This window comes from Podarcis liolepis (assembly GCF_965112155.1).
Source record: "Podarcis liolepis genome assembly, chromosome: 12".
Taxonomy (NCBI): Eukaryota; Metazoa; Chordata; class Lepidosauria; order Squamata; family Lacertidae; genus Podarcis; species Podarcis liolepis.
This window is the reverse complement of record NC_139563.1, coordinates 33,027,669-33,171,847: the sequence shown is the minus strand read 5'-3', so window position 1 is coordinate 33,171,847 and position 144,179 is coordinate 33,027,669. Positions and strand designations below refer to the sequence as shown.

At 42.5% G+C, this 144,179-nt stretch overlaps 1 protein-coding gene and 1 long non-coding RNA gene across 2 annotated transcripts; both read right to left on the bottom strand.

Annotated features, from left to right (window-relative positions):
- Positions 1–74,295: 74,295 nt before the first annotated feature.
- Positions 74,296–78,114, bottom strand: LOC310690031. Its single transcript, XR_014517811.1, has 2 exons — positions 76,177–78,114; positions 74,296–75,662 (listed from the first exon to the last, which is right to left on the bottom strand). It is a non-coding gene; the product is annotated as an uncharacterized lncRNA (long non-coding RNA).
- Positions 78,115–78,383: 269 nt separating this feature from the next.
- AHR (aryl hydrocarbon receptor) lies at positions 78,384–125,828 on the bottom strand. Its single transcript, XM_083467995.1, has 11 exons — positions 124,960–125,828; positions 112,962–113,149; positions 96,650–96,759; positions 94,746–94,835; positions 93,550–93,673; positions 93,065–93,195; positions 92,157–92,359; positions 91,144–91,253; positions 89,684–89,825; positions 86,937–88,188; positions 78,384–81,296 (listed from the first exon to the last, which is right to left on the bottom strand). Exons 1-11 carry the CDS (start codon positions 125,013–125,015, stop codon positions 81,144–81,146), a joined length of 2,559 nt encoding a protein of 852 aa, XP_083324121.1. The 5' UTR covers positions 125,016–125,828; the 3' UTR covers positions 78,384–81,143.
- Between the last annotated feature and the right edge of the window lie 18,351 nt (positions 125,829–144,179).

Here is a 144,179-nt window from a genome sequence, read left to right as displayed (position 1 = left end):
CTTGAAGCACTATCAGTTAAACTTACCAGTAAAACCACCATAAATGAAAGCTTTGTTGAATCAATATGTTATTTATCCTTCAACTACCATACTTGAGGTAGTTTTCACCATCTTCTTAAAATTCTAGTTCATGTTTTAAAAGAAATCCCATAATAATGACACAAAAAGGGGTTCTGGTTATAAACCAGGTTTAACCATTTAACTTCAGGTCAGAGCCATCCCTGTAGCCCATCAGATTTGGTGATCTATCAGCCCTGGCCATTAACTGGAGGACTGATGGGACCTCAAATCCAGCCACATCTGGGACCCCTGCTTTGGTTATTTTAGTATTGATATTGCTTGGAGGGGACGTTGTGGTTTTCATTCTAGTCCCATCTTCTACCAGCAAGTGTCACTATAAGGCAGTGGAAGTGATAGGAAATTAAGGACTGGAACATTCGCTTGACATTATGACCTTGCTTTGGCAATGGCTATAACCTAATGCTACGTTAAGTACAGAGGGGAAAAATGGAATATGCTGGTCAAGGGAGAAGAGGAACATATCTGGAGCATCAAAGTTCCTCCATATCTTGCATTTATTATGACTGCCTGAGAAAACTGTGTTGAAATAACAGGCAAGAATCTAGCTTCTGATTTTCCATTTGTTTAATGGACATGTACGCTAAAATAATAAACTAATAAAATTTATTAATTTATATACTGTTGAATGCCAAAACAGGTTTTTGTGCATGTGGCACAGAACAGTTTGATCACCTGCTTTTTGAATGCATGCATCCTGTCAGTGCCTAGATGTGCTTCCTTGTGCAGATAACCATGTAGCCTAAATTATAGACAGACACACACACACAAAAAGAGGCCTTGGCTAAAAATAAACTCTTGTGTAAAATGGTGTTGGGGGTGCGCCAGTGAGATATTTTGGTTTTCCAATTATGCTCGTGTTTGGTAAATAGATCTTCTGCCAAGTACTCATGCAACTTCTTTCTAGTTAAGTAGCGAGTCAGTGAAACAGTGCGTAGGGGGAAACGTTTTGAAAGGTGCTTGTGTTTTAGGCCAGCTCTCAAAGTTGCAGTGTTGCTCCTACCCATCCCATTGCGGTCCTCATGTTGAGAATAATGTCTGCAGCAGGGAATATTATCTTCGCTGGCTTTTTAAACCTTCACAATGGTATTCTTCTGACCCGACTTAGTAGGATGGGTACTGGAGGCACTATGTTACAGTGGCTGCAATCCTATCTCTGGGGTCGGTTTCAGAGAAGTGTCGGGTGATCGTTTTTCAGGTACCGTATTTTTCGCTCTATAACACGCACCAGACCATAACACGCACATAGTTTTTAGAGGAGGAAAACAAGCAAAAAAATATTCTAAATGAAACAGTGGATGTATGATTTTTGTGGTTCATGCTGTGGCCACAGACATGTGATCTGACAGTGAGTTTGGAGTAGCCCAATGCAAAAATCCTGAGGATCCATGTGGATCCATGCTTTGTAACCACGTTTTTGCACCACTGCGGCCCCAGGCAACAGTGGGTGCGTTATTTTTTTGGTGCAAGATGTAGCCATGGACATGCTATGTGATCTGATGGTGAATTTGGGGTGACCCAGTGCATAGGCGCCGACTCCATGGGGCCTGAGGGGGCCCGAGCCCCCTCAAAAATTCGTTTGGGGGGGCTCCGCCCCTCCAATAATCTCGGTCGCCCCTCCAGCAGAGCGCCACCGCCGCCCCTCCCCCAGCCCAAAATGCACAGGGTCGGGCTGCATGCCTCCTGCCCTCCCTCCCGAGCAAAAGCTCCACCCAATTTCCTTCGGAGCTGATTAATAGGCGCAGCACGCTCTCCCCTATTCGCTCACGAGGAGGCGGCACCACTTTATCTGCATATTCATGAGCTTATTTATTATTCATGAGCATTCACGGGCTCCCCCAATATTTTTTATAAGTCGGCGCCCCTGACCCAGTGCAAAAATCCTGAGGATCCATGTGGATCCGTGCTTTGTAACCACGTTTTAAGTGGGAAGGGAAGGAAAAGCACTTAAGGGACAAGGAGCACGCATGGGGTGTGTGCAGAAGGATGCTGCTAATAATGCTATTTAGCGAGCTGAGTGGGGAGGAGAGAGGGACAGAGAGCCTGCTTGCTTTAAAGGAGCCAACCGGACAGGAGCCGCTTACACTCGTGTAAGCAGTTCCCCTCCCCTCCCGCTTTCCTCCTTTAAAGCAAGCAGGCTCTCTGTCTCTCCTCCCCACTCAGCGGCTCTTCTCCCGCTTTGCTGTTTTAAAGCGAGCCACGGAGGAGGGAAGGAAGGGAAACCATGGATCCTCTGCTCACAACTGCAGCAGACCCCCCCGCCACCCGTAGGCACTCGCTCCATAACACGCACAGACATTTCCCCTTACTTTCTAGGAGGAAAAAAGTGAGTGTTATGGTGCAAAAAATACGGTAGTCGTTTTGTGGGGAGCTGCTGCACGGTACCACCTTGTCCCCAAGGCTGTTTAACATCTATATGAAACCACTGGGAGTGGTTGTTGGGAAATTTGGGGGTGAAGACAAAGGAGAAGGTCCTGAAGGATATGAAAGAACAACAGATAACATCACGGGCAGGGCTGTCTTTATGGGGGGGTGCAAGGGGTGCGGGGCACCCGGGTGCCCAATTCTTGGGGATGCCAAATGTATACCTACTGTATACTGGTCCCTATTGATTGGCGGCAGTGAAAAGCAATGGAGCAAAAGTCCCCACCCCCCTCCTCTGTCACTCTGCTACTTTGTAGCATCAAATATTCCCGACGAGTCAGGAAACAAAAGCAGTTTTTTTTCTGATGTGTTGTTGTTACAAGTGAGCACCCCCCCCCAAAAAAAAACCTTTGAGTTCGCCCTCCCCCAAAAAGATCAACAACTTTGGCTTCCTCCTCCCCCAAAAAGCTCAATAAAAGTTAATTTGGGGGCAGCTAAACTAAATTTGAGGGCGCTGGGCAGATCTTTGCCCTCCGGTGGCGCCTATGCTAAAGATGGCCCTGATCATGGGAACCCCTAAAAAGAATGAAAGTAGTAGAAACAGGATTCATGAATGGAGAAAACGAGACTGCATGCTTTCCCCATAGTTCCTAGGAAGAGCAACTGCTTGCAAATCCACTCAGGAAATTTTAGCTCCCTGGGATCCATGACTGTTAGAAGTGGTATAATACTGCTTTGAGTGTACAGTGCAGATGGAGGCCTTCCTTAAAGCTGCATTAAAATACCAAGCACTTCTTCCCCCTCCCTCCCCTTTGTTGTTTTTAACTGCCGCCCTAATGGTTTCTGCTTTCAAATCCTTCTAAGTGTTTAGCTTCCTTACGACCATCTGGCTCACTTAACAATATCCACTAACCAGAAATTAAATAAAAAGAGCACTTGCAAATCCACTTTCTCTCGATAGCTATTTATTAATGTACACAATTGGATTACGGGGCTCAAAATAGAATTGGCTTGAACAAAATGAGAACTGACCTACCCCTTGGAATGCTCCAGTAAAACGGATTTCTTTCTGTCCTTTTTAGTTTATTGTCTTGAATTGTGATGCAACCTTTTGTTCTCGGAATGCCAAGGTCTAGTTTTATAGTTTTATTCTCATAGGGGCTGTGTGGGTTAAGTCACTATCATTTCCATTTCGCAGGCTGAATGCGGCTGGCATGCCCAGCCTGGAACAATCTTGCAATTTTGAAGGCTTCATAGCATGTGTGTTTGTGTGTGTTTGTGTTTGTGTGTGGCAGAGATGGTGAGAAATGTTTTATTTAAAGGGGCAATGCACATCTTTGAAGAAATATACCTAGGAACCCTAGTCATTCTCCATTTCTGGAGTTATGAAATGCATATCTTCATTTCAAATGCTATTGTGTTCTTTGAGTGAAATGTGGTGGATGTGCTAAAAAACAAACAAACACATCTGCTGCCAGTGTGGTGTAGTGGTTAAGAGCGGTAGACTCGTAATCTGGTGAACCGGGTTCACGTCTCCGCTCCTCCGCATGCACTCCACTGCTGGGTGACCTTGGGCTAGTCACACTTCTCTGAAGTCTCTCAGCCTCACTCACCTCACAGAGTGTTTGTTGTGGGGGAGGAAGGGAAAGGAAAATGTTAGTCGCTTTGAGTAGTGATAAAGCGGGATATCAAATCCAAACTCTTCTTCTTCTTCTTCATTCATACAATGAGAGGTGGTCCTTCGTTAAGCTCCCAACCCCAACCCCCCATCATGTCTATGAGCAGTGCTGGCACCAGTTGGCATCATCATCAGAATTTTCTCGATGCCCAATGCTAACAACCACAGCAACTTGTATATCACTTTACACTAAAAAGTCTCCAAACAATTTACTCTCCTTCTCCCTCTCCCTCTCCCTCTCTCTCTCTCCCCCCCCCCAGTGGTACGTCGGGTTAAGTACTTAATTCGTTCCGGAGGTCCGTTCTTAACCTGAAACTGTTCTTAACCTGAAGCACCACTTTAGCTAATGGGGCCTCCTGCTGCCGCCGCACCGCCGGAACCCAATTTCTGTTCTTATCCTGAAGCAAAGTTCTTAACCTGAGGTAATATTTCTGGGTTAGCGGAGTCTGTAACCTGAAGTGTATGTAACCTGAAGCGTATGTAACCTGAAGCATATGTAACCCGGGGTACCACTGTGTGTGTGTGTATATATATATATATATGCTTTCGTAGATTTTCACGGGTACAGGAATGCAGGTTTTGGTGTCTTCGGGTGTCTTCCCGTGTAAGAGTTGGGGTGTCTAGGCGACGTTTCGACGAGGTCTCACTCGTCATCTTCAGGCTGGTGCTTTCGGCTTCTTGTTACTGGAACAGAGCAGGATCTCAGTGTTTGAGTTCCTATAAATACTGTTGAGGGGGTGTGGTGTATAGCCTCCAACGTTCTGGGCAGAGAGGAAGTTCCCAGGTTAGTGTGCCTTTTCTTCTTTTGTTCCTTAATTACTTAATTAATTAAGGAATTACTTAATTAATTAAGGAACAAAAGAAGAAAAGGCACACTAACCTGGGAACTTCCTCTCTGCCCAGAACGTTGGAGGCTATACACCACACCCCCTCAACAGTATTTATAGGAACTCAAACACTGAGATCCTGCTCTGTTCCAGTAACAAGAAGCCGAAAGCACCAGCCTGAAGATGACGAGTGAGACCTCGTCGAAACGTCGCCTAGACACCCCAACTCTTACACGGGAAGACACCCGAAGACACCAAAACCTGCATATATATATATATATATATATATATATATATATATATATATATGCCTCGATCTGCCTCTATTTATCTAACAATTCTGTATAGCCATATACAAATTAAAACTCCTGGGTTAAACTATGCTGTTTCCTGTCCATGCGGTTAAAAAGGTAAAGGACCCCTGGATGGTTAAGTCCAGTCAAAGGCGACTATGGGGTTGTGGCGCTCATCTCGCTTTTGAGGCCGAGGGAGCCAGCGTTTGTCCACAGACAGCTTTCTGGGTCATATGGCCAGCATGACTAAACCGCTTCTGGAGCAACGGAACACCACGATGGAAGCCAGAGCACATGGAAACGCCATTTACTTTCCCACTGCAGTGGTACCCATTTATCTTCTTGCACTGGCGTGCTTTCAAACTGCAAGGTTGGCAGGAGCTGGGACAGAGCAATGGGAGTTCACCCCATCGCGGTGAACTCACCTCCAACCTTCTGATCAGCAAGCCCAAGAGGCTCAGTGGTTTAGACTACAGTGCCACCAGTGTCCCAGCTATATTGCGGGGATCATTTCTAAACTGACCTAAAACACATTCATTGTCCCCCATATAAATTCAGTACTGTGGTAACCCTGATTATCAACACAGTTTGGGTATCCATCAAGCTAGTCGGAAAATGAGATTGTAGACCTTGAGCTAAAGTTTCTGCAGACACTGACAAAATGGTACCAGGACATTGGCAAACGAGTGTCAATATCCTCTGTAACAGGAGAGTTGAGCAATCTAAATATTAGTCAGGATTTGTGCCATTGTTGATGTTCCAGTAACTCTGGAGCTTGCTTTGGAACATTTAATTTTACAATCCCTAGAAACCAACTTGAAAAGAATAGCTTGGCAACTATAGTTTTGACAATCTTTTACTGCATGGTAATTAATATCAGAAGAACACATTCTTTTGTGATATTAAGGAAATTAGTCTTGGCATTCAAATTACTTCCACCTATTCCGTACTGAATCTCTTCAAATGATTAGTTGAACTAATTCTCTTGTAATTTAAGTAAATGACTCCATATCTCTTAATCCCATTAAAAAGAGAATGGCGATTATTTTGTTAAAGAGCTCGTTGGAAAAATGATCTAAAGCTCGCACCGAATCATTAAACAAAGCTCATAATTGAATTATGCAATACTTGGAAGGAATGCTTATTTACTAGGTCCAAGGATTTGGCAATTTGTGTTTCCAAGCTGTAGCATTAGACCACAAGCACCAGAACTGTTGCTCTGAAAGGTTTCTCATACCACCAGAAGGAAGTGTAAGGTAAAGGTGGCATTGCAGAAATAAATTCTATGGAGGAAATTAATTTGGGCTGATCACTGCATTGTGCTTTACCAAGGAATTGGGTGTGGCTTTTTCAAAAAGTCTGGTATTGGCCGGCTTCTTAAGATGATTGTTATTATTATTTATTGCATGCAGTGCAGTCCTTGCCCATTAACTCACCACAATTTCCCATATGAAACCAAGACTGCATTCCTATGTAGGCAAGTTTACCATACAACATTTAGACTGCGGCCCATACTATGTTTTCTTTATTTAAAATTCTTATGCATCGCTTTATATCATGCAGACCTCAAAACGGTTTCCATCAAAGCACACATTAATAAAAACAAAATCAATAAAACATCACAAAATACAAAGCATGCATAATACTGTAATTCATAAAAATATAATTTCGGTTAACAACATTGCGAGAAAAAGCCGATGAAAAGAAAAGCACAGGCAGTCTCCAAACCATTTTGTTTTCACCAACCTGCAAAAGCCCATTAATGTTGTGGCCATTGATTCTTCCATTGGGAAAGAATTGCATAACTGGGGCACCACCACTGAGAAGGCCCTCTTCTGGGTCACTGCACAATGAGCAACACTCATTGGCAGGCACAGCAGCAGGGCTTTCTCTGCCCATCTCATGGCTTGGGACATGGGGTTGGTATGGACACGAGGTGTTCCTGTCAAGTCATATAGGGCTTTATCTGTTACAGTTAGTACCTTGAATTGGGCTTGGTAACAGGTGGGCTTGGTGCAAAATTCTGTGGTTAGACCATTGATGGGGACAGACTATTGCCAGCACATAACTCCCATGCTCAAATGTGCATTGGCTGCCCATATGCTACCAGGCCAGTTTAACGTTCTTTTTATTAATTCACAAGAACTGTAACAATTTGAGTCCAGGGTGCCTCAAGGACTGCTCAGTCCCTCACATCCCTGCCTAATCTTGGAAGTCCTGGGCAGAGGTTAAATTGTTAGCAATCCCACAATGATTCAGATGTGCGGGTTGTATACGCCAGGAACCATGTGTTAAGTAGGCCGCTTCCCTACTTAAAGCCTTTCATTATCCCATCAGGCATTTTAATTGACATTCAATTTTATAGTTTCAACTGCTATGTAGGCCCAGTCCAGTGGCTCCTCCTCTCCTACAATCTGTTTCTATCCCAGCTGGTCATTAGAAGAACTTGTAACTAAGAACTAGTACCCAAGTTTGCTTATTTCCTCCTCCCTCCCGACTCTTTTTCCTTTTGTGTTGTGCCTTCTAGTTCTGCACTGGAAAGATCCTTGGTTATTTTGGCATAATCTCAAACATCGTACTTGGGTAGTTTCTTTCCTCCTTTCCCAAACAGCCTGCGATCCTTGTACTGTTGACAAAAAATTATCTGCTTTTCTTCCGCGCATAATATTTGCCATTTTCACAGATTTCAGTTATTTCCTCATATTTCTTTCGTTCACCGTGATTCCATAATGATGATCTCATGCTAATAGCATAGCATGATAGCTGAATATAAGAAGGCAGTGAATTCTTAAACGGACATTCTTTTTGGTAGAGTGAAGTCCTTTAACATCAAATAAGCCTATCAGTCAATACTTCCCAACAATGCTTCCAGTGTTTAACTGTACTTTCCCCCTCATAGGTCACTCCACATTAGTTAAGTGTGAAGTTATTTTAAAACAAACAGCCATTGAGTGATTTCCCCACCCTGGCAATCTTTTGCATCTGGATTGACAAGCAAAATGGTGACATCTTTCATCTTCCTTTGGGGCTGCTCTGCCCTAAAACTGGAGAGGTGGAATGGTTGCTGCTGATTTATTCCAACGAGAGATGAGAGGACAAATGGGACCATTATGATGCCAAATCCCACTGTTTCCCAGTAATAAGCCTGCAAGTTCAACACAGCAGTGTCAGGTTCGATACATCTACTGGGTTGCCACGAGCTCACTCAACCAGCAAACTCCCAGAGCTACTGCACTGTATACTTAGTTTCTGGAGTTTGTTTTCTTTTGGAATTTGGATTGCTTTTCAATCCAATTTGACATAAGCTATTTAGTTTTGATGAACGCTTTGATCACCCGGGGAAGAAGGGGAATAAAGCCTTCAGTGATCAAATTAGAGATTTGCGGGATGACTTGGCAATAAAATGTGTGTGTGTGTGTGTGTGTGTGTGTGTGTGTGTATGCGCTCACATGCCAATGAGTGAGAGCGGTAATTCCCATTGCTACGCCTCCAAGAGGAATTGCCACTCACTGTGTTACTTACAAATATAAATTAGGCTCAGGGTGGTTTTTTATTTTATTTTAAAGAAACACTAGTTGCAACGTCACGTTCAGCCGGGCTCTTCTCAGAGCAAAAACAGAAAAGCAGAAGCCCTGAGGGATGTATCTGTTGCTGAGCTTCGCCATTTCAGGTCGCCTGTGGTACTGAATGTCTTTTTTTTAATAAATAATTTTTATTAACCGACCAATCAAATCAAATCACATCACATAAATTCCGAATTACAAAGCCGAATTTTAATTTTGTTGAGGGGACCCATATTTCAAGATCCGTAGGGGGATTCTGATCATCTTCTTGCTACTGCGTTAATGTCCGAATCAGTCCAAACAAAGTTCATAATTCTATCTAGTCTTATCTTGCTGTTTCCGTATCTCATCTTGTTTGTATATTTTCTCTTTTTTCTTTATGATCTCTTCTGATAATCTCCTTAAACCGATAAACACCAATAATAATCCTGTGTGAATTTTCCGTTCATCCAATCCTCAAATCGAGATGGTTTCCATATATCATCGCATTCATAGATAACATCGCTCTTTCCATCATTAATCACAGAACTGTTGTTCTTAAGTCCCTCTGAGAAGTTTCACCCACAATATAAAAACAGTTCTATTTCTCTATTTCTCCTCCCAGACTTAAGTCCTCCGACAGAACTTCCCAATATGGCGATGGTATTTTTAACTGCGTCATTCCAAAGCCCTTATACATTCCACGCTCTTCTTAAAACATGCTTTGGTTAGAAAGTTTATCTCTACACAGACATAAATCCACAGCTTAAGTCCTTCAAACGACATTTCTGACTTGTTGGGGGGGGGGAATTCTTGTTTAATCACATAGAGGAAAGAAAGGAAAGTTTTCCCCCCTCCCCCATCCAGTCCTTTTGCCACACCGAGTCTTAGTGTGTCTTCATCTGGTTAATTCTTGTTCTTTCGACTCGTCTCGTTTATCAGAGATCTCTTCTGTTAGCAGTCTTTACTCCCCCTCCTTCCTTGAAATATGTGCATTCGCTTCATCCTAATCGTTTCTTTTGAAGTTCTTGCAGCTAGAGGCGTGGATCAGAGGCAGCGTCCAGGAGCACCGATATCCACAGAAGGGCATTCTGCCTAGTGCCCCCATCCCCTCAAATTCGGGGGTGGTATAGGGCACAGCAGGCAAGGGCAGCCCCCCCCCCCACAATCCTGGGGGGGGGTAGGGAGGCTATTACTCCCATCACAGCCTCCAAATTACCTCGTGTGGGTCGGAGAGATGTTATTGTCAGCCCATCTTCTGATGCGGCCCTAGTGGCCCCTCCGTGGTACTGAATGTCTTAATGTTGAAAGCGTTTTGCTTGCTCTCCAGCAGGGCAGTCCAACATGTGGCCTGAGCGCCACATGTGGCCCTTGAAACCTTTTTTGGTGGCCCTCAGCAACATTTGATGCCTTTGCACTGCCTTCTTAATGCTGGGTAAACAAGGCTTTGGTGTTGGGGCTCTGACAGGGTCCTAAAATCCTTCTTCCTCCTTCCCAAAACCTAGTTAGCACTTTTCCAGCTTTGAGAAAGAGGTGGGAGGGCTTTAGGGGCTTGACAGAGCCTCATGCCTCCTTCCCAAAGTCTGGCACCTTGCTTAGTCAGCATTGGGAAGGCAACATGAGGGCTGGGGAGAGGCACATCAAATTTTGGCCTCCCCACACAACATGGCAGTGTGTGGCCCACAGGTTCCATTTTGAAGTACTCTTGTGGCTCAGTTGGTATGAAAAGTTGGTCCACTCTGCCCTAAAGCAAATGTGGAGGACCCTCATGCCTATGTTCAACCTCCACTGTTGGAAGTATTATGCCACAATGACTATGCTATGACTTTTGCCGCTATGTGAAGCTGTTGTTGTCCAGGCAGTGCTGTGATGCTGGTACCCCCCCTTTTATTTACTGACATTGCGGTTAATTGGTTGCCGCTTGCTGCTTTGGTTTCTACAAGAGGAAAGTAGAATCATTTTTAAACAGAATAAATGACCATCGGCTGGGTGAGGACTGCAGGGCCTGCTCCCTTCCAGGGCCTTTTCCAACTGGCCCAGGGGGCGGGGCCCAGGCCCTTTCTCCCAGCTATAAAGGGACTCCTGCTGCAGGGAAGCCTCGGACCATCGGCTGGGTGAGGACTGCAGGGCCTGCTCCCTTCCAGGGCCTTTTCCAACTGGCCCAGGGGGCGTGGCCCAGGCCCTTTCTCCCAGCTATAAAGGGACTCCTGCTGCAGGGAAGCCTCGGACCATCGGCTGGGTGAGGACTGCAGGGCCTGCTCCCTTCCAGGGCCTTTTCCAACTGGCCCAGGGGGCGTGGCCCAGGCCCTTTCTCCCAGCTATAAAGGGACTCCTGCTGCAGGGACGCCTCGGACCATCGACTGGGTGAGGACTGCAGGGCCTGCTCCCTTCCAGGGCCTTCTCCAACTGGCCCAGGGGGCGTGGCCCAGGCCCTTTCTCCCGGCTATAAAGGGACTCCTGCTGCAGGGACGCCTCGGACCATCGGCTGGGTGAGGACTGCAGGGCCTGCTCCCTTCCAGGGCCTTTTCCAACTGGCCCAGGGGGCGGGGCCCAGGCCCTTTCTCCCAGCTATAAAGGGACTCCTGCTGCAGGGAGGCCTCGGACCATCGGCTGGGTGAGGACTGCAGGGCCTGCTCCCTTCCAGGGCCTTCTCCAACTGGCCCAGGGGGCGTGGCCCAGGCCCTTTCTCCCGGCTATAAAGGGACTCCTGCTGCAGGGACGCCTCGGACCATCGGCTGGGTGAGGACTGCAGGGCCTGCTCCCTTCCAGGGCCTTTTCCAACTGGCCCAGGGGGTGGGGCCCAGGCCCTTTCTCCCAGCTATAAAGGGACTCCTGCTGCAGGGAGGCCTCGGACCATCGGCTGGGTGAGGACTGCAGGGCCTGCTCCCTTCCAGGGCCTTTTCCAACTGGCCCAGGGGGCGTGGCCCAGGCCCTTTCTCCCAGCTATAAAGGGACTCCTGCTGCAGGGAAGCCTCGGACCATCGGCTGGGTGAGGACTGCAGGGCCTGCTCCCTTCCAGGGCCTTTTCCAACTGGCCCAGGGGGCGTGGCCCAGGCCCTTTCTCCCGGCTATAAAGGGACTCCTGCTGCAGGGAAGCCTCGGACCATCGGCTGGGTGAGGACTGCAGGGCCTGCTCCCTTCCAGGGCCTTTTCCAACTGGCCCAGGGGGCGTGGCCCAGGCCCTTTCTCCCAGCTATAAAGGGACTCCTGCTGCAGGGACGCCTCGGACCATCGGCTGGGTGAGGACTGCAGGGCCTGCTCCCTTCCAGGGCCTTTTCCAACTGGCCCAGGGGGCATGGCCCAGGCCCTTTCTCCCAGCTATAAAGGGACTCCTGCTGCAGGGAAGCCTCGGACCATCGGCTGGGTGAGGACTGCAGGGCCTGCTCCCTTCCAGGGCCTTTTCCAACTGGCCCAGGGGGCGTGGCCCAGGCCCTTTCTCCCGGCTATAAAGGGACTCCTGCTGCAGGGAAGCCTCGGACCATCGGCTGGGTGAGGACTGCAGGGCCTGCTCCCTTCCAGGGCCTTTCCAACTGGCCCAGGGGGCGTGGCCCAGGCCCTTATTTGGAACAAACTTTTGGGGAAGCCGGGAAGTGTTCTGCAATTGCTTCCCTGTTCCAATGTGTTTTAAAATGTCCTCAAGCAGTCGGTGGCAATTTAAATTTGTATTTCTTTTTTTCCTTTTTTCTCTTGCTGGGGGTGGGTGGGTGTAATGGATATTTGGTTGGGGATTAATTTTAGTGTAATTGTTCTGTTTTTGTTTTCTGTTGTTTTATTGGTTCTGTATAGTTTGTGTTTTGTTTTTAAGGGGTGGGATCAGGGCTGCCTGGGAGTGAGGCCCCAGCCAACACGATGGCTGGGACAAGTTCCACAGGGGGGGAAGCACTGGGACATCCGATCTCGGTGATCATGGGCAGGAGGCGGAGTTACGCTAAGACCAGACCATGTCATTACCGAGGAGGCAGGTTTAGTCGTTGTTTGAAGACTATCCCTGCCTCCGGGTCTGGCCTTGACCAGATGGATACTGGAATCAACAGGGGAAACCCACATAACCTGAAGGTGTTGCTGTGTAATGCCAGGTCAATGGTGAATAAAACCACTGCCATCCACGACCTGATTGTGGATGGAGGATTTGACCTGGCTTGTGTGACAGAGACCTGGTTGAATGAGACAGATGGGCCCGTCCTTGCTGCCGCTTGCCCACCAGGTTTCTCTTACGCACAGCAACCCAGGTCATGTGGGCGGGGAGGGGGGGTTGCAGTGATTTTTAGGAAGTCATTAGTCTGCACCAGGCGTCCTACTGGGAAGACCCAGTTTTCTGAGTGCATGTTCTGGAAGTTGGGCAATAGAGGCAGTACAGGATTCCTTTTGGTGTACCAACCTCCCCGCTGCACCAAGGATTCCCTGTCCGAGCTGCTTCAGGTCGTGGCGGATGTTCTCCTGGAGACACCTAGTTTGGTTGTCCTAGGGGATTTTAACATCCACGCCGACACGACCTTACAAGGGGCCGCTCGGGACTTCGTGGAAAGCATGGCCTCCATGGGGCTGTCCCTGAATAAGTTGGGCCCAACTCATAGTCATGGACATGCCTTAGACCTGGTATTCACCTCTAGCGACGTGGGTGATCTGACACTAAGTAAAAATGAAACCAAAGAAGTGCCATGGTCAGATCACTTCCTGGTGCAACTGGACTTCTCCGCGACCCTTCCCCTCTGCAGGGAGGTGGGACCAATTCGGATGGTCCGCCCCCGCCACTTAATGGATCCAAATGGTTTCCAGAGAGTGGTAGGGGATGCTTTATCCCATGTTGATGGCCTTTCAGCTGATTCCCTGGTGGCCCTCTGGAATGCGGAGTTAACCAGGGCTATCGACTGTCTGGCTCCGAAGCGCCCTCTCCGATTGCATGGAGCCCGGACAGCCCCGTGGTTTTCTTCGGAGCTGAGGGCGATGAAACAATCGCTGAGACGGCTAGAGCGTCGGTGGCAGAAAACTCACTCCGAATCTGACCGGACACAGGTTAGAGCTCAACGTCGAGCCTACCAAGTGGCGATAGCAACGGCGAAGAAGACTTTCTTCACCGCCTCTATTGCATCTGCAGAAAATAGTAGCAGGAGACTCTTTCAGGTGGTCCGCAATTTAACGGAACCACCTTTACCATCGGGGCCTTGTAAAGACCCCAAGATCTCCTGCAACGATTTTGCAAAGTTTTTTGCAGATAAAATCACTCATATTCGGAAGGAGCTAGACACCACCGTGGGAGCAGGGCTGGGGCGGGAGAGTGCTAGAGCCCTGTCTGGTCAAGTTGCATGGAATCAATTTCAATCCGTTACCCCCGAGGATGTGGACAGGCTGCTTGGACGAGTGAAACCAACCACCTGTCTCTTTGATCCTTGCCCATCCTGGCTTATAAAAGCTAGCCGGGAAGGGCTGGGCGATGGGCTCTGCGGGGTGGTGAATGCTTCCCTCTGTGAGGGAACATTCCCAGATCCGCTGAAAGAGGCGGTCATTAAACCGCTTCTTAAAAAACCATCTTTAGACCCGGCCAGTATGGCCAACTATCGCCCAGTCTCAAACCTTCCATTCTTGGGCAAGGTGATTGAGCGTGTGGTTGCTGAACAACTCCAGGCACGCCTGGAGGATGCGGACCATTTGGATCCCTTCCAATCAGGGTTCAGGCCTCATCATGGGACTGAAACTGCCTTGGTCGCACTGGTTGATGATCTCCGGCGAGCTAGGGATAAAGGTGAGAGTTGTTTCCTAGTTCTGCTGGATCTCTCAGCGGCCTTTGATACAATCGACCATAACATCCTTCTGGACCGTCTAGAGGGGTTGGGAGCTGGGGGCACTGTTATACAGTGGTTTCGCTCCTTTCTCCGGGGCCGTGTTCAGAAAGTGGTGGTGGGGGATGAGTGTTCAGACCCTTGGGCCCTCACTTGTGGGGTGCCTCAGGGTTCCGTCCTCTCCCCCATGCTTTTTAACATCTATATGAAGCCGCTGGGAGAGATCATCAGGGGGTTTGGACTGGGTGTCCATCAATATGCAGATGATACCCAGCTCTACCTTTCTTTCAAATCAGAACCAGTGAAGGCGGTGAAGGTCCTGTGTGAGTGCCTGGAGGCGGTTGGAGGATGGATGGCGGCTAATGGATTGAAGTTGAATCCTGACAAGACAGAAGTACTGTTTTTGGGGGATAGGGGGCGGGCTGGTGTGGAGGACTCCCTGGTCCTGAATGGGGTAACTGTGCCCCTGAAGGACCAGGTGCGTAGCCTGGGAGTCATTTTGGACTCACAGCTGTCCATGGAGGCACAGGTCAATTCTGTATCCAGGGCAGCTGTCTACCAACTCCACCTGGTATGCAGGCTGAGACCCTACCTGCCCGCTGACTGTCTGGCCAGAGTGGTGCATGCTCTAGTTATCTCCCGCTTGGACTACTGCAATGCGCTCTACGTGGGGCTACCTTTGAAGGTGACTCGGAAACTACAACTAATCCAGAATGCGGCAGCTAGACTGGTGACTGGGGGCGGCCGCCGAGACCACATAACACCGGTCTTGAAAGACCTACATTGGCTCCCAGTACGTTTCCGAGCACAATTCAAAGTGTTGGTGTTGACCTTTAAAGCCCTAAACGGCTTCGGCCCAGTATACCTGAAGGAGCGTCTCCACCCCCATCGTTCTGCCCGGACACTGAGGTCCAGCGCCGAGGGCCTTCTGGCGGTTCCCTCATTGCGAGAAGCGAAGCTACAGGGAACCAGGCAGAGGGCCTTTTCGGTGGTGGCGCCCGCCCTGTGGAATGCCCTCCCATCGGATGTCAAGGTGATGGACAACTACCTGACATTCAGAAAACATCTTAAGGCGGCCCTATTCAGGGAAGCTTTTAATGTATGATATTTTAGTGTTTTTTGGTTTCTGTGGAAGCCGCCCAGAGTGGCTGGGGAAACCCAGCCAGATGGGCGGGGTACAAATAAATTATTATTATTATTATTATTATTATTATTATTATTATTATTATTATTAAATGTTCTCCAGAAACGTAAACAAGTCCTTAGGATGTTGAGGAGGAAGTGCTCAGCTAGCCTTTCCTGGGAAATTCTAATTTTATACGTTTAGAAAATTATTTGAGGAAGCAGCCAAATATCTGATACTCTCTTCAAGGCTTTTGCTTGCCAGTTTTGGCTCAAACATGCTGGAAAGAAAAAAGCTTAGGGGTATGTGAAGCCCAGTCCTAGCCACCACTAGTCTCCAAGGTCTAGCATGGTAATGGTAGCCAATTTGCAAATGTTTGATGTGAAAGAAAGTGGCATGCATTAAGGATTATGTAATTTCAAGGGTCTAGGAGAAAGAGTAACAAAGCAAAAGATTCAGAGATAAGGAGGAACCCCTGTTGTCAACCAGACCCAAAGATTTCCGAGTCCCAAGTTTTTAAGACCAGCCAATAAGCACAGCTCTGTGTGTGAAGGATGGCGTTTCAGTGTTAATTCTAAATTTCCTTTCCATGTGTATTATAGAAACCTAATCAGACGTTGAACATTATTTTCATAACATTTCAAGCTACCCAAGTATGTGCTCTACAATATGGAGCGATACAGATCTGGGATTGGTGACTCAGACACTCTCCTTGCTTTCTTATATCTTATATTACACTTGTCAACAGGATGTGGGATAGCTCTGTGCTGCCAAGATGCATTTAAATATAATAAATTCAAGAATTCCTCTTGCATTCCCCATCGTCTGAGAAATGGTCCTTTATCTGAACGTTGAATGGCAGTAAACAGAGAGCATTGTGACAAAGTTTGCTCTTTTCCCACCCTGCGGCCTGTCTACACATTTTGAACATGTTTGCTTTGGAGATCAGTATTAATTCACAGCCAATGAACACCAGCAAATTTATTCCTTGGATCCCACTGTGTAGCCAAGTGCTGTAAAGATGTGAAGATCCGCTCTTTGCACAGAGTTTATGGCTATGCTTTAAGCTTGACAAGTTTAAACTTGGTGCTGAATCTTGATAACTTGGTATTATCAAAAGCAAGGCCAAAACTAATATCACCAGGATGTCTAACTCAGTGTATTTCTAAATTAAGCTTTTGGGCAAACATCACATGGGGATTGTCATTGCTTGTTCACACTTAAGTTGACCTTAACTCCCATTGATTTCAATAGGAACGAAGTTACAGTGTCACGAATGTAACCCAATGACTTCAATGGCACCTAAGGATAACTGCATTAGTAAAGAAACAGCGATTTGAATGAGCTATAAAGATGCAACATCAGATGGTGCCAGAGAGCAGGAAATTTAAAAACACAATTTTCCATAGAGATTTTTTTCCTTTTCCTGTAATGATCTAATTTCTGAGTTATTTATAGCATTTCCCCCCTGTGTTTAGATCCACCCTAAGTCTAGATCTAAACCAGATTTTGATTCCTTCATGGAAAGACAGCTGTAGGCCAACCAGTCTCTGAATTCTAAATCTATCGGGTAAGAAAGTGTTTGAAAACTTTAAAAACAAACATATCAGCCAACAAATCTATCAGCTAATAAGCAAAATTCAAGCACAGCCACAAAATTATCTGGTGTTTTTTCCTGTTTATCTCCCTTCCATAAAGATCCAGGCAATCAGAAAAATAATGTGCCTATGTGAAAGTTTAAGCAATTCAGCTCTTTAAATAAGAGTTTAGAAGTGCTTGAAGATTTCAGAGAAAATGATTCAAAGCTGAAGAAAATGCCAGGCCAGTCCTATGCATAGTTACACACTTTATGCTCACTGAAATCAACAGGCTTAGATTCAACTAATTGTTCACACAGTAAACCCAGGCTTTACAGAGGATGCTGTGATTGAATCTTTGGGAGCGGAGAGACTCTCCTAAACCAAATAAATTAATGAATGTCAGAATCTAGCTAATATTTGGGGACAAGAAGGCAAAATGCAAGCCACTGTACTGTGCCAGACAAGGAATCCCTGGGCTAGCTTATGCAAACCATCCTGTGCAAGCTGGTTGAATGCAGGGATGGCAATATTGGGGGAAGGGTCCAGGTAAGCCCTGTCCCATATAATTAACCACAATACATGGTGCACACACAGCATTTGAATGGCAGTGCCCATCAACTGGGGGTGGGGGTGGCCTCCTCAAATATTTTATGGGGGGGGCAAAGGGACCTTGCCCTCTATGGGTTAATGGAGGAGTGACATAAGGCAAGGATCTCAATTAGCACCTGAGATCCCAAGGCAAAACTGCCTTGGATGAGCTAGGTGGGAATAATATACAGTGGTACCTTGGGTTACATACACTTCAGGTTACCTACGTTTCAGGTTACAGACTCCGCTAACCCAGAAATAGTACCTCGAGTTAAGAACTTTGCTTCAGGATGAGAACAGAAATCGTGCTCCGACGGCGCGGTGGCAGCAGGAGGCTCCATTAGCTAAAGTGGTGCTTCAGGTTAAGAACAGTTTCAGGTTAAGAACTTACCTCCGGAACGAATTAACTACTTAACCCGAGGTACCACTGTATAACTATGCTTTACAATAATAATTATTGAATGGTAACTGGCTGGAAAAGGTTATTAAAACAGCAAGAATTAAAAGCACTCATTTCCAGGACAGGACTTTTAGGACAATGAGCATCTAAGCACACACACCTGAACCTCACCTGATGCCAACAAAACGTGCCATTTACTGTGGTGTGTGGATGAGCCCTAAAACTGACTGATGTGATTGAAATAGTCTCTATAGGGCCCTGTAGGCATTTCACTGCTACAGAGGGCAACATTTACCAAATCAAGCAACTCTTTCATATGTTCATTGTCCTGGAAAAAAATTATACGCACACTGCCGGTAACTTTACCATACTCCCAACTTCCATTTCAGAACATTTCTGTGTCAGCTTGTCAATGAGCATTAAGGTTTGTAGGCTGGTGTCATTTTATTCTCTGGCTAAGGTACACACCACTTTCTCTGTTCTGAAGTATGTTAAATGCACCCAGCCATTGGGGGGGGGGGGAATCTCTATCTGTCATGTTGAAGAAAAACGGAAAAGTGTACAGACATCCAGAAATCATTTTGTGGGTGAGAGTTGTCTGTTGTGGGCTTCTCACCCCAGGGGTTCTTTTGGAATGTGCTTGAATTTGGTTTGTGGCTTTTTCCAGAACAAAAGATCTGGCTTATTTTTAAGTGTAACATCTTCTTGTGAGGAAGACAGAGGGGAACACTGAGGCTGAGCCAAAACATCTCTCCAGATGACATTTTAAGAGCAAATTTAAAAAGAGCACTAGAAAAGTTCCTCAAAAGTAAAAGCCAGGACACCCCAGAAGTTGTTGAGCTTTTGGGGGAAGGCCCCTGAAATGTGAGCTTTTTTTAAGGAAACCAATGAATCTGTTCAGCCTTTTTTAGGAACCCCACCAAAACACACCATATCAGGCCACACAACTTTCACTCCTCTGGTGCTTTTGCCTGACTGGACTTTGTCCTTGAACCACGATAAGACCTCATTGCTTGTCTGGATGGAGAGATGTGGGCGAGTGTATTACATATAAACCTCTGGTTTTTATATGGCTGGAAAGTATCAATTTTCTTGTCTCTTTTGCCTCTGGCCCTTCCCACCATTGTCATGCAGCCCCAAGAAGATTTCTGCACTTAAGGCAAAAAGCAGGCTTTCAAGGGATACAAAAGCCACCCCACAAAAATACTACTATTGTGCCTTTCACATTCCCCCTCCCCCCCAAATATTCTGCCTCTCTGCTACTGGTTTGGCACCATGATAAGGCCTCTTTCTTCTTCCCTGGAGGAATCCTACCCAATCAGGTATCACACAGAAAGTGTGACAATACTATCAAACACAGCCAGGAGATGATATCACTGAGGGCAAATGAAGACAACCCCTTACCCTCAGTTGGGGCAGGAGAGAGAAGGAATGTCACCATTGCTGGATTAAATCTGCTACCTTGGTAGTATGATGAGCCAGTGTGGTGTAGTGGTTAAGAGCAGTAGACTCATAATCTGGTGAACCGGGTTCGATTCCCCACTCCTCCACATGCAGCTGCTGGGTGACCTTGGGCTAGTCACACTTCTCTGAAGTCTCTCAGCCCCACTCACCTCACAGAGTGTTTGTTGTAAGGGAGGAAGGGAATGGAGAATGTTAGCTGCTTTGAGACTCCTTCAGGTAGTGATAAAGCGGGATATCAAATCCAAACTCTCCTTCTTCTTCTCTTCTTGGTGCACTAGTTTACTGTTGCTTTTTCTTTGGCAACAGGGATCCATTCTCCCCTCCCAAACACACTTTGTGGGTATTTTGCACTTTTTCACACACGGCAGGCCCTTGGGGAGAAGTGTGGAAACAGTTGGTTTGGTTTCAGCTCTCATTCCTACAGGAAACACAGTGTGGTGTAATCTCTGCATCAAACACCATGATAGGCAGGCAGGCATGGATGTTTTGACAGAAGGCAATGGACACAGCCCATCCATCTCTCTTGCATCATCTCTTATACCTACTTGGCTCCCGACGTAACTAATAGTGCCAGCTTCAGGACTCGCATTTTGGCATTTGTTGCCAAAGCAGAAACAGAAGCACGGCCATTTTCATGAGGAACTGCTTTTCTTCCCATCAATAGCTCTTTCTCAAGCTCAGCATAAGCTTTCTGGGAGCCTAGGATTGCTCAATTACATTTCTGAACATACGAGTGCTGACTTTTTTTGGCCCGGCTCAACTGCCAATACATTTCGAGTTCTTCCAGCAAGAATAAAAACACACCCAAAGATAAAAATGGAAATGGAAAGTATCCATGCTCATATTTAGTTCCACCCGTCCCATGTTAAGACTCTAGCCCTTTTGATATTTCTAAGCAAGGGCCCCATGGTGATTGCGCACCACGTCTTGTGATCGATTATGTGGGGCAGGGCTTACCTTCCACCCTCCCCCCAATATTTTATTCAAGTTAGCATCCCTGCTACAACCCCATGGAGCCAGCTGTATCTTCAACAGCCCAACATATGGAAAGGAGGATGAAGTTTTGAGCCTTCCTGCCATGCTTCTCATAAGAAGTTAAGAAGAGTCTGCTGAACTGGGCCAATGGCACATATAGTCCATTTCAGCATATTACACCGATCCTGGTCTGACTGCACTAGCTACCAATTAGTTTCTGAGCCCAATTCAAACTGCTGGTTTTGACCTATAAAGCCTTAAACGGCTCAGGACTGCAATACCCCAAGGACTACCTCTTTCCATATGAACCTTTCTTGACCCTGAGATCATCTTCTAAAGACCTGAGTCTTCCAACTTCCAGCTTCATTGAATGTCCACAAATTCTAGTGTCTAGTCTTCTGATCCCACCACCCATCTTGTTTTGTCCCAGAACTGTTAGGGTAGAAGATGGGTGATGGGACCAAAGGTGAAATGGGGCAGGCCAAACCATGGCCAAAGTCTTTCATGGCTGCAGGACTAACTAAATAAATAAGAGTGTTTTTAGGTTGTGACCTAATGGCATCTCTAATTATAATCTCATGGCAACCTTTGCAGCTGGCCTACTTAACATGTTCCAAATCAGGGATGAAGAACCAAGTGGGATTTCAGATGCTTTTGGACTCCAAGCTTCCATCCACCCTAGGTATCATGGTCGACAGTCAGGTATAATGGGAACTGTAGTCCAAAAATATCTGGAGGGCCACAGGTTCACAATTCACATTCTACTGGGAGGTAGGCAGGCCTTAATGTGAACCACAAATCCTATCAACTAATCCCCTGCCTTATTCTTGCTTTCCAAAAACAGTAATTTTAAGGGGTTGGATGCCACTAAATATAAGGGGGCTGGCCATTATGTAATGTGAGCGCTGATCTCATGCTACCATCCAGTTGCCAATGTGTCCAGAACCACAGACCTACAAAACTAAAACCATGAACAATTCTTTCATGAGTCGAAGGACAACATCTGTAACTTCCAAGCTCTTTTCTTCACATGTTTGCCAGGCACTGAGTACCTGCAGCCAGAATGTTATAGATCTTTATATACTGAATCGCACATTCAAGAGTTGAACTCTCCGTAGAGGATAAACATATGTGTATTTTTAAACCAAGGATTGCAAATCAATTGCAGCTTTACTGAAGTGAGGCAAAGACCTTCCTGCTTCCCTCTCCCCAATTAATATATTTGTCTTATATCTAGAGATGCAGAATCCCTCGTGCCGGCAGGTATTTCAGTTCTCATTTGCCCATTCTCACCTCTTTCCCTGGAACACAGATAGCCAACGTGGCTTTTTCCATATGTGGCTGAACTACAGCCACCACCGTCTTTGACAATTGGCCAGGCTGGCTGAGGTCAATGGGAGTTGGAATCCAACAGTGTTAGGAGAACACCAGATCGAGGAAAGTCAAGGTATTAATTAGTGTCTTCTTCAATGAGAAGATTTTTCAGGGAGGAAGAATAATCTATACAGTGGTCCATAATACCATAACTGGCCAGGACTGTGAGCCAGTGTGGTGTAGCTGAGCTAGGTTTAAAAATCCCACATGACCATTAATCTCTTTAGGTTGCCAAATAGGGATGCGGGGGGTGCTGTGGACTAAACCACTGAGCCTCTTGGGCTTGCCAATCAGAAGGTCGGCGGTTCAAGTCCCTGCAACGGGGATTCAGTTGCACCAGAATTGCACCCAAATTGCTACCCTGCCTAACAATTAGCTTTATCTGTAAAAGCTTCCATGGGTGCCAATGGGAGCTTTTTGCCCCTAAGGCTAATTGCTACCAGAGGAGTGATTCCTGTTAGGATCATCACTAGGAAGGGTTAAACTTTCCCTCCCTATGTGCCGTGGTCCTACTAGACACTGCCTTACTCTGCCTAGTATTACATTAAAAATAAATTTTAAAATCTCCCGATGTGGTTGTTAACTGTGCAATTAAAGTAACATTTAGTTTGACCCTCCACACGGTTCATCTTCACAAATTCCTAACGAGTTGGATCACTCTCTGCCTGTCCATTGTTTCCAGAAAGAGAATAGAGATAGATGGTGTCTGTCAAAACAAAACTTAACAGATCACAGTTATGGTTGAAGTACGCAGATGCAGGAATTAAAAAAAAAACACTCCATCACCTAATTACATAATCTCTCAAAGAATGTGGAAGAGTTTAATTACAAAAGAAATGTACCACCGAGGAGAAGGTTTTCATTCTCGAATCCCAAGGCACTGTCATTATAAAATGATTCTTCTTCTTCTGTGACTCTCCTGAGTTCTGTAAGCCGTCTGGCAGCAAACTCTACAAACGCTGCCAAGTTATGCTTATCTAATATTTGGCTTTTTCCTTTGAAAGTCAGCCCAAGCCCCGGGCAAGGGGACAGGCATTTCACTTAGAAAGGCGGTTTTGTTTCTTTCCGTTGTCCCTGGAAGATATACTGCTGAACGCAAAAAATGGAGTGCTTCTTCTGCGCTTTAACAAAGATTTAATTGCTTCCTTACATTTGGGTCCTGTGTGTCTGTGATCTGTGGTTAAAGCATTTAAAATATGTATTGGCAATCGAGGAGGCGTTTTCAGCTGACGTGTTCTTTAATTTTAGATAGGTTCAATGGCAGTAGCCGAAAAAGACGATGGTTGTAATAAACACAGAGGTGGTGATTTTTTATGAACTCAGACCAATACAAACTCTGCTCTGGTAATATTTTCCTTATTTTTCAAGAAGCAGGTCCTCACTCATTGGGTAGCCTGGCTGACACCTCAACCAACTATCTAGTTAAGTCAATTCATTCAGGTTTGTTCTTTCTGAACTCAATGAAAGTTGCTTGGCTAGGATCCCCCAAACTATGAAAATAGTTCTGTGAGCCCATGGCTAATGGTCAGCGGAGATGGGAAGGGACCACATTGGCTACCCCTGTTCTGTACTGATCGACAGCTGCTCTCCTGGGTTTCAGCCCTTTTGGGAGATATTGGAAATGGAACACCTGAAATCTTCTGCATGAAAAGCAGATGCTCTACCACTGAGTTATAGCCGTTCCCTAAAGGGAGAGGGAAATCAACTATCCAAATAACAAAAGGAAATAAATTCCATTTGGCTAATGTAAAACCTTTCTGTGATCCCAAGCAGCCCTTTGGATCTCAGCCTCTGATTCTGTTCCAAATAGTTTGATTTAACTACATTCTGGACTGAGCTGTAAGACTGCTTAAAACCATGATCCTCACTTGGAAGCACCTTAGATCTGTGAAATGTCTATCCCAGTCAATGTATTTATGATGGGAGTGCCAAGTGGTGATGGAATTATTTAGGAGTAACAGTTGCAATCCAGAGAGAAATAAATGTGGTTCAATCCCATTGAAATAAACTGAATTTATTTATTTTTTCTAATGGCATTTTAGAAATAAGTATTTATTTTTTCTAATGGCATTTTAAAATTGGCACATGACAAGATTTTTTTCCTCCTTTTGTGAAAGACGTCCTCTCTGGAGATAAAATGGTTCATCCTATTTGCTTATAGGCATCAGTATCAAAATAGACACGTCCCTATTTTAATCAGAGAATCACATCAAACCGGAATGGAAAGTCAGTTATACTCTGAAATGAAGCTGAACCTGAATCACTACACCACAGTTCAAAGCAGAGGTAGCTGACCTGGTGGCTGTGAAATGTTGTTAGTCTCTAGCTTCCGTCAGGCCCAGCCAGCAAGGCCAGTGATCAGGAATGATGGGAATTATGGCCCAGTAAAACCTGGAGGGGACCACATGGGCTACGCTGGTCCAAAACAAAGGATGAGAACTTCAACAGGAACAGAACAACAACAAAACCATAGTCACATAAATGGTTCAGTAACCAGAAGCATTGATCAAAGGCGGATGTAGGGGGCATGGCTGGTCCTGTTGCACTGGGCATTCAGCCTTGGGGGCACCCCAACATTAGCCATGACTAAGACGTCCAATGGAATGCAAGAGGTGAGAGGGGCACCAGATTTAGGTGTTGCCCAGGGCGCCACAGAAATCTGAGGTACTACGGTGTGCCACTGCATAGATTCCGTTATTTTTTTAAATTTTAATAAGGCAGACTGATGGAGTTTAATATGACTATGAAAATGAATAATCTGGAGGAAGGGAGAGGGGATCAAGTTCTGTGCACTGCAAAACCTCTCTCTGTAGCTTTCCCATTATTTTTGTTTTCCGATGGTTTGAATTGTATTGATTCCTTTTTTTCATTCATTATTACTTCATTCATTTTTAAAATTTCTGTTTCACTTATATATTTGGTGTTTTCAATTCCAGTGGCGTGGAATTTGCAGGCCTACTGCTGTGCCACACTGCTGCACCACGCTATTAGTCCTGCCAAGTTTTGGAGAGATTGGACAATGAGGCTCGGTTTTAGAAGCAATTTAGAAGCCTCCCATTACTTTAAATGGGAAACCCAGTTGCCCTTCTTCTGTTTATAAAATCTGTTTGTTTGCTTCTTCTTTTTTTACATCCAATTAGCATTAAATTTACAAGCTTTATAGTACCCTTCTAAAACATCAGATCTGACAAATTTCAGATAGATTGGACAAAGTGTCCCCATTTTATGTACAGTTTAGAAAGGCATACAGATGTAACCTACTATTTGAACTAAAAATAGAGTTTCTAGTTTGTCCATTTTCCCACTCCCTCACCTCCACCCCTCACTATCACCTTGCTGTGAACTGTACATTGTGTTCCAAAGTATGTATACAATGAAAAACAGTGTCTTCAGCAATAGGAAGCAATGAAGCAAATGGGATTTTGTTTTGCTTTTTCTTCGTTTTTGTGTGAAAATGAAAACACAAAAACAAATGGGGCTTGTTTGTATTGCTTTTCATTTCCTTGCAAAAGAAATTTGCATACATTTCACATTGTATAGGTGTAAAAGGCTATTGTGCAGAAACCTTTTCGTTATAACTATTGACCCAATGAATAATTTATAGTCATTGTATACGTCACAGCGAGCTTCACTGCAGACAGGCTGTACTTAGCTAGTTAGGACTGCAGCATCCCACAATAAGAGCAAATTGGAGAAGTGTTTGGGGCTTTGGAAGTGATGGGGACCATGGATTAAACCTATTAGACTATTAACAAAAACCATCGCAAAGGCCTTTTTGCATCCCTCTGTCTTATATGATACAGGACATTCTGAGCTTGCAATGCTAACTGAAAGCTTTTTAGACAAAAGCCTTTCTTGCCATCTTCCTCCCAAGTTCTTTAAAGAATGTTTGCAATTAAGTTAATTTAGATAAACCCGAGACCTCCCATCTAGCAAAACATGGCTCCAAGTCAACTTTGAATCGAAGGTGGCAGCGACAGCAGTGGTGGTTGGAGGAAAGATACACTGAGATTCTTATCTTCATTTTTGTAAACAAAACATATTGGAAGAGCGACAGTGAAGTTTGCCCTGCCTCCAGGTCTGCGGCGTTTTTTGTCAGACTGTAATGTACATTCACTCATATTCTTAATGGGGTACCCTTGGCACTTGGATATCAGTCTTTGGAATTAATCAGATTCTGTCTGACATTAACCCAGAAGTAACTGCAAGGGTGGCTGAGATTTTATCAATAGTATTTAGCGGGAAGAAACTCCAAGGAAAATCCTCATTATTACATATTTTACATGGCTGTTTATTTGCATATATTTTAACATTTTCTATATGGATGTTTTATGGTGACGCTGTGGTCTAAACCACTGAGCCTAGGGCTTGGCGATCAAGAAGGTTGGCAGTTCGAATCCCCGTGACGGGGTGAGCTCCTGTTGTTCTGTCCCAGCTCCTGCCAACCTAGCAATTCAAAAGCACGTCAAAGTGCAAGTAGGTAAATAGGTACCGCTCCAGCGGGAAGGTAAACGCCGTTTCCGTGCGCTGCTCTGGTTCGCCAGAAGTGGCTTAGTCATGCTGGCCACATGACCCGGAAAAACTGTCTGCGGACAAATGTTGGCTCCCTCGGCCTATAGAGCGAGATGAGAGCCGCAACTCCAGAGTTGTCCGCGACAGGACTTAACTGTCAGGGGTCCTTTACCTTTTATATTTGCAATGCCTAATAAAGGTTTGGCGAAGTAAATACCATATTTTTTGCTCTATAAGACTCACTTTTTCCCTTCTAAAAAGTAAGGGGAAATGTGTGTGCGTCTTATGGAGCGAATGCAGGCTGTGCAGCTATCCCAGAAGCCAGAACACCAAGAGGGATTGCTGCTTTCACTGCACAGCGATCCCTCTTGCTGTTCTGGCTTCTGAGATTTAGATTTTTTTTTTTCTTGTTTTCCTCCTCCAAAGCTAGGTGCATCTTGTGGTCTGGTGCGTCTTATAGAGCGAAAAATACGGTAAAAAGTAGGATTTAATCAGTTGATAGTGCAATCCTATACTTGCCTATAGAGAAGTCAGTCCTAATAAGTTCAATGGGGCTTAGTCCCATATAAGTGGATACAGGAACACAACCAAAAGCCACTTCCACACTAAACTTTTAAAGCACCATGGCAGTCATGTTCTGGGATCCAATCAGAAGCCGGGATGGCTTCTATAATTCTGGGATGTCCCAGTCAAATTGGGACAGTTGACGGGCATACAAATAGAGAAGACACTATTTATAAAACTGAACGTGACCCATTATCTAATTACCCAGAGGCCCAGAGAGACCCTCACCAGAAAAACAATGTGAAACTTGGTGATAATTCCACAAAAATTAGTTATCGCAAATTAGTCCAATTCTCACCTGGACAGAATGCATAACATATTCTAAATTATATTCTAGCAGGAGCAAGGAGGCCAGATGATCTTATCTCCATAGAATGTTTGTACCATGATGGCTATAGGGCAAGGGTAGTGGTTACATTGAAGGATCAAGAAATATTAAGGCGGGCAGGCAGATGTGCACTCTGTTATGTGTTTCACAGCAGGCCTGAACATTTGCCATTCTGATACTGCAACCACAGGAAATGGAAAGAGGAACAGTTATTGGAGTCCATGGAACAAATACAAATATTTGCATGAAGCATTTGTTTAGTCTTCTTTATATATATAGCTCATGGCCACAATCTATAATGAGCAAAACAACCCATAGACTGTCAAAAGCAAAAGCAGATTGCCAACACTTCCATTACAGTGAAGATTACGATGAGTCTCTCTTACTATAGTAGAGCAGATTCAGAAGTGTTCCTAGCACTTTTCGTTTTCTTTTTTGGGTTGTAAACAGGTTTGCCAAATGTCTCCATTTGTCAGCCTTGCTTCTCTCTCTCAAATTGTAAGCCACACAATAAGAAAAGAAAGATGGCCACTGGGGTGATTTCATTGCTTTGCAATCCCCTTTCCTCAGTTAAGTGGGGTGTTGGGGAAAAACCTAGGAGACTCCATTTCCTCTGAGGGAATATGATGTTCTTACAAGATGAGCAAGTATTGCAGGGCAGAGGTGGTGGGGTCAAATCAGAAGCTGGAATGGCTTTGGTGATTCTGGGAATGTCCCGGGAAAATTGGGACATTTGAAGGGTGTGCAGGAGTGATGCAGCTGCATTGTGCAGAAATTCTTTGCATTGGTCCAACATGCACCAGCATCCCAGGAATCTTTGTGAGAAGCCACCATTATTTAAAGCGGAATCATAGTGCTATAAATGTGTGGAGTGAATGTGGCCTTAATTGCTCACAACTGGTACTGGTATGAGGTCATTCCTCAGCCCAGAATGGAGAAAAGAGGGCATGAGACAGGGATGAGGTTGGACTGTTTTGCCTACGTGGCAGTCTCACCAGCCTTGAGCCAGCTGTGTTGGCCCAATTTTATGTGCCTAAACGTTTGGCTGTAACTTCTAATAATGTATTGTGAACAAGTTGACAGTAAGCACATGGGACATGGATTTCCCCACTTGGCAGGAATTCACAACACATGATCAGCACAAGCTGCTTTGTGTGAGGAGCAGCTATGTTCTTGCTCACATAAAAAGTTGGGGTGCTCAGCAATGCACATCCATAAAATCCCTACAACATGGGATCGACAAGCAAAACACCAGCCATATGCCACATGCCATAATTGAAATGGCATATGGAGAAAAGCCCATCTTTTAACCATATGTCATTTTAATTATGGCAAAAAAAGAGAAATCTATAACTGCAGATGCGTACAATTCAGGTACAGTGGTACCTTGGGTTACATACACTTCAGGTTACATACGTTTCAGGTTACAGACTCCGCTAACCCAGAAATAGTGCTTCAGGTTAAAAACTTTCCTTCAGGATGAGAACAGAAATTGTGATCCGGCGGCGCGGCAGCAACTGGAGGCCCCATTAGCTAAAGTGGTGCTTCAGGTTAAGAACAGTTTCAGGTTAAGAATGGACCTCCGGAACGAATTAAGTACTTAACCCAAGATACCACTGTATAGGAATCCAGGCTTGTGAACATAACAAAGCTAAGGACACATATAGAAGCATTTTTTTATTTTATTTTTTGAGAAATCAGAAGAAGCAGACTGAAGCCTATGTATGCCTGCTTCCTGCCCTGAAGTCCTGACCTCAGTGGGCTGGCCGACCTATTTTGGAAGGCATAATGGGAGGGTGTTTCCAAATGAGAATCAGTGGACAAGGTTAAGGCCAAAAGTGGCCTCTTAGTTGTTGCACCAAGATTGAGAATGCTCTCCCTAGGAAGGTTTGTCTAGTTCCAAATATCAGGTCTTTTTTTCCCTTTTCTACAACCAGGGTTTTCTTACTTGCCAGGACCTTTTAGATTCTGAATTTTAATCTATGTTATAGTCTAGATTACTAATTTTTCCACTGCTGCTATTTTCTGCTGGCTTTTAATTTGTTGCTTGAATGCATCAACCATGTTAGGTGATGATCTGAAGCACAGCAAATCAATTCCTTAAACAAACAAACATTAAGCTGGCAATTAAACAAATACAAAAATTGGACTGCTTTTAAGATGTAGTACATATGCAGAAAGTGAGCAGAAATAACCTCACCATTCAAAGCCCCAATACTCTCATTAGTTTGTTTTTGTTTTTTTGTTTTAAATTAAAATGCCAAAGGTATTTCTGGTGGTCCAGAAATTTACACAGTTGAACAGTTTTGACAGAGAAAATAATAAGAGTTTAGGTTGGCCTTTGGCAGCCTTACAGAATGTCAGCTACTTAGCGTAATCCAGTAACTGAATTTCCTTCTCTCAAGCTAATTGCTTTACCATAAGGATTAATTTTTTCCCACAAAAACGGCAATGAGAATGATCTTTTTAGTTCTATAATAGATCCATGTTGTTTATAGAATTACGGAATATTATTTTGGTTTGATAATTTCTTTGGATAGAAATATCATCCAAACTATTGTGAAATGGCTTCCATTTTGGTTTGCTCTTGTGGCCTGTGGAAATGTCCTAACAGGGTTGGAAGCTAACTCACTAAGATCCAACCCACTGCTGCCTGCCTCCTTGACCAAACAGAAAGAAAATACTTTCGACCCTTCGTTTCACAGATTCTTATTTCTCTCCTCTAGTCCTCCTACCAACCAAAACAAAACAAACCCAGGAGTGGATATGTGACAGTCTTTGCTTTCACCATCATTGTTGCCTCACAATTCTGGTTCTGTTCTATGGTAGCACTAATATTAGTTACCCAACAAATCTCCAAGTCTCACTTGGTCTTTAAACATTATCTGTGATTGGGACAGCTGGAGTAAATTTTCTATGACCTAACCATGGAGCCTGGCTATGGAAATGGTTCTCATCAAAAAGGGGAGCAGTTGGTTCCTCAGGAAAGACACAGGTGGTTGAGTCATTGAGCCCTCTCTTTTAAGGCATTTTCTATTCAAAGGACTGTCAAGTCCAAATTAAAGACAAAGAACACAGTGTGGTGAGATTCATCACAATGTTAGATAAATTATAGCCATTATTTCTAAATTATTTTCAAATTTTAGACAAATGTCTTCTGTCCCCTTTTTTGGTGCTGTGTAACTAGCCATCCCAGTTACTTAGCTAGAATAACATTTATTCCGCCTGCCAGCCCAACTGTATGATGGAATATGTTTTTCAAGAACCAGGGAGGTGCAACATATTCTGATGAATCCTGAATCCCAGTGACGGAAGCGGGTTGCCTCAGAAAGATCTTTGGCTCATCAGATGAAAAGCGGGAACTGTATGAAGTGGCCCAAGTTGAAGCAGGGGGCCTTGATGTGCTTTATGGTGCCTTGGCAATCCAGACATTAAAAAATGCTGCAGGCAAGGATCCGCTAAAAGCAATGTCTCTAACCCAGAAGTGGCAAATTCCCTCATGGGCAGCCTTCCAGGAGTCTCATGCCAAGAGTGGGCAAAGTAGGACCCTTTTAAATTAAAATTATATCAAAAGCAGAAGGTAAATATGCATAATTACTTTTTTTTTGCATTCTGTAAACAAGATACAGACACGCACACCATTGTTTATTCACCGTCTGTTGACGTATGTCAAATTGTGGGGAGCACTGGCCCACTGCAAAATTCCACCCTTTCTTAGAGCTATAGCATTTTGAGAGGGTGCCAAATGCATCAGAGAAAGGCTGCTCTTAACTACTCCCAATAGCTATGTCAATGAAGGGTCTTCACATGACCACCCCATGTATTTAGTGAACACATGAGGATGGAAGAGCACCATGCCCACTGGTCACATCCCTTGGCTACTTCCCACGCCTCCCAAATGACTGCACATTGAGCCCTAGCGAGAAATGCTGTACATGAGTGGTTCCTTTACTATCTGAGAGACCTGATTGGGCAGGAAGCTGTACTTGCAGAGGGCCCACTTTGCACTAACACTGCATTCATGGCTGCCACGGACGCTGGTGGCGCTGTGATCTAAACCACTGAGCCTCTTGGGCTTGCCAATCGGAAGGTCAGCGGTTTGAATCCCCGCAATGGGGTGAGCTCCCGTTACACTGTCCCAGCTCCTGCCAACCTAGCAGTTGGAAAGCACACCAGTGCAAGTAGATAAATAGGTACCGCTGTGGCAGGAAGGTAAACGGCATTTCTGTGTGCTCTGGCTGCCATCACTGTATTCCATTGCACCAGAAGCAGTTTAGTCCTGCTGTCCACATGACCCAGAAAGCTGTCTGTGGACAAATGCAGTCTCCCTCAGCCTGAAAGCAAGATGAGTGCCGGAACCCCATAGTCACCTTTGACTGAACTTAACTGTCCAGGGATCCTTACTATTCATGGCTGCTGGCAATGTGGCCATAGATGTGATCCTACCCTGCTCCCCTAGATACATTCATGGAATCCATGAGTAGAGGTTGTGTGATGAGCCCTACTCATGTTTCCTTACTTGTTTGCTGACTGCACCCCACCCAATCCCATCTATGCCCCAAACTCAGTGAAGCTTCAGGAGTGATCTGTATAACTGTACAAAGAGGTGTATGTAAAAAGAAAAGAAAAAGAAAAAAGTGGGGAAGCCTCGGAACATGTACAAACACATTTGTGCACATCTAAGAGACTCTTTGAATCATAACCCAGAGTCATTTTTAGATGGATGAATGAAATTCACTGAACGGAGCAATTACATCACTGAGAAGCTGGACTGTGGATTCATGCTTTAAAAAAAACTGCCGTTCTAAATACATCTGATGGTCACGTGACGAGCTATACAAATGAACTGGAATGTAAGCACATAAAATAAACTTCACCTTGACCTGATTTCCACACTTCACTAAATTTGTTGTAGCAAACTGGTGACACATAGTGGATAAAGAGGAACACATGTCTGTGTTTGGAAACAGAGAACAGATGGTAAACTGACTGATAGAGGCACTGTTATACAAGAGCGCTGTGGATAATTCTGAACTACAAGATCATTCGAAAGCTTATCATGGTGGATAAGAGAAAAGGAATTTTGCAGTAATGTGGAATGAACTCCAAAAATCTATTTTCTCTCTCCTTGGGGTTACAGAGCTGCACGATTCACAAAAACAATTATTTTTCACTCTTGCCACTTTTGGGAATCTGGTGAATCAAGGATGCCGGAATCATTTCCTACTGATAGTGGACTTTCCACATGATTGGCCAAAATCTGTCCCTCTTGCCTTCCTGATTCCTGGTGTGAGTCGATTTAAAGCTATAGTTGACCATACCAGTCGTGCCATTCAGAATTACTGATAACAGGTGGGAGAATAGCATGTTTCTTGTTAGACCTAACAGCTTTGCTGAGAAAAACTAAACTTAGAATTTAGTTTCAGTTATATCTGACAGCCTGAATTCTACGGTGCTTCATGATATATACATTGATGGTGCCAACACACAGAAATGTCAGTTCTTGGGAACTTGCTGTAAGATCCATCCATCCAAGCTAAGTACTTTTAGTTCCATTGATTTCAATGGCAAAAGAAAACACATCTCCCCAGTTGATATCAATGGACCTTCAAAACTTTGCTCAGCTTTGGCTGCATCATGCCTTTTGGTGTTGACGTTTCTCCCACTGATATTTTGGACAAGTTATTGCAACACTACATAAAAGCCTAAAACTCATGTCTGCAGGAAATTAGCTATGCATTCCAAAAGACTTTTAAAGTGGAAATCTGGAATCTGCTCTTTTCTGGTCTGCCCAATAATAAAAAATAAAAAATATCGTCCAATGAAACAGGAAATAGAAGCTTACTGATCCTTCTTCAGTATACTCAAAACCCCAGACTTTTGATAAGACATTTACGTTTAATCTTCATCGCTGGTAGATACATTATTGGTGACTGTGGCAAAGCTTTAGTGGGTAATCTGGCTAAGGTTTTTGTTTTGACAAGAGTGTGTAAGTGAAAATGCATGAATGGCTGTAGCAGAATTTGTAATACTCATATACTCTGAGGGAATCGCAATAGCCAGGAATGTGTGGCCTTCTGCCCCTTCTGCCCACCAAACATGCAGGTAGGTGAGGTCCTAACTGCCTATTGCTGGTAGTAGCCTACAAAACACCCCCAAATGCAGACCCTTCAAGAGTCCCTATTTTCCAGGGACAGTCCCAGATTTACAGAAGCCATCCCAGTTTCTGATTTTATCCTGGAACGTCCCGCTTTTCCTGTTTTCAGTGGAGAACTGTTATAGGGTATACAGTTGTGTGGTCCCCAAGCTAAGGAGATAAGTAACTATACAACATTTAGAAGACATCTGAAAGCAGCCCGGTATAGGGAAGCTGTTTAACGTTTTATTATGTTTTTATATATGTTGGAAGCCACCCGGAGTGGCTGGGGGCAACCCAGTCTGATGGGTGGGGTATAAATAATATATACTGGAAGCCCTGCCAGCAGGAGGCAGGGAAGGTTTGGCTTGCAGCCTGTGTTACCAAAACTCACCTCAAAACCCCCACAAAATTTCAGACAGCTCTCAGGATCTGGTGCTAGTCATCCCTGCTTACTTTCCTTCATGGCCAACTCTGGCAACAAAACAAAACTTTATGGACCTGGGAAAAGCAAAACTCCTTGTAGCGTAAGAACAGAAGGAGAGTCTGTTGGATCAGGTCAACCCACAAGAGGCGGTGATGGCCACCAACAGAGATGGCCACAAAAGAGGATTACAGGAGAGGGCTATTGATGGCTACTAGCCACATTGGCTATGCTCTGCTTCTACAGCAATGCTTCTGAATGCCAGTGGCATGGAAACCACGGGAGGATTTGCGCTCAAATCCTGCTTGCTGGTTTCCCACAGGCCTTTGGATGGCCGCTGTGAAAACAGGATTCTGGACTAGATGGCCCATTGGCCTGAGCAAGCAGGCAGTTCTTATGTTGTGTGGCCCATCTAATCCGGCATCCTGTTCTCACAGTGGCCAAACAGAGGCCTGAGGGGGACGACAACCCAGAAGCAGGATCCAAGCACAAGAACACTCTCCCCTCCTACGATTCTTACCAATGGCCACTTGCCCCCTTTTCTGGTTGGGCGTTCCTGAACCAGCTGAGCCAAAGTTCCACCTACACCTGTAGTCAATAAAGCTGTGGTCATTTTGAATCCAGATCATTGTCTGCTTGAGTTCATCTTGTTGTTTAGTCATTTAGTCGTGTCCGACTCTTCGTGAGCCCATGGACGCCAGGCACTCCTGTCTTCCACTGCCTCACACAGTTTGGTCAAACTCATGCTGGTAGCTTCGAGAACACTGTCCAACCATCTTGTCCTCTGTCGTCCCCTTCTCCTTGTTCCCTCCATCTTTCCCAGCATCAGGGTCTTCTCTTCTCATGAGGTGGCCAAAGTATTGGAGCCTCAGCTTCACGATCTGTCCTTCCAGTGAGAACCCAGGGCTGATTTCCTTAAGAATGGATAGGTTTGAGCTTCTTGCAGTCCATGGGACTCTCATGGAGTTAATCTTATCGCCCCTTAATTTAACCACTGCTGGGGGGGAGGGTGGCCCAGCGACTGGGACCGCAGCTAATATTCAGAGGCCTACTGCCTCTGACTGTGGAGGAGCACTAATGTGCCTGCGGTCAGGTCTCAGTACCACTAAAAGTGCTCGCCGTTCTGTGCTGTTGGGGGTCCTCACCATCTGAGCCTATCAGCTGCTGTGTCAGCATCTCAGAACAAGCCTACGATGGGCCTGTTCCACAGCGTCTCAGACAGCATATTTGAGACGCCGATTAGTGTCAGCTGACATTTCTGTGTTGGAACACAAGCACAATAATTGTGGCCAAATGTTTCAAGGCTGTTTTGAAATCCTTCCTCAGCTCAGTGCCTTGAGTTGCAAAACACCCATGCTAGGCTCTTCGTTTCATGTAAAGTGGCGTTCATATGGGAAGGGAACACTTTAAAAGAGACCGCAGTGTTTGTTGGAGCAGTTTTCGCAGCTTGAATCAGCCGAGTTCCCCATTCACGTTTCTCACCTCATCCGACGCAGTGCAAGAACTGGGCTCTGGCTGTGTATTGGGCCACTTTGGAGCTGAAGCTGCAGAACATCTGGTTTCCAGGACTGTTAAAATGTGATTCTCCCCCCCCTTCCAAATTCTTTGCAAAAACTGGCAATAACCTATTGGGTGGGGGGGGGGGACTGGCAGAAATAAGTAATAACAACTGGAAAGAGCTTGGTTAACCACAAGAGCAGCTGATCTGAAAATTGAGAACTGTTCTCAGAAGACATCTTTTGTTCTGAGAACACAATGGCAAAGTAGGGGGTTTCAATTTGTGTGTTATTACTTTCCATTTACCCTTATTAGATTAAAATAAGTTTCCTATGGTGTCGGTGGTTCAGAGGCAGGAACCAGGGAAGCAATGGCATAATTTGCCCCCTTAGGGCAAATCTAGATGCACTAAGATCTGGTGAAGAAGACCACTAGACCAAGTTAGTTCTTTTTTTTATATATGGAGGTGGGATGGATGTTTGGGTGGGCTTGGGAATTTGTTAGATTTTGATGAATTTGTAATTTTTGCAGTTTTATTTGTATTGTTTTATTGCTTTCTGGGTTGTTTTTGTTTTATTGTTTTAAGGTTTTATTGTTTTAGGCTGCGAAAGAATAACATTAATTGCCATCAATGGAGGCCACTATGAGGCCTGGGATTGCTACCGTGGAGGGGCGAGGGAGGTATGGCGGTGGGGGCAGATGGTACAGGCGAAGGGGATCGAGATATGGATACGCTCGTACCCTTTCCAATCTGCGCCCCATCCCGAGGGACGAGGGTAGGGTGAGCAAGGATTACTCACCTCCGTCACTGGTGCTGTGCAATGCCAGGTCTATAGGCAATAAAACCGCCACCCTGCGAAATTTCTTTATCTCGCAGGGGGTCGACCTGGCTTGTGTGACGGAGACCTGGGTGCGCGAAGGGGCAACAGTTACCTTACGAGAGATGGCGCCCCCGGGTTTCTCCGTCCTCCACCAGTCACGGACTGTGGGCCGGGGGGGAGGGGTGGCACTATTAATCCGGGAAGATTGTCCTTTCAGGGCTCTACCATCGCCATCGATCCCCGGCATTGAATGTGTTGGCCTAGTGTGGGGCTCCGAGGAGAGCTTGGCTGTCTGGCTGGTGTACCGGCCACCTAGCGCACCAGCAGCCACCCTGTCAGGCCTATTGGAGGCGGTGGCCGGCTGGGCCTTGGAGTTCCCCAACCTATTGGTACTGGGGGACTTCAACATCCATGCTGATGCCACTCCCTCCTCACAGGCTCTGGACCTGGTGTCTTCCATGGCGACACTAGGGCTCTCCCAGTTTGTTTCGGGCCCCACGCATCAAGCAGGCCACACGCTGGATTTGATCTTTGGCGTAGGTATAGATGTGATCATGTCTCCTTCGATGAAGGTGCCATGGTCTGATCACTACGCTCTGAAAGCCAGGATTGACTTTCCGCCCCCACCCTGCTTAGGTGGCAAGCCAATTTGGGCTCGCCCGCGGAGGCTGATGGACCCTGATAGATTCCGTCAGGCCTTGCGGGACCTTGCTCCCCCTGGCGACTCATTGACTGAGCTTGTTGAGGGCTGGAATATCCAGCTCCTGGCAGCCATCGATGAGATCGCACCTAAGCGCCCTCTGCGACCCCGCAGAAACCGGGCTCCCTGGTTTACCGAGGAGCTCCGGAAAATGAAGCGGGACCTCAGACGGCTAGAGCGAGTATGGCGGGGTGCCCGTGACGGAGCCTCAAGAACATCTTATAGGGCTTTTATGAAAACCTACGAGATGGCGGTGAAGGCTGCTAAGAAGTCATACTTCTCGGCCTCCATTGCATCCGCTAGCTCTCGCCCAGCGCAATTATTTAGTATAATCAGGTCTTTAACGTCCCTTGTGGGACAGCCAAATTTAAATAACAATTTGACACTTAGCTGTGAGGCATTTGCGAGCTTCTTCGCGGAGAAGGTCTTGTTGCTCCGCCATGACCTCCCTGCCAATTTGGATACAATAAAGGAACTGGAGGCCCCTCGACTGTCCTCGGGTCCAGTATTGGACCACTTCGACCGGATATCCCCAGCCGATGTGGACAGACTCCTCCGAGCTGGAAAGCCCACCACCTGTCCTCTTGACCCGTGCCCGTCTTGGCTGATTAGAGCGTGTCCAGACGAGGTGCGGGCCCTCCTGGGGGATATCATCAATTTGTCCCTTGGCACGGGGACATTCCCAGGGGAACTGAAGGAGGCAGTGGTGCGCCCGCTCTTAAAGAAAACATCATTAGATCCTTTAGATCTATCCAATTACCGCCCGGTTTCGAATCTTCCGTTCCTGGGTAAGGTGATTGAGAGAGCGGTTGCCGAACAGCTTGGTGGGTTTCTGGATGAAACATCGGCTTTGGATCCATTCCAGTCCGGCTTCCGCACTGGTCATGGGACCGAGACGGCTCTGGTCGCCCTAACAGATGATCTTCGTAGACAGCTGGATCGAGGCGGGTCGGGGCTGCTGATTCTTCTAGATCTATCAGCAGCTTTCGACATGGTCGATCACGAACTTCTGGACCACCGCCTTGCCGACGTGGGGATCCAGGGCACAGTCCTTCAATGGCTGCGCTCGTTTCTCTCTGGTCGGGGACAGAGGGTGGCGCTTGGGGGGGAATTGTCATCGCGCCACTCCTTGGTGTGTGGAGTACCTCAGGGTGCGTTACTCTCCCCGATGCTTTTCAACATCTTTATGCGCCCCCTCGCCCAGCTTGTCCGGAGTTTTGGGCTGGGTTGCCATCAGTATGCCGATGACACCCAACTCTATCTGTTGATGGATGGCCATCCTGACTCGGCCCCAGACACACTGACCAGATGTTTGGAAGCTGTGGCTGGATGGTTACGTGGGAGCCGGTTGAAGCTAAATCCTTCGAAGACAGAGGTCCTGTGGCTAGGGCGGGGCGATATGGGATTGGGGGGGCAACTCCCATCTCTTGCGGGGGCGCAATTAGTGCCAGCACCGTCTGTTAAGAGTTTGGGTGTAATCTTCGACGCCTCCCTTTCCATGGAGGCGCAGATTGCAGCTATAACAAAGGCGGCATTTTTCCATCTCCGCCAAGCTAAGCAGTTGGCTCCTTACCTCTCTCGCCCTGACCTGGCCACTGTGATCCACGCGACGGTCACCTCCAGATTGGATTATTGTAACTCGCTCTACGTGGGGCTGCCCTTGAGACTGACCCAGAAACTCCAGCGGGTGCAGAATGCCGCGGCGAGACTCCTTATGGGGTCTTCGCTGCGAGATCACATTCATCCGGTGCTACACCAGCTGCACTGGCTCCCGGTGGAGTACAGGATCAGATTTAAGGTGCTGGTTTTAACCTTTAAAGCCCTATACGGCCTAGGACCCTCGTACCTACGGGACCGCCTCTCCTGGTATGCCCCACAGAGAAACTTACGGTCTTCAAATAAAAACATCTTGAAGGTCCCAGGCCACAGAGAAGTTAGGCTGGCCTCAACTAGAGCCAGGGCTTTTTCGGCTGTGGCTCCGATCTGGTGGAACACTCTGTCACAAGAGACCAGGGCCCTGCGGGACTTGACATCTTTCCGCAGGGCCTGCAAGACAGAGTTGTTCCGCCAGGCCTTTGGCCAGGGCACAGCCTGACTCCCTCCCTCGGCAATCTTCGCGGAGCTCTGGCCCAATGGTTGCCAGTGGCCTGAATTAATTAATTTTACAATGAATGATTTTAGAGTGTTGTTTATGTTATACTTTTATACTGTTTTATTGTTGTTAGCCGCCCTGAGCCCGGCTTCGGCTGGGGAGGGCGGGATATAAATAAAATTTATTATTATTATTATTATTATTAGTTCTGATGAGGCAGTGGACATGTGAGGCAGTGGATCTGTGTTGAGGCTGGGCCAGTTTGAACCTCATGGTCCATTATTCTTATTATTTTCTTATTCTTATTCTTATTCTTATTCAGTTTTATATACCATCATTCATTATAAGATCTCTGGGTGCTTCGCAGAATAAAAGCACCTGTGATTATTAATTGCTGGTCTTCCATACAGGAACCTGAAGGTCTTGCTGCTTCCTTCTCTTCAGCTTTCTTCAGGCATTACTAAATAGCTACAGTAAATATGTGAGGAGAGTTATATGCAGCTGAGCATCCAAGGTCCACTGCCTCAGTTGCCATTTCTGTCAACACGAGAACGGGCCTTCTCTGCAGTGGCTCCCCGTCTGTGGAATGCTCTCCCCTGGGAAGTTCACCTGGCGCCTTCATTACACACCTTTAGGCACCAGGCAAAAACGTTCCTTTTTAACCAGGCCTTTGGTTGATCCGATTTACATCCTATGCCCTTTTCAAATGTGTAGTTTTTGGGGGGAGGGGCTATCAGGTTGTTGTTTTTATTTTTATTAGGTATTTTGTGGTTTTATATCTTGATTTTATTCTGTGAACCACCCTGAGACCCCTGGGTATAGGGTGGTATATAAATTCAATAAATAATTACTAATAATAATAATATTCCAATGATGGATGGCATGGAAGGCAAGAGTTGGAAGCAGGCCACCACCTTGCTGAAACTAAACACGTCTGGGCCTAGCCAGTGCCTGGGAACCATCTGTACACTGCCTTGGGTTACATGATGGAAGAAAGGTGGGGCTGAGGTGAAAAGAAATGAACAAATAAACTGGTCTGTCTCCAACTAAGTTCTACCCAGAGTAGAAATTAATGGACTTCAGTTAGCCATACCCATTAATTTTAACAGATCTGCTCTGAGTATTGAATGCATTTTTTGAATGTATGGGGGCATTTTGGAACCTGAATTGTGCAGGAGTCTAACATGCCCTCCCATGGCTAAAAAAGTCTCCCTGCTACATATTGTTACCTTTGATGTGGAAGGTAACAGAAACAGCAATGGAGGAGGCAGGGTTAGCATGGTCATCCCTGCCTCACTCCACTGCCCAACCATGTGTTTACTATCACCATTCAGTTATGTCTGGAGAGGAATTACATTTTTCCAAGGATATGTGTTGAAAATGAAGGCAGCTTCACACTTTACTGCAGAAGTATGAGCTAGTGTGGTGTAGTGGTTAAGAGCAGGGGACTCGTAATCTGGTGAACCGGGTTCGCGTCTCCGCTCCTCCACATGCAGCTGCTGGGTGACCTTGGGCTAGTCACACTTCTCTCTGAAGTCTCTCAGCCTCACTCACCTCACAGAGTGTTGTGGGGGAGGAAGGGAAAGGAGAACGTTGGCCGCTTTGAGACTCCTTCGGGTAGTGATAAAGCGGGATATCAAATCCAAACTCTTCTTCTTCTACTACTAATTAGAACACTTGGCGTCTCTTTGCTGATGGAAGTCTCTTTGATCCCTCAGAGCCATCTGCCAGTGGACAGGGACCAAGGCAATCATTAGGGGGTCTCCCTGCCCTCCACAGCACCCCACAACCCCACTAGAATCTTCTGCAGAAGGTTGGGAGACCCTTCAGAAAAGCATGAAAGGTGGCTTGTGGGTGGGATGCTACAGGGGCAATTGTCAAGATGGCCCCGATCCCAGTTCTACTGATGGAAGGATTGGAGGGGGGGGCATCATTTGGCAAAAGCATGGTGCCAAACATAGCGTTCGACCCAGAGACGTTTCCTCTGATCCATAGTGTTATAGCCAGTGAAGTCCTACCCAGAGTAGACCCATTGAAACTACTGGACCTAACTCAGGGCAGAGACATTTCCTCTGATCCATAGTGTTATAGCCAGTGAAGTCCTACCCAGAGTAGACCCATTGAAACTACTGGACCTAACTCAGGGCTCATCCACACTTCTACTTTTCTTGTGCCTAGAAAGCACAGATCTGAGCAGTTTTGCAGTTTCCATGCAGCTTCCCCCTGGAAAGCATGCTCAGTTTAGTACCACTGAATCGGAAGAAATGGAAATCTGCAGAAAACCTGATTTCTGTTTGGTCCGATTCAGCGGTAAACTCAGAGTTTTCAAGGGGGAAAGTGGCAGGGCAAACGGAGGTATTGATGAGCCCACTGTCGTGTTCATTCATTTCAGTGGGTCTCCTCTGAGTGAGATTAACATTGCATACAACCCATAAATTCTGAATACTGATTTGGAGGTAGAAAGAATCTTTGGTACTCTTCAATTTGATAAAAAACAAAAATAACTAATAATATAGATTCTGTGTTGCTGGAACTGATGTGGAAATGGCACTGTGTAATAATATTCAACGTGAAAACCAGATAGAATCTAATAAAAGTAGCCTGCAAGTTGACATTTAAATAAAATGTTGACAAATGGATGGCTAGATCCACTGTGGCTGAGAAACAAATTCTGCCATCTATATTTATGAGTTCGGGGATCAGTAATCAGCTTTGATGACAATATACAAGAAGCATTTCAAACAAATATCCTGCAGCATTAGTTGCCCTTGGTGTACAGTGTGAGTGATGTTTTGATTCAGAGAGCTAATAGAACAGATTGTGATTTGCAAATCAATGCCAATTTCTCCCTTTGGGCATAAAATTGTGTGGCCTGCGACTGGGGCAAAGGTCTAACAAACAGGAGAATTGAGTTTTCCTCTTGACTAGGAATCAGTATCCTTTGACAAATTATCCGCTTTTCAATGGATTTTGCTACTTACTAAAAACTCCATATTCTCCCAGCCTGCAGTTATTTACAAGCTTCAAAGTCACCAAATATTATTCTGTGTGTCACATGGAGGCTGCTTTAAGAAGAGTCACTTGACCTCATGACTTTCCAGTCAGCAGAGATTATAGAAATCAATCGCACACGATGTCAATAGAAACAGTCTAAGCTATCCAACTTGGGTCTCTTTACTTAGGTGAATATTAACTCAGAGTTTCTAAAGCTCCTGATAAAAAATAAACTTTAACGTTCTCACGCACAATAAAGTCAAACATGTTACCTATTTTTAGTAGAGTCTATTCCCTTTGCCAGTTCTAAGCATATTGGTCATGATTCAAAAATCAGATTGATTGTCATTAGAATGAAGATCTTTTAACTCCTTCTGGTAGCTATTCCTTGTTTTAATCAATTGCCTTTTAGTTTCCTGTCACTTGGCTCTGTTTCAGGTTAATTCTGCTTTCAAAATTCCAGGTTGTCACCAATTGCCATTCATGTAAAATCCAGAAGATCCATTTGGCCAGCAGCCTGGCAAAGTAATCAAGACTGATTAATTATCTGTGTTCCTGACTTCTTATCCTGTCCTTTTAGATGGGGAAGCCATTTTGTATTGTGCTGCATTTCCACAGAAGCTATTTTGTGTTATGCCACGCAACCATGTAGGTTTCTTGTGACCGGTGCCCACAGCACTTTATTTTGGCCCACTGGCCAAAAAGCTTGGCGACCCCTGTCCTACTGCACTCTTTCTGATTCCTAATGGGATGACACAAAGTATTAAATCAAGGATGGGCAACCTGTGGCCTTCCAAATGCTACTGGACTAGAATGCCCATCACTCCTGACAATGGGCCTTGCTGGCTGGGGATGAAGGGAACTAGAGTGCTTCACAGTCTGAAAGGATAGGTACCCCTCTGTTAAAACCACTATGGCTCATGAAACTTAAAATCAGGTTGAAAAAATCAGGTTGAAATAAATTTTTAACGTCACTCTTCATTAGTTAAGAAGCCTGCAACTGCGCTTATTTAATCATTTGCATTTATATCTTGCTTTCCCCCCATTGTGAAACTCAAAGCAACAAGCCATCGCTGATCAGACCCAGACCTGCTTAGCTTCAGCAAGGTGATGACCTCATGTGCCTTCAAACCATGAGCTCACTTTCCTAGTTACTATGTAGAGTATCTCGGAAAGGATATCCTTTCTCCTAGCTAGCAATTAGGTATGACAATTAGAAGGAAGATAGCAGGGATCACAGCCTATCAACATATAGTTGTGTAATTGGTTTAAGATGTTTCCTCACAGTCAGGGCCGGATTTAGATGAAGAGAGGCCCTAGGCCCCTCCCCAACCCTCACACTCACAACTAGAAGAAAATGGAAGAGTGTTATAAACAAAATTAAGTGAAGCCAAGGATGATGACGGGTATTTAAAATTCTGCAATTTCTCCTTTAAAGAACATAAGATATTATTGTTAAATACCATGGTGATTTCAAAAAATGCATAAAATTAACGCTGAAAAACTTTTGCGATAACTGAACTTTGTAAGCCTGGGCAGGCCGGGTCTTCCTGTTATATACCTGCTGGGATTGACAAGGCATCTGACCCTCCCCTGAATCTCATAGCTCTCCTGACGAGTGCTTTGGTCTACCCACCAGATACCAGGCACTCTACTATTCAAATTAGGCCCCAGTGTTTTTGTTACAACCCCCTTTTCAATGAAGTAATCAATTTTAATCTAGATTTTAAATTCTCAAAACTTTCTTATTTGTTAATTCAAGCAAGTAAACTTCTGCTCTTACTTCATTACATTTCTACCTGCAACACACTTCAGCAAACCTGCTCCTCTTCCTTTCACAGATATTTTGTTGCCATTTGCAACTGTAGCTGCCTCTGATTAGTCATCATTTATCTCTTGGGGGAAATAATTAGCATCACACGTCATGTGCATGGAATTTGCCGAACCAATTAACCAACTAGAAGGATTACTGTTAATAGCACCAGTTTTCCTATAACTTGATATTGCTGGATAGTTTTGATGAACTGCAAAAGCATTTTTAGTTTGTTTTCTGTTGTCACACTGGAACTTTTCTGAGAGCCAGTGTGGTGTAGTGGTTAAGAGCGATAGACTCGTAATCTGGTAAACCGGGTTCGCGTCTCCGCTCCTCCACATGCAGCTGCTGGGTGACCTTGGGATAGTCACACTTCTCTGAAGTCTCTCAGCCTCACTCACCTCACAGAGTGTTTGTTGTGGGGGAAGAAGGGAATGGAGAATGTTAGCTGCTTTGAGACTCCTTCAGGTAGTGATAAAGCGGGATATCAAATCCAAACTCTTCTTCTTCTTCTCCTCTTCTATTAGTGCCACTTTGTTTTGTACGATTCCTTGCACTGGGGAGCGGGCAGGCTGGCTGGGCCCCCTAGATTTAGAGGCCCAAGTTGTCCTGCCCTCGCATGAAGTATTGGGTTTACAATTTTGGGAGAGGGGAGACAGCAGCACTGGGGAGAGGGCAGGCTGGCGAAGCCCCCTATTTTTAGAGGCCCTAGGCTTCAGCCTACTTAGCCTATACATAAATCCTGCACTGCTCACAGTACAAATTGGATACAAATCTCCATAACTGGGGATTTCAGCTATTGCAGCTATCCACTACTCCTCTCTCCAACCTCCCAGAATGCTGTCTGGGGACTCAGCAATTTATATGCGTTGTATGTGTGATATAACATTGTGCCACCAGAAGGCGACGTGGAGCTCCTTTTTTCTTTACCTGATTTCCCTGTTTAAATTTACAATACTTTAAACTGAAATGCTTTTTTTGATGTGTCTAGATCCAGCTTGGGAGCATGAACTTGTTGTCATTCCATTCTTCTGGCTTTCTGCCAAGACAGATTTGCTCAAATGCAAAGGCAGTCTATTAAACTGCCACTTCTTCCAGCAGCTCCTTGGAAATCGCCATGGAAACCAGAGGAGCGTAAGAGAGTATCAAGAACCAGGTGACTACAGTATATGGTTGTGGATGGGAACCAGCAAACATATTGAATACATGTGTGCCGACTATTACAAAGGGTTCTCCTGTGCATGCCTGTCCAGATGCTCTCCTCTCTATTCATTTGCTGTCTGTGCTGTGGCAGGTAGGCATAATGGTGGCAGGTCTTCTCTGCCGTGGTGTCCAAACTGTGCAACAATCTCCACTGGCTTTTGGCAGACAATGAAGGCTATTTTATCCAGTGTGCTTTTATGCTGCCCATAGTGCACATTCAGACACACAGATACTTTCTGTGTGTGACAAGGAGTTTTCACTTAAGTGTCCACAATGCGTGTATCTCCATTGTACAGGAGAAAATGGCTCCTACGCTGAAGTGAATGTGGAAATCCTTCATTGCATCTTGAAAGCTTGGACCCAGCTGATCCTGTGTGACAGGTGAATGGTGAACCTGTGGCCTCGAGATGTTGCTGGACTCCTATCACCGTTGACCACTGACCGTTCTAGCTGATGAGAACTGCAGCCCCACACCACGGTTACTGCACCTCATCCCTCCTGGAAGGCATGACTCCCTTCAGCTTTTGCCCCAGCCATGCCTGAATTCCAGAGAAAGCCTGTCTATATGGAAGCCTTGTTTACAGCAAGCATATTCCTTCAGCCTCATGAAGCTATTCTGGAATTTCTTCCCAATTCCTGTGTTTCCGTAGCACCCAAGAAGAAGTGGTGTTCTGTTTTGTTGTTGATAACACAATCCTGAACAGGATTTCTGTCTTTGCTTGGAATTCGTTTGTTGGTTTCGTGACGTAACCCAGAAGTCACTCTTCAAGCTTTGCATTGTCCCTTCATGTATTCACTATCCGCCAGGGAGTAATGACCCCTACACAGGAGTCAGGGCCAGTCCTTGCCACAGCCTACTCTTCCAAAATTGCCCCATTGAGCCTGCTGTTGACCACGAAAGTGTTTCTCATTCCAAATCCATTAGCAACTTGAACTCTGGCTCTGTAGAAAGCCTTTTCTTGTTGACCACACAACTCAGCTTGCATGAATGGCTTTTTGTCTCATTAATTAGGCCAATAAAGACAGTTCTGTGGCACTTCTCCTGCCTTTCCAGGAGCTGCCTGCCGTAGATATCGTTCAGAAACCTATTTCACTGTCAAAAGAGGTAGTTTTCATATATACTTGATATACGCTCAGCATATTGCTAGTCTACACTTATGGTTGTTTTATGATAAACATTTAAGTAATTACATAAAATGAGATGAAGGTAAGTGGCGATTGCAGGCTGGCGTGGTAAGCTGGGCCAAAAAAGGAGCCGTAATTCTAGGCAGTTATAGGTTGATGACTAGAGATTGTATATCCCTACTGTTATGGAACTGTTATGAACAGGGCCAAGGACCACTTTAAAACTGCTACTCTTATTGCTGCTTAAAAAAGACAGGCACTCTGGGGGAAAGGGTGGGGAGAAACTCACTTATATGGCTTCCCCCGTTCCATCTAAAAGAGCACCTTCTCACAGAGCTTAGAGTGAAGTGAAGCTGAAATGTTAGCATATAAATATAATACCTTCTTTTCCACTTAGTGTAAAGAATGCCTGATTCTAGTTAGTAAGGATTAGTTACAACATGGAGGACCACTCAGTCTCCTCATTAAGGCCTTCAGGTATTAATGTACACAGTCCCAAAGCCAAGTGAGCTTCCTTTTTGGAAGCGGTGGTCTAGCTAAATCCTCAGCTGCACCCTGTTTTATGCCCAGACATCAGGAGGAGTGACTACTCAGTGTCGCTCTACATCTGAGTTGCGTAGACCAGTGTTTCCCAACCGGTGTTCCGCGGCACACTACTGTGCCGTGAGACATTGGCTGGTGTGCCGTGGGAAGGAGGCGGGCGAGTCAGGCGGTGAGAGGCGGCGGCGGCGAGGATCCGCGTCGAGCCGGGGGCGGCTCCGCGGTGGTGGTGCCGAGCGGCGGGGCAGCGCGTGCAAAAGGGAGGAGCGCGAGACAGCGGAGGAGGAGGAGGCCGGCATGTCCGGGCAGCAGCAGCAACAACAGCAGCAGCAACTCCCGGCGACGGCTCCTCAAGCCCCGCCGCCGCCCCCTCCTCCGCCCGCTATCGCCGCCACCACCACAACAGCTGCCGCCGCCTCAGTTGCCGCCGTCCCTCAGTCCCTCGCTCTGCTGCCTCCTCCCACCCCCAAAGCTTGGAGGTTCCCCGGCAAGGGGGAGGGAAAAAACTTTCACTTTCGTGCGTCCCTCCCGGCGTGACGCTGCGCGCTGACGTCACGGGGCGGGGCTTTAATGGTGGTGTGCCGCGAGATTTTTTTTCAGTAAACAGGTGTGCCGTTGCCCAAAAAAGTTTGGGAAACACTGGCGTAGACTGCTGAAGACTTTAGTACCTCAGGTTACAGACACTTCAGGTTACAGGCTCCACTAACCCAGAAATAGTACCTCGGGTTAAGAACTTTGCTTCAGGATGAGAACAGAAATTGTGCGGCGGCAGTGGGAGGCCCCATTAGCTAAAGTGGTACCTCAGGTTAAGAACAGTTTCAGGTTAAGAACGGACCTCCAGAACGAATTAAGAATTAAGTTCTTAACCCGAGGTACCACTGTAAAAGCGCAATCTTATACATGTACATGCAGAAGTTAAGTCCCATGGAGTTCCATCTGTATTGTGTGGCATAATAAGTGGATCCAGGATCGCAGCCTTCATAGCTGATCCTGGCAACAATCCCATGTATGCATGCAGCCTGATCCTATTCACACTTATTAGCTTCCGTGTAACAACGGCCAACAAATCTTGGTAGTTCCTTGGCGAAGCACCGTTGTCAACAGAAATGAGGAGTTGTTTAGCTAATAAGTGAATGTAGCTAATTACTACTGGTGCTAAATAATCTGGAATCTAGCCTAGTTTGGGGCAGTAAATTCTTTAGTATGATAAGGACAGGAAATCTGATTTTGCAACAATAGGAAGTGTAAAGGCTCTCTTACTGCTTACTACGCCATAAATCAGAGTTAAATTGTTGTTGTTTCCATTTGGACAGGTATAAAATAAACTGATGAATGATGGAAATAGCAGGATTGCATTAGTCATACGAGCTCCCTTAAGCTGCTTAAAAAACGAATGCATTGGAAGATGTCTGGGCTATGAGGAATGGCTCTATCCTGTGCTAAGAATCTTTTTGTTGGTTTGTTACTAAAGACCGTGATTGAAAAGAATGGTCCCATTTAGTCATTTACAATTGACCATTTTGTTATTAGGACTCTAATGGAGCATCCTCTTAATTAGGCCTCATTGGGGTGGATTATCTGGGACCAGGCATTTTCCAGGAAATGAGAATGGGGGGTGGTCTACAGATGCCTGCATCTTGGTTGCACTGTGAGCACAGCATATAATTTGGGGATCAGAATTTGCAAAATAAAGGACTCACTGATCTAATCGTTGAATGGAGAAATTATCCAGTATTAAGGCTGTGATCCTGTCTGTTAAAAAATAAGAGAGCATCTCCCTTTCTTATGGGTATCTTACGAGACACCCCTTCAGGCTAAACTATAGAACAATTTATGCTGAACCATTCCAGTGCCAGAAGGAGCAAACAGAGCGTCTGACTAGGACCTGGGAGAACCCGGTTCAAATGCTTACATGACACTCACTGGACGACTTTGGGACAGTCACTGCCTCTTAATCTACCTCACAGGGTTGTTGTGGAGATAAATGGGTAGTAGAACTACGTGCAGCATTTTGAGCTCCTTAGAGGAAAGGAAAGATATAAATGCAATAAAGAAACAAAAAAAATTAGAAAAAAAGTTACCTGCGCAACTTCCACAAAGCCAGTGAGATGCCAGCAGTGGAAATGAAATCAATATTCAGTTCATCTGCCCTCAGTCGTGTCTTTTTATTCTTAGAGAGCCATTGCAGGAAATTATAAAGCTGAACAATTATGTATGAGTGACTTCACTTTTCAAATATTTTGCTAGATTTGTCATCAATTTTAACCCAAGTTTGGCACTTGATTATTTTTAATTGGTGCAAAATACCATTATAGATTTTCAAAAAATGCATATGGGTGTCTTCTGGTTTACTTTCTTACCATTCTGGTAAAACTCTAAATTCCTTTCCTTCCATTGTGTATAATATTTTGCCAGTTTTTCTCCCTTGAAGTGTTTCTCGCTGCAGAAGCATGTGCTTTGACAGCACCTTTTAATAATATTGCAAACCTTGCCATAGCAACACAAATATTACCCCAGGAAAGGTCACAGAACCCGCTAAGCGAAAAAGATCAAGATTGCCAGAGGGGGAAATTCCAGATGAAAACCAACTTTTCAAACTTGATAAAAGATACACTCTTCCAACATTCTCTCTTGTTCTATTTAAGATTACGGTGGAATTTGAATGACTGAACTCCTTGTGATTTAGTTTGCTTATCGTAAGAGGAGAAACAGGGAATTCTTGTTTACACTACGAATTAGGAGAAGGAAAACATATTTATAGGAACTTTCTCAAGAAGCTGCTCATTCAAAATGCCTGCATTCTCCCCTTAGCAAAACAAGTACTTTCTGTGCTAGGAAACTATTATAGATGCTGGTCTCACATAAATGATTAAGTAAGTTCAGAGTGATTTAGGATTTTGCGTGTAACCTACCCGGCCCATCAAGAGTTTGATAAATATTCTGTTGCTGCTGCCAGAGTGCTGCAAAAAAAATAAAATAAAATAAAAAGGCTGTCAAGCGCAGCTTGCCACAATATATGGATTGCCTTCAGCATAATGGGATCGTAAGTTATGTAGCGGCTACAATAATGAAGAGGTTTTCACACAATTAAAGGGCTAGTCTGTCTATGATGGTCTGTCTATGATATGTGTTGACATCCAGCATGGGACACTTAGGCACATATAACATTGTATCTGGTATACAAGTGTATTTCATCAGTATCTGGGGGTGAATGCGTTATGATAGCTCAGTTGGTAGAGCACGAGACTCAACGTGGTTCAAGCCCCAAGTTGGGCAAAAGATTCCTGCATTGCAGGGGGTTGGACTAGATGACCATCGGGAACCTTTCTAACGCTACAATTCTATGATTCTGAGAGCTCCACCTAACAATGGGCAAGCTGTAAAAACGAAGTTGTGGAAAGCCTCTCCTCCTTCAGGAGGGGAGGGATTGTGAGCGGGAGACGATTCCCGCATCTCGCAGGGGGCGTTCCGCCCCCTGCCCCTCATTATCGCTGGCGTGCCACGCCTCCCTCTTGGCCACCCAAGCATGTGGCACCGGGGGGGGGGCGTGGTTTAGCCGCTCAAATGCGGCCGCACCAGTTCTCCCTACCATTGCACTCCTGATCGTCCTGTGTGGCAGGGAGCCATGGCACGACCCTCGGTGACATCAGGGGAGAGCTTATAGTTGTATCTGCATTAACAGGCTCTCCCCATTGGTGGTTAACCCCTCAAGAGACTCACCCCTCTCCGAGTGGGTGGAGTCAAATTTCCTGTGGTCCAATGCCTAAGCAATACCTTCTCACATGCTGTAATCAATAAAATTGTGGCCTTTTTCTTGCCCATTAACCTAATATACTGTGTCCACGTGTTTTCATTCCCCGAGCGGGGATCGGGTCCTCGAATCACAAATTGCAGCAGCCACAAAGATCATGACAATATTACCTTAAGGTCATCTGGATTCTCAGCAGTGACAAGAGTAACCATCCATAGGAAGGGATACAGTTCAGTGATGGAGCAGCTGCTTTGAATGTAGAAGGTGTCAGGTTCAAACTCCAGAATCTCTAGATATGACTGAGAGAGACCCCTGTCGTAAACTGTAGAAAGCTGCTGTTAATCCATGTAGATAATAGTGAGCAAGATGGACCAGTAATCTGACTTGGCAGAAGACTGCTTCCTATATGTCTAAGTTTTTGGAGCAAAAATGGTTATCTGAACCTCTGGGTTTTGCATACAATGGAATCCCCTCTGGTTTGTTGCTTTAATTAATTAAATTAGTTTTGGAACTTCACGAGAAATGTGTCTCTGTCCAGTTGAATGGAGCCACTCAGGCAGTGTGTTTAAATATATTTGAAATGTGCATTTAAACTGGGTGAATATTCTTCAAAACCCCAGAGCTGCTTCCATAGTTTATTCACACACAGAGAGAAACCACATAAATATTTGTTCAGCAAACAGAAGATGCTACAGGTTCCATATATCTACACGTAACCAAAGGGTCATTTTCATATTTTATTTTTACTGATTGCTACTGATATTTTTTTTAAGCCTTTGATCTAGCTCTGCTGTGTGCATTATTTTCTTAGATGGCATTCAACTGCCAGGGCTGAAAAGTGACAGTATGACCCCTTAAACCTCAGTGAGGTTGTTGAACCAGAAGAACTAGCATAGCTTGTCAGAGGCAAACCTACAGGATGGCCATGGGGAAAACCAGCTCTGTTTCCCTTGGTCATGTTCATCCTTTTTTTTGTCTGTCTCTTCATTGAAAGCTCTGGAAACAGTCTCAGAATTAAACAGGCTCCAGACAATAGAAAGGCTGAAATCCTAGAAGCTCTAGTTTGGAAAAGAGTTTAATGGAAGCAATTTAGTCTTAAAATGAAAAACAAAAAAATCTTTAGAAACTAGAATGGGCGAAACTGTCCATTTTGATTTCTCATTCTTCCAAATTTAAGTTTTTCCCCACATCATTCTGCAGCTTTTATTTTTTAAAAAATTGTATGAATATTCATATGCGTCCTTGTGCGTTATTTCCATTAAAACACCATTTTGTATGCATTTCACCCAATATATATGGCTGGAATGCTTACTGATCATAGGACCGGGATATTTTTCCCAGTGTAAATCCTTAATTTCACTCAGCCCTCCTATACACTGTCGGTAAGTCTTGTCTCTGACTAGGGTAATAGAAGCCCTGTATCTATTTTCATGCCTACTGGATAATTATTGAACTGTACAGTTAGGGCTGATCCATACTTGCCATTGCTCCACATTTTGGGCACAGGTCTGTTCTTTCCCGGTTGGTGTCTGACGGGTTTTTGTTTTTGCCCTTTTGCTTTCTTTACTGTGGAGTCAGAGTAAAATCCATGGAAAACCCAAGCTGCCATATGATTATCCTCCAAGTTCCTGGGAAAAATGGGACAACCCTTTTTTGTGTGAGATCTTGGTGATAATTTTGGGTGCTGTGATCTCATGCCCCCCCAAGCACTTTTTCGGGGCTGCGATCTCGTGTGGTGCCCCCAAATGTGTTTAGACACCTCACAAGATTGCACCCTGATTGGTCCTCCTATTGTGGAATTTGAAATATACCACAGTTATGCTTGGCCTTGGCCTATAGGTGTCCAACTAGATCTTGGCAACACTGCCTCATTTTTATGCCCTAGGTTTTGTGGTTGCGCTCAGCTTCTTTAAAGGGAATAGGTTTTACAGCCATAAACACTGAGAAAGGTTGCTTTTTTGTCACCCTCAGCAATTTCATCAGCAAGGAAATAGTGTCTCTGTTTTTCCTGCCATAGTTCTATTCCTGGATTAAATTAATCTGACATCTGATTTTTCCTAACACCACTGTTACTATAAGGCAAGGTTATTCACTTCCTATGCCCAATGGATAGGAAAAATGAAAGTATCCACAAGAACAAGCTAAAGGGTTCAGTTTTTGCTCCAACCCACAATAATTGGAGACAGTGTTTAACCAGTTATTACAAAAGGAATACACTTATTTTCCTACTGATGAATCTTTTTCTTTATCCTGAAATGGGTAACTCATACTGCATGAAAACCTATTGCCTGGAGCCAATTGCATCCCAGATACATCTGAAAGTGTCATCAAATGCTTTGCTGACCCATCTGTTAGAGGAAGTCTAACAGCTTTATATTTTTGCTATAATCATAAAACAGACAGGAAAAGGCAGCAAAGCCCTCTACGTGTTTCCCATAAAGCATTTTTGAGAAGTGCAGATAATTATAGCCTATGGCTGCAGGTGCATTTGGAGGCAGCTGAAACTTTTTCCTTTAGGAAAAAAAGGATGTGCAAAGCTCTCAGTCAGCACCGTCGAGGGAGCACTTTTAAGACATACAGTTCTAACTGAGGTGTAAATTGTAGTTCAGACAAGGCCAGGATCTGAACCGCACAGCACAGCAATGTCATGTGCTCATCCATCCTCAAATTGCATCAAGGGTTGGTTTAAAAAACAAACAAAACAGGTTTGCATTCCTATTCATAAGGAAAATAATTTCATTGTCAAAATTTGTGACAGGTAGATGGAACACACACTTTAATGTTCCCTGTTCTTTAGGGGCTTTGCGTTAAGTGCTCCACCCATAAACTCATACATTACATCAGCTTTCCCAACTTACTTCCTTCCAGCCTTGGCTGCGGTTGATGGGAATTGTTGTCCCAAACATCTGGAGGGCACCAAATTGGGGGAGGCTGTGTCACGTAACGGAGAGAATGTTACTATTGATCCTGAAAACCAGTAAGGAGATTGGATTCTTGCCAAACACAACACATTTCCAGCTATTGAAGAATACAGAAGATGCCTGAGAATAAGTTAGAACATACACAGAGGAGAGATTTGCATAACATTTGCAAACACAAATTTATATCTATGAGCGCACATATAGGAAGTTGTTAATGTGTAATGTTTTATTAAGTTTTTGTGTATGCTTGAAGCTGCCCAGAGTGGCTGGAGCAACCCAGTCAAAGTACAAATAATAAAGTTGTTGTTGTTGTTAAATGATGGCTATTACTTAAAGAAAAATACAATTCAACTGACCACAGTAGGGAAGAGTGTGACCAGGTGACATGGGTGCCAGCATAATTTGCTCCTCAAGGCCCTTCTTAACACTCTGTATCTTTAAACCAGACTCAAGCCAGTTAGCCCTTCAAAAATAGAAGGCCTGCCTCTGCAATGTAGGACACATGAAGCACTGTCAGGGGAAAAAGTAGGGTATAAATAAATTGATTGATTGATGATGATGATGGCTATCCTACTAGGGATGCTACTATAAATAATCAGAAATTTCTGGTGTTTCTAGAAGTAATATAAAAAGAGGGCAGCTGGACTGGAGCGCTGTGTAACATGAATACTGAGAGATGGGCTGTGACATCTAGGTCCATACACATGGTGATGATAGAGTCCTAGTTCAAATACAATCCAGAGTCTGGATCCAATTTCTTTGGACGTTTACACGACATCTGGATAATTAATTTAGCTACTCCAAAGCAATTTCATAATTTATTTTTTCTGGGTCCACCCTCATTACTGGACTGTGCACTGAGTTATTAAAAAGATTTGGGTTGTTATTTTAATCCTCCCTGCCTGAGGACTTCAAAAGTCACCAGATTCAGCTACACAGACAGAAAAACTAGGCACAACACACAGAAAAACTAGGTGCCAATATATGCAGCAAGCACTAAATGCCGTAGTTTTTTTCTTGGGTACCACTAGAAAAAGGAAAAGTGAATTAATGTTTACCCCAAAAGACAACTGGGCGAAAATCATGTTTCAGCTACAGGGGAAAAAATCTTCTTAAAATGATTTATTGTCTCCCAGCCGCAATGTATTTTCTCTGATCAGTATAAACCGCTCAGCCGTAACACTTGAACTGCAATGAACTTGTTCTATTATCATTTGAACCTGCCAGAGCTTGTTCTGTGACTCAGAGCTTTCTTCCAGGCAAGAGTGCCTGAGGTTTGCTCTGACTGGAAAGAGGCTCGGTGGGTGTGCACATTTTTTAATTTTTTTAAAAAATAACCTTACTTGATTTCTCTCCTCTTTCAGGTAACCTTTGCGCTGATTAGAACAATTACTGTACGGAACGTTGGCGCTCACACTTGCTGTGCAGAGATTCATTTTTACATTGTGAAGAAGTCCAGTGCGAACTGTCGGCCTCTCGCAATGTCAAATAACTAGAGATTCTGCCCCCTCCTTCCCTTGGATTTCTAAGCTATCTACAAGAATATGCAATTACTGCAGACACATCACATTACCTAATGAACACAGTGCATGCATTGTGTAATCAGCGAGTGCTTACATGATATTCAGAGCTCTGTAACTTAATTACCTACAAACCCTGCAGTCTGCTTTTGTTTGGTTTTCCGAACACTCTCCTGTGGAATGCCCTGCTGGCATTAAAAACACACACACACACACAGGAAAAAGATATTCAGATATCTGTGGCCACCTATGTTCTTATTTAGCTTGGGTTGAAGAATGTCAAAATGCACTCACGGCAGCAGTAGTTCATAAGGATGTTTGTTTCCAGTGCTGTGCTGAAAAGTTATCTTACTTTTTAAACCGCTCCCCAGTGGAAATTATGGAGCAGTCCTATGGGTTTTAGTGGTGCTCACCTTACTTTCAAAGGGGCCAATGGGTATTTGTTAGTGTGCTTTTGTTCTACAAGTAACCTCTCTGGGGTCCTGTAGTCTGGAACGAACACCCACACCCACACCCACACCCACACACCCACACCAAGTGTCAGCAGTTGCCGCCATGGGCACATGATGTCCACAGCTAGTGTAGAGAGGACTGAAGCAACATACACGGGAGACTGGTATTGGGTTGAATTAGGCCACAACCTCATTGATGGAAGCTCCTAAGGTGCATGAGTTTGATGTGGTTATGAAAGCCCTATCTGTGTATAAGTCAGAGAAAGAAGATTCCACTTTTTGTCATCTACAGTAGGTTTCTGTTTAAATAATGTTTAGAGGGTCTGGAAGTCAAGTCTTATGAGGAACACTTGAGGGAGTTGGGCATGTTTAGCCTGGAGAAGAGAAGACTGAGAGGTGATATGGCAGTCACCTTCAAATATAAAAAAGACTGTCACATGGAAGATGGAGCAAGCTTGTTTTCTCCTGCTCCAGAAGGTAGGACCCAGACCAATGGATTCAAGCTACAGGAGATTCCAACTGAACATCAGAAAGAACTTTCTGATGGTAAGAGCTGCTTGACAGTGGAACAGACTCCCTCAGAAGGTGGCAGACTCTACTTCATTGAAGGTTTTTAAGCAGAGGTTGGGTGGCCATCTGTCATGGATGCTTTAGCTGAGATTCCTGCATTGCAGGGGTTTGGACTACATGACTCTTGGGGCCCTTTCCAACTCTACAATTCTATGATTCTATCTTCCCCATCTCTATAATGGGCAAATGTCTAAATTATTACTTTCTTGGTCATATAATGAATATAATGTGGGATCTATTGCCTGCAAATTTGCTAATTTTCTTACGTTGCCTGCTCCACCTGCAGTCTATTTTGTGGTTTCTTCCTGTTGGCAAAGTTGTGGTCTGAAGCACACTAAAGATTAGATTGAATAAAAAAATTCCTTCCAGTAGCACCTTAAAGACCAACTAAGTTAGTTCTTGGTATAAGCTTTCGTGTGCATGCACACTTCTTCAGATACACTGAAACAGAAGTTGCCAGATCCTTCTATATAGTGAGAAGGTGGGGAGGGGTATTACTCAGAAGGGTGGTGGGAATGGGAGATTGGCAGATAGCTGAGATGAGCCTGTTGACAACTCTTAACGACTGTAATAGGTCTTACAGGAAAAGGCAAGGGGTGAGAAGGTGAGAAATGGCTTAGTCATGTATAATGAGATAAGAATCCAATGTCTTTGTTCAGACCAGGTCTCTCCATGGTTTTAAGTTTGGTAATGAGTTGCTATTCAGCAGCTTCTCTTTCCAGTCTATTTCTGAAATTCCTTTGTAGTAAAACAGCTACTTTGAGATCTTGTATAGAATGTCCTGGGTTAGACATTCAAGATTAGATTGATCAGTGATAACCTGCTAGCAGTGTGTGGATGGCATTGCTTGAAGGTGGAAGACTTGTAAGCTATATGCAATCTTAGATAACCAGAGCTTTGCACCTCCTAAGCACATTAAGCTCCGCCCTTAACCCACCAGGTTCTGTCTCTTGACTTGTCAGATTCTGGTGGTGGGAGTGGCTTGACAGGGTGGGTGGAGTCACAGCACTTTTGGGAGAAGCAGTCATGAGGATGATGCAGGAAAAAGAGAAAGACCAATATATGTCTATCTACCCAATAGAACACGATGACCTGGGTTATGTAAACAGACTCAGATCGTATTTACTACGAAGGGAAAGATCCAGCATTAATAAGGATTAGCTTTCCTGCTAGTGTAGATATTCTGTGAGACAGCAATGTCTCTTGTTGATACAATCCAGATAAATAAGCTATGATTTCCCATTTCGGCATCAGTTTTTGATTAATAGCCTAGCAAATAAATTCTCATGAATGGCCGGACCAGTAACAATGAAGTGACATGGATGTTGCTGTGATCCCACGTGGGTGATGCTACAATAGAAGTCGGCAAAATTAGTTAAGAAAGCATATTATTAATGGAAGCAAACCATTCTTATGTTATCCTATAAGCTAGTCAAGCCAAAAAAGAAAGATAACATGGGTGTTTCAGGCTGAAATCCACATTTATTTGGAAGTGTGAGCCTCCTAGAACTCAATGGGAATTACTTTTCAGTTGTTGTGTGCTATTAAGCTACAGAAGGACCACCTCAGAATCCTATATATGTTGCTGTTAATCTGGTGATAAAAGAATGGGATATACATGTAAAACTAGACAGACATAGGGCGACATCTTAGTTTCATGTGTGAAACATATATTCTTTTTTAAAAATATTTTTTATTGATTTTTTATGTACACTTCTTCTAACAATATATCTTTAACAATTTTTCATATTTCTACCTTCCTCCCCTGGACTTCCCTCATACTCCCATTTTTTTATTTCCATATTGTTCACCCTGCGTATTGTTTCCCCAAAATTTCCCCAATACGTATAGTCTTATTTTTTGTTGTATACAGTTGATTGTTTACTCAAACCCTGCCAATGAGTTCATTTCTTTATGTTGCTTCTTCGTATATGTTGTAAATAGTTCCCATTCTCTTTTAAAGTCTTTGTTGTCCTTTTCATGTAGTCTTTCTGTTAGTTTTGCCAGTTCTGCATATTCCATAAGTTTCCCTTGCTATTGTTCTTTCGTTGGTATTTCTTCTGTCTTCCAAGTGAAACATGCATTCTTAATTATTTTAAAACGTAATTTGGCTTAATTCAATCAAATAGCAGCTCTAAAATAATGACAGTAAAGAAAGTAGAACTGAATGGGATCTGATAGTGAAAGCCTGTTCTTATCTATTTAAGAGTAAGTCTCAATAATTCCCATGGGGTTACTCCTAGATAAGTAAGCATAAGAATCAACAGTATGTTTGGATGAGGCCTGGCTCCATCACTGGACCGCAAAACAGAATGAAGAGGCAATGTCTTCTCAGCTTCCTCCCCCCCCCCCCGACAGCAATGGTCTGTTTCCACAGTAAGCTCAGAAAACTTGGGTTATATCCAGGGCAGATTACAGATAACGCTCTAAGAAGCAAAAGCTTCATGAAACCTCCTAAAGACAACTTTTAAAAGCGCATTCATTTTAGAGGCTATTTTTAATTTTGCTTCAGCCCAAACAAATATTTATTTTAATCCTCTTTTCAGAGGAGACCGTGCTGCTTTGTACAAGACTCTTTCACATTATGGCCTTAGCTTCGACTTTGTGTCACAGAGAGGAGAAGAGGAAGGGGAGGCCAAACAAAACAGAACTGGCTCACAGCACCTGCTTAGTTAAGGGTGGGCTAATGCTCCAGCATCATGGTCTACTGAGGCACACACCAGCTTACAAAAGGGGTGTGTGTGTGTGTGTGTGTGATGATTTTAAATAATAAAAAAGTGCATCTAGGCCACCTAGTTTGTTGCAGCTTCACATAATTCATCCCTCTTATTAATGATGAATTCACAGTTGCCTGAGGACACACCTTTTTATTCTGGCCTTTAGCTAGCTTACGGTTTGTGTTGTTTTTGTGACACCACCCCTGTTGCCCATCTGCATTTTTTGGTGTGTTTTAAATTGTTCTTTGGGGGTTTTAATAGTGTATGATTATATGGCTGTAGCCTGCTCTGGGACCTTGTGGTGAAGGGTGGTTAAGTCATCTCTTTAAAAAATAAATAAATCTTAAAATGCAAGATGGAATCTCTTTTATCCATGTGGCCTTGGGGACAATTAAAACGTTTGCTAATCTAAACCCCAGGGGGGAACAGAGGCTAAAATTGACAGGAGGTTAATTTGTGCAGAGGAAACCTAGGAAATTGGTAGAACAAGCCCATATTCCAGTTATACCAACTTTGGGTAGAGAGGTGGGCAAGATATATAACATATAATGTTATAAATTAACATAATATTAATAATGCACATGCTTGCATTGCAACTGCCTCCCACTCCTCATGCTGGCTCAGTTCACTGAGGGTTTTCTGTCCGGGCTATTTCTCATTTTCCTGAACTACATGGGCACCACAATCGGGGCATTTTTTTTCAGCCGAAACTCTCTGGAACTCAATTCCGGCCCCTCTCAGGTGGGTGCCATTGCCATTTTTTAGAAAAAGAGGTGCCACTGAGGTTGAGCGCCGAGGGCCTTCTGGTGGTTCCCTCACTGCGAGAAGCCAAGTTACAGGGAACCAGGCAGAGGGCCTTCTTGGTAGTGGCACCCGCCCTGTGGAACACCCTCCCATCAGATGTCAAAGAGAAAAACAACTACCAGACTTTTAGAAGACATCTGAAGGCAGCCCTGTGTAGGGAAGCTTTTAATGTTTAATAGGTTATTATATTTTAGTGTTCTGTTGGAAGCCGCCCAGAGTGGCTGGGGAAGCCCAACCAGATGGGCGGGGTATAAATAATAAATTATTATTATTATTATTATTATTATTATTATTATTATTATTAACCTGAAACTGTTCTTAACCTAAGGTACCACTTTAGCTAATGGGGTCTCTCGTTGCTGCTGCGCCACCGCACGATTTCTGTTCTCATCCTGAAGCAAAGTTCTTAACCCGAGGTACTATTTCTGGGTGTGTGTGTGTGTGTGAGGGGGCAACATTGCATGTGTGACATTGTAACATCTTGACGTTGCAAGTGGAAGCATCCTGCCTCCCTCCCTAAACTGGGCAGAGGCTTCCTGGGCTTTGGGAAGGAGGTGCCAGGTTAACATTTTAACGTACTGGGAACATTTAGGAAACTCGCCTAGTCCCCCAAGTCCACTCACTTGGATGTTCCCCCACCATAATAGCTCTCAGTGTTCAGTTAACGTTGACCTTCCATCAGACGACACAATATGAGATTGTAATTTGAGATTAAAGGTAAAGGGACCCCTGACCATTAGGTCCAGTCGTGACCGACTCTGGGGTTGCGGCACTCATCTCGCTTTATTGGCTGAGGGAGCCGGCGTACAGCTTCTGGGTCATGTGGCCAGCATGATTAAGCTGCTTCTGGCGAACCAGAGCAGCGCACGGAAACGCCGTTTACCTTCCCGCCAGAGCAGTACCTATTTATCTACTTGCACTTTGATGTGCTTTCGAACTGTTAGGTTGGCAGGAGCAGGGACTGAGCAACAGGAGCTCACCCCGTTGTGGGGATTTGAACCGCCGACCTTATGATCGGCAACATATACAAATTCCAAAGCTTCATCTAAAACCATACTAAAGAAGAGTACAGACTTCACTACAGAACAAGGCCATTCCTTTACACGACCACATTCTAGGAATCAGTCTGCATCAAAATGTCAGCATTGATCTGACTTCATTGTGCCTTTTTGAAAAAAGTCTCAGAGGTGGAAGTTTTTGCTCTATATATATATAAAAAAGAGTCCAGAGGAATAAAATGAATTAAGGCAAGGATTGTCATCCACTGCTGTTCATTTACCAGGCAGTCTAGCTCTCTGGCTCCATCTCTTTTTGTTATTATTTGAGAGTTAGATTTTGTCCTGCCCTTTAAGTCTTTCCAGAATATAATAGCTGCCTCTTGTATCACAACCCTCTGCTGTTCCATACTCTCCCCTTAACATTGATTAGGCAACTCTATCTCACTTAGACTACTTAAAAGGGAAAACAGACTTTTTGGTAGGTTGTGTACCTCCTGGGAATCCAAATTGCTTTCAGAAGATGAAAAATCAATAACTCTCCTTTTGCAGGGAGGAAAAAAAGATATCTGACTGCATAAGTGACTTGTGCAAGTTATTTCAGCAAGAGAAAGGCCAAAGGAAAGATAAGCCTTCGATGCTTACCTTTCCGAAACCCTAGTTAGAACTAATAGCATGTTTACAATATAGGAAACATTAGTTTGGGGGTGGGGAGAGGAAAGAAGAAAATGCTTTCTGGCTCAGCATGACATCCTTCTTTGTAGATTTTCAGTCTCTCTCAAAACCGCAGGCAAGATCCATTTCAGTCTTCTGATTAAATATTTCTTCTCTCCGTTTACATCCTTCCACTAGAGTCGACGGATATTTCCACAACCTTATTAATGTCCCTCTTGCTAAAGAGAGAGGGAGAAATAATAAACAAGCATTGACTGTGACCTCCCCCTGACTTTTGCTTCCCTTTCAGAGAGGGGAAACATTGTGCAGGCCCCCTTTTGGGAAATCTGTTTCTCTGGGGTTGTCACCTCAAGCCCGAGGGGTTAGCTAAAGAATTCGAGTGCACTGTCTATATCCATTTGTGCATCCTGCATTGTTGCTGGAATAGCTCTGCTCTCTGCTCGGTTCTCCCCATATCTCTCAATGCAAGGCTGCCCACCAGCAGCTTGGCTAGATGACATCATGTCCCTTTCAAAATAAAAAATAAAAATGGCCACCTTTCAGACTTCATCAAAGGGCACACTGCATGCATTGCTATTGCTAGTTCAGGAAACAATAGCCAGTGTTAATTGATTTGCTGCCTCCTAATAAATTATTCCCAATAAATCGAAACTTCAGCTCGTCTGCTCAGGAAGGTGATATTCATTCAACCAGTTATGGAACAAACCACCATTCATTCATTCAGTCAGTCAGTTTATTTGCATGCTGCTTTGCCTCCCCCCCCCCAAAAAAAAATGCTCAAAGCGGTGTACAACAAGGAAACAAGGAAGTGTGTGTTTGAGTATCACTCTTTGCCTTTTGGGAGGTAAATTTAAAAGCTCAACAACTCTGAGGTTCAGCCCCCCCCCAAAAAAACCCTCAACAACTATTTGGGTGATTTCTTGATATCATCAGACCTGTCGTGAAATTCTGTTTTATGGCAACGAGGACAAGACAGGCTGCGGTGATAGTGACGGCCGGCGAATGAGTACTGATTTTATTCTCTGGAATACAGACGTTAACTGAAGGAGTGCTATTTTTAATGTAAATAAGTTTATGGAGAGTTTGTAATTACGTCCGCTTCTTGATGCAGATGTGGCATACGTCGCTGTTGCTAACTCTGCTGTCTGGTCTTTCATCGTAATAAAGATTGATTGATTTCCGAAAAAAGAGCTAAAGAACTTTGGTGTCTGGATTTTTATGGCGCCAACCCTCAAAACTTTCTTTTAGAAAGTGCTACTCATACAAATGCTATTCTGGCAGCAATCACGCACCTTTTCCTAGAAATAAACCATGCTGAACTCCATGGGACTCGTATAGGATTGTGCTGTAAGGGAATTGGGTCTTTGCCAAGAAGGTGGTGCAAACAACTGGGCAGAATGTGATGAAAATGCTGTGGATCCCTAATGATCTGATAAGCATGACCCCCTTTAGACTGTATTATCCTTTGAAGAATAAAACAAGATAATGCATCACACACCTTTTTATTTAAGAATTATATCATACTGAGTATACAAAATTTTTAAAAAAAGTAATTCAGCTTCATAAAAAAACGACTATAAGAAAATCTTACAAAATAATGGCTTCACTTACATTATAAAACATTACTTTAGCATATTCTAAACTCAGTATGTTCTCTCACTGCAGGATAAAAAAGGGGGTGGTTTTATCTGTCTATCTATCTATCTCCAGGACACTGTATACATTTCTGAATAAAAAGTTTGCATGTTTATTCATTTTGCATATGTTCCATACTTTTGGGAACCCAAGGAAAAATTACAATTGGCCACAATGTTTTGGCAAGATAACTGTGCACATTGTTTAATGCTTTACTATCTTGGAAAATATAAGCTGCGAGGGTATTTGGGTTTTCCAAACTGGCTACAGTCTGTGTATAGTAACTCCATAAGAATGCTTTTACATAATTCAGTAAGGATAGGTTGTATATATCTTATATATGTAAGGTAGGTAAAAGTAAAGGACCCCTGGACGGTTAAGTCCAGTCAAAGGCGACTATGGGGTACGGTGTTCATCTCGCATTCAGGCCGAGGGAGATGGCGTTTGTCCACAGATAGCTTTCCAGATCATGTGGCCAGCATGACTAAACCGCTTCTGGCGCAACAGAACACTGTTACATATACATGTAGTGATGTGCAGAAAGAGTCCCAATATTGCAAGAGTTTTCCCCATAGTTTCCAGCAATTGGTATTCAGAAGCATTAGTGCTTCCAACTGGTTATGTGATTTGTTATGATTCTGTCAATGGAGTCAGATGTGTTCTGTGATTTGATGGTAGCTGGGGTGAGAACCCATGGGGAGGGATGCAATTTCAAATATGTTTTACTGAATCTAAAAGGGTAAGTTCTGTGTATGCATCTTATCTCCCTCTGGACCTGTGGCACCACCTCTTCCCTTTCCCCACCCCGGCACCTCCATTCCCCTCTGCTTGGTCTCCCAGCTTGCTGTTCTTTCCCTTCTACTCTCTCAGTTGCTCCACATTCTATGCAACTGCTCAGGAGTTGGTCTGAGCTAAGAATACCACATGGAATGGAAACAGGAAGTGGGAAAGTGTGTCACTCTAACACAGTTCAACTCTATGTACTTTTCAAGGGTAACAAAACGGTCCCTGCCCACCTCATAACAGAAGAAACAGTGAGGAGGGAAAGGGGGTGCTCAGAGGTTTGTGGATGCCAGTAGTAGTTCTCAAGGATAACCTTGAGTTTATGTGCTTGCTGGCCATTTACTCATTGATCACTTGCTCACATCTTGGCACTCAGCTCACCACCACCACCACTACTACTACTACTACTATTACAATTATTATTATTAAAAATGGTAATTCATGGTGTAATGTCAAGGCTGGTTTTCCAATAATACAATCTGGTTTTTAAACAATGTTGATCACCTCTTTTATGAAATGTACGGCCTTTGAATTCCTCAGTAGCACAGCTCACACACCACCACCCCCATAGTGACAACAGCAGAATATTGTCTTCAACTCTTTCCTCAGCAAAAGGTCTTGAATCCATGCCAGGAAAGTTTGGGGGGTGGGGGGAAGGCTTGACAGATCAGAGTCCATAGTGTTTATTCACTCCCTTTCCAAACCAATCCCTGAAGGAATCCTACTTCCCCCCGCCTCCGCTTTATATAACGAAGTGAAACTCAAGCAGCAGGAGGTTGCCACAAGAGTTATAAAAGCATTTCTACTGGCACGACATTTACTAGTACAGACAGATGCCACTCATTCAGTCTGTTTGGTAGGAGTGGGAATTGAGTTAGGCAGAGGATTAAACTGACTGTCAGTCACAGCCATCCTTGACTAGTACACGGAGAAACCGCTGATGACAGGGAACACTCAAGACTCAGCGAACCTAACAGAAAACAATAGGTTGATTCATGACAAGCAAGGGAGTCTCCCTGCAGTGCAGCGGTTTAATATGCACCAGTTACAAGTGACATGATGATCAAACGGCTTTCTGTCCCACTGACACTACTTCTGGCATGGCTCCGGGTAAGCAAGCAAGTTGTAACAGCAGCCCGATTGGAAAGGAAGAGCTTTCGACTCAAATTTCTTGAGGACGATTGGAGGATTTGTTGGCTGGGTAATGGGATATGCCTCTTTTCATCTGCACAGCTTTGGCTTGACTCTGCCAAGGATAGTGGTTACCAGAAGTTTGTAAAAGAGTAAAAAATTTAAAAATCCATTGGATTAAAAAAGAAAGAAAATCCTTTTAATGTCAGCTAAGTGAAAACAGCATGCCCAGTTCATGGCATGCAGTAAATTCTGATTGCCATCAGCAGTTCCTCTATTGCCACCCTTAGCAAAGTCATCAATGTGGATAGGCCTTGACTGTCATTGGGCAGGGCACCTGCCCTATCATTAGGCAGAGTGAGGTGGCGAATGCTGACATGTGGAGGTGGAGCCAGGCTGCATGAGCCACATGGCCTGCCTAAGTGCCCATAGCTGCTCTCGAGTGCAGTGGTTATGGATTCAGTCTCACTGCTAGTGTTAAAGAAAAATCTGCTGCCAAACTGGCCACTGTTGGCGGCTCCGGCAATGGCGGATTTCATCTGACTGGGAGGAATCTGCTTCGTGGAAATTAGGGTCTGGACCGCCACGGCGAGGCGGAGACCCACTAAAAACCACAGGCGGGAGAAGCCTGTGGACGTGGGATTCGGCTGGCACCTTTTGCACCTCCCCTACTCAAGGGGAAACCCGGTTTCGGGGATCCGGAGCGACGTGGGGTGAGCGGCGCGGTGCTTCGAATCGACTGCTCTTTTCACGAAGTGAAGCCGCAGTGCTGTTGCCAGAGAGCGCTGACTTTTTCCTGTGGGCAATTGGACTTTAAACAACTAGCCGTGAGTAGAACGGAAAATTGGACTATGAAACATCTTAATTTGGCACCGAAGCGGGAAGGTCTAAACAGGAAGTCCGCCTTCCGCTTTTGTAAATAGATTGAAGCAAAGACATTGTAAGCTAAAGTCTGGAAAGTCGTTTGTAAAGGACTAAATTTTCATCAGCTAAAACTACCAACCCCCCCTTGGAAGCAGGAGAAGAGGGGGGAAATCTTAGATTGTTTAAACCTGCAGGAGAGAGAGTAAAGAAAGATAAATTTCCACCGTCTTGAACCTGGGAACGGGGTGTCAGAGACAGACGCTTTGGGGAAGTTCATTTACTGTGAATAAAACGTTTTTTTACAGATAGTTAAAAAAGAGAAACATATTGATTCCAATGTTTCCTTTTGCATTTAAAAGGAACAAAATATCTGAAAAACGAAAGTAATTTTGTTGCGGGATCTGCTTTCAAAAAGATGGATACAAACAGAAATTGTTTCCTCTAGAGGGAGCTTGTGAAACTGTTGCTGGAGTCAATCTGGGGAATTCTACAGCTGTAGAGATTAAAGATCGTGGGAACCAGACATTGACCTTGAACAAGAATGTGCCCAGAAGAAGCCTTAGTGCTTGCTTTTTGCAAGACAAGCGCTTTACTGGAACAGCTACATGAGAAGATGGATTTGATGACTGTTGCAGTTAGCAATTTTGGACAAACAGTGAATACCTATATAGAAACCACTCAGGAACCAACCCAGGAACTTGCTTTGACAGGGCAAGTTGTGCAGAAGACAAAGGAGGAGGTTGTTGCTGAACCTCAAATAATAGAAATGGAGAGAGCCGCGGCCTTGCAGGAACATAAGTTGTTGTTTCTGACGACTGAACCTGGAGAAAGTCAGATTTGGAGAGATGGAGTACTGTTTGGTTTGGAGATGGGAAGTTGGATAGATCCCCCTATGCAGGGATGTTTTGATTTTTGGGATCTGGTTTTGGGCCAGGGGGAGTTTGGAGTTGTGGGGGCCCTTAACCTTGGAGGGACTTCGAAATATGCCTTCAAATATTTTTTGGACTTCAGTGCTGACTATGGAGAATGGGCTGACCTGTCAAGAAGGGATAAAGATATTGTCAAGTTGGAGTCTCCCCGAGATCTACCCCTCAGTGAGAAAGGAAGGAAATTAAGAATAAGATCATCAGAAGACAAAGTAAAGTGCAGGTATAAACATGAAGAAGACCTGCAGAAGGGACATGGAAAAGACTTAAGAGCCTCGGATAGAAGGTCACCAGGTTGATGGACTAGATGGAAGGGATAGAAAGGACTGACAAAACCCGAGACCAGGAAGAAGAGACGATGGATGAAGATTGGAAGAAAGTTTAAAAATTCATTTAGAGAATTATTGTAAAATTAATGAGTGTTAGAAAAAATGCTGGAATGAAACTATTTGGCTTTAGTAGAAATGCTATAAGGAATTATGTATAAATAAGTTTTAAGTTTTAAGCTTTAGGGCTTTTTATGGTAAGATAAGGTTAAAATAAATTAAGGTAATTTAATGACAGAATATAGTGAAAGATGGAAAGGATTTGCTGAGATAATTAATAACTAGAATACAAAAAAGGGAGGTGTGAGGAGGTCGATGAAACAAGTTAATGAAAGATAAAGATTTGGGAATATTGGATTTGTTTTTAAATTTTTTGTTTGCTTTTGTTTTTGGTTTTGATGTATTGTGTGTTTTGTTTTTTCTTTTTTTTCTTTTTATTGACTTGTATTGTTTAATTCCTTTTTTTGTCTATTTTTTTTCCTTTTCCTTTTTTTTCCTCTCGGTAATTTTAAATTCTCAATAGATATCATTTAAAAAAACAACAACTGGCCACTGTTTATACACAGAACGGGAAAGGCAGCATGGTGTCCCTTCGCCACAGGCAGCAAAATATCTTGAGCAGATCTTGTTCCATTACTTTTAAGTTTATTCAAGAGTCTTTGGGGATAAACGTTATCCTAAGTATTTCCAAAATTCCAAGCACTGGATCACATGCTTACTAACGCTCTCAAAGAATTCTTGAAATTTAGTGAGACCAGACTTACCTTTGCAGAAACCACGCTGATTCTTCAACCAGACTTGTTCTTCTTGCTGGGCCTGTTAAGAATCTGATACCTAATCCAAACTATTTGCGTTGATCTCTTAGTCTGCTGTAATATAATGCTTTGTTGAGTTGTACCAGAATAATAAATTCAATAAATAATAACAACAACGATTAAAAATGGCTCTCCTTAGTAATTCTTTGAGAGAGACGATGGTCAATAAGACGTTTGACTTTCTTCAGGGAGACTTGTGCTCAAATCCATACAGAGCTATCAAAAATCAATAGGTGACTTCAGCTTTCTGAACTTTCTTCTTGAGTTTGCTGTGGAGATGAGCAAGACAAGAATGGACAACATTTTGCCATTGCTTTAGCTTCTGTAAATTAAGACCTTTGTGGCTAAAAGGCAGGCCTAGATCCAATGGGCACAAAGTTACAGGAGAACAGATTTCAGGTGAACATAGAATCATAGAATTGCAGAGTTGGAAGGGACCACAAGGGTCCTCTAATCCTACTCCCTGCAATAGAGGAATCTTTTGCCCAATGTGAGGCTCAAGCCCACAACTTAAGAGTCTCCTGATCTACTGAGCTATCATGAGGAGAAATGTATTAATGGGAAGAGCAGTTCGGCAATGGAAGCAATTACCCAGAGGGATGGTGGATGCTCTCTCTGGCTATCCATCTTTTAGGACTGCTCAAGCTCTGGAATTCCTCAACTGAATGGGGGCTTGGGCTGGATTGCCTACACATCCCCCTCCCTCCAACTCTATGATTGATTTACAATCTAATGCTTTTTGATGCCAAAATGTTATATTAAAAATGCCTACTCTGAATGAAATTCCAAGTCTGCAATATATGCCCAGTCTCAGTGTATGCTCTTTTGCTGTCTGTGACTAATGGATGTTCTTCATTTGCAAAAAGCGTAAATGGAAAGAAGAGCAAGCTATCGAGTGAAGCAGGGAAAACCAAGATGGCACAGTAATGAAGAGGCTTATTTGCATCTCTCTGGGCACAAATTCTATCAGGAGCTTCGTGGGCTCTGTTTTGGCTGCAGCGTTTTGGGAGAATTCATTGGATTTCTTATGTTTGCATTGTCTCTGTGTGTAATGGTAGTCTAAGGTTACATGTTTATTAAAAGAAAAGCTATAGGGCTTAGCCAAAATATGATCATCTCAGATAAAAGCTGATTCATTTTGGCCCAAGGGCAGAATCACTGAAATAAATCCCACTAAGCGCTCAAAATCAGGGAGAATCAAAGCTACAAATCTGGCAGGCAAGAGTATTAATCTAGCAGTGCTATATATGTTGCATTATAGTGAGGATTTTAATGTGTTCATTCCTTGTGAGGAAAACCCTCCCACACACATCTGCTTTACATTAGGCCTGCAGAGAAGAGTTAAGTTGATTTCAACCACACTGTAGGCACAGAAAACCAATAAATGGTTTCTGGGCCTCTCTCAAAATAACTTCTGATAAGAGCACATCAGCAATTATTCTTGAGCTGCTAGTTTGAGAGCCTAAATATAACATAGGGAGCAAGCAGAAAAGCAGAGTTTTCAAAATCACAACAGAGCCAAAGCTCAAACTCCTTGGAAACTGGTGAATTCCACAATGCGTTGGGAAGCCTCCAGTAACACAGCAGCGCCACCATGGCACTAAATGCCTCTGGGCATGCACAGATTGCATTGCTGAAGACTTGGAGGCTCATGGAGGCGCTGGATTCCTACATGTTTGCCACCAGAATAGGAGCTTCCAGAATCTAAAACAGATCTTCAGGGGGTTAGGGGAAACGAGTTGAACCTACTGGACTGGGCCCATTCATCTCTGTTAAAAGCACAGTACAATCAAAGCAGAAACCCTACATTTCCACTCAGGTATTTCATGGGCAGATGGGCATTTCTTATCATGTAAGTATACTTTTGTGTTAGTGGAGAAAATAGTATGATGTGTTAAGCTTGTAAGTAAGGATGAATGGATCCACATAGTTGTTTCTCTCTGTTTCTCATTTTTAAGCTTGGTCCTCCCCATTTCTGCATTTGTTTCTTGAAAATCTGTTTTAAAGTCTGTATGAAAATTGATATGTGTTCTTAGGCACATGTATTGCATATTTTAAACGCAATTTTGCATAGCATGTATGCCTTTTTTCCAAACAATTTCCCCTTGGACAGAATGCATTTATGTATGTTATTGCCACTAATGCATGCATTTGTGTGAACACTTTCCCTTAATATATACATTTTTGTGGCCATTCTTTGGTTGAAGCAGTGCACTGCAAAATTCGGGAAAGTGCAAATGTCGTGATGTTGAGGTTCCCCATTGGTTCAAGAAATGCCATTTTTGTAGTTTCGCAAATTACCATTTCATGAAACAATGTACAAACCAAAACACAACTCTCCTTTAAAATTCACACTTCTCCAAAGTATTTTTTGGAGAAGTATTTTTTGGGGGAGGGTTAAACTGATTTATTTGGGGCAAATCAAAAATTCAGCCTAGAATTCCTAGCCTCACTTCTCTCTTTCTCAAGTGCTCTCACAACAAGGTCTTTAAAAGAAATAAGAAACAGCCTGTGTTGCATGGATAAACATAACTTACTGGAATTTTAATGGAGAGAGACAGTTGAAAATAATGATCCTTTGATTCTATACATTATGAATAACTATAGCAAACAATCTTATAACTAGTGAACCACATACCCATTAGGGTCACTTTATTACAGTTTGAATATGATGACAGTTTCTATCGCTCGGTTTCGAAAATGGTTCCAATTAGAGCTCTCTTTATTCACATATAGTTCACTGAAACAACTTCCTTTGGACATGGAAGCACATTTGCTTAGTACTTAAACACTTCTGAACAATCCCCTCCCCCAAGTAAAAATAAATAAGTTAAGGCCATATGTAAATCTTATCATTAAATGTGATCTGTTTTGCTTCAGCATAACCTGTCATACAAAGGAAGGATGAGAATGAATGTGGTGTAGTGGTTAGAGGCGTTGGGTTAGGACTAGGAAGATTTAAGTTTGAATTCTCACTCAGCCATATGATCACCAAGGCTGTAATCCTATCTTTGGGAGTAGGCCCCATTGAATTTACCACAGAAAACGCCCGTTCTTGTGTTGCCACTCTCCAGACCTCTCATGGAGGAGGCGCATGAAGAAGGGCCCCAGATGATGATTGCAGGTTCCAGGCTGGTTCATATGGAGAGAGGAAGTCCTTGAAATTCAGTCTCTCCCCCCCCCCCCCGCCTTACAGCAAGTCTCAAATTGGCTTAACATAAAAAAATCCAGTTGTCAGGCTTCGGGGAATAAGATCCCTCCCCTGGTGGCAGCAAAGAAGCAGATAAAAAAGAAAGAAAGAATGTTGTTGTTGTTTAGTCGTGTCTGACTATTTGTGACCCCATGGACCAGAGCACGCCAGGCACTCCTGTCTTCCACTGCCTCCCGCAGTTTCGTCAAACTCATGCTGGTAGCTTCGAGAACACTGTCCAACCATCTCGTCCTCTGTCTTCCCCTTCTCCTTGTGCCCTCAATCTTTCCCAACATCAGGGTCTTTTCCAGGACGGCTTCTCTTCTCATGAGGTGGCCAAAGTATTGGAGCCTCAGCTTCATGATCTGTCCTTCCAGTGAGCACTCAGGGCTGATTTCCTTAAGAATGGATAGGTTTCATCTTCTTGCAGTCCATGGGACTCTCAAGAGTCTCCTCCAGCATCATAATTCAAAAGCATCAATTCTTTGGCGATCAGCCTTCTTTATGGTCCAGAATAGTTCTTACCAATTTTGTTGTTGTTTAATCGTGTCTGACTCTTCGTGACCCCGTGGACCAGAGCACGCCAGGCACTCCTGTCTTCTCTTACCAGAGACAAAGAAATGCAATCCCACTCTAGAAATAGTGTTGCTCCAAGTAAAATCCCACCCCAACCTTTGTCACCCCTATTCTATATCAGTCCTGCATCTGCTAATCTTAGCCTTCTGCTGCTGAGCTCTCTGTTCTGCTACCCTCAGTGCTGGTCCTGGGAGAAGGGGTGTATGTCCAGGAATGCTTTCCAAGGACAGAGTCTTTCAGCTGTCTGCCTGGTGTTTCTACTTCTTCCTGCTGTTCTTCTTCCAATATTTCCTAGCTTCTGCCCTCTGCAGCCTCTGAACTATGCCCTTCTGCAAACCACTGATCTAAATCTATACTGTCCTCCTGTTCTCAGGAAGGTTTGGGAGAAGGGAGGGCAGCCCCCACTATTCCTCCTCAGTCCAGCCCCTGACACCAGTACATTTCAATGGCAATTAATTAAATACAGCGATACCTCTGGATGTGAATGGGATCTGTTCCGGAGGCCTGTTCACAACCTGAAGCACCGTACCTGCGCAGGTGCGTGGTGCGATTTGGTGCTTGTGTGCATGTATGAAGTGGGATTTAGCACTTGTGCGCATGTGCGAGCGGTGAAACCCAGAAGTAACCCTTTCCAGTAGTTCCGGGTCGCCGCAGGACACAACCTGAAAAGACGTAACCTGAAGCGTCTGTAACATGAGGTATAACTGTATACGGAATAATAAAAAAAAAACCACTGCAATGTCTGCTAAACCGCTAGAAAAAGAATTGTCACAATAATGAGAACCACCAGCATAAGCATTAAAATGGATCAGACTAAAAAATACCCATCGGGAACAGCAACAAAAGGTGCTAAAACCATTTGCAGTCCTGAAATAAAAGGAAGGTCTTCAGCTGGCCTGAAAACTGATGTTTATGCAGACATCTGGTGAGCTTCTTAAGGGAGAGCATTTCATAAGGCGCAGAGGGAGGGGGTGATATTTTTGGATGGAAATGCCCACCATCCTTTACAGTTGGGGCTGTTGGCGTTAGAATACATGACAAATACTGTGTTGGCTACCCCTGGAGTAAGAATTTCTCTAGGGGAAATATGGTACTGAATAGATCTTTGGCCATTACTGTAGCTATGCATGCATTCTGGAATAGTCATAAATGGCACAATGGTCCCTGATGGTATAAGCTTCATGTATGTTAAAGCTTAAATTTGTATGGGAAATTATTTAAGTGGGATGTTGCCAAAACATTTGTTTGATGCTGTATTAAGGATACACCTTTAAAGACTTTGGGGTGGGGTTGGGGGACAGGATTCAAGACAGCTGCTTCATATTATCTCACAGTACATGTTCCAAGAACAACTGAGGGCTTTTGTTTTTACAGTGTACCCTATATATGTAGGGTTTGCAGCTTCAATGTAAAGTGGAGCCTCATGGAATTGTTTGTTTTGGGGAAAGTTCACATTGTACACTGCCGTTGATTTAGTTCTGAAGCCCGGTTTCCAGTAAACCAACCCAAGAAGTTTGACGAGAGCTGTTCCTGTGAAATAAAATTTCTGAGAATGGGAGGCACAGGCCAATCTAACTGTAACTACAGATAGCAAGAAGCCACATTTTTGGAGCATAACAGATGAGGAAAAAAGTGCACTAGCATGAAGGTATCTTTTTATCTTTTCACTTTTCTCACCTGCTGAAAGTAGATGCATCATAGCCATGTAAAACCTAACATATGCTCACTTTGTCTCCAATGGAGGCATTTGTAGCAGGAAGGGACCTCTTTTAGAAGAAAAAAAAACTCTGATAGAAGTAGGGTGATTCTACTGTGCTCAAACAGTACAGAACGTGTACATCTCTCAAGCTCCCATAATTTAAATGACTTGCTGTTGAATGTGCCAACAGATGGCACTGACAATGATTGCATTTGAAATGACATCCTGCAACATGGAAATCTTGTGATGTTAGATTGGAGAGGGCTCATTCAAACATAAAATCCACAAACCAGCTGCAACAGCGATCAAGGGACACAGGTGTGAACTGGTCCTCTTTTTAAATTCTTATTACATCCAAAGACTGCAGGAGCACTAAAATAAACAGGAGCAAGTCCTTTTGCCACGGCCTGCATCCGTTTAAAGTAGCTACTATTTTTCACGTCATTATTTGAGATTTGCAATCTATCCCTACAGAAGGGATGAGAAAGGTATAAAACTACAACTCCCATTATCTGTGACCATTGGCTGTGCCGGCACCAACTGATGGGAACTGGAGTGTAACAATACCTGGAGAACCACTGCTTCCCTCTTTCTGCCTTAAGGGATCAGGTCCCAGGAATAAAAGAAAAATGGATTCTGCTTTCTCGATGCAATCTTATGCATGCCTGCTTAGAACTATTTCCAGTGCAGCTTACCCACAGGTAAGTGGAAATAGGTATGGGACTGCAGTCTGCATTAAAGGGCCCTCAGGCAGGTGAGGCAATGAAATATATCTAAAAGAGGCAGATAAGAGCAAATGTTGTGTACAAGTGTGCTCGGGTTTGTTTGTCCATTGTGAAGTGTTCAGCAAACAAAGGAAATGAATTCAATTAATGTTAAATTCACCTTGATCTATGTGGCAGTTTACAGCAATTTTATCACTTGCTTTCCAGTTCTCTCTCTTTTTACGTCTCACTTCTGATTTGGTGTTGTGTGATAACAAGGAACGATGATGGAACACCGGGCCACAAAATGTGCAGAGGAGCTTTCCATCTTTCTAGTGCTGGGTGGGGCCGCTTCCAAGTTTTCTTCGATGCCCTGTGGGTTTCGTTCTCGTATTCTTTCCATTCTTTTATTAGTCAGCAATCACAAAGGGTATTTATAGAACTTTATTATGAGAACTTTCCGGAAGAGCCAAACAGAGTTCTCTCCGCCACAACCTGCTTTCTTTGCCACAGTGTTGAATATACAGGCTTATTTTACATAATCAGAAATAGATGTAAGGAAACACCCTGTGGTTCTCCATTGCTGGGGCAGAAAGTGGGGGTGCTTTAAAGGTACAGACAAAATGAAAGAGCTTAAAGACCTAGACAAGATGTAGGTTTTTTAAAAAATGGACCAAATAAGTTACTCTTTTGCTTAATAGCATCTTAGGAGGATGTCAATTGCCTTCAGCTGCAAAGCATCTTAAGTACTTCACCATGGACATGAGTCAGTAGGAAAGAAGGGTGAAATAGAGTGCTATAGACAGATTATTTTTTTCCTGAGGTACCAGAAAAAGGGCTTGGCCTAGTACTAAAACAAGAGGTGGGGGTAGGGGAGAGAAGCTGCCCACAGTGAAGGGGAAAGTATGTTTTCTATAAAGAATGTCTCTAGGTAGGCCATTTCTAAACTCACCTGCCACCTTTTGACAGCCAGGTTTTGTTTTGCTTGCTCTTTTATTTCTTAAAAAAACTGAAGATTGAGCTAAATGCATTGTGATTGGGCCTCTAGGGCAAGGAACCAAAGTAATGAAAAGTACAACTAGATGAAAGGACAGAAAGCCAGAGGGAAAATAAACTATATCCACACACACACCACTTTAGAAAGAATTCCAGAGCTTTTCCTAAAAAATGCCCACAAGGGAAAAGGCAGAGACAAGGAACTTATATTTTTGTAGCTAACATTCTGTACTGTTCATGCTCTGCTGCCTGACACTTTTAAATTGCATTTGAGATAAGGGGATTTCACCCAGTCGCTGCGTTCAATTGGTACTTGCCCCAAATGCTTTTGAGCATTCAAGGGGTGTGGTTCTTAATCATAGCACTGGACTCGCCCCTTGAGGTAGCACAAAAAGCACGGTCAGTAAACGGGAGCGCAAGTACAAATAAATGAAACGGTGAGTGCCATCACTTCAGACTGAAAATACTGTTCACCTGCAACACTCTAAAATGAGGTGACTGGAGGAACTTTGATTCCACAGTGCTCAGCCTACACAGCACACAGTTGTAAGGAATATGTCTAGCTTTGAGTGTGAGCAAGCACTGGGCCATTAAAGCACAAAGAAAACAAAGCACACAATTTCAGAAGAGAAGAGAATTTATTCTGAAATACATACAGGGAAGGGGAACCTTTGGCCTTCCAGATGTTTGTTGGGTTACAATTTATGTAGTAACCTTACTGTTAAGCCATGCTGACTGCGGCTGAAGAGACTTGGGAGCACATCTAGAGGGCTACAGCTTCTCCATTCTTAAAGGGACCCCTGACCATTAGGTCCAGTCGTGACCGACTCTGGGGTTGCAGTGCTCATCTCGCTCTACTGGCCAAGGGAGCCGGCGTACAGCTTCCGGGTCATGTGGCCAGCATGACTAAGTCGCTTCTGGTGAACCAGAGCAGCGCGCAGAAATGCCGTTTACCTTCCCGGCGGAGCGGTACCTATTTATCTACTTGCACTTCGACGTACTTCAGAGGCGTAGCGTGGGTTGTCAGCACCCGGGGCAAGGCAAGTAATTTGCGCCCCCTAACCCGTGGATTTGCGCCCCCTAACCCTAACCCCCAGATGTTGCGCCCGGTGCGGGCGCCCCCCCTGCACCCCCCACGCTACGCCACTGATGTGCTTTCAAACTGCTAGGTTGGCAGGAGCAGGGACCGAGCAATGGGAGTTCACCCCGTTGTGGGGATTTGAACCACCGACCTTTTGATCGGCAAGTCCTAGGCTCTGTGGTTTAACCCACAGCACCACCCACATCCCTTTGTATCCATTCTTGCTATAATACAAAAAGCTAGGAGCAATAATTGCTATGTGGTTACAATGAACACACATTCTAGAAACGCACACGTGAATGAGCTGCACAAAAATGCACACATCGCCACATTCCAAAGATTTTGCAGCCGAGTGACAGTTCACACCCTTTTTTTTACACCTCTTCTCATACAGCTAATCGGAAACTCTGGGGCTATTTTCCCATGGAACACCAAACCTTTCTGGTATGCACACTCCTTGGACTGATTTCTTTTAACACCTGAAAGCAACTGCCTTTCATAAATACTGCATGGCTGCCTTGCGCATGCAGATGACTGCCTGCAAAAACAGCTCATGGAACTGGGACACTCCACTGAATGCACCATGTATTCACATATCCCTTGAAACAACAAACAGCAACAGATCAATGTGTATTTGCACACAAATCATGTTTTCGGGTTGCTAATTCCAATGAGGCTGTGTACTGGAATGGGTCTGCAAGGATATTTTATGCAAGACTGAAGAACAAAAACCAAATTTAGTTTTCCACCATACTCCATAGCAACAGAGGGGGGAAACCTGCAGCCTTCCAGATGTTGCTGAAGATAGTAAGTGGTCCTTAAATGGAAATGACTCCCACCATCCCTGACCACTGGCCATGCTGGCTGGGATGGGTGTTCTGCCACATCTGGACCACTGCAGGTCTTCCACTTGTACCAGTAGAATGTTAAATGCTGTATTTCGTCCTGGCAGCTAAAGGTAACTGATTTTTAAGTCTAAAGGGTAGAGTTAAATTCTGTGGTCGAGAGCTATAAGTGACCTTTTCATTTTTCCTGTCTTATATACAAAAGGGAAGTCGAAGCTCAATTCAGTATGCTTTTGTTCTAGAGCAGCCTTTCTCAACCTGTGGGTCCCCAGATGTTGTTGAACTACAACTCCCATCACCCCTAGCTAGCAAGGCCAGAGCTCAGGGATGATGGGAGTTGTAGTCCAACATCATCTGGGGACCCACAGGTTGAGAACTGCTGTATCTAGAGGCTTCAATGTGAAGAGTACCAAAACAGCTGGAACAACAGCATCCCAATCTGTGTCACACATTCACAAAGCACTCAACAGAAGTGAACCATTCTACATTAAAGTACATAAGGGTAGAGTTTCAGAAGAAAGCAGTATGTTGGACTTTGATGTCAGCTCTAAACCCAGCTAAAAGTTATCCTTTATGGAGTTGTCAGTGTTTCGAAGACAATTTCTCTGAAATCCCACAACCAAAAGAACGAAATATTATGGTTGCAATCAAAAGGTTCCCATGCGGAGTTGTGTAGCATCAACCTTGTGCCAGTCCACTCTTCTGTGTGCTCCTAATAATGTGAGCAGAATTACATAGTGTTGAAATGGAGATCTAGCTGCTGAGATGTAGCCAAAGGAAGAGAGTACCAGCCTTGAACAAAAACATGCTTCTGTGCATGGGACCCATCTTGTTTGAATAAAAATATTGTCTAATATTATCCAAGGTCAGGTCTAGCATTTGGAAATTCTAACTGGGGGATCAGTGTCAGAACAAATCTACATTCAAAAAAAAATGCCCCCCTTTACTTCCTCCCTCGTCACACGGAGGCCTTAGATCTGGACCTTAATTATGCTTAGAGGAGACCCAATACAACAATGGAACTTAAAATATATTTAAACTGAAGTCCCACTAGCTTTAATGGGTTTCTCCTAAGCATAACAAAGTCTAGATCAGAGCTTTCCAAACTTTTCATGTTGGTGACACACTTTTTAGACAGGCATCATTTTGTGACACAGTAATTCAGTTTTACTAGCAAACTGGAGGTTAAACTGACGCCTTTCCAGCCCTGGGAGGAGCGCCGATTGCGCTCACGCAACACACCTACACACTGCAGCTGACACACTAACATGCCGCGACACACAGTTTGGAAAGCTCTGGTCTAGATCCACCTCAATTGTTTTAAAGGCACCAAAAGCATTTTGAAATTCTTTCTGTTACTGGGGAGTAACACGAACTCAGCTAGTACCTTTGCCAGAGACAGACACCTGAGGGAGTATGCAACAGATGGTTAGAGAGAGGGAGGTCTAGCAATGTTGGATCTTGTGTATGAAAGAGGGTTGTCCATCCCAAGCAGTCCTGGAAACCAAGTTATACAATATACTTTCAAGTGTCTGTATTATCTTCTAGAACTAAGAATAAAGTATGGTGTGCTGTGGAAAAAATTACGTATTAGCTCTAGTCAGGTGATATTTTATTGTCGTATATTATGCTTTACAAGTTTGACTGAAGCTCATTAAAAGCACTATAAAATTATACCCCAACACGTAAGAAATTAACTGCATGACATAAAGCATAGATAACAAAGGGTGATGGGAGACAGACGGAAAGGGGGAAAGCCAAGACAGAATCTACAAAAATGGGTAGTCTAATACTGATTAAAACTAGGAAATAATTTGCTTGGAGGTGGGAGGGTAAGTGTGGGGTTGGTGGGGCAATAATTCAGCAATTCATCACTTTTGAGAACAGTTTGGTGTAGATCAACAGTGCACCACCAATACACAGGTTTGTTACATATAGATGCAGCTAATGCAGAAAAACAAGTTGATATTACACGCAACAGAATTAAACTAGGCTACAATAAAGCAGTACACCAGTTTGTACTGCAGCCTTGGCACTTAGTGGCGGGATCATATTTGGTTTAGCAGAAGTGATATGATACGCAGGTCTCAATTTGTTGTGGAGTTTAATTTTTTTTGTTTTTCTTTTGGTCTTTTTCTTTAAAAAAAACAACCCTACATTATCCCTTTGAACCTTTCACATTTTACAGTACAGCTACTGATTGTCAACATTACTCTTGTAATAATAATAATAATAATAAGAAGAAGAAGATACTGTTACAAAAAATATTACAGCAATTGTTTGGAAAGAAGATAATAAGAAGCAATCAATGGCTACTAATCTAACGCATTTAGTGATGACCAAAGCAAAGTTCAATTGCTTAAAGGGCATTATAGCCCAAGCTTCATAGCTATTATTGAAACATAGTATCAAGCAGTATTGCCCTTTTAAAAGCAGCGCTAGATCCTAAATTTGAAGGTCTACAAACTGCCTAGCCATCTTTTCAAGAAGGACAAATTTACATGATTTGTGTAAGCAAAATTTTACCATGACTCAGATTTAAGATGAAAACAACAACACCGCTTTCAAGTGATTAAAATGGGTAGCCACCTCCCACTATCCATACAACCTTACCCTTAAAAACATTCCTTCTTGTTATATAAACGTATATATATATAAAACTTAACTGAAACTCTTTTCTCATCAAAAATTTAAACACCACCCTGGAGGGAGTTGGTTTATTATTTTTTTTCTTTTTTGAAGAGTCTACACTGTCATTTACATTATACATATGTATGCAATAGACATTTTAATAATATGGAATAACACTTTAAAATTAACTGTTTGTAAAATATTTTACAAAGACATCATTAAATGGTGCTTATTACATATTAACAGCATGTAAGGATATTCACTTGTTTGAACATGTACACATCCCTCCCTCCCTCCCCCATTTAAACTACTATGAAACACCAAACATTGGTGTATGCGATTCTAAAAATCCTCAGATAAAAATCCAATACAATGTTTTCCATTTTTAAAAACAAAGCTTAAAATATCCTTTTTTTTGTTACAAGGATCATCTCTCTCTAATTTTGAACTAAAATAAATTTTCAGTTTTTTCATCTCTTGAACTAAGACATTTAAAGTGAATTCACATACACATAGAAAGATAGCTTTTTCTTTTTAGAGTGCAATCATCAGGGATATTTAACATGAACAGACCCTCTCCCCACTGGAACAGTTGAAAAACAGCAGCCAATCAAAATTTGACCCTCAGTGTAGAAATTTTATTTTACAAAAGTAAACTTTAGTACTATTTGCTACTGAGACATTGCTTTCCACTGGTTTTTAAAATTAACCTATCTCAATAACCACTTTAAATGGAAGTATTTGCATAGAGCAGCCTTGTACTTTTTTTAAAAAGAGACCATTTGACAAGTGTTGTAACACAAGATAAGGCACATGTTTTCAGTATTTGAAATTCAGAGCTAATTCCGAGGAGACAATTTTCTCCTAAAAGGTTTCTGTTTTTACCCTGTTCTACCTGAAGAATGCAGAAAAGCAACAAAACACAAAGTCAAAAATCCCAGTCTTTTAACAAAGTAAAAACTCTGCACATATAGAATAATATCAAATTCTAAGGAAAAACAATATACATTTAATAGAGAAGGAATACACTGCTTATAGGTCTCTAGCTTTTTAAAAACAAACCAAAGTAATCACTAAATAGTCACAAAGTAAATATGATTTGTTCTTACAGTGAATCTCCTTTTTCCTAACAAGCTCCTTTCTGAAATAAGGTAGCAAAGTTGTGAGGCACTTAAGGCTAACTGTAAAGGAGGAATGCAACGGATTTGGTTGTACAAAACCGAAAACTGTGTATCAAACCCTTGTATTAAACTGTCTACTAAAGTGCTAGAACCTGACATGTAAAGTAAAAGGATAAGCTGAAAAACTACTAAATAAAGTTAACTGAAGAAAAGACATAAAAAATTGAGTGCTTCACTTGCTCCTCTATTTAGAACATGGCTTTTTAAAAGGCCTAAAATAACCTAAGATTAACTATCTTATACCATTCCAAATAAGATTGTCGAAAGTGCCCATTTTATCTGCTAAACATAAAACCATTTGCCTTATCTTATGTTCTACAATGTGATGCAGTAATATTGCAATAGTGCATATTTTCACACTCACTGAAAATTACATGTGCACACTTTTAGGCCACGATTACAGCTCCAACTTCCACCTATAAATATTAGGTTTGGGATGACAAATCCTATATGCATGCGTTTTAAGTGCAACCACACATGATTTTCAATCTCTGTTCAATAATCCAGTCCTGATCTCTTTCTCTATATGACTTTGTTCTTGAACTACATAAAACCACTGGATGCCAAATCAGAGAAAGATCTGGATTCCGCTGGATGATGAAGAGGCTGAAGATGTGTTCCAGGCTGGGTGTTGACAACATCTAATTGCGGTGGATATGCATCATTCATATTTCCTCCATTAAAACTATTCTGGAACTAGAAAAAAAAGGTAAGGTCTTATTAAAGAGAAATTGCTTTCTTCTTAACAGCGCTAATTTATATCCAGGTATAGAATAAGTGATCCTGCATGCAGTATCCTAATTTCACTGCTTAAGCAGAAACTATTTGATCCCAGCTAAGCTAGTTGCACTCAGGTCCTTTGGGAGCCAATGTGAAAAGTTATTTCAATGAAAACTAAATGCAACTTATCCCAACACCTGTAAAATATGTAACACAGAATCTTAACGGGACACATTTAACAGGTAGTGGAAAGGACAACTGTTTTCTTTCCCAGCTTCCTGAAATGGTTCTTGCCTAGCAGGAAAGACTGGTTTCTGCTGAATGAAGAGAAAAGATTTCATTTCCCCCATTTCTTCTTCTAAGTCTCTCCATATAATACAGGGAGGTGTGTGTGTGTGTGTGTGTGTGAGAAAAACAACTTATGGCTTTCATCTTCCTAGCATAGTATCTACCTAATATCTGCTCAAGCAGGCCTGTTTCATCCACCTCACCTCAAGAGGATACCCTCAACAGTCCATAGGTGCTGGATGCTGACAGCATGGGCAAGCTCACTGAAGGTTTTATAATTTGCTTTTTAAAAGTACAAACTAATATAATTCTGCATACTTTGGCAGTCTACCAAGTATGTGCAACATACCACATAATTTTAGGGTGTTCTATTCCAATGCCAAATTATTAAAAGTTATTATGGTGATGAATTTGCTCTTAAAATTTTCAGAAAATTTATGAATTCTGAATCTTTTTAAGCTATGTTTAGCTAAACAGCCTCAGAGTATTTTGCATTTGGCAGCAGCAGATATTCACTGCTATTTAGTGCACTCTGGATTTTGCTCTAATTTCACTCGCCCACCTACCCATGAAAACATTATTTCACAGGCAGCAAAGATCACATTTCAGTCTTTGAATCAAATATCTAAATTTCACATTTTGTTTCAAATGCTTTAGTTTCAAGCTCTAACACAGGCAACATCAACAAAAGCAGAAGTAAAACATCTAGCCTGGTTTCCAAATATGCAACATCTTCCGATTGAAGAAGTGCTCGATCAAATAGATTATACACAAGTATCAAATACAAATAACTACATTTCTAACACTATAACTTAGATATGCAGTGTACAATCCTATACATGTCTATTCAGAAATAATCCCCAATGAGTTCAATGGGACTTATTCCCACATAAATGTGTACACGACTGCAGCCTAAAATATATACCACTATGAACTGCTGCAACCTCCTGAAAGCTATTTAGACTTTTGGATACTGAGCCATTTGACAGCTCTGAAATCTTTTTGTCAGTTGTAGAGAAAAATTATAACAAAATCCAGGACTTGGAAGATAAAGCATATTTTGCATCACTTGATCTGACCATCTCAGCACCTTAACACGTCAAAAATTTAATTTATATTTCTGTCAGAATATTTTGGAGCCTTTTTTCCAGCTACCCCTAACTTTAGATCTTTCTAGTTTATATAACGGAAGTTCCACTAGCTCTTGTCTGAATCACTGCTTTTACTGAACTCTTCCTCTTAAGAGTGTTTTCAAGTTCATTTCAGGCCAAAAGGAGATGCTCCAAAAAGCCTGAAGAGATTTCTTCTTAAAATGAGTATAAAGTGCATCAAAAAATTACACATCAGCACCCTCAGAAATGGCTATAAATCATAAAGACAATCCAGTTCTATTAAATGCAACGTTCTACAATGCAATTTTTGTTGAGACATGAATAATCACATGATCCAAATAATTACACCGAGAGGATGTATAATAATAAATACAGGCATTAACAAAAAGTCTCTTTGTGGGATGCATGGTGGATGCATATGCAAAGGCTAGTGATGTTCTCTTAAAAAGTGGACTTGGATGGCCCCAGAGGAGGTTTTCTAAAAGATCAATAGCTCCAACTAAGGCCAACGAAAGTGCAGCCAAGGGCTGTGCAAGCATACACTCCAAACTGCCAGAGCATGTCCTACCCCAAGTCATTGACCTTTATAGCAAGAGATCTAAATCCTACAAGCACAAAGCTTTAATGAAGAGTTTCGTAGAATGCACAACTTATCATGTCATGGTTTGGCATTATATGCACGGGGAGAGGAGAACCAAGCTTTAGCCTTATGTGCTTCTTTCCTCCTCTTGCGTGCTGGGGTTGTTTTCTTTTTCAGAAATGCAGCGTTTCATAAAATTAACTGGTAACATATTGGATTGATACAAGTCAAATCTAAAAGCAATGTTATCAACAATTTTTTCCAGGTGACTGCTCTTAGAAAAGCACATATTCTGATGCACACAAGCATTCTAAAACTAATGTTTCAGTGCCTTTCCCCCCTTTAATATCAAAATTTTATTTGAAATCCACGTTGAAGGTCTTGACTTTGAGCAGCAAACACCTGACAAAGATGTTATTTAATCCTCACAGTTCTAAGCCCCCCCCCCCCATTTTTTCATCAACATGATGGGTGATTGTTCATTGGTGTCTGTGCATGAGCGGAATGGACATTTGCTTGTGCAGCAAGACTTCTTCTGCCTCTCCTCCCATTTGCAGCCCCCTCCCAAATCTGCTCCAGACGGTTAAGAGACATTCAGAGGCAGATGAGGGAGGTTCAGGGAACTCCGGGAGTGGGGAGGAGAGTAAAGTGAAAGTCCGGTCAGGAAAGAGAAAGTCCACTTACACTATACTGAATTTCATCAGGTATAAGGAAGTCAGCCTCTTTGATTTCAATGGATCAAAAGAGAGATGATATTAGGGACGCGGGTGGAGCTGTGGGTTAAACCACAGAGCCTAGGACTTGCCAATCAGAAGGTCGGCGGTTCGAATCCCCCAACGGGGTGAGCTCCCGTTGCTCGGTCCCTGCTCCTGCCAACCTAGCAGTTCGAAAGCATGTCAAAATGCAAGTAGATAAATAGGTACCGCTCCGGCGGGAAGGTAAACAGCATTTACGTGCACTGCTCTGGTTCGCCAGAAGCGGCTTAGTCATGCTGGCCACATGACCCGGAAGCTGTACGCCGGCTGCCTTGGCCAATAAAGTGAGATGAGCGCCGCAACCCCAGAGTTGGCTATGACTAGACCTAATGGTCAGGGGTCCCTTTATCTTTTTACATAAATAAAGAAGCTTAAATTTGATAAGATTTCACATGTCATTATCTATTGAGCATCTATTGAGAACTGTAAAAAAAAAAAAGTTTGTTCAATTCATGTTTACTGAAATGAATAAGAGCAGCATGATTGCTGTTATATTTATTAAGGCAATGTGCAAATTTGGCATAATCTAGTTTAATGGCCAGGGATGGTCCCTGTAGCCTTATGCCATTTCCCTATCCTGCAGTTTTCCCAACTATCCAACGCTTCCTCTTGCCTTGGTACAAATTAGTTGTGGCCCATGTAGTGAGGGATAGGGAAGGAAACTTCTGGTTGTTGCTGTTGTTGTTATAGCTTATGGGAATTTCACATCCATGGCCATTACACTTGCAGTCCATAATGTTTATTACATGCCAAGTTTGTGTAAACAAGAATAATTCACTGTAGCTTCCGAACAGCACATGTTTTCAATGTGATTTTTAAAGATGAATATTTTTGCCGCAAGACATGGAGAGTATGGTCAGTGAAGTGGTCTTGGGGGAACTGTCACAAGGGACTTTATACACCAAAAGATGCTACATTTTAGAAATCGATCTAGATCGATTTCAGCCTAGATCTAGGCTGCAGTTGAAGAAGACATAAACTGTTTTTTAAAAATCCTAACAGGATGAATGTGAGTCTCTCTAGAAAACCTCTAGTTTGGAATTTGGATATATGCTCCAAGCTAAGCAAAGAGAATGGCAAACCGAACAAAGGGCTTATGTGAAAGTTTCTTTACATTTGTTGCCTGACACATACTATATGGCACATAAAAGTCTATTTTGGTTTTGAACATTATAGTTCTATAACACTTGTTGGGGATAATTGCCAACTAATGAAAACTACTGTGGATGAAGATTTAGCTGTGGGCTTTGTTATAGGGTCTCAGACTCAGAATTCAAACTTACTGGAGTAAAAAAAGAAAAGTTTCAATGCATACTAAAGTAAACCTTCAAGCTGGGTGAGTCAGAGAGCTACTGAATGAGTCAAATATAATAGCTTGAAGGCAGACCCAGCTGCATTTCAAACAATGATGGAAAAATGTCAACTATTACAGCTATGGAAGGATTACAGTTCTAGCCACGCAACACTGTACTAAAAGTTGAAAACATAGCTTTAAGCAGTGGCCAGCTTCTAATATCTTGTAGTGTTTTGATTTTTTTCCCATGCATCTACAGCAGTACTTCGCCAGCGGAGGGTCTGGGGCCATCAGTGGGCCCATGTCTACTACTAGATGGGCATCAAGTGCTTGGGCATACTGTAGCCCATTGGACTGACCAATGCAAGAGCAGCAGCATCTTGCCCCTGGTTTAGTAAATGGGGATGCTGAGTCACGACACATCCAGAGCCAATGCCAATATTTAGGTTGAGAAAAGCTGAAGGATGGACATCCTTGCCACAAGGAAATTTCTGTGGCAAAGAATTTAGCAATTTTCAAAGAGAAAGTAGATGTCAATAGAAAATGCCAGTAACTGCCAGCTAGCTATGCCAAGCTCTACCTCAGTCTACTATCATTTTGTGATTGATTCTGCCTTTGGCTCTGTCATTTTCTGGCTCTTGTGAATTTTCAGCCCTCTCAAGTGAAAGTTCGAGAAATCCTGGTCTGCAGCAGCAAGTAATTGTTAAGATATACCAACGGGGTTTCGTTTCCTGTGTGTTGTATACAAATTTAACAGAACTGAGGCTAAAATGGGTTAAAGATCAGAAAGTCCAATTTTAGTCCCAAGGCAAGGTCGTCTTATAGATCAGCCCATATGAGAGTTTGCCAAGAGAAGCTGCCAGCTGGGGTTGGAAGAGTCATCACTAGACCTGACCTACACCAAATAACCATCATCAGCCACATCAATTTTCTTCTCCTAATGCTGTCCTAAGGAGATATTATAAATGTGTTCTATCCCACAAACTTCTGAATGCCACCCAAAATTTATTCACAAATAAATTATTAAAGATAATATTGTCCTTCTACACTTATTTCGGTTCTTAAATAATTGTTCCTTATGACTCCAAAAATAATCTGAGAGCATTTGATGCTGACCATGTGAACACACTCAAATTATGTAGATATTGTTTATTTCTTTCCCGTGCAAAAGTGCATTAATCACTACTTTAAATATTTTAAATTACCTACAGTAATGTAGCAAAATTAAGTTTCCTGACCCTAATGAAGCAAATAATTCACCATTTGATATGACTAATCCTTTTTTCTTCATAGTTACAGTTAAAATAATTGCTAAGCAATAATGAGGCAGCAGAAGAAAAGGATTCTACTGGAGGGATACCAGAAAATTTATGCTGCGCAGCTAAGTCCTTAGGTCTCTTTAGGATGGCCCACTGAATAAAACTCCATGCACAAATTAAGATGCAAACCAATCAGATGGCAACAGTTCATTTGTACAATGAATTTGTATATTTAAAATTGTTAGCTAGAGAGCAACTCTCAGAACACTGACATAGCACATTTCCAAGTTAAAAAAAAGCCAAACAAATAATTTCAGAAATGCCATACCTTGCTTAGCAATGCTTGCTGTCCAGATACCACAGGATTATACTGCATTTGTTCTGTGCTGTTTGGTTGAGTTTCAGATACACACTGATACATTGACACAGCACCTGCATAGCACGTCTGTGGAGTTACTATAACTTGCTGAGAGTTTACTCCACAAGGCTGGCTTTCCGGAACCTGCTGCAAACAACTGAGAAAATCCTCCAGACCAGAAGACCCTGAATAGGATGATCTGTCAAAGCTTCCTACTGGGAAGTCTATCTGTGTAAAATCTGAAAGCTGTGACACCATGCTGGTTGGCTGCTTGTAGGGAATGAACTCCTGCCTACAAGCGTATGTTGCTGTGTTGACTTCAGATTTGTAAGGGAACTCCTGAGTTACCTCCTGCATGCCAGAAAAGACATACGGCTGTGTCTGTTGCTGTGAAGGGTTAAGGGGCATGCTGCTGACAGAGTTCCAGTTTGCGAGCATCCCATTGACCTGCATGTGCTTCATCTTCTGACACAGCTGCTGCTGCTGCTCCACCCCTGGTTGCTTCTGCTGCTGCTCCAGTTGCTGCTGCATTAAACAAGTAGAGTTCTGAACCATGGGCTGCTGTTGCTGCTGGCAACCCGAATACAAGAGGTCAGACTTGTTTAAAGACTCCTGAACATAGGTCAAGATTTCATCAGTTATATCTATGTCTCTAATATCATCTGCCCCAGAAAGTTCGTTTTTAAAAAACTCTTCATCCTGCTGAAAACATTTTATATCTTCAAAGTCAACACCCAGAGTTTTCATGATGTTGTACAGTTCACTGTTTTTGTTATCCTGAAAAAGTCCCACGCTGTCTTCAGGAAGCATCAAGTTGCTTTCCTGGGGGCACTCAGTCTGCTCCTGTTTCAGAATGCTGTTATTCCTCACTGGTAAAACATTATCCTGCCAATCACAGGCCATCATGCTACCCAGTTCATCCCAGGTGTCCGCAAAAAGGTTCCTCTCAAAGGAAATTTTATTTGGAGCAGGTGGGCAGAGATACACAGATTCATCTTGCTGCAACATTGCACCCAGAAGGGAATTGGGATCAACAGATTCTTTGCGCAGTGCAGCCTTAGAAGAAGCTCCTTTCCCAATGCTGCTTTTAACCTTTGCCTGAGAAGAATCCATTAAGCCAGGTGGCTGAAACATCACTTCATAGAGCACAGCCTCACCTGTCGCGAACACGAAGGGCAGCTTCATGTTCCGCTTCCGTAAATGCTCTGCCCCTTCTTCATCTCTGAATTGCAAAATAACAAGGAGAGCAAGTTAAGAAAGAAAGGAAAGCTATACAGTCATACCTCGGGTTACAGACGCTTCAGGTTACATTTTTCCGGGTTACGGACCGCTGAAACCCGGAAGTACCAGAACAGGTTACTTCCAGGTTTCGGCAGTCGCACATGCGCAAAAGCGCTAAATTGCACTTTGCACATGCTCAGAAGTGCCGAATTGGAACCCGCGCATGCGCAGATGCAGGTTGCAAACGCTGTGGGTTGCGAAAGTGCATCCCGCATGGATCACGTTCGCAACCTGAGCATCCACTGTATTTTACTTTAGTGCTGCAACCGACTCTCCCAGTACCTGAACAGATACAGAAAGCAATTATAAGTGGGGGAAAGGCACAGCACTAAAACTGTGCACCTATATAAGAAGCAGACACTAATGGTAGGCTGGGAGACAAAAAACATAATTTACATATTGACCTAGATCCGAAGGACCACATGACAGCTTCCTTATGCCTACAGGAAGTTTGAACATGTTTTTGAAAGACACCCCTAGCTTCTGCCAATTCCACATGGCAAAATGTTTTTGAAAGCACAGGGAAGGGTGGGGAGAGATGACGGGCCACTCTGCATCCTAGTCATTAAGTTCAATTTTTATATCGAAACTATTTGCTAATGGAGATTAGAAATTCTATCAATCCTGTATCTACAAACAACATTCAATAATGAATATTCTGCATAGCATTAATAATCAAGAACAACAACTAAAAGGTCACACAAGTATTTTAAATGATTTTGTCATTCACAAAAACATGTTACAGAATATTTACTTTACTTAGGCGAAGATCCAAAAAAGTGAAGATAGTTCTATGCACCTCAGGGGGCATCAAACCTTTTGATTAATAACAGTTCCCCTTGCTGTATGGGAATTAGCTTTTTCAAACTGAGTAGAGTTAAAAGCAGCTTGTGATACTGTAGTTATTCTTCAGAGACAATAAAAGCAAATAATTTCACACTGGGCTAATGCAAGCCTCTAGCATGTACTTGTTTTGGGTTTCAGTCTATAAGATTATTAACCCACCTTATCCCATTTTGAAGGTTACTAGTAACTCATACAGCAACACCACAACAATTAAAAAAGTTTAATATAATTGTTTCAAATACATATTGCCCTGTAAAAAGGGCCAAACTACCCACAGAGAAAAGAAGAACAAAACAACATTAAGCAAGTCCCTAAACCAAGCAAGGCATTGTTTCAGATCCCATGTAAAGGAAGCACTGATAAACTGTGGTTAAGGGGTAAGCAGGCATTGTCAAGATTCTCATAACTAACCACAGAACCAGCATTTTGCCTGCACTTGCTCCATAGGGAGATAATGCTTTTAGTGGGAGGATAGGAAGTACAGGGCTAGAATTCTCCCCACAGGACAAACTTTTATATATAAAAGTTTTGAATAAGATATCCTTAGATCATCCCAACTGCAGTGTCTCTATAAGTCAGTGGCTACTTACGTAAGAGGTCTCTGTGTAGCAATAATATAATCTGGTCTCCCATTTTTGTAAACCAGGCGTGCATTTGCTTGAACCCAGGCCCATCGATTTTCTTTGGTAAGAAGTCGAAACACAGTCATACCACTCTCTCCAGTCTTCATCACTAAAAAAATGGAGCAAGAAAAAAGAGAGAAGCATCTTTAATGATGCCCAATAAAAATTTGGCATTCCTATTTACATAGAACTTACAAACTAATCAAATCAAAACTACTTAAAAGGTTAAGTCCAGCTAATTTTCAGGATCAAATGCATATCCATTTAAATAGGCCTTTAGTTATGACTGACTCATGTCCCATTGATTTCAGTGGTTTACTCTAGATATGACGGAGTTTGGATCCAACCTACTGTTCTGTATTCTATTCTCAACAACACAATGACCGTATTTGCATGCCAGGCTAAAACATGGTTTGCTGAGAATGCACAAGCATAATTAAGTCTCAGGACTTCTCTTGTATAGCTGGAATAGCTTTTGAAACTTTTTGTTCTGCTTCTAGCAAATCACATTTCCCTACAGTACAGTCCTGAAATTGTGGTAAATGCTAACTGCGATTAGTTTAAACAATTTGGCTTCAGAAAACCATGTTTTGAATTTGGCTTGATTTAAACTGACCATAGTCGGTGTTTAATTCTGGTTAACTAAATCTGTCAATAAAAGCTTCCAAAATTATCTTCCAAGCTGTATAGGAGAAGCAAAAGAAAGTATTCAAGCCCAAGTTCATTGCAAATTGTACATAACATGCTAAACCATGGGTCGGTATTATGTACAAATATGGCCAACATTTCATAGGTAAACAGAAATAACAGGTATAGAACCCAAGAGGTTTCAACTGCAACTTATTTAAAACTTTTCAGTATTTTGGGGGGAAGGGGTGTCTCTAAATAGGATAAAAATATGGAATATTTTAACTGGTTTTAGAAAACAAAGTTATTTCCCATATTAATGGAAACTGTAGTTTTAAAAAAGCTTTCAGCAAGGAGAATGGAAGGCATCTCAAATAAAATGCTAAATAGGACATAGAAAGAGTACACCCCTTCAGCAGAAGCTATAGAGATGGTCAAAATTTGTGACAAAGGGATTCAAATACATCAAGGTCAGAAAACGTTCTAAATTTAGACTTTGACTACTTTGAAGAGATTTTTTCCATCTGCCTGAGAAAACTGCTGAACTGGCAGCAAGAGAGGCAGAGAAGAGGAAGTGCAAAGAGCAGGATGTGACAGGAACATGGAGAATGAAGCTAAAGGAATCCACATGGGAAAATTAAACACTGCTTCTTCCAACGTAAGCTCCCGTGTTTGGTCGAAGGACACGTCTAGAAAAAAGCCCTTATTAGAAAAACAATATGGTTAATTTTGGACACATTTCTGAATTTATTTTGGCACACTTTGTTCTGCTTCATGGCTCAGCAGAAGAGGGCACTTACTTCGGACATGATTCTCAGCACAATAAAGCATATCAGCTGCATGGATAAACTGGTATCCTGTTCCTCTCATGCATAGTTCTGCTTCAGTGTAACCCAGCACAATTCGGCCTCTGCAAAAGATATTTAAAACATTTTAAACATATTATGCAATCAAGAGCTTGAAGAAAAATAAATAAAACAAAACCCAAAATAAACAAAATAAAATCAGAATTTCCCACTGAAAAGCTGAACAAGCAGAAAACAACAACTACTAGGCAATTCGCAACAGCTAAATATTGCCCAAAATAATTAATAATAATAATAATAATAATAATAATAATAATTTAAAAAACCAACAACTTACCACCTTTCCAGAAATATTAAAGCAACGAAACCAAAACACTACAATACAAAATTTAATCTATAAGCAGTTAGGAGAGGAAGTACAGTAGGCCAGTATCACTGATCACTGGATCCTTTTTTAAAATTGTTTTTACTTTTTATCTATGTCATTTTAAATTGTTATTGATTTTAATGTTGTACTTTTTTGTTTTAGATTTTATGATTTATGTGGAAATTGTTTTCCATTTGGTTGTGTACCTTCTGATATGCTCTGTTTATTGTTTATGACTTTTGTTATGTTGGTAATTATGTAACTCTTGTTATGCTGTAAGCCACCTTGAGCACTGTTTTGACTATGGAAAGGCGGCATACAAATAAAAAATGATGATCATGATGATGATAGAAGAAAAGTGTCCCATATCTTGCTTCCTGAAAATGTGGCTTAAATTCATTATTGACCAGTAATTCTCTGGAATATGTACATTTTGGTCATTAAAGATGAAGAAGATCATGAATGAAGCTGTACTTATTTAGAGGGGATAATTAGCTGAACTTCAATGGAAAGGGTGTAAGGACTAAGGATGCAGAACAATTGCCACCGGGGCTACATAGATTTATATATTACAACTTTAACCTGTACTTCTGAATTTCAGCTATAGCGTATAATTATTCTCAGATAACCTTGCACTTACTTTGCATCACATCCTGTAGGTGTGAAGTCTAGCTTATGCTTAGTTCTGAAGATGAAGTTTTTGGTACGTATTTCAAGAATGGATGGAGGTTGAAGTGGAGTAGCCACTGCAAACAAAGCCAATTGGGGGGATATTGAAGTGCCATCCTTTCCTTTCTTGTTCTGTCCGTGGAGAAACTTTAGTCTCCCTTGAAAATTCATGGCCTTTAAAAGAAGAAAACCAGTTATAACCTCATGCCGCATTTTTAGATACAATTTCATTTTTGTTAAATATAGCTGTGACAAGCTATGCCACTGGATATTTTAAACATCATCCAAAAGAGCAAGTTTACCCAATTTTACTATGGGACGACCAATCATGTGAAAGGATAGTGAATCTTAAATTAAGAGATTTGATGAACAGCCATTGCATCATGCACTATTGAGAGTGAATCCCTTTACTGTTATTTCACAAGTAGTTACTTTTATGCAAATATGCAGATTACTTTTTTATATTGTTTAAACAATTCTTTTGAAAGTACAGTCATACCTCGGGATAGGAATGAGGTGGCTTGCGCGTTTTCGGGTTGTGGACCGCGCCGAACCCGGAAGTACCAAAACGGGTTACTTCCGGGTTTCGGCACTCACGCATGCTCAGGAACACAAACCGACGTCACTGGTACTGTTAGCTAGGGATGATGGGAGTTGTAGTCCCAAAACAGGTGGAGGGCCAAGTTTGTCTATGCCTGGCTTAAGGCTATGCACTTGCTAGCTCCAATTCAAGGTCAATATAGTCCTACTCACGCATACAGGATTCAGAAGTGGAATAGCTATGATAGCTTTTTGTTTCTTTTAAAAATCGAGTGAAAAATCTGAAATCATAGTATCCTGTTAGGTGTGAACCAGACATTAATGCAACTCTGTACTCACCAAGAACCCAGATGAATTATCCAAGAGACAGCGTAATCTACAGATGAAGTTTCGTTCCATAAAAGAGGAATTCTCTGGAGGTAGCTGCTCTGGGTTATAATATGTTGCTGACTGTGAAAAGCCATTATCACCTATATGAAAAGATCATTTAAGACTTCCTTTTAGACAAACATTTGTTCATATGATAATGGCAACTCCCTTTGTAACCAAGGTTTCAGATACTATTCTAAACAAGAATGACAGTGGGAAGTATCGCTAAGGCATAACACACTTTATAAATATCTGCCATTTGGAAAACCTCTAGATGTGTAATGCATGGCCCATTAGTATCAGTCCCCGTTACAGATAAGCACCTTTGCAGGTAGTAGGAGAGAATGCAGTGTGAAGTTTTCTCCCCAATACCTATAAACATAAACATTTCTTCATAGATATGTCTCGTAAAGACAGAAACAAATTATTTGCTAGTGCTACTAACAAATACTAACCTTGCATTATCTGTCCAGAATCTGTAGAATGTACGGGGTTCAGAGCCCAGTGAAGCTGGCGCTGGAATTCTGGTCTGTCTTCTGTGTGAATTAGTTCAAATACACTCTGGTGTATAATATCAGACTATATTCAAGAGATAATGATAGCAAAGAAAATGCTAAGTAATATTGCTGTGCTTGATTGCTACAAAGAAGATTACAATTCATCACATTTTAAGTAAGACAGTCCACTATAGTTAATGGACTCCTATAGAATTATGAAAGAAGGAAAGTTAATCCAGCAAAAAACAGTTTTTAAAATCCTTCATATTTGTTTATTAAAACTATTTATACAATTGGGAGCAAAACAAAGACCACAATATCCTTGCAATACATCCAAAAGGTGCTAAGCATATAAGCGTATCTTGAACAGGGTTGAAACTGGTCTGCTTATTTCAAATCTAACTAGAGTATGCATTTAACTGACGCAGTGCCAGCCAAAGTTCCAACAACTGGATATAAGTTAGGTAGTGCATTTCTATTGCTTAATTCGGAATCAAGATAATAAAATATAGTACCTTTTTTTTAAGGGGCTAGTCTACTAATCAAAGTCACATTTATGATGTGGACTTAAAATCAACTTTAAATCTCATAGTAAGAACATTATTTTTTGAGGGTGCTGATGATTGTCTGGAGTTCTTAATCCTTTCACAGGAGCTACAAAAACCATTTACTTGTTTTCATATTTTGTGCAATACTTGGTGACCCCTCTCCTTCTGACCTTCCTGTGTTTCACACATGTGCTTGGAATTGTTCTTCAGGCCTTTGCACTGAAAGTGAGAAGGTGGAGGGCTGGTGCAAAACAGCCTTGTGCCACCTACATACATTCACATGGAAACTTCAAGAGAGCTACTGATAGCAACTAGTGACAGAGCCCAACTCTCCATATAATCTCTCCCAGTGTCTTCATGGAGCAGTTAAATTATATGAGACAGAAGTCTGGAAGTTTGAAACAGAGGTAGTTTTTTAAATAGGCCATAGTTTCTTTATAAGAGGTTTCTCTACAGCTTCCTTAAGAGCTACCATTGTTACCCAGGGAGGTTACCATTTCTGGGATTCCTCTAGTGGCTCCATGACAAATAAATTTGCCTTTTGATACATGAAGCAGACCTGAAACTTTGAAAGTACTCTTTTATGAAAGAGGAAAAAGTGCTTACCTGCTGAAAACCCAAGTAATCCTGGATTGTAGAAGAAACATAAAATATGAGTGCATCTGACGTGACCACCAGCACAAAGCCGTTTAATGCCTGAAGATAGAACAGCAACAAGTTTAATTTGAAAAATACATTGATACTGCATGTTGAAAAAGAGGATTTAAAAATGTAATTTAATATATATTACAAGAAGCACAGGAAAAATGTTAATATAGCCACACTTATTATTCTGGCCAATACCAAACAGCAAATCAGCAGCAGAAAACCATGTTAAAGACTAAGTTTTCGATTTTCAAAGCATTTACATAAAATCTACAACAACCCCCAAGAGTGAGATTGCTAGTGCATTAGGCATGCAATACTAACATCCAAGGGTTTTATGATGTGAAAATTAAATCCAAAGTCAGATCAAAGACACTTGTGTAATAATGTTAATGTTCGATGACCATTTCATAGGAATGTTACCTTAGAAATTGCATCTAGGAAAATGTGGTCCATCATCTAATCTAACATCTACTATATCTCTTGGGAAGAGGCTTAGACCCATCTGGCTGGCTGTTTTGCCTGGGTTTTGGCAACCAATTTGTCACGACTGTTCCCATGAAAATGGAGTCGGTTTTTGACACCCAATTTGTCATGACTGTTCCCATGAAAATGGAGTCGGTTTTTTGTCTATGTTTGGGTGTCATGTGCCAGCTGCCAGCAACACTGAAGGAATCATGCACCAAGGCTGTAGCCCTGCTAGCTACTGGGTCTGCTTCATTAGTTTATTTCTTGCACGGAATGCATTCTCAAAGCAACACCCAGCAGGAGACAACTCTCCTGATCTCTGCAGTGCATTCAGGAGAAGGCGGAGTCCCTCCTTCCCCTGGCCTGCTAATTAAACATTAGCCCCACCCGAAAATGGATTCAGGACCAAATCTGGTCAGATGTCCCCCAGGTCAGATCAGGGCTCTGTGTCAGGGGGTGGGGGCTGAGCACAGCCCTCAAAACTAACAACTTACACTATTCATTTAAAAATCTCAATCTGTTTTAGTTTCTTAGATTCCCAGGCAACACTGGGCACTTTCAGGTAGTGTTACTATAAAGCATCAAAGGATTTTGCACACATTTACAGATTAAGATACACCTATGATGTTATATGCTTAATGCTTTAATTATGGGATTTTGAAAATACATATGCGGTCCAGAGCTGAGGACCTAAAAACCTGTAATTCAGATCCCAACTTACTAGTTTAAGCCCAAAATACTAACATTCGCTCTGGACAGTGTTTTAAAGAAGCTAGGAAATTAAATTATGTAAATAAGTAAAATGAGCAACATAGTGTGTATTTAACAACTTGCTTGGTTGTCATAGGTGACAAGGAAATCCGTACAGGCCAGTGAGTGGGCTGGCAGAAGATGGACAAATTTCTCCTAGCCTGTCAGTTTAGTATTTGTGCTAAAGGTTGAAGAAGGAAAGTCTTTTCCTCTGTGACGAGGACATAAATGCACTAGACTGGTGGAAGAGGGGTGGGCCATTCCAGTTAAAGCTCCTTTGCCAGTTAAAGCCAATAATTTTATTAGCCTGTATTTCCATGAAGAAGGTTCTCCCTGTTCTGTAGCAAAAACTGAAATACAGGCCATTAGCTGACTAGTGTATTTTTATTTTATTTTTTACTAGACTAGTAACTTTTGTAGGCTTACTTACAAGGCTTAGCTAGTAAACAATGATTTTCTGGCTCAACCCATTATACATAGTAAGGCATTATGTTCTAGATCTTAGAAAAAGATTAAAGAAAAGCCTGAAGTGGTAACTGGAATAGATGCAAAGTTTTTGCTTATGCTTCTATTGATGAATGTAGTAAATTAAACCCATGTTCCAAGATTATTTCCCACAGAAATTCTTTCAACATAACCACAAGTACCTGTAGTAAAAGTTCTCCTTCAAGCATGGTCTCTCTAGGTTTAATAGTTCTGCCGCTTTCTTGAATGCCATTTCTGTCAGACTTTGCAGAACTGGATGATTTTAGTGCAACTGCAGAAAAATAAAAATGTAACATTTCTGTGAACAAATTATCACTTGAGTTGATTAACACGAAATACCAAAAAAGTACTATTTCTAAAACTACATATTCTGGAAATGCTTATTTAAGATAGAAAACTCCAAAAATAACAGAGTAAGTATAATTCTAAGAGCTATTATCCAATGCTGCAACACTGATAGGATTAAGCTTTCTCACAAAGGAATTAATTCTTGTATTTGCTCCAGTTCTTACTGCTACAAATTCTCATGTCTTATATATAATTTTTAAAAAAATAAAAAACTTTGCAATCATTTGAAGAATAAAACATTTTGCATTATTAATTTCATATTTAACAGGGAAAATGAAGTGAACTGTTTTTCATTTTAAGGTTTTATAATTCTGAAGATATACGAAACTGCTTTGGCAATAATTAAGCTATAAATGAAAGGAAGAGTAAAGAACACTGATTGGAGAATATTGATCACAAGCTCAAGAAGCTGTGACCACATAGCAGAATTTCACTGAATGGTTGGGACTGGGGGTGGGGAGACAAGGAAGCATGCATGCTACAGATATGTTCACTGCATTTTGAGGGCAAACTGCCATGAAACACATGAATTTGCTGATAGAAACACTCGCACAGTCTTTCTGGCTGCCTGGAACTAGTATTGTGGTTTTCTGCTCTGTGACCTGATTTTCCCTGCCTAGGAAGCTACAATTTTCAAGAATTATGTATATTTGATTTTTATTTGACTCCTATTTGCATTTTTGGCAATACATAAATTAAGACCATCTTAAAAAGAAAATACGTAGGCAGCTCCAGCCTTCGTTTAAGCACATGCTTTTTTATATATAGAAGGGTCAGTTCTCTAGTTTTTGTCACTAGGTCATGTTGTTTTGGTGCAGTGTGTTCTCTTGTTCTCCACCCAGAATGAAGCATCAAATGCAGGTTTGCAGAACAATAAATCCATTCTCTTCAAGCCAAGCTCCGTAGAAGGAAGGTGACATGGAGGTGTGGGGTGGGGGGGAAGATCAGAAAGAAAATAAAATAAGACCTAGCAGCTTCCTTGAGGAAGGCCCCAAACAATACGCTATGCAAAGTTTCAAAGTCATGGGACTCCACTTAGTGTGTAGTCTGAGTCTCAGGCTCTGGCTTCCTAGAGACCTAAATGCCAGGTCTGGGAATGCAGCTTCCCTAGCTTTGCTTCCTACTATGCAGTCCTAAAATAAAGCCAGAGATCGTGAATGAAGTGGATGCTCCTCTATGAGCAGGCCATTGCCCTTCTCTCACCACCATTAGATGAAACGTATTTGAAAGTGAGAAGAAGCATGTCACCGGTGAGAAGGTGGGGAGGGGTATTACTCAGAAGGGTGGTGGGAATGGGAGAGACCTGGAGAGACCTGGTCTGAACAAAGACATTGGATTCTTATCTCATTATACATGACTAAGCCATTTTTCACCTTCTCACCCCTTGCCTTTTCCTGTAAGACCTATTGCAGTCGTTAAGAGTCGTCAACAGGCTCATCTCAGCTATCTGCCAATCACCCATTCCCACCACCCTTCTGAGTAATACCCCTCCCCACCTTCTCACTATATAGAAGGATCTGGCAACTTCTGTTTCAGTGTATCTGAAGAAGTGTGCATGCACACAAAAGCTCATACCAAGAACTAACTTAGTTGGTCTTTAAGGTGCTACTGGAAGGAATTTTTTTATTTTGACTATGGCAGACCAACACGGCTACCTATCTGTAACTGGAACCATTCAAAGGTTTTTCTGGGTCTCACCCTTGGCTTTACAGATAAATATTTGGCTTTGAACCCAATTATAACTCAAATACATAAAAAATCATTAAGCCCATTTCACACTCCCACTAGTGGATTGAAAAAGGCCAAGAATTTTCTGCACATAGCCTGGTTTTCTCAAAAATTAAAACTCAAGCGCATTAAATCCAATCTGCCAGTTCAAGCACAAATATTTTAGATAGCTTACAGGCTTACTAAATTCTACTACACACTAATAGAATACCACCACTGTTAGTAAGAAACAATAGCAGTCTACTGCAAACAAAGGCATATTATAATCTACTGAACAGAGTTACACTGAATTTTTCAACTGCAATTTTCTTAAAGCATTCTATCACAGGAAAAAGATGTGCCCTTAACAGTCATAAATTGTTTAGACATTCTGTGAATGGCATTTTGTGCCACTTTAAATTCAAATCTGTTTCTCTGCATACAAATATCCATGGTCGAGAGGGGCAGATACAGGAGGCAGGATATCTAAGTAGGTTGAGAAATGGTACCTGAAAAAAGTTTAAGAACACCAGTGATCTTCACTGACCCCAAGCAAAATAACTTTTTCACATTTAAAGTATCTGTTTGATTACCACTGAGGCTAAGGCTACCAGCACAAGCTTCTCTATTTCCCAATCATACTGTAGTCTCAAACCATCCATCATTCCCTAGTCATTCATTAACTTGGTATGGTAATGGAGGATGGACTTAACGTAAACACAAAGCAAATGAAAACAAATAATTATTCCTCTTCACTGTAGTCTGTGTCAGTGGTCAGTGTGCATGTGTTTCTCTATTTTGCCACCTTCGTAAGGTCTCATGTGCACACATACTTGAAGATTTCAGGAGATTTTGTCACTTGTTTCTTATCAAACCTCTTGGGCATGCAGGTGATGGTTTTTATCATCTGTGGGATACCTTTTCAAACTTTGATTTTTAAACTCAGGGAAATTTGAAAAGCAATGTGACATGCTTTCAGTGTTAAGGGCACCTGAGTGCATACGTAAGTCCTTTTGTAGCTTCTAGCTTTGAAGACAAAGAAAATGATTTAATCTTGGTCTGTATTAAAGAAAACTAAAGTACTTGTATTATACTGTGATATTGTACTGTGACTGAATGATGCAACTCCAGAAAACTTATGAAGTAAAAAAAAAAAGTTAAAGTTCATATTGAAAATTACAAAAACTGTACGTAGTATGCAGCTTTAGTGAATTCTAATATAGGGTGCTTATTTAGCATTTATAATGCAATGGTGTGGTTTTTTATTATTTTATATTCCTTGACAAAGAAAGTACTTGGGCTAAGGGGGTGGGGTGGAATGTGGTCCTAGAAAATGAAAGCGAAGTTCTGGGAAACACTGGCATAGAATATTTCACGTTGGTGGCTGAAACTAAACCTTGCTTATATTATTTGCCATTCTGAAGCTGACTTCTTTTGATGGAGATAAGCTTAAGAACAGTAACAAGATTAAGTACAAAGAAGCACTGGCTGAAAGAACAGAGAACAGATGAAGATTAGATACATCAAAAGCTGTAGAAATATTGTTCACAATACTAAGACCAGTGGCCATCCCAGTCAAACATACTGTACTTCAGAGGTGCCACTTACAAGCACGTTGCTTTAGGATAGAACAAAAAAACCAAGGATGAGAAATGTTGCCTAGTGCCTGACATTAAGGAAGACAGGAACTGTCATACACAGAGCTTCAGTCTTCTCTACACTGTCTGGTAGCAGGTCTCCTGTGCTTCCCTACTTGGAAATACTGGGGATTGAACCTGGGTCCTTCTACATGTAAAGCAGACGTTCTACCACTGAACTATGGTCCATTGTATGATCACTTATTCTGCCGTTGCTGAGAATCCAGATGAAGACCTTAGGGTAAAACCTGTCATTGATATTTGTGGCTGCTACAGTTTCCACAACTTCATTTTTGCAACGTGCCCATTGTCAGATGGCATTCACCATACGTTCATCTCCAAAAACTGATGATACAAAACTGTATATGGTACACAATTGGTTATGTGTGTGTACATATCCCCCACCAGACCTCCACACCTAATATGTGAACATCAGAAACTGACTGGTCCTTTAACTGTGTGGAACCCTGCTCACTATAACAACTAGTACAGCACAACTTATGATTCCACAATGCTGAAGGCAGTGCATCAACCATATATTGGGGCAAACTGTGCTTTACACCACTCTGCTTATTGTAGTGCTCAGGCAGCAACAACAGAATGTTTATCAAACTCTTGAAGGACCACCATTCGTGACTCGTTGAGTGGGTTTGGCTGGTTGGGTTATACATAGAGGCCAAAACAACACTGATCTTACCTAATGTCCTACCACTGAACTACAGCTCTTGATTGTGCTACAGTTTTCTTAGAAGCTGCTGCCAGGATGGGAGCAGCCGCTGTGACCATATAACACCAATCCAAAAAGATTTACATTGGCTTCCAGTACGTTTCCAAGCACAATTCGAAGTGTTGGTGTTGACCTTTAAAGCCCTAAACAGCATTGGCCCTGTATACCTAAAGGAGTGTCTCGACACCCATCGTTCAGCCCAGACACTGAAGCTTGCAGTTCTCTCAATGCGAGAAGTGAAGCTGCAGGAAACCAGGCAGAGGGCCATGCCTGCCCTGTGGAACACCCTCTTGTCAGAGGCCAAGGAAATAAACAACTACCTGATGTTTAGAAGATATCTGAAGGCAGCCCTTTATAGAGAAGTTTTTAATGTTTTATGTTTTACTTTGGCTTTATAATTTGTTGGAAGCAGCCTAGAGTGCCTGGGGCAACCAAGTGCCATATAAATAATAAATTATTATTATTAGAAGTGAATCCCACAATGTTCAGTGAAGCTTATTCTCAATTGTAGTAATAAATGTCTTATTTTATATTTTTAAAAATAAATCACAATAACAACATGGCTGTTCCAAATAATGCCAATGAAGATAATCAATTTGCAATGAACTTCCAAAAGTTAAGTAAAAAGGAGGGGTAGAAAACATTTTAGAATACCGAATATTAAGTTGTTGATGGTTGTTTACCAGCTTATGTTTATTTCAGGAGACTGACTTCTCTTTCAGATTTGGTAGCTGACAAAACAACACTGAAATGTCAGAACCACTACATGCCATGATACAGAAGCACTTTAAAATTATACTTTCAGTGAAAACACATATAAGATATAAGCACAGAATTGTAGTGTTGGAAAGAGTCCCAAGAGTCATCTAGTCCAGCCCCCTGCAATGCAGGAATCACAATTAGATCATACATGACAGGTGGCCATCTAACCTCTGCTGAAAAACCTCCATGGAAGAAGAGTCCATCATCTTTTCTGGGAGTCAAACAGCTCTTATTGTGAGAAAGTTATTCTTGTTTATTCAGAATCTTCTTTCTTATAACTGATTCAGGTTCTAGTCTCTGGAGCAGGAGAAAACACAAACTTGTTCTATCCTCCATGTGACAGCTCTTTAGATATTTAAAGATGGCTACCATATCGCCTCTCAATCTCCTCTATCACAGGCTAAAGGTAAAGGTACCCCTGCCCGTACGGGCCAGTCGTGTCCGACTCTAGGGTTGCGTGCTCATCTCGCTTAAGAGGCCGGGAGCCAGCGCAGTCCGAAGACACTTCCGGGTCACGTGGCCAGCGTGACGAAGCTGCAGCTGGCGAGCCAGCACCAGCGCAGCACACAGAAACGCCGTTTACCTTCCTGCTAGAAAGCGGTACCTATTTATCTACTTGCTCTTAGGGGTGCTTTCGAACTGCTAGGTGGGCAGGAGCTGGGACCGAACGACGGGAGCTCACCCCGCCGTGGGGATTCGAACCGCCGACCTTACGATCAGCAAGTCCTAGGCACTGAGGTTTTACCCACAGCGCCACCCGCGTCCCTCACTTTCACAGGCTAAACATACCCAATTCTCTCAACTATTTCTCATAAGGCCTGGCTTCCAGACTAATCTGAAAATCTGCTCTTCTCCTTAGCTAATTAAACAACAATAATTTTTGTTTTATGGAAGAGAACTCTATCTGAAGTGGGGGGGGCACACAACAGGCTGAAGAAACAATAGGAAGAATGGAAAAGGTCAAAGTTTTCTACTTGCTGCTCTTCAAGGAATAGTTTTTGAATGCAGTTAAGGGTGAACACACTGTATATATTCCACATCAAGGCGGCATTTAACAAGACGTGACAAGCAGGCAATGCCTGCACACTTCATCCAGACATAGTATTTTTGTGGCTCTTTAAATCTAATCATTTCAACTTCAAAAAATGGTTAGAATTTCAAAAGATTAAAAAAAGTTAAAATACAAATTCTGTCTTGAAATACTTCAATTTTCTAAACAAAATAATTAAACCAGCTTCAAATTAAGAACCCGCCCCCCACTACAGAAGATATAAGATTGTTCAAATATATGCTCAGTTTAAAATAGGCGGAGGATATACTGGCTGAGAAAGCACCCTGGGAACAGAGTTTAAGACTCACCATCTAAATATTTAATAAACCGCCAACAATATGAATGAGACTGTACAAGACTCATCAAGAAAGCTCATAACCTTAGCAACTGGCAACCTGAAGGGCAGGCTGAAGGGCAGCCACACCATACAAAAGATGCTTTGGGAAAACAGCTAGAGTTAATTCTGGACCCCTCCCCCATTTAATACCACCACAAGAAAAACATCTTGACTATAGCAGGCTTTGGGGAAACAAGGCACTTAGAAAAGGCTTCACACAATGCAAAACAATGATTCATTTGCAAATTATAGCAACTTCCAAATTTCAAGTCTCCTAAATAAAGCAAATCCTCATAAAGATCTTTATAAGACATATGCTCACAATAGTATCCAAAATATTATCTGTTTTTAGAGGCATTTCCAATGAGTGATTAAATGCCATTTAACAGATGACTGAAAACATTCAGCACTTAATATACAAGAAAAGGCTCTAGTCCATCATTTCATTTCAAAAAAGGAAAAAGGAGATCTTTAATTTTTGATTGCACCTACGGTGCAGTGCATCAGATATTCCGTACAAATGTTTTAATCTGTAATAGCTTCTGTTTGGAAAGGAAAAACTAGTTTCCAGGGCATTGGTTAAACAGACACTTTTGAGCATTTTTGTGTGGATGCAGATGCCTTTTGAAAAGCTATAATTATATAGCATAGTCCAAGTTAGCAGGTGTTCCCTTAGTACAAGACAATAAATTATTAATCCATAGTTGCATGTGAGGGGGAAAGGCTTTGTCACTGTTAAGAAGGTCGTTGTTTCTCAAGCCTCACCCCCAGCATGACAGGAAAGTTATAATATCTTACAGCACAACTGCAGTGTCCCTGAAAGCTTGAAGAAGTAAAAGCTGTTTAAATCATGAACTGGCATACAAAGAAAATCAATCTCACTACTTACTTAATGGATAGGTGCAGGGAAAAGATGCAGGAAGCTGACATTTTTTAAAAAACCAGGAAGTCACATTTCTCACTGAACCTGCTCACCACATGCCCCCAAACTATGCAATTCTCTTCCAAATGGGATGGGGCGGGGGAGAGATCATCCTCACATCTTACTGTGGCCACAGGTAGCCGGCAAGACTTTGAATGAGGCAGTTGCTGCACCATGAATTCTCCATGTCTCTCCGTCACACTGGCACCCTCCACACACATGCAAGGAAAAAGGACAGCCATTGCCCAAAGGGCCCAAATACCAGTGGCATCTCAGGTTTGGTTGTTCACATGTGGTGAGGGGACCTGAAGGAGGACTAATGCCTACTACTCTCTTCCTAATGAGGAGGACATAGTATCTGAGCAGATATTGTGATGGCTGGCTTTTGTCACAGTCTAGCAACAGATAAAGAAGAACAGTCCAGGATCTGAAGACAGGAAGAGACTTGATGTTCAGTCCCTGCCATTAAGGTGTTCAAGAGAAAACAGACTACAAATAAGGAACACTGTTGGAGAACCTGGCTTGCTTTTCCACACTTCAGTCACCAGGATCTGGACATTTTACTAATTAGAATTGAAAAATAATGCCTCAGTGTAAATATGAGTATGCTGAGTTGTTTCCAAAGATGAAATAAGTCATTGCGGACTCTTAAGCTATGCACTGGAGTCTTTGCAGAACTTCATATTGGTGACTAAAGGCTTTAATTCCTAGATCTATCCGCTTTGGAAATTCTGTTCTAGAAATGTAACCACACACTAAGTGGTACCATTTCCATACATGCAAGCAGATCAAAGGTTTTAAAATTGCCTTCAGAATCTACCACAAAATTATAACTGTTCAGGAAATGGGCTCTGGCTACTAGAAATATTCACTATTTAACACCATCTGTAAATGTAAATAGTTTCTCCACGATTATGTCCATATCTAAATAGGATCTTCAGAAAAACATGTTGCATTTTGATGTGTGAGTTTTTCTTCTGATGGCAACTTTTACAGTACTTTAACTCAAACAAAAAATAACCTTTCTCTACAGCATAATTAGAAAAGCATACAAATGGGGGAGGGGTTAACATAGTTTTCACATACATTAGGCAGAAGTCAGCACTGCTTGGCCCTTATCCTTAAGACAGTAAGAACTCAGCAATTATACTTAGATTTATTTGACTTGCATTGCAAATAAAACTCTACCCATCTCGTTAAAAAGCTCAAAAATAAAAACCTTTCCATTCTGTCTTTTTTCTACATATTTTTGGCAAGTCATATAGGAAGCTGTCTCTTTTCTAGTATAACATATGTGCATTTTTGTAATGTACTACCGTCCAAGCATGCTCAATTTTTGTTGTGCCAAAATGACATTATGAATTTTGAGAATTAGGGCAAATTCATACAACATGCTAAAATGAACAAGAAAAACAGTCGTGAAGTTCAATACAATAGACAACATCCATGTGAATTTCTAGCTCAGAAAAAAATAGTTACTTGGCAAAAAGCCTTAAAGCTTTAGGTACTTTAGATAACCAACACTTACCTCATTAGATTACGAAGTATGTATATACTATGAGTCTTTCAGATTGATTAAAATTTTCATCAAAATGCAACGTGTGCACCTTTTATTAATTTTTGGAAAGGAAATCAATTTGAACCTACAAGCCTGCAGTGTCATGCATCTCACCCCTTTAAGATGAGGTTAAACAAAAGTTGCACACAGTAGGATCCTTACAATTTGCCAGAAGAAATAACATTCACAGTGGCAAAGACTGATCTGTTTCATAATTATGCATTTTATTCATTCCAGATGCTTACAGAACTTGAGATTTGCATAAAAGTGGGAAATATACACCACAGTGCTCTCACTAGAGATCGAAGTGTTTATGCAAATCTTAAATTAGCATGTAAAATTCAGTAAGTAAGTGTACATCATTATGAATGTTGTTGATTCTCCTATTGTCCCTTTCTGATTTAGAACATAATTGTTTAAGGCATTTCTATCAGATGCTAGGGGCTCAGGAAACATTACTGTTCTTTTGTTCAAGAGAATTTCCACCAGCTAGTAACCTCTAATCCTCAGGCAGCCACAAGGTCATTATGAAATCCTAAGTGATTGATGTCAATGAGTTTTATTCTTCACTAACTGTAGATTAAGATGATCTAGGCTACTACTCTCTTCAGCAAGTGTGCACTGGGTTAGAATAATTTTGGCCCAGACATTCAGGACTTGGTGTGAACCATGGACAAGTCCTGCCACTGGAATTCTTTTTATTTTATGTTATAATTTTTATTAAATTTTCTGTTTTACAATTTCTAATAGACATTGTATATACAGTACTTTAAAATATAAAAACTGGCAGAAAGTAAAAGATGCAAAGTTCCTTATATTTCAGCAGACTGTAGCGCCACATGCAAAAAATAAATGAATTTGAAACATTTAAACGTAAATTTGTAATTGTCTGAATAACAATACCTTAATATATAATATATCTTGTATAATTTTATGAAAAATCCAGGTTATACACAATACATTCAGCTATTTTTGTCTGGCCATTTGTTTTGAGCTTTCTAGGATTCTAATTTTATCTATGAACACATAAAGTTCTGCATACTTAGGGAGTCCAAGCATGAGGAATGCACTGTCTTATTTTTGGGTAACCCTGTTTCATATCCAAACAAATCACCTTTGGTAGCTGAATGACTTATTTGAATGAATGACTGCCAGTATATGCCTACTTTAACATCTAAGATTATTTACCAAGCAACTATTCTTCAGCTTGTGCTTCATGAGAGAATTCACAAAGCAGTGTTTGTTTTTGCAAAAATGGAGCATTTGTTTATATAGGGGAAACATATTATGTTATAAATGGCTTTAACTGTAAACATCTACAAAGCTCCGGCATGTAAGAAAGCCTTACTTCCTTACCGGAATTCTGATGAAATCAAAACAAGAAAACAGGAATTTCTGTGAGAAACAAGGTGTAGTTGCTGAGTCATGCAGAAGAATCTGATCTTAAAAATATGCTTTGCATTGAATTCTCACTTAAGCTACACAAAGGATGTTCTAACAGTAGCATTAAACTCAAATTCTTTACAAGTCTTTCATGTTTATCAAGGCATTCATTAACTCTTTGGTACCTGATGAATGTGTGGTGTCTTAAACTAAGGCAGAATATTTGGAATATCAGTAAAATAATGTTTCTTGCAGCAATTACTAAAACCGCGTTTTCATTTGTACAGTGGTGCCCCGCAAGACGAATGCCTCGCAAGACGGAAAACTCGCTAGACAAAAGAGTTTTGGAGGTGCTTCGCAAAACGAATCTCCTATGGGCTTGCTTCGCAAGACGAAAATGTCTTGCGAGTTCCTGTGGTTCCCCCCCTTTTTCTAAGCCGCTAAGCTGCTTATCAGCTGATCCGATAAGCCGATAAGCCACTAAAAGCCACTAATAGCGCTAATCCGCTAATCCGTCAATGGGCTTGCTTCGCAAGACGAAAAAACCGCTAGACAAAGAGAATCACAGAACGGATTCTTTTCGTCTTGAAAGGCACCACTGTATTAGAATTTGGCAGAGACATATTGGCTACTGACTAGCCCTTTAAACTCATGTCCCATGTACTTTTGAGCAATACAAACACACTTCTTAAAAACAGATTAATCTCATTAAATGTTACACCAGCCTTGGATTTAAGCACTCACATGGAAGCCATAGGTGACAAAAAATTTCATGCAGGTGAGTGAGCTTGTATAAATGCCATTCTTGTTAGCATACCACATATCTAGGCTGTGTTAAGTTTGAAAAAAGACATTTTTGATGCTGTGTTTTTGCAATTTGAAGCCCAACTATCTCCCTTCTTTAAGCAAGTCTTGATGCGAGGCCAGATGACTTATAACATACTGGCATCAAGTCTTGGTTTCAAAACATGGCTTATTCTGAAACTACAGCTGTCTGAATTTGGGCATAACTGAGAACTATCGATAATTTAAAAGGAGTGAATGCCTCCATTCTCCTCCTCCTCACCATAAAAGGGGATGGATGGGAATAAAGTAAGCCCAAGACTCATGCACCAGTGGAAAAGTGTGAACAGATCCCTCAAATATATAAAGGCACTTTATATAGCCACATAACAATGACCACATATGAAGTCTACAGCCGCTGACCTGCTATCTTCTTTGAGAGAAGAATTCAACCTGCTAACTACAAAGGAAATGGACAACAGGCATTCATTAACTCTTTGCTAGTGAAAATCCCAAGCTTGCAATTATTGTACTGGACACTTGAGTAAACAGGGAACTGAAAAACTGCAGCCTCAGTGAGCACATGACATCCACTCCCTGTTATTTCTAGGAACTGCTTTCTCAGTGTATTGGAAAGAACACAAAGGTGTCACCTCAGCCCTGTGTTACCAGAAAGTGTGCAAATATATTATTTCAGTCTTTAGGAGAATTCTTTTCTAGTTGGGAACAGACTGAGAGACTGAATTGCTCAAGGCCATCTAAAAGCACACACTGTTTGAAACCAAAAACCCCTGGAAAGACACTGCAATACTAGAATTCCATGCTATATAAAAATATAGCACACATTTGAAGCAGTGATCATAAAGGGAAAATACATTGCCCAAAGTATAGATTGAAAGCACAGTTACCAAATATGTACAGCCTTGAGACATTAAGAAATTATTTCAATACGGGTAGCCTTGTTACCTCCTGAGTTTGCAGCAAAAACAATCAGAGTGCTGTGACATCTTAAAGATTCACCACATTTTCAGAATAGCAGCATTTTAGGAAAAGGAAAACTAAAATTTTCTTTATTGGTCTCTAGATTTTAAAATGAAGGCTGCTCAGTCTCTACTGGTATACTTAAGACTACAATCCTATACCAAATCTGAGAGGGAGCACCACTGAACTCAAGGGCACTCACTTCAAAGTACACAAGCATAAGATTACAGAGATAATATTATTCAGATTTTTAGTATGAATACGTACTGTGGCTTTCTGAATTGCGTTACAAGCTATGTTGATGTCATGTAGACAAAAAAGCAAATAAACAGTTCTCTCTTGGGAGAACAAGCCATTTGAAGTTTTAAAAGCTTACAATAAATTGTATTGTAATTTTCAGTTTAAGTTTTGTATTAAAACACAATATGTGATTTCTAGCTCTCATTTAATGGTTTACAAAATCTTTAAACCTAGAATTCAGGCTTTTGGCTGCTCATCATTTAAAGAAGAACTAATTGCTAATAAAAATCTAAAAGCTGACAGAGAAATGCTATTCATTTTGGAGTAGTCAATACGAAGACTACTGAAGAATGATGTTTTTCCCCATCTTTAGCACTGATTTTACATATCAACTGAACTAACACGACAGGACAGGTTTAACATCTATTTTTAACAAGTTTTATGTGCCTAGCCCTAGCTTTAGGAAATCTGAGATAATTAAACATGAAGTTAAAAGCTAAGCACAGGTAAAAAGAACTCCCACAAAATGTCAGCACATACCCACAGAAAGTACATATCCGATTACCTAGTATCCTTAAATACAGCCTATTTTCCAAAAGCGCAGCACAACCCTTTTAAATAAAGAATGATTTAACTCAATAATTCACTTACTGAAACGCATGATAATCCCTCCTAAAATTTTGTTTGCATTCATCACATTCAAATGCTGTGCCTCTAGCCCTGGAGTAAATTTTGAAACATTGACTAGAATGTAGCCCTTGGATCTAACCAAAAGAAATGCAAGACAAATGTCTTATTTTAAATGTCATATTGAAATGGAATTTTTCAGCATTCTTAACATTTGTAAAGGCAATTGTGTTGAATCCAGAGAATGCTTTTAGCTCCACCCCTGACGATGTATCACCTTCCAACAACTCTGTGTTGTGTTCAGCCAATGCATGAGCAACCAATTGCTCATTGGGGTTCTTTACAATGAAAGGGGCAAAGCTAAAAGCATGCCCCTGCTCCAGATTAAACCCAGCAATCCCCTACATGCGAGAAATATATAAGTAGGACTTTATTCATAACTAAATGCCATAGTTCAGATAACATATTAAGCTAAGGTAAAGCCACAAGCTCCAGTTTGCAATCACACTCTTGCAACACAAGAATGTTAAATCTTTATACAGTATACTGGAGGTTTTAAAAAAACTAAATTTTAGGAAAAAATAACATGTATATACTAAAAAGAAGTTATGCACCACAAAATATAAATAACCTGCAATGTAGACATTTATGCAAATCTGCTTAATTTAACTGTTCCTCAGTAGTGACTCAATGATTTTGAGTGTTTCAGTCCTGAAAAACAGCTGCTTAAACTATACATCTTACATGAACAGTAAGTAGGTGACATATTCCAAGCCACATGTGAACTGTATATAAAATAGATACCTTCAGAGTTTACACATTTTTAATAAGATCATTAGAATAATTCTTTGGTTATGTCTAACTAATCGACTTCCAAAATGGATTATTTAAACACAGAAAAATGCAAGTGTTTCTTTTGGAGAGGGAGACTATTGTTATAGCAAATTCTTGGGTTTCCTTTCAAATGCGATTATATGATTGCACGTTTATATTTTACTTTCCTCAGGAATTCACACACCCCTCATTTGTATCCTGTTATTCACTTAGCATTTCCCTTCACATCAGTTAACTGTTAACATGAGCCTAGGAGATGCAACTCCCCATCACAATATGCATTTCTACATTTAGCAGATATGTTAAGAAACAAGTGCTTTTACTTGGTGCTGTATCTAGAAGAACCTGATCCTTTTGACAAACTTCTCTTCCTTTCACTTGTTCTTCTATGTTTACTCTCTTAGGCAACATCATGATTAGCAAGAGCAGGGGAGGAGAACAAACAAAGGAAGCAAGTACATGGCTGCCAGTGCACACTTTCTTAACCTCACGGGTTGCCTCTGAAAAAAGCTGCCACTACACTGTAGTCTAAAGAAGCAGGACATATTGGAAACAGTTGTCATTACAACTGCATGGGGTGGGGATGGGCGCAGAAGAAAGACGAGAAGCCAGAAGTACACAACACAGACATGGCTTTGTTCTGATATCCAAAGTGTGGGAAGTCAAATGATAAGCATTTCTAAAGCAGTTTGCTTGTTTAGGCACAGCAGGCTTTATACTGCAGGCATGCAAACTACATGTAGAGACTTCTGCGCATGGTGTGTGAGAAATTAAGGGAAGTAATAATTTAATAGATCAATGTCTCCAGAGATAGAGGATGTCCGCCACCCCAGGGGGAAACAATCAGGTTCTGGTTTACAGTGAAAAGTTTAGGATTTTTCTACTAGTTGCTTAGTGTCTATTGATAGATTAGAGTTACATCCCCAAACTGCTATATCGTTTGGGAACTATGGGTGGATCTGTACATTCCTGGTGTTTTCAAAGCCCAGCCACTGCTTCCTTGTCTGGCAATTTGTAATTTGTGGTGCAACTGGATTTCTGTTCTCTTTCCTCCTGCAACTCTCACCCACCAATTGTTTTTCTCCCAGCTCAGGTTCCAGACCCTTGCTTGTGATGAAAACTGCTAGCTGCGGGGAAAGTAACTGATTTAAAAGTTTATCTGCTAAATGACATTTCTAACTTTCTGTAATTTTGCCCTGATATGATTATGGTATACTATCAGTTATTAGTTAATTAACTACCTAAGACTGGAGAACTTGCACAAAGGCAAATATCCAGCTGTGTCTGTTAGTTAACAGAACAGGCACCAGGACTTCCCCTTCCCTTCCTCTCCTTTCCCTTATAGCCCCACCCACACTTGGGCGACATCATGGTTAGAAAGAGCAGGGAAGGAGATCCTTTAGGGTTGGAGATCCTCTGGAGAAGATTTGTAGGACTGCAGGGGAAATGCTCCAATATAAAAAATCCCTCACCCTATATTTTAAAGCCAAGGCATCCCAAACACTGTTTCGCATGTTTCCACAAAGTGTTTCACAAAGCAGCAATCCCTATACTGTTCAATTCTTTAATTACCATGCAATGTGGTGAACACAAGATCCATTATGCTATCATATGACTAACTTAAGTATACTTAACGGAGCACAGTAAAGCACAGAGAAATTGTAAGGGAGAAAAATATCCACTTTCATACCAGATACCCTTGCATTGGCCCATCAGCATAACTATAACAGAGTTTGGCCGCTGAAACACTTTTACATTCTAGAGGTTAACATGAGTCCTCTAATGGGTACTAATCAGTTTAGGTTTTGAGTGTTATAACTTGCATATTTCCTTGAGTCTAGAAGGAACAGCCAGTCCAACTCCCTTGGAATTTGATCTCATGGATCCCCATTTGTTAAAATTATAGTGGCTGCATTCTGCATTATATGTGGTTTTCCAGTTCCCTTCAGGGCCAGCCCCATATACAACAAATTACAGCAATCCAATCATAAGGTGACCAGTCCATGAAGCACATAGCCAGACTATTCCTAACCAGCAATGGTTATAGCTGCTAAACTAGACAAAGCTAACAGAAAGCACTACCAACCATATGGTGGTTGGATTAATAGCAGCCAGCCCATTTCTTCATCCTGGGGGCAGAGAGATAGCTCACTTCTTTGTTAATATGAACATGTATAATGAACAGCCAAATATGCAGTATTTGACAATGCTCCACAGGTCACATTCAGTAACAGTGAAATTATGATCAACACACTTCCATGTTCAGGCAATAGTTCCTTGTAGTCAGATTAGGGCTGGTTTTTTTCCATATCATGCCTCAGAAAATATTTGCATGAGGAAAAAATGTGGGGTGGGGAAAATTCTGCAGGCTGATTAAGACTATTTTAAAATTTTAGTTAAAAATAGGTCTTTCAAAAGGAGTGCAACTCTTTTTTATTATTCTTACCGGCACACTTGGTCCTTCAGTACTTTAGTTTAGTGTTTTTTTGGAGAGAGAAAAGCAGCAACAGCATAAGACTAAAGTTACAGTACACACATTTCATAGTCAGTTGTGAAAATAAACTCAAATTTCTTACCATCAAAGAAACTTTTGGCTCGTAGGTAACTAACGCTGAGCCTAAGCACAGACAGTTTATCCAGCTTGGCAATAACATCCTGAGGGAATGGCAGGAGACTAGCCAGGCGATCCAACTCTGCATTCAATCGATCTCTATGCCTCTTCGATGGATTAGACTTGGCTCCTTCAGGAGGTGAAGGTTTCACTCTGCCATAGTAACAGAACATAGTATAAAGTCACATTTTAAAATAACTATACATTTAAATACATTCTCATTAATAAAGCTTTTATTGGGGCTCACACAATATTTTAATTCACACATTTCCTGAATAGTTCTGTCACTTCCATTAAGGTGATGAATCCCCAGCACATTCTTCCTTTTAAAGAAATTCTCTCCATTCAAATGGAAGCTGTGAAAAAGGACCGGGGAGCTAGAAAATGTTATTCTGACCCACTCCCCCAAGGTTTGGGGATTTAACAACTTCCAAGTATTTTATATATACTGCTCTGTGGTCATTTGAAATTGCAAGGTTGAAATCTGCAGAATTACACTGAAAGTCACTTACACAAACAGCTTATGAAATAGGGTAGTCTGTACATAGTTGCATTTTAAAGAGCCACCCACACAGCAAGGTTCATGTGTGAATTGGGTCACAGGACCAGTGGTTTGAATTGTTCCCAGTTAGTTAAGAACTTGCTTTGTTGAATGTCGAGCACATTATGTAACCATACATAGATTTTATGTATTCAATGCAGAAAGTCCAGTTATCCTACCTAATGACACTATTTTAGGACTGCCCTCTGAAGTAACCATGTTTTAACATATCTAACTCAATAAAGTCTGAGCCAAGCAAACCTCAATGATCAGGGTCTTCCGTCAAGTGGGTAATACCATAGAGAAGGATTAGGTATGTGAGTCCTAAATTATTTAAAGATCAATCCACATCCTGTCCTACAATCTTTCAGGATTTCCTTTTTATTCCAAAAAAGGAACAATACTTTTATGATTTAAATGAAAAGAAGGATCGCACTGTTTCCTTCTTAGTGATTGTTCCACCCTGCTTGTTCAGCAACCCTTTTTCTTTAAAAATGCTAAATTTGCTAATTGTAAACATACAATTTTTCAGCTTTAAATTTTTATTAGCTTTTTCTTAGATGTTAGATCTATTTACTTCACATGCCAGCTCCCTTGCTGCCCAACAGCACCATTCTGTTTCTTATTTGGGTCTCTATGCTATCATCTATGCTCAAAAATCTCCATTTTGTCTGTAAAGGTGAGCTGACAAGGTCAATAAGTAGCACAAAATGAATTTGCTGTTCCTGCTGTCATACATTGCTGAAATGGAAAAGGAAGGAAGCCAACATGTATGCACTCGCCTGGGAACTCTCAGATTTGCTAAAGGCTAATTTTTCTATGCTCCCCTTTTCTGTGCTCCTCCAAGATAACACTGTATCACCATTCAACTGGCTACTGGGAACAGAGCTCTTTGGTTACGTTAGTAAACACTCCTTTTGTAAATGGGGATAGTCATTCATCCTTCTTTTGTTCACCAGAAAATCTTACTTCCAGTGACTGCCTTAACCTTTTGTTTTTCCTAAGCCTATAACTGGTTATAGACTTCTGCACTCAGGGAGACCTGACAAGATCTCAGAAGCAGTATGATTTCAGGAGAGCTGTCTTGTTAAAATAAATTCATCCCAATTGTCTCCTAGAGCTCTTGGTTTTGTGTATCTGTCTCTGCACTCTTCATCCAATGGCCATTGACTGTTAAAGCCTTATCACAGCTAAAGAAAGGCTTTTTCTTTTTTGGATTTACCCTGATGCTAAGGACATCTGCTAATTTTGACATGTTTTCTTGCATATCACAAAGAAGGAAAAGCATAACTGTCTCTCCTGCCCCGCCCTGCCCCCAGCTTCCCAATCTCTGCTCGCTTCAAGCCTCGCTCCATCCTGCTCCCTCAAGCACTGAAGCAGCACTTAGTCCCACTTGCACCTCTCTTTCTCTATGGCAGTCTCCAAAGTTATCTTGCCTTACTTTCTCAATAGAAACCCAATTTTGGTTAGGGGGAACCTCTGATCTCATCTCTGTTGCTAAGTATCTTATGAGAGAAATTCTCTACCTGGACTGTTGCAAAACTTCTGTGGTTGAAATGCTAATTCCTGAGTCAGCTTTACTGGACCAACAGAAACCTGCCCTCCAGCAGAAAAGAGCCAGGTCCATAGACAGAAAAGTTTTCAATGGAACTAGAGTTAAATTCCCCCTGCTGATTCAAGTTCCAGAAGGGCTGAATATTAGTAAGTAGGTTTCTGATGTGTAGAAAGATGAATGTCCAGAACAAGTGTGGCAACACCTCCTCACAAAACAAAACAAAACAAAACAAACAACAGCAGCAAGTTTGAAGATACATACAAGCATCACTATGCAGCAAATGAGTATTTGAAAACAGCCTGCCAAGAAATCCCACAAGATTAGAAAGCAAATATGTCACCAGAAATGCACCAGGATTAGTTTCAAGACAGGTGACAAAGCTAAAATTAAAGCTTGATAACTATGTCACTCTAGGTACCCTTCCTGAAATAATGGCATAACATCATTTCAATACTGTCTCTTTTACAGAACATAGCAAAAGGTTCCATCCAGTTGCCATTACCATTAATTCAATTCTACACAACATTTTAGACAAAGAAATAATAATAATAATAATAGTTATATTTCTTTATACTCTCCCATTTTCCTAATGGGACTCTAGGTAGCTTAGACAAGGAAATGCAGCAAAAATGCAAATATAGACCAGATCTTATGTGCAATTGTTTATTATCAAGAAACAATGCAAAAAATAAATCCACAGTTGTTCCCAGACATGGGTTAATTATTGTTATCCAAAAAATAGCTAATCCAAAAAAGGGTTAGCTATTTTGTATATACGGTAGTTTGATACCTGAATTATTAGTTCTCAACATATCTGCTAACACCTGTATCTAAAAGGCAGACACATAATGTAACGTAAGTAAAAGGTAAAGGGACCCCTGACCATTAGGTCCAGTTGTGACCGACGGGTTGCGGTGCTCATCTCACTTTATTGGCCAAGGGAGCCGGCATACAGCTTCCAGGTCATGTGGCCAGCATGACTATGCCGCTTCTTTCTTTCTTTTTCCAAATTTTTTTTATTGGTTTTCCAAATTTATAACTAAGCCGCTTCTGGTGAACCAGAGCAGCACATGGAAATGCCGTTTACCTTCCCGCTGGAGTGGTACCTATTTATCTACTTGCACTTTGATGTGCTTTCGAACTGCTAGGTTAGCAGGAGCAGGGACTGAGCAACGGGAGCTCACCCCGTCGCGGGGATTCGAACCGCCAATCTTCTGATTGGCAAGTCCTAGGCTCTGTGGTTTAACCACCCGCATCCCCGTAACTTAAGTACTCTGATTTAAAGTAGTAGAGTTGCAGCAGTTTCAATGTAAGTAGTTTGGTTTAAAAACTGGTTACGACAATTTGTCTACATTATCGAATAATGCATTTGGTTTATTCATTATTACCCTTAAAACCATATTTTGGCCTTGTTCCAGATTGAAAAACACGTGGATTTTCATATAATAGTTGGAGTTGCTTTTAACAAAGAAATGTTACAAGAATAATGATCCATGTGTCTAGTGCTAGTTAAGAAAAACTATTTTATAAATTAGTCTGTGTGTAAATTTAACATCTCCTTGCTGTCTTGAAATGCTTTAGATTTACTGAAATGCTTTGGCTTCCACCACACCAATAGCATGGTCCCTTACCTTCCTTGTTTTACTGGTGTGGCTGCCTGCCTTTCCTCTCAGTCCCACCCCCTTTACTTTAAACACACAGTGTTTTCAGTGAACTTTCAGTGAAAGTTGACAAAGTTACTCTTTTTCCAGTTTTGCATCAGACCAAATTACATGACTAAAACATTGTGCAACTCAAAACTGTCAGTAGCCTAATACAAAGCAAGCTGCTCAAAGTTGGATTATGAAAACCTAAAACAGGGTCTCTTAGTGTCTACACAATAGGGAGAAGACAAAAACTATAGGGAGAAAACTGATCAAGCAGAAATCATAGTAGGAACTGGCCAGAGGAAATTCATCCTAATTTCAGAAGTCTTATCCTTAACAATGAATGAAAATATTTTGCTTCTTGTTCAATTCAATAGGTTTGTCACTCTGGTTAAGTGCTTGAATTTTAAATTTACACATCCCTTGTTAATGAATTAAAATAGGTTCTTTCCACTCTCTTGATATCTGCTAACAAATAGCAGGATACTCTACTGCAAAGATAACACTGTTATTTCCCCTCTCCTTTTGAGATCCAGAATTTGCATTCCAACAGAATACCATGGTACAAAACAGTGTAGAGTAAGGAGTGTCACCTTTATATTTTTGGGGGGCTTTCAAGATTTAAAACCAGCTTTCTTCAACAGGAAAATAAAGATTCAAGAGTTGGCCAATGATGGTGAATGGCTGTTAACGGTCAGAAGGTTTGCAGTGGGCTTATCTGTAATTTTAGGTTGACCGCAATACCTCAAGGGACGCCCCTCTCCATATACACCTACCCAGACCCTGAGAGCATCCTCCGAGTCCCTTCTTTGTGTGCCTCCTCCATGAGAGGTCCGGAAGGTAGCAACACAAGAATAGGCCTATTCTGCAGTGGCTCCCCATTTGGGGAATGCTCTCCTCAGGGAGGTTTGGTGGACACCTTCACTATACACTTTTAGATGTCAGGCGAAAACATTCCTCTTTAACCAAGCCTTTGGCTGATTGACATCCAATGTCCTATTAAAATGTGTTGTAGAATAATAATAATAATAATAAATTTTTATTTATATCCCGCCCTCCCCAGCCGAAGCCGGGCTCAGGGCGGCTAACAGCAATAAAACAGTACAAAAGTGCAACATAAACAACATTCTAAAATCATTCATTATAAAAATTAATTAATTCAAGCCACTTCCTGGGCAGCCACTAGCAACCATTGGGCCAGAGCTCTGCGAAGATTGCCGAGGGAGGGAGTCAGGCTGTGCCCTGGCCAAAGGCCTGGTGGAACAGCTCTGTCTTGCAGGCCCTGCGGAAGGATGTCAAGTCCCGCAGGGCCCTGGTCTCTTGTGACAGAGTGTTCCACCAGATCGGAGCCACAGCCGAAAAAGCCCTGGCTCTAGTTGAGGCCAGCCTAACTTCTCTGTGGCCTGGGACCTTCAAGATGTTTTTATTTGAAGACCGTAGGTTTCTCTGTGGGGCGTACCAGGAGAGGCGGTCCCGTAGGTACGAGGGTCCTAGGCCGTATAGGGCTTTAAAGGTTAAAACCAGCACCTTAAACCTGATCCTGTACTCCACCGGGAGCCAGTGCAGCTGGTATAGCACCGGGTGAATGTGATCTCGCAGCGAAGACCTCGTAAGGAGTCTCGCTGCAGCATTCTGCACCCGCTGGAGTTTCTGGGTCAGTCTCAAGGGCAGCCCCACGTAGAGCGAGTTACAATAATCCAGTCTGGAGGTGACCGTCGCATGGATCACAGTGGCTAGGTCAGGGCGAGAGAGGTAAGGAGCCAACTGCTTAGCTTGGCGGAGATGGAAAAATGCCGCCTTTGTTATAGCTGCAATCTGCGCCTCCATGGAAAGGGAGGTGTCGAAGATTACACCCAAACTCTTAACGGACGGTGCTGGCACTAATTGCGCCCCCGCAAGAGATGGGAGTTGCCCCCCCAATCCCATATCGCCCCGTCCCAGCCACAGGACCTCTGTCTTCGAAGGATTTAGCTTCAACCGGCTCCCACGCAACCATCCAGCCACAGCTTCCAAACATCTGGTCAGTGTGTCTGGGGCCGATTATTGGGTTGTCATTGTTTATATTTGCATTATGTCTTTTATATTCTAATTTTATGTTGTGAACCACCCTGACATCTACAGATATATGGGGCTATACAAATTTAATAAATAAATAAAATTTAAATATCCATAAAAAGAACCAAGGCCATGTTTAATCAATGGAATACATCTCTTCTCTGGAGTAAGCAATTATGTTAAACCTATTTCACTATAACACGATATTAAAATAAATGTTTTAAGAATATATACTCTCTTTTTTAGCCAAAACAATACTTAAAATGTATCATTCCACTGTGACATTTAATAAAAGAACACTTCTCAGATTACACAGAATTCCAGGAATATTCCCAGTTGCACACTGTTTAAAGCTCCCCAAATCTGAACTGTTTTAAGTTCTATAGGCAGTTTATAGTGGAAGTGTTTTGCTTAACTTAAGTAAATCACTCTTAGATAGGCACCAGACAATTTTCAGAAGAGCAGGGAAAAAATAAGCCAATTAAATATATTTCTCAGTTGTAAAAGGTTTACAGCTTTCCTTTAGCTAGTAGACAGGTAGTCCAATGCTATGTAGAAGTTAACCCTACTGAATGTAGTGAGACTTACTCTAAGGCAAGTGCATATAATTCTCACAGCTTAAACAAGTATTGTTATAGACTTCCTGGTATTTATGTAATACAGTATTTTATTCCATTCTGTAATATTGTATTTCAACACTTGAGGGGGTGGAAGAGGTTATACATATTCAGTTCAGATATGCAGAAGATGCTGTGCACATGTAAAACACAGCAGTTGATATATTAAAGTAAGGAACCTGCATGGACAGAATCCTATTCTATTCTTACTGACTCAAGTGATTTCCAAAAACGTTAAAAAAATTATCCTTAAACATTCTATCACTATTGTTCAAGGCCTCAATCACCTGCTTTCAAATGCTCCAACAGATAAAAGGCAAAAAGAAAATGGCTTAATAATTTTAATGTTATGTGCCCATAAAAGCAAGCCCAGAAGGAGCCTGGGTTTCACTTTCTCCTCCTCTATTATTGGAGATCTGCTGTGGTCAATACAGTATTAAGTAGAATTACACATCAGGTCATGCACCCAGAATAATTAGGGGGTTCTTCATACCTTTTAACCTGTGTTACGGTTTTAGACTTCTTAGAAGTTCTTGTAAGTTTATGTTAAATCTGCTGCAACTCGATTTTTTATGGGCAGTGCCAATCCTGAATGTATTGGATTTGTGACCATTATGCTCATTTGCCTTCCATAGCAGTAACTCTCTGCTGGATGGAATATTAATTGCCTCTGGTCTATTTTTTTGGGAATCCTGCAACATGTTTTTACTCTGCATTGGAGTTCTGCTCTGGCTCAATATTGAGTAGAATTCCATGACAGTGTTATGGTGATCAGCAAGTGAAAGGTGTCCACTTATTTACTCATAAAATGCTTATACCAATTTATGCTGAGAATCTCTTAAGTAGTTCACAATAAAGGAGGGGTCAGCAAGGATTACCCGCCATGGGCTGGATCTCTTCCATGGAGATCGTCCGTGGGCCGGACTGGCGCAGCACGACGCCGGAAATTGCATCTGCGCATGTCTGTGGCACCGGAAATTGAGTTTGCGCATGCCCAGATGCCAAAAATCATGCCTGCCATGTTTTTAAGGTAGAGGAATAATATTTTATGTGCATTTGACAGTGTTGGTGGATATGTTTCACAATTTTATACTTTCCCCTGTGCACCTATGGATGAATATAGGCAGCATATGACGATGAAACTATTCCACTATTTCCCACATCAACATATGACATGGTTCTTAAACAAAAACAACTTACCACTGAAAAGTCAAATTAAATGCAAATCTTTTGAAACATTTTAGTCCAAGTCCATAAAAGTAACAATGGTTGAATCTGTCTCTTTAATTAATGTTTCATTAAAAAAACCTTTAAGTATATATATTATGTTACCATAGAATGACATCTAAAATTAATTCTGATCCTAAATACATTCATAAACACTAGTACTGAAATGAAAAGGAGCCACATAACACTTTCAGTTCTTAGCCAAGGAAAGGTGCCAAGAACGACAGCCTGGGAAAAAACAAAAACATGTTAGGACAGGAATTCCCAGAACCATGCTGCAGGGAGGTTCATCAAGCCACAGAAGGGAAGGCGAAACAACAGGGGGGAATTATCTGACTGCCCCCTGCCAGATTCCAATAAATAACCCAATCGTATGACCCACTGAATATACACACAATAACTTGTCAGCTTTTATGCCAGAATCTTGTAACCAGCAAATCTACAAATGGCAGTTTCAAGCGAGCTATAGCCCCACTGTCCCAGTATGAGAGCAAGACTTGGGGATGGGGGGCTGCCAATTCATTTTGTCCCCTGAATGATATCAGCTCCATCAGAATGTGAGGACATTCTTCATTGTATGCTAGGCCTAGGAGACTGGGAAGTCTATTTGCCCTTCTTAGATACAGAATGTTGTAACAGTTGCAGGGATAAAAGTCAGCACTTACATCCTGAACATTCTGCACTTCCAATAAAAAGTTGCACCCAATATCATAATGGGCTTCAAAAGGCCCAAAGAAAATGTACAGAAGGAAAGCCATATGTGAACCTATATTCTTTCTATTTCATATTCCTAATGGGACAACAACAACAAAAAGGCGGGTGGAGGCATGAACCACATCAAACCAGGGCTTTCTTCAATTGGCTCCTTGTATAATGAATCAGTATTCATGAAGGAGCAAAGCACCACATACATGTCATGTTATACTACAGTGGAGGGTAGGCCACACATCAATAGAGCACTTAAATATACTGATAAAGCCTGCCATACTGATAAATCCTGCCATTAAGCAAGCTCAAAGAAAGCCAGAATATAAATGCAATAAAATAAATAAATATTAAGAGCTCCACATACCTCTGAAAGGGGAGCAGTGAACTCTTAAGCACAGAAACAAGTTCCTCTGAATTCAGTGAGATTTATTCACAGGTGTAAGAATTAAAAAATGTTTTTCTAAGGAAGTGTTTTGTCTACTCTTCAACAACACTGGTTTGAAATGTTTTTAACTTCCACAAGTAGCCCTAAAGAATATTTCTACATTGCAACCGACTACAGCACTTTTCCTTTGGAGTATCTTTTGTATATACAGTATTAGTGTATGTGTATCATAATGTAGACACAGGAAGGAAGGAATTCTCTTAACTTTAATCCTATACAAAGATTAAGTGTAAGTGTTGCCCTCCTACATGAATTGGCTTCGTAAATCAAGAGGAGTGCTCTATTAAGTAGAATGCCTACTAAATTAACTTTGTCGTGAGCCTGATTTGTTTCATAAGTCAACAATCACATAGCTAACAAACCCTGTTTGACATGAAACTGTGGAGAACAAGGAAGCTCAAATACAAGCTTCCAAAGATTTCACATTCCTCACATGATATGCTGGTAGTTGTATCTCACAATAGTACATCAGTGAGTCGGAGTGTTTTTCCTAGAAGCAAGGGGATCTCTTCAGCAACAACCACTTTAAGACTATTCCGTACATGCTAGACCTTTTTTTCTATAGGATACAGTATTAAAAACTTACTGCATTTGCACATCAGGTGCCTGCTTCTGTTTACAAGACAAACTACAATGTTACTTAACATTAAGTGTTGCATAACCGTCACCACTAAAGTAAACTTTGGAGACATAATGGCTATCCTTTTTATGAGAGTGCTGCTTTTCTAGAATCCAGAAACTACTACATAATGTACCTAAGGCTACTTAATAAGCACAGATAACTTTCAAGTACAGTACTGTAGTGTGAAGTCAGATACATAAAGTACACTGGCAACCCCCCCCCCAATTATTTATACTGCATGGCAGTAACACCTGCCAACCCCCTGCCCCAGCACTTTCATGCTGGATTAGAAAAATAAACTAGGATTATTATTATTTTTTTTTAAAAAAATCCTGCATCTCAAGGTTAACACTAGCACCTTGAGGACAATACTAGCTTTGCTAGAATTCAATTTGTATACATTATTCCAATGGATTTCCTCCTGCATTTGTTCCTATTAACAATTTTAAAAGGCTAACCAGTTAGACTCCACAATCTACATTAAACATTGGTATGCACTTTAGTAAACTTTGAAATTGCTAACACAGCACAGACCGCTCCCATACCATTCCATTTAATCTTTCTTGAAGTCCTTTGGGAAATCCCACCAAGCTCAGTACAGTTACTTTGTGTTGGGGAATAAATATTTCATCAGCAGTGCTACTTAACCAATAAACACAGATTAGTGAAAAGTGGTACTCATAAACACTACAGAAAAATGATTTTTTTTTTTACTAAATATTAATTTTAAATCAAACACCAAAGGGTAAACCTTCATACCTATGATTAACTTTTTTAAAAAATTAACTATTGATTCCATATATTCCTAGGATCAGAATTTACACACCCATTAAAAATATAAATCATTTTTTTCCTACGATTGCTTATTGTTCTCTTAAAGATGAAACCAATCTATCTGAAAGTACATAGCTTTGACAGCTTGGTAAACATGTACATTGTACAGTTTTACATTTGTAAAGCCTCGTTTGAAGAATTACAACCATTACAATAAATACGAAAAAGTGCACGGATTACTGACACACTTAAATTATTCCATCTGTATCACAATACTCCTGGCCTCCACAACAACAAGATGCTGCTCCGGAGACTGACACTGTACAACATTGTGGCCTACGGTGGTGAGGTAGAGAGCGGCAAATCACAATACTGTACAATATAATTATCATAAAACCAAGCTGAGCAAATGAGTAAATAATCATCTTCGAATCACAGACAAGCCCACTGCAGTGGCAGAAGCACAGTCAGCACAACGTGGCTTTCTGCACACACACCATACATTAACCAGCAATCCCTGTTAAGACAGCACAAGTCACAGCCCACAGCCAAAATAAGCCAAAAGCTACATCCATTGCCGCAAGCTTTCGATAATTATCTTAAACTTACATTGAACAGACTGCCAGACTATCACCTTAAATGCCTGCTGACATCCTTGGTCAGGGAGTCCAGCCACACTGACCGACAGTGCAACCCAATGCAGGTTTACCCAGAACCGAGTCACATTATGTTCAGTGGGGCTTACTCACAGGTAAATGTGCACAGGGATGCAGCCTTACACTCAAATCATTCCTTCATCCCCTCCCACCTCCCAGTCCTTGTTCTGATTTTAATCAGCTGTTTGAATTTAACTGGGTCATCAGAGCCTGACAAAAATAGGGCCCCGAATCAAGGCTTAATTTTACTGCAACTCAGCCCAGGAATCCCTTTCCAACAGCACAACTAACTGCTGAAATATATGTAGCTCCTAAGCTGCCCCTGTGCATGTGCAGAGTGCCTTTCCCTCCCTAAATCACAGCCTGTCACCACAAATTTAGAACAAGCTCAAGAACGGTCCCCATGGCAGGCCATTCCGAATCCCAGCCCAGATTTTCCAAGATGAACAAAATAAAACAATGAGCACTGCCTTAAACTTAAGACTTAAACCTTTCAACGGAAGGCTCCTTTAGACCTTTACAAATTATTTACAAACATCTAGGGGAGTCACCAAATGCGTTTCTACCAGAGCAACGTAAGGAGGGATGACACAGATTGCGCAAACGGTTAACTCGGGCCACCAAATCCCTTTGCACATGTTTAAGAGTTATCCCAGGGTACCTTATTTGGAACCAATAATAATAATACTAATAATACTAATAATAATAATAATAATAATAGGATAGATAGATACAATTGGGGGAGGGGGCGTGATCCACAACTGAAGGCTAATCGACAAGCTGAAGAAACTGCCGGAACACAATAGCAAAGCATAACCTTACAAGGGGGGGGGGGGAGAGAGAGAGAGAAACAAAAATACAAAAAGTTGCAATGCGGGCACTACGAGGGTTTGGAGGCGATGCGCTCGCAGCAAAGCAACGCACAAGGTTACAGGGAAAAGGGCATCAGGGTTAATTAGAGGAGGAGAGCCGTGCAGTGTGTGTGTGTGGAGAAAAGAGGCGACAGCTTTGCAAAGGGGAGCGGGGAGGGGAAATCCAGAGCTCAGCATGGAGAAAAAAGGCACCCTTTTTTGCTCTTCAGGAACATCCACCCCACCCACCCACCCGACCCACTTACATTTTCTGCACGGGTTTCCGCCGCTTGCGGCTGGCGTAGGTGACACTGGGGTTCATCCTGCCCCCGCTGGCCGAGGCTCCAGCTCCTCTCCTCTCCTCTGGCTCCTGCGGCAGAGAGCGGCAGCCCCTCGTTACTTCTGCACCGCCGCCCGAAACAACAACCGCCACCCCTCGGCTTGAGAAGCAGAAAGCTCTCCGCAACTATGTCAGCGGCGGCTTAAGAAGGGACCTTGTGTGTGCCTGTGTGTGTGTGAGAGAGAGAGAATATTCCTCTTGGGGCGAAACGGCTCCGCCCGCAGCTTCCCGGCCTGCCTTGACACCGTTGTTGTTCGTCCTGCTGCTGCTGCTCGCCCTGATGCCACTCCTGCCGCCGCGGCGCGGACTCCCCTGAGAGGCGGCCGACGGAGGGAGCGAGGAAGGCGGGCGGGAGAGGAGGAGGCGGCGGCAGGAGGAGGAGGAGCGGCTGCTGCGGCGGCGGGGGACGGGGCCAGGTGCTCGGCGCCGGCTACACCCACTACGGCCGCCCTCCTCCTCCTCCTTCCCTCCCTCGTTCTCTCTCCGTCTGGCCGGCGGGAGTGCGAGACAGGTGCGGAGGCGGCGGCTGCGGCTTCCCGGGCAGCTGCCCTCAGTCGCCGTCTCTCCTCCTACTCCACCTCCTCAGGCGCGAGGCGGGAAGCGAAGCCTCGCTTCACCTCAGCGAGCGCCGCTGTCGTCGTTGTCCTCCCTCAGTGTCGGCCAGAAGGCCTCGCTACTGTTTTCCCCTCCCTCCACGCACCCTCTCTCTCTCTCGGCTATAGCAACGGCTCTTTCCGTCTCAAAAGCCACCCCGCCAGCCAGCCAGCCAAGCCTGCGCTCTCTCCCCCGGGGCCCGCCCCGCCGCCGCCCACAGAGGAGGCCCTTGTGGGCGGTGTCGGCGTCAAGGGGGCGGCGCGGCGCCATGTTGGGAAGGTCAAGCGAGGGAAGCGAGCAGGCACGGCGGGTGGATGGGGGAGAAGCCGAAGCAGGCGGCAGGGCCGCCTCCTCCGACGGTTTTCCCGATGCCACGGGGTTCTGGGCCGCAGGAGGAGGGGGGGGGGCTCACATCAGGACAACTTTGCCGCGCTTGCGGGGAGGACAATAGACCCCACCATAACAAACAAGCGACGCGATCAGATTGAGGGTGGAGAAAGAGAGAGAGATTCTTCTTTTTCTCTCTTCACGCAGTTTGCCGAACGCGCACGTGCGAATCAGGCTGGGAAATGGTTGGCCTGAAGTGCTGTGGGAGCGCTGAAGTTGCTGCAGGAAAGTGGCTCCCCGCCCACTTGGCTCACCTGCACTGGCAGGCAGTCAGGGGCGCCGACTTGTAAAAAATATTGGGGGGGCCCAGTGGCATAGCGTGGGTTGTCAGCACCCAGGGCAAGGCAAGTAATTTGCGCCCCCTAACCCGTGGATTTTAGCACTTGAGTGCGAGCGCCCCCCCCAGATGTTGCGCCTGGTGCGGCCGGCCCCCCTGCACCCCCCACGCTATGCCACTGGGCACAGCTAAGGGAGCTGGGCATGTTTAGCCTGGAGAAGAGGAGGTTAAGGGGTGATATGATAGCCATGTTCAAATATATAAAAGGATGTCACATAGAGGAGGGAGAAAGGTTGTTTTCTGCTGCTCCAGAGAAGCGGACATGGAGCAATGGATCCAAACTACAAGAAAGAAGATTCCACCTAAACATTAGGAAGAACTTCCTGACAGTAAGAGCTGTTCGACAGTGGAATTTGCTGCCAAGGAATGTGGTGGAGTCTCCTCCTTTGGAGGTCTTTAAGCAGAGGCTTGACAACCATATGTCAGGAGTGCTTGATGGTGTTTCCTGCTTGGCAGGGGGTTGGACTCAATGGCCCTTGTGGTCTCTTCCAACTCTATGATTCTATGAGGCTGTGTCAGATAGGGTGGAAATTTCATCCTTTCTGTCCCTCACATGGGAAACCGAAAAACACCCTCTCAGAATTAACTAGGGACCAGGATTACCAAAGCCCCATTCTCCCTGCAACCGCTTGGGTATCTGGTGGGCACCCAGTGAAATTATTTCCAACCACAAAGTCCAATACAAAGTATTTTTGTGGTAGGGAAGGAGTTTCAGCTTTGCCTTGTGGGCTGTTCCTCCAAGCTGTCTTTGCGGCGCGTAACAGCCTGGAAGAGAATCAGCGAGAGGATCTTTAGAATTCAGTGCAAATTGAATTTCACCGGAATAGCTCGGAGGTGCTGGCAGCCCGCTTCCCTCCCCCCTACCCCGCTTTTTCGTTTTCTAAACAAGTGATCGGACTCTTCCCCTCCCCTCAGCCCCATGAAACAAGTCCCCAGCGCGAAAAGAAATAACAATTTTAAAAAAAGAAGATAACAAGGACGGGGTGTTTTCCAGAGCGAGGTGGAAGCCGCCCATCGCAAGGGCAGAATCTCTGCGGTGCGTCATTACGCGCGGCTTGGAGAGCTCTTTTCCCCCCATTACCCGGGCCCTAGCGGTTCCCGCGGCAAGGTGAGGTTCTCCCTCTCCAGCAGGCGCCTCTGCGCGCCTTCACCCCATTCTCCAGCCCCGCCACATCTGGGAACATCATTAAGGAGTTGCCTCTGCAGCTCAGGAAGTTTTCACACTTCACGTTTCATTAAACGCAGGTATTCTTGGATTCCTTGGGAAAGGGAGAAGCGGGAGAGAAAGGGGAGAGGCGCTGGGCGCGGGTCGGGGGAGAGCGCCTGATTTGCAGCTGTTGGGCTTTCAAAGCCAAATAAAACAGCCAGTCTGCGGAGCGCAGCCGCAGCGGCGGTGGGGGGCGCGCGCGCTAGGGCGCAAGGCTGGCGGTGGCGGCAGGGAGCCCGGCGGAGGAACTTGTCCCTTCCCTCTGGACTCGCGCCCCCCGCAGATGTTGCGCCCGGTGCGGCCAGCACCCCTGGCACCCCCCACGCTATGCCACTGGGGGGGCCCATACCGGGGTCCTGCCCCGGGAAGTTTTCTAAGTTCCCCGCCGGGCGGGGCCGCTGCAGAAGGGTGAGTGGCGAGGGCGGGATGGGGCCGCGCGCTCCTTTCCTCGGCTGCCCTCGTCGCGCGCCTTGGCTCCCGCGGCTGGCGAGGGGAGCCTGGGCCGCGCGCGGCTGCTGCTGCCGCCGCCGCCTCTCCTGGGGGCGCCGCCTCCCCGGGCGGAACGCTGCAGGTGCGCGAGGGAGGAGGGCGGCCCCCGGGGGCTGGGAGAGCCGGGCTGCCGTGGCCGAGAGGGCTGCTCTGCCGGGCGCCGCTGAATATAACTAATAATTTTCGTAAATTATTGGGGGGGCTGAGCCCCCCCAATAATTTTTTTGAGGGGGCTCGGGCCCCCTCAGGCCCCATGGAGTCGGCGCCTATGCAGGCAGTATTAGAAATGGATTTGGTCTGCGCTCTCTCTCTCTCTCTCTCTCTCTCCCTGCCTTTTAAAAAGAGAAATTCCCCAGAACTGCTTAGACCACAATCCAAAGAAAACACAACGTTAAATCTAGGCAGTAAGTAGAAAACAAAAAATAGGTATGAAACAGTGGTACTTCGGTGCAATATCAGAAATTGCAGTCTCTCTCATAGATTTGATTTATTTATTTTTTAGTTGGAAGGGACCCTCAGGTCATCTAGTACAAATCTGCAATCCAGGGATCCTGCCACAGACATTCCTAGGTGGGCTCAAACCACCAACCTTCTGGTTTAACAACCAGACAAGTAGATAGATATGGGGTGCAGTTGTCAACACAAAAAGCACCCCAATCCTGCACAGTTGTTTGTGCCCATCTAAAAAGAACATCCATAGAGATTATTTGCTGAGTGAATGCTATTTGAAGGAACTCCATTAATTTTAAAAGATTGCTTTTTCCCATAGCTTCACACCTCCTCAAACATAGTGTATATCCTTTATGTGATTTTAGGGAAGCGCAGCTCTAATAAATCAACAAAGATTCTTGTAGTACCTTAAAGAACCCCCCACACAGGGTGATGTTTCCATCAGACACTTGTAGTCTACCATTCTGATGATATATTCTGCAGAGTAAAGATGGATAGGACTGAACCGGAACTAACTGAATAAACAGAAAAATAATTGTTTCCTAGGACAGATCCTACTGTCACTGTTTTAAATGAATGCTATACAACGGTAATGAGATATGTGTCTTGTGCTGACAGCATGTTATAGATCAAATAATACCAATGTAAACTTGAAGGAGAGGAAATGAATCAAAGGGCTCTACAATACTCTTTGGCACTTGAGAAATCAGTTATCTGCCTTCGTCCTTTTAAGGTGCATTGATGTTTTTGATGTCTTTGCTACAAGGAGAGAAAAGCTGAGATAATGAACTACATTTGATGGACGTATGGATTAAATCCGGCCACAGATCGAGGAACTGCAAAACAGTTCATGACCTATAGGGTTATATAACCTCTGTGGTTACAACACTCCATAATATAGTAGCTAAGTGGATTCTTTCATTATAATTTATTAATTTATTTCATAGAATCAGAGAGTTGGAGGGGACCCAAGGGTCATCTGGTCCAACCCCATGAAATGCAGCAATCTCAGCTAAATCATCCATGACAAATGGCTATCCAACCTCTGTTTAAAAACTTCCAAGGAAGGAGAGTCCACCACCTCTCGTGGGAGTCTGTTCCACTGCCAAACAGCTCTTACTGTCAGAAAGGTTTTCCGAATGTTTAGTTGAAATCTCTTTTCTTGCAACTTGAAGCCATTGGTTCGAATCCTACCCTCCAGAGCAGAAGAAAAGCATTTTTAAAAAAGATTTCTAAACTGCTTAATATTTTAAAATCTCCAAGTGGTACACAAAAATACAATATAAAAACAATAGTATGGTATCATAAAAACAAATATAGCTAGTCACATACTTCAGAGTTCCTGACAAATAACAGAAGATTATACAAGACACACCGTTGTGAAAGGAAACAAAATCAGAAGGGTTTAGGTTTGTAAGAGTCCATATAGAGAAGTGCTTTGGAGTCTGCATGTGCCTTATAAACTACCTGTTAAAAATCAGGACCAAGATGTAGGTAATCCTACATTGTAGGTAATATTGACAAGATAAGGGCTGCGGACTGGTAGTAAGCGAAACTAGGATAGGGTTAGAAAACCAGACCACCTTACAAATACATGAAGGCTGGAGGATTCCAGGCAGGAAGTGGAAACAGGACAGAGAGCAACTACACTATTACAGGCCAGTTAGCTTTGTGCCTGTGTTGGAAAAACTAAGAACATCATTTGAGCCTGTTGGATCAGGCCTGTGGTGCATCTAGTCAAGGGTACAGTTCTCACAATGGCCAACCAGATGCGTATGAGAAGCCCAAAAGCAGAACCTGAGCACAGCAGCCCTCTCTAACTTCCTTGGACAAACTCTATAGAAACACAGTAGTACAGTAGCTCCTTTCATCCATTTATCATTGAATGGGTACTTCATATAATTAATAGGAAACAGTGTTTATGTTTAGGCCTGCACCCAAATGGGATTAGAAGTCATGATCTAATAGAAGTACACACACAAACAACTCCCATCTATATGCTTCATCAGTGCAGATATCCACACCAATGCATAGCATTCTAGCTGTGTGGAATTACTGCTACTAATTGGAGTGAAGCACTCCTTATGCCGTTAAGAGGATTCTCATGCATTACATTGAATGAGTCGCTATGGAATGTAACAGTTGTTCATTTTAACATATAAGCTATCTGCATATGCAAATAGTGGGACTGTAGAAATCAACATGTGTACATCCTTTCACACAAACATTTGTACGTGTGTGGAGACAGCTTGTACCTGTGGTCATTGTGATTTGTGAACAAGTTTAATGTGTGATGGAGACCAATAAATTGGTGGAAAAAACTAGTCCAAGGTTGCAATCCTAAACAAATTTACTTGGGAATAAATCCCATTGAACTTAGTGGGACGTACTTATGAATGAATGTGGTTCAGATCGCTCTGTGAAGCACAGTAAGTGGTCTAAGGATGTGGACTATCTTCCATTGAAACAAATGGCAAACTCCTTAAAGGAGAGAGAGCGAGAGCGCGTGCAATTTTGAGATCATTTGCAAGGTGATGATACATTTTGAGAGCTGGAATTCATTCCTTTAAGAAGAAGTGAAGGAGCATTATGTTGTTCTTAGTTCAAAGGTAGCTAGTCAACTGATATATCTCTGGTTGCAAACCAGTCCTTGAAAGGTTTGATTGTCAAGCCAATTGGGGTGGAAATGGTCCAGTTAATTTCAGTACTACTATTGCAGAGTAAATGGCTTCAAGATTATAGACTATATCTCAGAGTGTTTTCATATGTAAGACTGAAATAGTCTTTGCCTCTCTCATATTTATGTTATGTCTGATCAATGTTAATGCAGCCTAGAGGTATTTATGATATGAATGGGTAGTCTGGTCAATGTAGGTTTTATACTTAAGCCTAATGTGTGGAAATACATTGAGAGAACACCAATAGTGTTATTTTTAAAAATTCAATTCCCTAGAAGAAGCATGCCAAAATGGCTTGGTTTAGCAACATCCTCTTAAAGTGGAAAGATTCTTCCATTTCGCAGCCAAAAATCTACTTCTAAGAATACGCTGGCACTAGTCTTGACAAGCTGGAATCTGGGTTCCATCTTCTTCTGCATCTCAGCACAGCTTCTGTACAAAGGGATGAAGTAAGATAGTCTTTCAGATACATGAGGTCATCTCTTGCTCATTTCCCGCTTTGACAATAATGATAAAGATCTTTAAAAGAACATGGTATCGGAAAGGTTGGGCAACATAGAATAGTGTGGACTAGTTGCCTTAAATAGCCATCAAAAAGCTGTGGCTTGAACCAGTTGAGTTTTCCAGCTCACCAGAATCATTTCAGACAGGCGTATGTTGCAACAACCCAGCTTGAAACAAGCATGCAAAAACAAGAGCGCCTGTGCTTTTTCGATTATACTATAATGTGATATTATTAGGCTACCTAAATTCTTATCATAGTTATTATTTAAGTCTCCATAAATAATCACAAAGCATATGAAGCCCCATATTAACAGCTTCATTTGGGGGGCCCAAGGCAAGCTAGCTCTGGGGAAAGGATTGTGTACATATCATTGTGCTTGCATGCAGGTCTGGCAAAAAAAATCCAAATCTCAAGGCCGTGAAGATGAAATCAGCAATTGTGGGTGTCTAGGTCTGAGCCCAAATGCAGAGATAAATCCCAAGTTCTGAGAAGACTTCTGAGTGTTATTTGTGAAAAGTTCCTACCACAAATTGCCTAAGGATATGCTTCTGATTTTCTATATGGGGCCAGAATGATGTGGCTATATGCCACTCGTCTTGATGTAATTGGTGTGTGTTTCCTGTTTGGATCATATTCCTGGGACAGTGCAGTGGCTGGTTTCAGAGTTAATCAGAATCCTGTCTTCTGTTGTGACACTCTTTCTTTCTTTCTTTCTCTCTCTCTCTCTCTGTGTGTTGGGGTGAAAGGAGCATTTATGTTCTCTTGGTTGACTTCACGGAATCCATTGCCAAGGTATAGGAAATGCTGCTGTTGATTGCAAAAAGAGGATTGTTGATGCCCAAGACTAGGTTCTTGTGAGAGGCACACATACAAGATGGGTGACACCTGGCTTGAGAGCAGTGCATGTGAAAAGGATCTAGGAGTCTTGGTTGACCACAAACTTGACATGAGCCAACAGTGTGACGCGGCAGCTAAAAAAGCTAATGCAATTCTGGGCTGCATCAATAGGAGTATAGCATCTAGATCAAGGGAAGTAATAGTGCCACTGTATTCTGCTCTGGTCAGACCTCACCTGGAGTACTGTGCCCAGTTCTGGGCACCACAGTTCAAGAAGGACACTGACAAACTGGAATGTGTCCAGAGGAGGGCAACCAAAATGGTCAAAGGTCTGGAAACGATGCCTTATGAGGAACGGCTAAGGGAGCTGGGCATGTTTAGCCTGGAGAAGAGGAGGTTAAGGGGTGATATGATAGCCATGTTCAAATATATAAAAGGATGTCATATAGAGGAGGGAGAAAGGTTGTTTTCTGCTGCTCCAGAGAAGCGGGCACGGAGCAATGGATCCAAACTACAAGAAAGAAGATTCCACCTAAACATTAGGAAGAACTTCCTGACAGTAAGAGCTGTTCGACAGTGGAATTTGCTGCCAAGGAGTGTGGTGGAGTCTCCTACTTTGGAGGTCTTTAAGCAGAGGCTTGACAACCATATGTCAGGAGTGCTCTGATGGTGTTTCCTGCTTGGCAGGGAGTTGGACTCGATGGCCCTTGTGGTCTATTCCAACTCTATGATTCTATGATTCATACATCAATGTCTGTCACATGAGAACTTCAGCCATCGCTTGAACATGTGACACTGCTGTCATAGATAATTGCATAGTAACATAGAATTCCTGCCATATGATAGGTAGAGCATTTGGACAATGAAGGTCCATTTTTAAATCTCAGCCCAACCATTAGGGCTGATCCACAAGGCGACACCTTCCCCCAGCATTTTTACAGCAATTGCCGTTTTGTTAAAGTGTGTCATCTGCTTTGGTTATGCTTCAGCAAAATACCCAGACCTGCCCTATTTCTTAGCTTATTTTCCTAGTAAATGTATAGGAGGCTGTAATAAGAGATAAGGATATATTGCAAATCACTCTGAGCCCTTGGGAAAAGTTAGAAAGAAATCTAAATATGTAACACATAAGCTGGAACATGATAAGCCTGTCTTAGTATTTGTTGTTATACACCAGCTGTGTGAGCCTGAGAGTAAGTTTTTCACCTCTATGGCATTTCCAAGTTTATTTCAACTTCTGCCTACAAACAACATTAACCATATTTTGCTGATTAATTTTTGCTGATATACCTATGGAAAATAAAAATAATCTGACCTCTTTTCAGTGTCAGCCTCTATTTTGTGGATGTAGAAATTATTTAAGGGAGGTTTTATTATTATTAATAATAATAATAATAAACAAATATTCTGTTAAGACTGACACCCAATATTCCTGCATACCCTGAAACCTGACCACTTTGTGGGGTTTGATACTCCTAGGTCCAGATAAGTAGACAGAAAGGTATTATTATGACAGTTATTAATTGCCTTCCAAACCACCATCTCAAGGTGATCTACACATTAAACAATTAAAAGAAAAAAGCCTTGATAAGTGGACACTCATCTATACAGCTGGGAAACAATCATAGAAAGGTACATATATACATACAGTAAACATTTATAGTCAGACAGATTAGAATTCCTACTTCATTCATAAATATGCAATGAAACATGCTTGACTGAGACTACAAGGGCATTTGAAAACGTTAGCTGTGTGCAGACAAACCCTTAATTGTTCTGAGGAAATCTGTCCAAGGGCTGGGGAATACAAGATTTAGCTTGCAATAGAGTCTTGTTTGGTGCTCAAGTTTGCATTTACATTCTTTCATTGCTGCATGCAACTATCTTTTTGATGCCACTCTATTCCCAAACGTTCTTTGCCAGAAAGCTGTCACTCTTTCAAAAATGATTGATACTGTACTTGCAATGTATAGCAGGCAGCTCACACGCCTTCCTCTCCATGTGTTGCCTGCAGAGGGATCAAAGGCTCTATCTTATCCAAAGAACAAGATATACCTCATATGGAGATCAACCCCCCCCCCGCCGAAAAATTGTTTGGATTCTACTTCTTAGGGGGGAAATCATCTTTAGTAATAAGTAACAATAAATACATGGAAGAACAGGTGAGAGGGAAGTGACTTGCTATTATGAGAATAATTAACACAAAAATTCAGTCATGCGAAAAATTCATGTCTACCAAAGGTATCTGTTTAATTTTTCATAAAAATGTAATCAACATCACTTTAAGACTAAGAGATATTTAGTATATTAGACTGTTCTTCAAATAATTTGGTCATCTCTACTCTTGAAGTACCCTCAAGGCTAGTGCATTGTTTTGTTCTAGGAAGGACTGGGTAAGATATCTATCCATCTGCAATCCCAGAGAGCCTGTCCGTGTAGGCAGTAATGAGCAAGATGACTCAGTAAAAGACAGCAATTCATTTTATCTTTGAATTTAAGATCCATCAAAACAATATTATGCAGGGATTTTAACCTGAAGGACAATCAGTTAAGGATAACACTTCAGCAATATCATGTTCAATCTCTTTGTCATGCCGGGAATTATGTTACCTGAAGCAGCTTTAGAAAGAGATACAACTATAAGGCCTACATGTTTCAAACTAGTCAATGACATGACTTAATAAAATAAGCCAGGAGTTCCCATACAGGGGTCCATCGATCTTTGGTCCACAAGCTTCATTCAAGTGGTCCATGGCATGTTTGCATTAAATATTCACATCAATTTAAAACTGTATTTTTATTGCTTCTTTCACTTCACTTCATTTCATTGCATTATAATTTTAATTCCATGGAATGCAAATTGCAATACAATACAGGACACATTCGCGTTGTATCAATCTTGTCACTCACGTTTAACAGATTAATAAAGTGCAGGTTTCGTCCAAGGATCATCAAAAGGTGACAAGGTCTGGAGAGGTAGAAAAGTGGAATGTTACTTAAGTCAATATTTTCTTTTAAGTGTGCTGCAGCTAAAAACATTCCTTTTAGACTAGATTTTTTATTAGGGGTTTGTTCCATCTACTCAAATTGCCTTGGCATGAGATGTAATTCCTCTGGGCATAATGAGCTTACTGCTTAATATAGCACTAACAAATGTAACTGCTATACATAGTCCTATGGATGTGAAGATGAATGATTCTTTGTACAAGATGAGATATGTAAATATGCATGGATGATGAGTGTAGCTAATATCCATTAAGACTTTATTTAAAACAAAGAAAATTGGCATATTACAGGATGAAGCAAGATGTATCTTGTAATACTTTGAATCACTTCACTATGTACTTCTAAAACTCTGAAATATATTTCGATATGCATTTTCTAATAAAATTATGAAATCAGACATTTGTTGCAAAGACCCTGTATGTCCTAATTTGGTCCTATTTACCAAGCACAATATGCCCTTCTCCTGCTATGTGTTGCTAGTAAAACGTTGCCCCTGTTTTGTCTTCTTTCGGAGGTGGGGGAGATGGGGAAAACTTCCTTTTCAAAACTGCTGTTAGTCTCTGTATGCCTCACAGCCTTCGAGCCCCACTTCAAGGACTCCAAAATTTCTAAGGGGGAAGTCTACATATGAATATTAAAATAGAAATTGTATGGCCATATTCGATGTAGTTTTGCATCAGGAGTGCATCCACAATATTTTGTCTAATCCTAGACCTATGTTCCAGAATTCTTATCTGTACACATCTCAGTTCCATACTCACATACATTTTGCGTACACGGCACCCTCCCTCTGCTTTTGGCAACAAATGCCTAAGTTCTCACCCTAAATACCCTCCCAGATTCATATATCCCATATTTTTACCATTTTGGTGCAAAATGGAAACGGTTTTATTTGCCCAAGCATTTGACTGATGCTATGCCTTTACTGCTTACTGTCTCTTTTATTGCTTGTTGGTTTCTTTGAAGGATTTCCATGATCATTTGCTAGAGAAAATTTTAGATTGTATATTTCAGTGTTTGAATTATATAAGCAACCTTGCAGGCCACTTGCGTCATGAGCATGCAAATTATATTAGCAGAATGGCAGGAGTTTGCTCACGGCTAATCTGGGTCATGGTTAGTGTGAATGTTGCCCTTTTGTGGAGGGGAAACTCTGTGTTTTTAATCACCTGGAAGATTCTTGAGGAGCCTTTCGAGGCAAGAAAACTGCGACTATTTGTCTTCTAAAATGGAGTGCAGATAATATACATTCACAATTTTACATGAGTCCAACTGGATGGATGAGCCAGAAATGGGATGGAGCCAGCTTGCTTTCCAAAGAGCAGTGGAGGGCTCAGGAATGTCCCACAGCTGAGTAGGGAAGGTGTACTGGAATAGCTGGGCCATGCTGGCTGTGGTGGTCTGTGGTCTTCAAGACAAAATGTGGAATATGAAAGCAAATTTTCTGCTACAATGAAGACTGTGCAATTAAGATTAGACAAAAAGCATTGCAAATGTCTCTTTTAAGCTTTCCTGATATTCTAATACAGTGGTACCTAGGGTTACATATGCTTCAGGTTACATACACTTCAGGTTACAGACTCCGCTAACCCAGAAATAGTACCTCGGGTTAAGAACTTTGCCTCAGGATGAGAACAGAAATCATGCAGTGGCGGCGCGGCAGCAGCAGCAGGAGGCCCCATTAGCTAAAGTGGTGCTTCAGGTTAAGAACAGTTTCAGGTTAAGAACGGACCTCCGGAACGAATTAAGTACGTAGCCAGAGGTACCACTGTACATACATTTGTAGCACAAAATCATTGAGATTTCTTCAGCTTCTGAGAAAATGTTGGCTTGAGATCCTCCATGCATTGGTCATGGCCTGGTTATAGAGGCACCCAACCACTTCCACTTTGTAGGGCGAAGGTTAAATTGCCCTTTTATCAACACCCCTCAGAAAATGATGAAAGATTTCGCTATGGTTAAAAAAACCACCTGTCTCTTACCTAAGACCAGTCTTGGAGTCTGCTTATATTTTCAGTAGTCGCTAGTCGGGGTCCTGCAGTGTCAGGCTTGCAAACAGTCCGTTGAAAGAACCAGAGGCAGTGACATAGCTCAGGCGAGGCAGGAGTCAAGTCCAGAGCTGTAAGCTAAGGGGGCAGGGCAGATGCACAGACAAAGTGAGGAAGATGCTCAGGTTGCAAAAGGTAGCATTCCAGAGGAAGAAAAGCATAACACAGGAGCCCGTGTGCATTAAAACAATGGGTTCAGAATAAAACTGAAGCATGAGTTTTCATGGTATACCCAAGAATGCACAAATCACATTCATACATTTCAGTCTGACCACTTCCTTTAAAACACACCAATCTTAAATACATGGATTGCGATCCAAAGTCTCACAGCCAAGTCCAGTTGTCAGTTATGGAAGAGAGCAAAGCACTGCAAGCAAAAGCTGCTCCGTAGCCAGCAGAGAGGAAACCCTGGCTGGATCGTGACCGTTACTTGGGAGGAAATTCCATTAACGCCTATAGCATTTACTTCCCAAGTGTTGTGCCTAGGACTGCAGTGTAAATGGACCACGTTTGATGCAAAATGTTTGTGGTGAAGAAACTGTGTAACTGACTGTAATACATCAGATGACATTCAGACCCTAGCATACTTCTTTTTTTCCTCTTTTTTTAAAAAGGCAAATTTAAACCATGCTGGAATGTTAAAGAGGTTCTTTTTTGGAATCCTTTATTTTGGAAAAATTCTAAACAGCCCTGGTGGAGAAAGAATACAGAAATTGAAAACAGGACGATAGTTATGTTTAATAGCCGTCTGTGCTGTTCCTCTCATTACTGACAACGCAAGCACAATCCCTACAGTTTATAACAAGATGGGATGTGTGCATTTGTGTAAATAAGCATCTGATATTTAGGGGGGAGGGAGGCTCTGTGTGCACTGCTGCCAGCAGCATAATGAGATCCTCTTTTCCCTCCTCCATTCTGGGTTACTGGAAAGGGGGATTTCTTCCTTCCTCCGGTCCCTCCCACTCCTCCAAGTTCACATAGGGACAAGGCATCTATCTTTCCAGCCTTTATAATCAGCACTTGATTTGCTCAAAGCATATGGGCTTCAGAAAAGGCCCTCGCTGCAAATCAGAAGCAGGCCTTCCATGTGGGCACAGTATTAGCAACATTCCCATGACACCTCATCAAACAAACTCAAGTCCTCTGGAGGAAAAGTTTAGATTAACGTTTCAAAAGCGGCAGTACAGTAATGTGCTCTTGGAAAGTAGCGTTTCATGCAAGTCCTCTTCCTCTTCCCTCCCTCTCAAGTCCAAAAAAGCAGAGGCAAAATCCCCGCAAACCTGTGGTCCGCAGAACAGACAGAGTTTCATATCCTTCGTCTCTTATTCTTTTCTTTCATGCAGTCAGGTTATTGGGTTGTGGTTGTTGTGGTTGTTGTTGTTTTTTGCACATTACTGTTTTATTTCCAGAGCACTTTTTACTTTTCTCACTGCAAGCCACTGTTTCAGAGACACTCTGTTTTCTGAGCAAAGGGGTTTGGTTTTGTGCCTGGCTGTGTGTGTGTGTGTGTGTGTGTGTGTGTGTGTGTGTATGTAAAACACTGCCCCCCCCCCCAGATGGCACATGAATTGCTAATGTCATTGCAGTGTGCACTAAGTCTTTCGGAGGGCAAACAGATGCTTTATTTATTTCATCAATTGATATGTAATTGGCTTAATTACCGTCATCTCTAAAGGGTGTGCAATAAGCTTAGCATAGAGATATAATCAATTAAATACTAACTATAAAAGTAGAAATAGCTTATGCCTGCTGAAATAAAAGGGCCACAAGATGCTGGATGTTCAACAGCTTCTAAGTGAAGAAAACAAGACCAGCAGATCTGATCGTGGGTGTCTCACGTCATTTCTTGTTTGGTCCACTATCGTTTGTAATGTAATTAGCAATCAGTAGAACAACCCTCTGCCTACTCAGTCCAGGCAGAACCACTAAAACTGGCATTACTATGTCAAATTCTTTCTTCTCTAATGCTTGTAGCCTCACTGACTCCAGCTTCTATCAACCTGGTGTCTAGTTAGGGTGCATGAGAGTTGTAGTCCAAAATACCCAGAGGGCACTAAGTTGGTGACGGTTGGCTTTCTCCATGCTACGGCATCATCACATTGGGTGTTTCTCAGTTCTATTTCATTAGCTGTCACCGGCAGGGACAAAGAAACCTGCAGAATGATAGCCACTTTCACGCATGTGCCATGCACCGGAGGGGGTAGGACTACATTCTGCCAGACCCATCCCCAAAATTAACCCCCACCCTGCCAAATGCTGAGGTCTTAATGAAAATGGTCTCCCTGTAGCTTCTGGTGCCAATGGAAAATTCTCTCCCACTGTGAACAGAAGCTTCTGGTACAGTTTTCACGGGACCCACGGAGAGGGCGAAGGCAGGAGTCTATCACCACCACTGCAGTGCACCAAGATGTAATTGCCTCCCCGCTCCTCTATGCCTGCTATTTAAATTAAAGAATTAGGCACATTGACTGCAATCACACAATGAATGTCACATCTAGTTTGGCTCTAAGCAAACCCTATGGAAGGCTCTATCTGAAGAGGGGCATTAGTGGAGAATACCGTGTTATATAAATTGCTGTGCAGAACCACACTTTTAATTTTTCTTCCCACTGATTATGCATTTGAATTGCCACAGCAGCTGTAAAGGACCCTGGGGGGGGGGGGAATCAGGCTAAGAACAGCTGGATCAGAATGTCAGTACATTTCCCTAACTTCTTGGAGATAAAACATAAAGTCTATTGAATAAGCCAAACAGAAGACAGGGGTCTTTTGCATGGCTATTTGCCAGCACATCGGCATCCAGTTTCTGGGAGCCAAGATGCAATGGCAAAAGTTTGCACTTTACTGATCTGCATTCATGCAAATATCCTTATCAGCATTTGGTACCTGCAAGAGACATCATAATCATCACAATCATCATCATCATGTGGCCCAACCTTTTAAGCCTGTTCCGCCATCGATATTGCAGGAAGTGGCTGTAATAACAGGAGGAATGTGCGAAAGAACAGGAGACTCCACTAAACATTCTTCATAACATTGTGACTCTGGTTGCTTGACTTCTGGGACCATTTCCAGGAAACTACAGCCTGAAGAAATAGTACAAATGGTGACTATGAAGCCCACGAAATTAGGAATGAATCTGGCACAGAAGTTAGTCATTTTAAGGGAAAAGGCCAACTGGGAACTGCTCTGTAGACCTGGCAGCTGATGAATAGCCCCTATGTGTGGGGAGGAATGATACCTTTGGCAAAGAGATGAAACAAACTGCATTAGAAACTTCTAAATTAAATGTTTTCAGGGCAGAGCATGATCATGCAGCGGGTAACAGAAATGGATCTATGGAAAATGTATAACATGTGATAGTCAAGACTAGGCTGATGTAGCCTAGTGGATCATGGTATGTCCCACAAAGGCATCTGAAGAAAAGAAACCAGGAATGCCAGTAAGCAGGGCCATTTAAAATGCCCAAAGACAACTCTGCAAAATCAACACAGCTGCGAGGACAAAGAATGGGCTTAAGCACAGACAGGTCTCATTTTATTTTGTGGATGGAGGCATTTTGCACAGCACATGGGACACTGACCCTGCACCACAGCTGGTGTTCCAACTCAGAGGTAGCCAATGTGGGGCCCAGATGCATATCCAATCGTCAGGGATGATGGGAGTTGTAATCCAACAACATATGGAAGGCACAATATAGGGTAAATCTTTCCCTGCCCTTGATCGCAAGCAAGAGATTCAGGCAGTACACTATATTGGAAGACAGAGTAATCTGTGTGTTTATTGTACAGAACACATACCGTATTTATCTGTGTATAAGACGCCCCATGTATAAGACGACTCCTATTTTTTTTGAACCCAAAATTAAGAAATTAAATTGTTGAGCTTTTTGGGGAGGTCACCGTCGCCAGTCGCTCACCCAGCCAGTCACCACCACTGCCAATCACCCCCCCCATTCACAATCCATGTATAACACGACCCCCAGTTTCTACCTTAAAATTGTTGGTAAGAAACATCGTCTTATACACGGAAAAATACGGTAGGTTTTGAATGTATATTATAGGCGCTGGAATACTTCATGAATTGTACCTAGTTGTTTTGCACACAAAGAGGTGCAAAGGCTTAATATATCATTATAATAGTCAAATATGAATTCATGTAGCACAGTTATTTTTATCAAAACAGCACATATGGACATTTTACTAAAGGCCCACCTTTCAAAATGTGGACATTATCATTATTTGACATATATACAGTGGTGCCTCGGGTTACAGACACTTCAGGTTACGTGTTTTCGGGTTTGCACCACGCTGAACCCGGAAGTACCGGAACAGATTACATCCGGGTTTCGGAGCTTGGACATGCACAGAAGCGCTAAATCACACTTTGTGCATGTGCAGAAGTGCCGAATCATGACCCGTGCATGCGCAGACACTGCGCTGTGGGTTGCGAACGCTGTAGGTTGCGAACGTGCCTCCCGCACGGATCACATTCTCAACCCAAGGTTCCACTGTACCACTGTCCAGACAAGAAGTTGCTATATTTGTCAATCTGATTAGGAAAGTGATAGAAATGTATCAAGAAAAGAAACACTTCCCCCTCTTTGTATGTCTCTTCAATATGGCTGTCAGGTGCATAGCAGAGTGGGCCTGCTGCCTTTCAAAGTGGCAAAATCTGCTTGAAGTTCATTTTCCTACACATCACTTGATCTTAGCCAAAAGGCCGAGAAGCGAAGTTCATTTTCCTGTGTTACTGTGGCCTATGAATTCTTGCACCTTTTAAATCCCGAAGCTCCCCTACTCACACCTTGCTTGCTATTGGTTCTGCTTTGTAATGCTATAACCTTCATTTTTAACATTTCCTCAGCCCCCATGCTCAACAGTTCTTGTGGGGCTCAGGGTTGGCTGCTAGTCTAAGGGTCAAACTAGGCGAAATGCCATTTGTGCAATTAGCAACTCTGCGAATGACTTCTAAAAGCTCAGTGGCCAGTAGAGGGATGCAGTCTGCATTGGCACCCTGGCGCAAAGTATGCAGCCTTAAGCCTTGGCTCTCCAGTGCAAATAGCAGGTACTTGATGTGGATTGGGGCATAAAGTTAAACCCTAGGTCCCAAACCCTCCAATATTTCTCTGATGAAAATAGGGATGTCCTATTCCAAAATAATAATAATAATAATAATAATAATAAATTATTTATACCCCACAAATCTGACTGAGTTGCCCCAGCAGGGCTGCCTTCAGACATCTTCTAAAGGTTGTAGAGTTATTTATCTTCTTGCTTCGGGGGGAACATAAGTCCATACCGTCCAACATTTTGTCCGAAGATAACAGGGACGTCCTAAGGAAAAGTGGGACATTCTGGGATCAAATCAGAAACCAGGACAGCTTCTGCAAATCTGGGGGGCTGTCCCTGGACACTTAGGGGGTCTGGAGTCCTCATCCAGTTTTGTACCCACACCTACAATGCACTTGAAATAGCCACCACTCCTTGTATAAATGGTGTCTCCTCAATTTTGGCCCTAAGACTGGACCAAAAGCGACAGTGCCTGTGAGCACCAGCAGTTTCTAAACAGTGACTCAGGGAAGATGATACATGCACGTGTGGCACTGTGGAACTCCAGGCAGAAGTAGAACCACCACCCCAAGTATTTAGCATGGCGTAGTGGTTAGTGTGTCAAGTTAGGAAGAAGTGGGGAGAACCAGGTTCAAGCCTCCACTCAGCTATGAAGCTCGGTAGCTGACCTTTTACGAAAGGACAAGAGGCAGTACTGCAGCCCTCAGGCAATACTGCAAATTCTTCCTCCATCCTTAGTCAACTTAGCTGAGGACAAATCAAAGGTGACATGGATCCCCAGCTGCATCTCCTGGAAAGGGATGAACTTCCTAAGCCATTTGCCTCGCAAGAAAACTACCATGAATGCACTACCAGCCAGCAAGGGGAGGGAGTGTGTGGGTGTAGGAGGAAGTTCTGGTCTTTTTGCCAGCCACAGCTGGGCAGGCACTAAGTCTGTGCTATCCATTAATCATTATTAGGAACTGAGTGAAATGTGCTATTCTTTTCAAATCTCTTTTCAAGCTAAACGCTCAAGATTGCATCATTTGTTTAATTTCTAATTTATGTTTAAGAAATAAAACAACACTATTTTTTAAATACAGTTTTATAAATGGTTTAGTATGCCATGTGGCCAAACTACACATCATTTTAAAACTTGTGGACCCATTCCACCCCCCCCCCTTTTGAAACTAGTAGCTGGGAGTGGGGATCAGAACTGCAGCATGCAGTCAGTGGGTTAACTCTTCCCTCCTGCACTTTGATCCCAACAAAATTTCTCCCCCGCTCTGCTTCCATTTGCAAGTGTAGAGAAGCTGCTATTGGTGAACATTACACACTGACTGTTAAGTGTAGATTGACCCACAGTATTTGATGCTGATGATGATCCTTAATGGTTTCATGTATATAGCCTTGTTTAGGCACAGCAATAAAACATAAAGCACCATAAAAATACAAATAATCATGAAAGTGTCTGGATAATAAACAGTTTCAAAGCCACAAAATGGTCTTCAAGAGATGCCTGAAAGTCAGTACTGCCTGCCAAATCTCTGCTGGAAG

Excerpts from the sequence above, each read along its gene's own strand:
- AHR (XM_083467995.1), bottom strand. The coding sequence starts at position 125,015 with ATGAACCCCAGTGTCACCTACGCCAGCCGCAAGCGGCGGAAACCCGTG. Across the intron at positions 93,674-94,745 it reads ATTACTTGGGTTTTCAGCAG|TCTGATATTATACACCAGAG; the intron begins GTAAGCACTTTT and ends TCTTGAATATAG. Across the intron at positions 88,189-89,683 it reads GCTACACAGAGACCTCTTAC|AGATGAAGAAGGGGCAGAGC; the intron begins GTAAGTAGCCAC and ends TTTGCAATTCAG.